Source organism: Chenopodium quinoa, unplaced genomic scaffold (genome assembly GCF_001683475.1).
Source record: "Chenopodium quinoa cultivar QQ74 unplaced genomic scaffold, ASM168347v1, whole genome shotgun sequence".
NCBI classification, from domain to species: domain Eukaryota; kingdom Viridiplantae; phylum Streptophyta; class Magnoliopsida; order Caryophyllales; family Amaranthaceae; genus Chenopodium; species Chenopodium quinoa.
Window position 1 is genome coordinate 397,671 of NW_018742441.1, and position 142,569 is coordinate 540,239.

The 142,569-nt window shown below is 39.5% G+C and overlaps 14 protein-coding genes across 17 annotated transcripts; 8 read left to right on the top strand and 6 right to left on the bottom strand.

Moving 5' to 3' along the window:
* Positions 1-3,351: 3,351 nt before the first annotated feature.
* LOC110716737 (uncharacterized mitochondrial protein AtMg00310-like) lies at positions 3,352-4,089 on the bottom strand. Its single transcript, XM_021895373.1, has one exon. The coding sequence runs from the start codon at positions 4,087-4,089 to the stop codon at positions 3,352-3,354; it is 738 nt and encodes a 245-aa protein (XP_021751065.1).
* A 22,670-nt stretch (positions 4,090-26,759) lies between these two features.
* LOC110716229 (protein SENSITIVITY TO RED LIGHT REDUCED 1-like) lies at positions 26,760-31,031 on the top strand. The gene is made up of 3 exons (XM_021894848.1): positions 26,760-26,959; positions 29,513-29,692; positions 29,791-31,031. Exon 3 carries the CDS (start codon positions 29,862-29,864, stop codon positions 30,696-30,698), a length of 837 nt encoding a protein of 278 aa, XP_021750540.1. The 5' UTR covers positions 26,760-26,959; positions 29,513-29,692; positions 29,791-29,861; the 3' UTR covers positions 30,699-31,031.
* A 1,486-nt stretch (positions 31,032-32,517) lies between these two features.
* LOC110716239 (uncharacterized protein At3g28850-like) lies at positions 32,518-34,296 on the top strand. Its single transcript, XM_021894855.1, has one exon. It carries the CDS (start codon positions 32,887-32,889, stop codon positions 33,775-33,777), a length of 891 nt encoding a protein of 296 aa, XP_021750547.1. The 5' UTR covers positions 32,518-32,886; the 3' UTR covers positions 33,778-34,296.
* Positions 34,297-39,496: 5,200 nt separating this feature from the next.
* LOC110716746 lies at positions 39,497-40,075 on the top strand. The gene has a single exon (XM_021895382.1). The coding sequence runs from the start codon at positions 39,497-39,499 to the stop codon at positions 40,073-40,075; it is 579 nt and encodes a 192-aa protein (XP_021751074.1).
* A 968-nt stretch (positions 40,076-41,043) lies between these two features.
* On the top strand, positions 41,044-43,179 carry LOC110716751. Its single transcript, XM_021895387.1, has 3 exons — positions 41,044-41,934; positions 42,016-42,410; positions 42,552-43,179. The coding sequence occupies exons 1-3, from the start codon at positions 41,044-41,046 to the stop codon at positions 43,177-43,179; spliced, it is 1,914 nt and encodes a 637-aa protein (XP_021751079.1).
* A 7,230-nt stretch (positions 43,180-50,409) lies between these two features.
* LOC110716758 (putative disease resistance RPP13-like protein 1) lies at positions 50,410-68,972 on the top strand. Its single transcript, XM_021895393.1, has 2 exons — positions 50,410-50,784; positions 68,697-68,972. The coding sequence occupies exons 1-2, from the start codon at positions 50,410-50,412 to the stop codon at positions 68,970-68,972; spliced, it is 651 nt and encodes a 216-aa protein (XP_021751085.1).
* Positions 50,689-75,526, top strand: LOC110716250 (putative disease resistance RPP13-like protein 1). Of its 3 annotated transcripts, XM_021894862.1 has the most exons (6): positions 50,689-50,784; positions 68,697-71,715; positions 71,796-71,855; positions 72,902-72,985; positions 74,372-74,705; positions 75,085-75,526. In XM_021894862.1, the coding sequence occupies exon 2, from the start codon at positions 69,733-69,735 to the stop codon at positions 70,756-70,758; it is 1,026 nt and encodes a 341-aa protein (XP_021750554.1). In that variant the 5' UTR covers positions 50,689-50,784; positions 68,697-69,732; the 3' UTR covers positions 70,759-71,715; positions 71,796-71,855; positions 72,902-72,985; positions 74,372-74,705; positions 75,085-75,526. The 3 variants fall into 3 exon arrangements, with proteins under 3 accessions (XP_021750554.1, XP_021750562.1, XP_021750569.1); XM_021894870.1 differs by lacking the exon at positions 72,902-72,985; XM_021894877.1 differs by lacking the exons at positions 72,902-72,985; positions 74,372-74,705; positions 75,085-75,526 and adding an exon at positions 71,962-72,881.
* Positions 69,013-69,629, top strand: LOC110716768 (putative disease resistance protein RGA4). Its single transcript, XM_021895402.1, has 2 exons — positions 69,013-69,216; positions 69,459-69,629. The coding sequence occupies exons 1-2, from the start codon at positions 69,013-69,015 to the stop codon at positions 69,627-69,629; spliced, it is 375 nt and encodes a 124-aa protein (XP_021751094.1).
* Positions 75,527-79,740: 4,214 nt separating the features above from the next.
* On the bottom strand, positions 79,741-80,382 carry LOC110716777. The gene has a single exon (XM_021895412.1). It carries the CDS (start codon positions 80,380-80,382, stop codon positions 79,741-79,743), a length of 642 nt encoding a protein of 213 aa, XP_021751104.1.
* A 39-nt stretch (positions 80,383-80,421) lies between these two features.
* Positions 80,422-81,321, bottom strand: LOC110716786 (FHA domain-containing protein At4g14490-like). Its single transcript, XM_021895418.1, has one exon. The coding sequence runs from the start codon at positions 81,319-81,321 to the stop codon at positions 80,422-80,424; it is 900 nt and encodes a 299-aa protein (XP_021751110.1).
* A 936-nt stretch (positions 81,322-82,257) lies between these two features.
* Positions 82,258-88,052, bottom strand: LOC110716272 (probable ADP-ribosylation factor GTPase-activating protein AGD11). Of its 2 annotated transcripts, XM_021894883.1 has the most exons (10): positions 87,535-88,052; positions 87,266-87,393; positions 85,951-86,337; positions 85,307-85,397; positions 84,873-84,948; positions 84,024-84,187; positions 83,645-83,912; positions 83,280-83,396; positions 83,089-83,184; positions 82,258-82,771 (listed from the first exon to the last, which is right to left on the bottom strand). In XM_021894883.1, exons 2-10 carry the CDS (start codon positions 87,360-87,362, stop codon positions 82,490-82,492), a joined length of 1,578 nt encoding a protein of 525 aa, XP_021750575.1. In that variant the 5' UTR covers positions 87,363-87,393; positions 87,535-88,052; the 3' UTR covers positions 82,258-82,489. The 2 variants fall into 2 exon arrangements, with proteins under 2 accessions (XP_021750575.1, XP_021750582.1); XM_021894890.1 differs by lacking the exon at positions 87,535-88,052 and having other exon boundaries at positions 85,951-86,311; positions 87,266-87,360.
* A 27,803-nt stretch (positions 88,053-115,855) lies between these two features.
* On the top strand, positions 115,856-120,008 carry LOC110716288 (uridine 5'-monophosphate synthase-like). The gene is made up of 7 exons (XM_021894902.1): positions 115,856-116,444; positions 116,899-117,238; positions 118,080-118,163; positions 118,585-118,667; positions 118,768-118,855; positions 118,945-119,199; positions 119,554-120,008. Exons 1-7 carry the CDS (start codon positions 115,975-115,977, stop codon positions 119,680-119,682), a joined length of 1,449 nt encoding a protein of 482 aa, XP_021750594.1. The 5' UTR covers positions 115,856-115,974; the 3' UTR covers positions 119,683-120,008.
* Positions 120,009-122,082: 2,074 nt separating this feature from the next.
* Positions 122,083-126,800, bottom strand: LOC110716297 (E3 ubiquitin-protein ligase SINAT5-like). Its single transcript, XM_021894912.1, has 5 exons — positions 126,356-126,800; positions 125,428-125,505; positions 124,774-125,003; positions 123,292-123,678; positions 122,083-122,641 (listed from the first exon to the last, which is right to left on the bottom strand). Exons 3-5 carry the CDS (start codon positions 124,981-124,983, stop codon positions 122,321-122,323), a joined length of 918 nt encoding a protein of 305 aa, XP_021750604.1. The 5' UTR covers positions 124,984-125,003; positions 125,428-125,505; positions 126,356-126,800; the 3' UTR covers positions 122,083-122,320.
* Positions 126,801-129,309: 2,509 nt separating this feature from the next.
* Positions 129,310-139,012, bottom strand: LOC110716306 (F-box protein SKIP5-like). Its single transcript, XM_021894920.1, has 5 exons — positions 138,645-139,012; positions 137,584-137,728; positions 137,422-137,500; positions 130,422-130,480; positions 129,310-130,070 (listed from the first exon to the last, which is right to left on the bottom strand). Exons 1-5 carry the CDS (start codon positions 138,841-138,843, stop codon positions 129,716-129,718), a joined length of 837 nt encoding a protein of 278 aa, XP_021750612.1. The 5' UTR covers positions 138,844-139,012; the 3' UTR covers positions 129,310-129,715.
* Between the last annotated feature and the right edge of the window lie 3,557 nt (positions 139,013-142,569).

Here is a 142,569-nt window from a genome sequence, read left to right on the forward strand (position 1 = left end):
CGGATTGTCGCTTCATCGTGGCAACATTTCCAAGGATAGATTTTTACGAAGCATTGCCAACTTTCCCTAAATCGGATTGTCATACATCATACAAGAGTTGTGTTGGCAACTATTCCCAAAGAAAAGAGGATTGTCATCACAGCAAAAAGCACCGACATACAGGTTCAAAGCAACGGAAGTGCCGACGTACAGGCATAGCGGAAGCAAAGTTCAGGCGAACTTTTAAAGATCGACAGGCGTGGATCTTCGGTAATTTCCTTTGGAAAATTATCGCATCAAATGAAGGTGAATTCAAGAGAAGATATCTTCGACAACATTCCCTAGCTTGCGGAAAGTTATGACAAACAACTGGAGATGGTTTCAAGAGAAATAATCTTCGATGGTATTCCCTAGGATGTGGAATATTATCAATGCAACTGGAGATTGTTTCAAGAGAAATAATCTTCGATGGTATTCCCTAAGATGTGGAATATTATCAAAGCGGAAGAGGATCGTTTCAGGAGAAGCAATCTTCTAATTTGGAAGCAGTTACAGGCGTAGCGGTTTTCAAGCGGGATGACATTCTTTAGCTTGTAGGAGGTCATCAAAACAACAGCAAAGCGGCAGCAAATCGGTTACTTTCAGAGATGTGTGCTCGACGGTGCAAGATACGCGTTTCTTAACTCTTTTATCTGTTTAACTAACGATAGTTTTGCAGGTATCGGCGTTACAAGATTGATTTAGGATCGCAGAACGTTCTGAGTCATTCTCCGTCCCTATCGATACTTTGACTTTTGTTTTCGAAACTTGCGTTTCTCCAAACTCAGTCAAAGTGGGGGCTTCTGTAGACACCCATTTGTGTCTCCCCAAAACCAAACCCAGTGATGAGTACCTTTCACGTCGAATCATAATCGAATGAAGCGAAAGTGTGGAAAGTCTAGTGTTGCGAAAAGTTTTTATTTCTTTTCTCTTCTCTCTGTTTTTGAAAACTTATTTTAAGAAAACAGCCAATCCAGTTTGGTTGGTCCATGATATGGGTCCAATAATAGTGTAGTTGGATGGGGCTTGCAAAAAGCTTTCCAACGATATATTATAAGCCCAATTCCGATAAATATTGAGGAAATTATGGCCAATTTACTAAACTAGGCTCGGTTTGAGCTTTATATGCGGCCCAATGATCTAGGGGAGGGCCTAATATGATTTATCATTCCTAATGCAATTAGGAATGGTTTTAGTATTCTAGAATCTTCTAGAAGGTTCTTTTCATTCCTAATTCAATTAGCATTGATAAATTGACTTTTGTTGCCCTTTCAGAGTTTTAATCAAAATCAAATAGCATTTTCGAAGGAATTATATGATTTTATCCTCCAGTACGGTAAACTTATTGGATTTTCGAAAACGCGTTGGTATCAGGCTTGGAGCCTAACCCCAGGCCTTGGCGCCTGGAACCAGGCCTGGCGCTAGCCATTGGCGCCTGGAACCAGGCCTGGCGCTAGCCATTGGCGCCTGGCGCCAGCTAGCCAGGGTTGGCGCCAGCTCTGTTTTCTGAGCGTCAGACTCTGTTTTGATATTTTATCTTTTTTTGGCTGATTTTCTCTATAAATATCGTATTAAAAACTCCATTTTCATTCACCAATTCTCACTATACATCACCAATTCTCACCATTCATCACAATCCTCACCATTCATCATCTACATCTATCATTCACCAATTCTCCTCATTCACAAGTTTTGATTAGCATTCTTTAATTCATTCATCTCTTTCCTTCTTTCTTCTAAAAACTTTGCTTTTAATACAAAATTCCGCATTCACAAGATCTAGAAACACCTAGCCATATTCGAAGTTGCCTTCGCCCTGACGTGAAAGGTTTTAATTTCTGAGGGTTTGGTCCCAAATCTCTTTTTCAATTATTTAATTTAATTGTTTTGATTATTATTTTCCTTGAAGTTACTAACGTGTGTATTTTGTTATTAGAAAGAGGTACGAAGCATCAAAGTAATTACTTTATAAATCATGTTTATATTGTTATTATGATATTCCTAACATCATGTCTAGGGTAATTTTCATATTAAATATGATTGCTATGATGCCTTTTATTCTCTTCCTAATATTTATGATTGTTATTATCATGTTAGGGTTAAAGATTTGATTTTTATTGCTTAGTGACATGCTAGGGTTTGTTATTAATCTTGTTAGTATCATGCCTAGGATCTTGCTATTTTTATTACGCTTTAATATTAACATGAACATGATAAGTATTATAATTGTTATAATTTATGATGATTATGAATATCATTATTATTATTATTATTATTATTATTATTATTATTATTTTGATAACGATTATAATTATTGTCATGATTATTATTATGTTGCTTGATGCTTATTATTTATTGCTTGATCACACATTTTATTGCATGTTTAAAGGGAATTGGTACTTGTAATCACGCTTAATGAGATATTTAATAATCTTGTTAGGTTAACTTTGATTATAATTCAAGTGATCGCCAATAATAGATTTATTGTGCATTAAATTCAACCAACATAGATTAAACAGGTTTAGGGTTAACCTAATGATTGCATGTTAATCAGAAAGCGCACATGAATACGATCAGAATAAAGTAGAGGCCTATTATTATGGAAGGTTCAATCTCTTTTAGGTTGGATTTGTACCATCATCCCCGAACCCTTATTTGGTTCTAGACCTTATGGAGTTGACGATCTCTTGGATCGTTAAGGGGTGTAACCTTCACCTCGTGAATGGTTTACAAGTTCCTTAAAAAAAACTTGTTGGCGACTCTTTTGCTCTATCTTCTTCCCTTTTGGACGCCACCGTACTTTAGTGTATGATCACAGTGGGGTTCAAGCTAGTGGAATTTAAAGGCTTGAAATTATTCCCTACAGCAAGCGTCGCAGTTAATCTTCACAAAATCAGAGGGAGGAGGGAGCCATTTCTTCGGGCTTTTGCACTTTCTTTTGCTGACCGAACCATAAACCTTAGCAGCATATTTACCACAATCTTCCACCAAGCAAAATACTCTGTCTCTTACTATTAGGTGAGGGATTTCTTTTCCATTGAATACTTTCTCATTCCCACGGCACCCAAATCTGCCATAACAATGCAACCCCAATTAAGCACTTCCTCTCATTCCCTTGCTTCCACCTCAAAAGAGTTTCTTTAAGTCAAAAGCCGGGTCTGTGACAGCAAGTTCAGAGCATTCACACTCAACCTACAAGTCTTGCACAGCCGGACAACCAAAGAATATATGATGCAGCGTTTCAGGAGCACTAGATCACCATGGGCAGAGACCCGAATCCCTCATGTGCCTATGATACAAAAGAGCACAAGTTGGCAGGGAGTTGGAGCAAATTCACCAGAGAAAGAGTTTGACCTTTGGGATCGTATCAAGGCCCCAAATATCAACCCACACTTGATGGAAAGCCCCTAAATCACAAGTCTTCTCAATCATATATGCAGATTTCACATCATATACCCCGTCTTTGGAGAAAGCCCATGTCAGAATATCATCCTGAGTTCTGAGACTAAGTGGTATAGTCATAATGCATTTTACATCGCTCTCTTCAAAATTCTCGAAAAGCAGCTCATAGTCCCAATCATTTGTTTCAACATTTATTAAATCCTTGACCACATTAAGCCTATCAATCCCTAGAGTAAAAACAAACCTCCCCTTTTCATCGGCTAGCCACGGGTCTTCAAAAATTCTGATTTTAGAGCCATCACCTACGCTCCAGACCACCCCTTCTTTTACAAGAGATTTAGCTCCCCATATTCCACGCCATGCGTAACTGCCATTAAAGCCAAGAGAGGACTCTAAAAAATCCGAGTGAGGGAAATATTTGCCTTTCATAACTCGCCCAAACAGTGATCCGGGATTGTTGATAAGTCGCCAAGCTTGCTTACCAAGGAGTGCTTCATTAAAGACTCCCATATCCCGAAAACCCATCCCTCCCAAGCACTTTGGTGTGCACATAACCTCCCAGTTTAACCAGTGGACTCTCCTCCTAGCATCCGAATTTTCCCACCAAAATCTTGCAGTGAGGGATCGAATTTCATCGATGACACTATTAGGCAACTTATATACCCCCATCAAATAAGTCGGAATAGCCTGTATAACTGATTTTATAAGAACTTCCTTTCCGGCTCTCGATAACAGCTTCCCTTTTAGATAATACGTTTCCAACAAAATAAAAAATGCTGACCCCACAAGAATGGAGTATTGGCGAATTTCTCATTGATTTTGTCAGACACATCTTTTCATTTAGTAGGGAAAAAAAGCAAGCTACTAAATTTTGCTTTTTAAGTTTCAAGATTTTACAAAATGGAGTATACTCTAGGTCTCTAGTATGGACTATGTAATTATGTACTCTGTAGTATTTTCTTCACTTTCTTTTTATAATACACATAATTATCACCTTTATCAATGGACAAAAATATTCTAATCAACATAAATCACTACAGATAATTAAAGTATTTCTTTTCAAGCTCATCATTTCCTCAGTTTAAATACATATAAGTCTACGACTAACAATTTGAATTATGCATTTGCCAATCTATAAGTTTAACCATAAATAGAAATTCCCTTTGTCAAAAAGAAAAATGATAGAAATGAAACATATGAATTAATTGATAATCAATAAGTTTTAGGTCAAATTTATGTCTTAGTTTAAACATGTTTGGCCCCTGAAAGAAAACTATTCAAGATCCGTCATTGTCCATATATACCCTTCAGTAACCAATTGAAGTTATATATTTGACCCTTGATAAACAACTTATGTTTCTCAGCATGAGAAACCGGGCTTTGCTCATTTTTCTATGACGTTATAAAAATATTTATATATTAAATAGTGTGGCTAACGCACGCAATGCGCGCGTTATAACTTGCGATGTCCAAGGAACACTTTCAATTTGACATTCTTAAGGGTATAAATTGTCCTCACACTATTCTTAAGAGTTCAAAAAAAGTAACAATTAGCATTAATAAGAGAAAATAAGTAAATTAATATTTTAGAGGATATAATTATCCAAATACTATTCAAAACTTCATAAGGGGGTGTTTGGTTCAATATATTGGAATGGAATCTCATAAGGTATGGATTCTAAAACCTGTTTTGGGTGATTTTGTCCCTTGGGAGAGTTACGTCACGAAATCTGATTCCGGCTGAGCTACACCTGCAAAATAACGGAGACTCCGGGTGGTTGGAGCTCCGCCTCCGACGGTCAAGTTAGCGACTTGAAACGGAATAAAGAGAACGGAAATTTAGGTAGGGATCTGCTCGGATTCCAAGCTCAAGTCTTTCTCTGATGTGAGAGAATAAGGGTGTAATAAATGATTCAATTTGTCCCCAAAATGGGGAAATATCTCTCTATTTATAGGGTCGTTGGGAAAAGTGCCCCTACCTAGGTCACTTGACCTAGATTTTAGTGGGCTGCACCATTTTACAGCGCTCCTAGGAATCTGGGCCTTTGAAGGCCGCCATTTCGGAAACATATATGAGGGCGCCAAGTGTCAAGAGGATGCTGAGCCACATGGGCCATCCTAAGCTCGACACGTGGCGACCTCTCATTGGTCCACGTGTCAAGAGGATGTTGGGCCACATGGGCCATCCTGAACTCGACACGTGGAGAGCTCTCATTGGCCCACGTGTCTAGGGTAAAAATACCCTAAACATTTTGCCCCTCACAGGTCGCACGTGCATGTCACGTGGGGCCTGTGACACGTGTCCACCTCTCATAGGTGAACAGTAACGGGGTAAAATTTTGAATTTCAAATCAAAATTTTCCCCCCACTTTTACTTTCTATAAATAGAAAGTTACCCCCCCTCCTTTTCACACTTTACATTCACATTGACTTTTTAGAGAGAGAAAAAGAGAGATTCTAGAGAGATTTATCTCTGCTCTCGCCTGCATAATCAGCGAATTTCAAGCTTCCGAGTGCTAGCAGTTCATCACCCGGTTCACCGGCTGTAGCGGTTTTCAGATTTTCCAGAGTCAAAGCAAGGTAACCGCCTATACCACTTTAGCTTTTCTCCCTTTCGATTTACATACCATTTTTTCCGCCTGTATGCCCGGCTTTCTTAAGAAAATAAAATAAAAAATATAAATGAGTTCCCCATCCACCCACTCGGCACTGCCTAGGACACTCAGTCGATCCCCCGGAACGGCTAAGTCTAGAACAGGGGGTGCCTCTTCTGGACTGTCGGAACCAATATGCTCATCTCCGAATTCCTCCCTCTCTGTGTCTGTGCAGGACACAATGGCCAGAACGAAACAAACGGCCACGCGGTCTAAAAGCCGGCGCACCATGAGAGTGCCAGCCGATGAGGTTTTCCCGGATGGGGATCCGAGGGATTTGGAGGAGAGTGGATCCGACGAAGAGGCTCCTTCTACATCCGGGAGCTCGGGGGTAAGAGAGGTTGTTAACGAGGGAGCCGCCTCCTCCAATGAAGTCGGCGATGCTGAGGCCGGCCAGGGATCAAGAGCAGAGTCTTCCGGCTCTGACCAGGGGGATTTTGCGGCTGACTATCAGCAGCCGCCAAAAGTAGCTGACAACCCCAACCCTAAGAGAACCCGGATGCTGCCGAGCAACATCGCCCTTCTTAACAGCGGGTTTAGGGCCTTTAAGGAGAAACATCCCTTTGGAAGGGGATGGGAAGTTATTGTCCCTCCGGCTGATGCTGTAATGGCCTGGGGGGACAACATTAATCATGCAGATGACTACTTCATCTGCTATGAGGCGGTAATAGAAGCCGGCCTCCGGTTCCCCCTCCACCCCGGGATTAGGAAAATCCTAAAGGGGTACGATTTGGGGGTTTAGCAGCTCACCCCAAACTCGTGGGTGAACATTTTAAGTTACATCGCCGCCTGCGAGTTCCAAAATTTGAACCCTAGCTTCTCTGCCTTTGCTCACATGCACTATTTGAGCAAGGCTCCAGGCGGCCATGGGGCATGGTATACTCTGACTACCTTGCCCCAATACTTAATGACTTTGGACAAAGTGTCCAAATGGTCCGGGTGGAAAAACAAGTTTTATTTGATTTCCTCCCCCACCCTAAGACACAACCGGACACTACGCCGGTACAACACTGAGCCGACTCTTCTTGGACGCAAATGCCCTCTCCCGGAAATATCTACTAAAGCCCGGGAGCAGATCAAGGAGCCGAGGTTTTTTGAAACTACAACTGAGCCCATGGGGGATGGGACTCACATTATTGTTCCTAAAAACTAGATCCCCCACCCGGACTTCTTCAAAGATGAATTCTTTTTGTCCGCCTGCGGACTGAGCACAATGTTTCCCAAGGGTAGAATACTTCACACCCGGAACAATTGTTATTTTTCTTTTTATTGCAAATTTGCCTTGATTCTTTCTAACTTGAAATTCTTGTTATTGCAGAAGAAGCCCTGAAGATGGTTGACTAAGACAAGACTCCTGCTAAATCGGCTGCGCAATTGCGCAAGGAGGCGGCTCTTGCCAAAAAGGCAGCCGTCGAGGCAAAGGACAACAAGAAAGGCGGGGTAAGACCGCCTGACTTAATGTTTGCATTTTTTTCTTCTTCTTCTTTTTTTTATACCGGTTGGGTATACTCATATTTGCTTCTTTCTCAGGAGTCTGCCAAGAGAATCCCTCGATCATTCTCCAAGCTTCTCAAAAGGCAAGGAGATGATCTTGAAAAGGCTCCGGCTGCCAAAGCCGCCAGAAAGGACCCCCCCAAAAAAAACAAGGCTCTGCCCAATCTGGTCATCCAACGACTGGGGGCAAATCCCCTGCTGTTCTGAAAAAGCTCAGTGAAAGCTCAGAACAGCAGAAGACGCCGGATGCCTTAACGGCATCGAAGGGTGGCATGCCACCTGAGGTTGCAGACGGTACGGCAACCACCGGGGAGGAAAACAAGCCGGAGACCAATCTGGAAGCTCAAAGTAAGGAAGGAACTGAAATACCTTGGCCACTTGATTTCATGAGAATCAAGACCAAGGTTGATACTTCAAAAGGGTCCGTCAGCAGCCGGCAACGGATGAATGCCAGCTACGCTGCTTCTATCTCACATAGCACTACTTTTGATGCAGGTCCGACTTCTGACCAGCCGGACCTTCCAGGATTCGCAAGACGGTTGGTGAGGACTCTCACCCGGTGCGAGAAGGCATCCATACCTGATCTGCAGGTTGTGGACTTTGACCGGATAATGGGCTCTCTGGCTGAGGTACATGGTTTTTCTATCTTAATGTCTTTCATCTTTAATTTGACTAAGTAACTCTTTAACCGACTGCTATTGATTCAGGCTATGGTGAGGGTGGACAGTCCCCGGGGCCCCTTCAGGCGGAAGCAAGAAGAGGTAAATGTCGCCAAACGGAGGGCCTTAGAAAACCTCAACTTTGCTGAACATTATGATTATATGTGTAATTTAAAGATTAAAGCAGTAGAGTTGAAACAGGAGGAGCTGATCCGGAGTTTAACGGCTGCAAACGATGAAGCTAACAGTCGGGATGATGACCTTGACAAGCAGCTGAAAGATGCCAAGTCTGATCTCAAGGCATTAGAGGATGCTGACAAAGAGAATGCCCAACTCCGGACTGACAATGACCGCCTGAAGCTCGAGCTCATGACCCTACGCAACAAGCAGGCGGATGAGCTGGCCGAGGAGCAGACCCGGCTGACCGAGGAGAATGAGCGGGACAACTTGGCCCGCCTGAAGATCACCTAGGGCCTCCTTTACCCAGAAATAGACTTTAAGGTCTATAAGTTGAGGTATGATTACGCCACTGAGGTGTATGATGCCCAGCAACTGGGTGATGCTCCACCGCCTCGCTTCAAAGACTGGGCTTCTGAGCAGGGATATGAAGTCTTTGATGATGAGGAGCAGGCGGATGATCAGCAAGAGGGCCAAGCCAGCCAAGCTCAGCCGGAGAAGACTCTGCCTAAGCCTTAGGCGGTCCTCCCCCCTTTCTGCGGCTGTATGCCAACAATGTTGTTTACCGGCTTGCATGTCCGGGTGCTCTTGCCCCTGGACGGCTGTGCGGTTGGTTTAGTGCCAGGTTGATTGATTGGCTTGAAAACACTTGATACTTGGAGAATTATGGAGTGTTTTTAGGCCAATCAATCACAATGGTGATTGCCCCAAACCAAGTGCACAGCCGGCCATAAAAGTGGGTGTTTTGAGCTTCTTACACAGGCGGTTAAATTCCGTCTAGGGTTGACGCGTAGCCGTTACACAAACCTGTGCCCCAATAGGGGAAGTGAGTGCAACTTTGGAATAAATAACCCAAGTAAGAATTTCCACCAATGACCGACTGATGCATATGGGCATCCTGTATCTGGAATTTTTGTTCGCTCTTCATAGGCTATTTTGGTCAGACGGCTATGAGTTTGCCAATTTGGTCGTTCAATTTTCGTCGTCTGCATTGGTACATAGAACCGACAAATAGCCTGTTCTCTGCGACGATTGCACCCGGAGGGGTGTCGCCGGACACCTTTGTCCATGTTGGGGCAGGCGATTTTATAAAATGAGCAACCATCCGACTTTTTAGCCTCAGGTCTTGTTTGAGACCGGTTGTATAGCCACTAAACGTTTTTGTGCTTAGTTTTTAGTCAGTATTAGATTTACACTAAGTATCAAACTTTAGTTTTTTAAACAAGCGGGTCCGTCTGGGTATTACCCAGGCGGATGATCAGGCAGTTGAATAAACAAAGTATTAAATTTAAATGAACAAGGGATCCGAGTATTACCCAGGCGGTCCGACAGATGTAACCTTTACTAAGTGTCAAACTTAGTTAGGCAAAGAAAAATCCGCCTGGGTATTACCCGGATGGATAATTAAGTAATAACTCGATTTTGCAAACAAAGTCTGAATCTTCATTGATTGACTTACTGTTTACTAAAAGTTTACAATCTCAGAAGTAGTACTTTTTTAGATTGTCTACATTCCAAGTTCTAGGCAGACGTCTGTCGTCTGGGGTTTCCAGGCGGTAGGTGCCATCCCTTACTTCTTCATAAATCCGGTAGGGGCCTTCCCAATTGGGTGTTAGCTTTCCCAGCTCATTGGCCCTACCGGTTGGCTCTATTTTCCGTAACACAAAGTCATCCACTTTAAAAGGACGCTTGTGCACTCTCTTGTTATAGGCTCTGGTCATCCTCAGACGGTATATCTCATGGCGCAGGACAGCATTGCCCCTACGCTCCGGGAGGGAGTCCAATGCCAGCCGCATGGCCTCCCAATTCGCCTCTTCATCATAGAGCATAACTTTGAGAGTCGACTCATAATGCTCAATAGGCAAAACGGCTTCAGCACCGTATACCATGAGAAATGGGGTTTCGCCGGTTGCCCCTTTCACAGTAGTCCGGATGGCCCATAGGACATGAATCAACTCTTCTGCCCACAAGCCACCGGCCTGTTCAATTTTCTTTTTAATGCCATCTGAGATGAGTTTGTTGAAGGCTTCAACTTGGCCATTTGCTTGGGGTCGGCCGACTGATGCAAAACAATGCGAGATACCCTGATCTCCTAACCAAGTCTTGAGCTGGGGGGTTTCAAACTGAGGGCCATTGTCAAACACCATAGACATAGGTACCCCAAACCGGGTGATGATGTTCTTCCAGATGAAAGAGATGACATCCTTTGTCTTGATGTTTTTAACCGGCTCAGATTCTACCAGTTTGGTGAAATAATCCACAGCCACCAAAATGTAGCGCTTTCCGCCTGGAGCAGGCGTATAAGGACCCAAGATATTCATGCCCCATTTAGCAAATGGGATTGGGTTGTGGATTGCCGTCAAATCAGTAGCCGGGCGATGAATAAGTTTTCCAAACTTTTGGCACTTGTCACATTTCTTTACCAACTCCTTGGCGTCTGCTTCAAGAGTGGGCCAAAAGTAATGTCGTCTGGCTCTGACGGCTAGGGACCTGCCGCCTATGTGGGAGGCGCAGAATCCCGAGTGCAAGTCTTCGAGAACTTCCTTCCCCTTTTCTGGGGTAACACACTTCAGTAGGGGTTTAAGAAACCCAGCCTTGAAGAGTTCTCCATTTTTCAACTCGAAGCTTGCAGTTCGCTTCTTCAGGACGGCTGCTTCCTGTGGTGAATCAGGAAGTGTGCCGTCTGAAAGATAAGCCCGGATGGCATCCATCCAGGTGGAGCTTTGGTCTAGGGTTCTAATGGGCTCTTCATGTATGCTTCTTTTTTCAAGAACTTCCCAAAAGACCGACCGAGGAGTATCACAGCAGGCGGATGAAGCCAATTTGGACAATGCATCCGCCTGGCTGGGCACTTGATTCAGACGGAAATCCTCAAGTGCCCCAGTCTCTTCCTTGACTGCCTGAAGATATTTGATCATAGCCGGGTGAGTTGCCTCATATGTTCCCTCATACTGGCTAACGACCAACTGTGAATCAGAGTAGGCGTCAATCTTCGTTGCCCCTGCTGCTGACAGGGTAAAGTCGTATCCCCTAATAAAAAATAATTACCTAAATCACTAACTAAAGTAGATAGGGAAGTAGGGTCGATCTCCACAGGGAAACTAGTCTTTTTACTCCTAATTAAATATTATAATCTAAATTATTTAAGTAACCAATATTTATTAATGAATAAGAGACTAAACTAAAAAGAGTAGGAATAGGGAGAAAATAATATATAAAGGATCTAGAGCATAGGTTCACCAATAAATAATACTCCGGGGTAAAATAGGGTAATCAATCATTGACATGGCATAGATAACATGATTAACAGGCTCTCGCAATTTATTAATCAACATAGATCTAACAGGCTCTCGCAATTTACTAGATCTAAGTTCTTATTGAAAATAGCCTTTAATATCAAATTAACATCTGCTCGATTCATCAATTTGATATTGCTATACTTTTACAAGCCGCAATTGTAAAACATTAAAACAATCCAATAAGAAATTATCATGCAATACCAACAATCAATAATAGTCAATCATCAACGCATCAATTAACCAGATTGTAAAGGGCTCTCGCTACTTATTACAATCACACAATTAATTTATCGGTATTAAATCTCATCTCTCGAATCTTGACTTAACCATTTATAAATTAACTTACCTATTGAAACTAGACCTAAACATTAATTCTCATCTCTCGATTCTTGAATCAATATTGTCAAACTCATGCATAAAAGATAGGCCTAATCTAGTCACAGAGCATTAAATCAATCAATAGGAAATTAATCTAGCATTGATAATCAACAACAATAATTTACCCCTTCATATTATTTATTAGATCCCCATAAACCCTAAAAATTAAACTACTCACACATAATTAAATATAAACTAAGCAAAGCAATAAAATAAATCATGATCAAAGGAATAAAATAAATAACTAAGATTGAGGGAAGATAAATCGTCACCAAAATAAATCTGGAATTAATCAAAGAAATAAGAATAAAAGTTTAGAGAGAGATTAAGAGAGAGAAAACTAAGTAGAGAGAGAAAGTCTAAGAGAAAGGATTAAGAGAAAAATAAAATAAATAAATCGTATTACGGAGGAGTATTTATACTCCGTACAATAATCCTAAACTAAAACAAATTAAAACGACGCTAATCGTCTCCTAAATATACACGCGCCCGATCGGGCGCGCCTTTTTTTATCTCTAATAGCAATCTCGTGCCCGGCCGGGCGCGTCACCGGGCGCGCCTCCGGGCGCCAGCCTTTTTGGCCGGGCGACTCATTTGGGCCAATATTTGGACTTCGATTGGTCTCCAATTCTTCGGGCCAATCTGGGTTTCCTCTTTGGGTCTTGAATACTCGGTCCAAATGCCCCGGTATCACCTATACCGAGCCCTTAATCACCGGTTCGATGGCTCCAACCGGCCCTGGGCTATAAAATCTGGTCGTGCTTCTCCAGTGCTCGTGATTGCTCCAAAATATCTCCGGAAAACACTCCAACAGCATAAATCCCTGCAAAAGTCAACCAAATCTACGAAAACACTAGAAAACACCAATTAGTAATAAAAGTGGCTCTAAAGGGCCAAAAACACTACTAATTATGACCAAGGGACGGGGGTAAAATACTATATAAAATGGACACATCAAACTCCCCCAAGCCAAACCTTTGCTTGTCCCTAAGCAAAGATCTCATCAATGAATCAATAAATATGCTTCACCCCAATAAGTAAAAATCAAGCACAAACGATCCAGGGTAAATCAAATAAATACGCTTCAGAGTCAACCAATCAAATCCATCCAATAACCTTTCTTCCCTAACAATTGTCAAACAGAGCAAACCACAAGAGTATATAGAATTCAAGACTAGTGCTCACACACTCGACTCTCATTTATGTGGCGAGTAAAAGATGTACTCGATCGCTCTCCAACCACCCCTTTAATGTGAACAATGCCCTCCCAACTCACACTCTCGTGTGTATAAAAACAATGAACGCTCAATCCTACTAGTCGACTCGAAATATGCCAAATCATAAATTGCATTGATAAGCAACACTTTCACATTCATACAATTCTATGCACAAAGGTCGGAAGGTCTTTAAAGCTTGTAATGTAAGGCTAGGGTAAAGGGTAGGATAAATTTGGAAATACGTGAGAGAAAAGCTATGCTTAAAGGAGCCATATCCTAGTAAAACCCATGAACAAAAATAAATAATGATCATACATCTCCTACATAACCAACTCTAACATTAACCAAATATACTCCAATCATAATAAATAATTCCAACACTTACAATAATCACTCATAAAAATATAATAATGAAGTGGAGTGAATAAACAAACTTTATTTTCCAAACTTGAATTTTTTTTTCATTGAGGCTCAAAATTATTCTTTACAAACCTCCAACTAGAACATTTGAACATTTTTTTTCTTTTTTTTTTCTTTTGAAGTTCGCTTATTTTTTTCACATTTTTTTTCTTTGAACTTCTCTTTTTTCATAATATCATGCTTTATTTATTTCAAGAAAATATAACTCTCAAACTCATCAAAAATAAACATGAATAATCAACAAAACAACTTCTCCAAATCTCACCCAAATTGTGCAAATAAATAGCACACTACAAACTCCCACACCTCACTCACTAATAGCTCCCCCAAGCCAAGCTTGGGACTAGTAACCAATGGGGCAAAATAGGCTTGTAATATGGCTAATAAACAACAAAAAGTCAAGGTAACAACATGGGTAGCAAGAAGGGAACAAATGTATCTACAATATCTGGAGGTTATCTAAAAGAACAAATGCCTTCGTCCTCCACAATGTGCATAATAATGAATCATATAAACATTACTAGTAGTTGCAAATCAATACTCAAATTTATTGACATACCAGGAAAAATGGAACTATCACACATTTCCTAACCAAATCAACTAGTCAAGCACTATATTCACAAGTAGTTGGAAAAAACTGACGCATGTAAAGGTTTCAAGGCAATCAAACATCATATCATGATCAACTAATCCACAATGTCCATCATCAAATACCAAGGATCAAAACAAATTTCTAAAGTAAGGGGCACAGGGAAGCATAATTTATAATTCATTGGAACGTATTTTTGAATTTTTTTAGTTTTTCAATTTTTTTTGTATTTTTTAAATATAAAGAAAGCAATAAAACTAACCTAGAAAGCGAAAAATCTAACCTAAGAAAACACACCAAAAATAAAAGAAAAGAGAAAAAGAAAAATACCAAACCAAAATCTCCCCCAAGCCAGAATCAGACAATGTCCTCATTGGCTCGGAAACTAGCCCAACATAGCTAGTCCTCATCATCCTCGTCCATCGAGCCGAACCCCGCACCTCCACTGCCACCTGCACCACCTGCACCTGAAGAGCTACCACCAAAATAGTCAGCGTGAAAACTCCCCCCCCCCCCCCGCCGGTCCCCCGAAAGGAATGTCTTGCCCGTACCCGAAAAAGGAAGAATAGTCAGAGTAAATACCACGGGCAGTGGGATCCCTATCGTATCCCTGGGGTGGAGGCTGAAACCAGTCAGGGTGAATAGCGTCGTCGGGAATGTTGCCCCGACGAGCATAATCATCGTACATAGGGTAGAGAGCTCTACCCTGGTTCCTCTCTAGGTACCCTAACCTGTGGTCAATAGAGCCCACCATCCTCCTAAGGTCAGTCTGTGCATGCTTAGGGCCTGACCTATACTCTGAAAATCCCAAACTGGGTCAGAGTCAACATGAGGGACGGAATGGGACATACGAGGTGGAGAGAAAGCCACCTCGGGCTGGGGCTGAGGTGGTGGAACTGGTGGTGGTGGTGCCTGCCCCTAGCGTTGGCAACTAAAGTATCATAAGTGTAAGAAAGTTGCCCTGGGGAAACGCGGTCAAGTCTGGACTGGGAAGGGGAAAAATAGGCAAAGGTTGCTCGTTCCCAGTCTGAATACACCAAAAGGGTGTCTGCTCGCTATCCGGCCTTACCCACCCCACATCCTCAAAATACCTAGCAGTCATGTAGGTATCTGGTCCACAGTTAGTCAGCTGGTGGGGTCCGTCTACTACAAAACCGGCCTTTTTCACCGCTAATCGAGTGATGAGGCCACCTAAACGGATAGGGGACTTGGAAGTGGTGCTGGCTGTGGCATGCCGACTCAGGTGATGAACTATGAACCTGCCTATGTTCAATTTCCCGAACCCGTATACATAGTGACCTATTATAGCTAGTTCGTTGGTTTGAGCGTTATGAGGCTCGGCCCTACCCAAAACACACAATCCCGCAAATCTTTGCCAGATTTTCGGGACAAGGTGGTGAATGGGTTTAGTACTAGCATGTTGGGAGTCGGGGGCAAGTAAACCAGTCAAAGCGAAATATAAATCACCCATTTTATAATCTTCATGCCACTGGTGAGATAATTCAGAATTTAATTCAAATATTTTACAAAATTCAACAAAAGTTAAACTAATATTTCTATTATTTAACCTGAAAAATAAATTAGGCCCGTTCCTACTACTAACAACATGAAAAGTGGACAAGAATTCACAGGTGAGTTCTCGGTATGTAGGATAATGCATGTCAACGAATTTTCTCATGCCAATATCATTCAAAAATCGTTTAACATAATCAAACAAACCATATGATTCTAGGGTAGGGCGGTGTAACCACCGAGAAAGGATTACCTCATGACCGACCAAATGCTCCAATCGTTCTTTCTGTTCCCGGCTCACGATCCGGATCTTCGGCCAATACGGGAGTTGCAAGTCTGGGTTGTACTCCTCCCTCGAGCTGGAGCTCCTACCAAAAATTGATCTTGCCCTCTTTGAAGCCATGTAGAGAAATGGGTCGAAAATATTTTGAATTAAAACTGAAAAATTTTTGTATGAGAGTGAAGAGAATGAAGAGAAGATCACAAATATATAAAAAGTTTTGAATTTGGATTGGTAATGGAGGAGAAATCTTAGAGAGAAGTTAGAGAAAATTTGAGTTTTAGAGAGAGAAAGTAATAGAGGAAAGAAGAAGTGAAGAAAGAAGAAAGAAAGAAGAAGAAAAGGGCGTCTGAAATCCCTCGTGCCCGGTCGGGCGGTGGCTCGCCCGGTCGGGCGATCTTCAGTAGCATGGCTTTGTTCTCTCGCCCGGTCGGGCGGACTTCGCCCGGCCTGGCGATTTTTGCCAAAAATTTCTTCTCTTCTCGCGCCCGATCGGGCGGACAAATTAGTCCGTAAACGTCAAAATTCGCGCCCGGTCGGGCGAAAATTATTGTTTTTGAAGCCCTGCTCTCGCGCCCGATCGGGCGAACTTCGCCCGATCGGGTCCGAGACTAAATCGGGGAAAGCTAATTTCCTTCTGTTCTCAAAAAGTTGTCTAACTCTTTTCCTTCAAACCTGTACAAACACTCATAAAACTCATTAAATTCCCTCATCTCTCCTCACCTAAGAAAACGAAAAGAAAAACTGGTTTAAAAATCATTAAAAATACGGGTTGCCTCCCGCAAAGCGCTGGTTTATCTAGGTCCCGCACGACCTTCTTACCAAGTACAATTCCTAAGACCCTTGGCCTAACGCTTGATCGGGTGGTTTCTCACCCGGTCTAGCGATGTTTAGGCTGCGATGCGGCTTCCTGACATAACCTGTGGGACGTCAAGTGGCCTTATCTGGTGGATCCTCCATGACTTGGACTGGGGGATCTTCAATGCTACGCACTAAAAACCCTTCTTCGATCGAATGTTGCTTCAAATTTTCATTGCGTTCAACACTTGCAACTCGATCTGGCAGAACAGTTACCGTAGGCTCGATTCGCACAACTTGCTCTATCGGTTCCACTTGTTCATCCTCGAAACCAAGACCAACATTGTAGAGTGCTCTTTCTATTGCATCGACTTCCTTCTGCCATTTGTCTATCTCATCTGAAAAGGATGCAACACAAGGTACCGCCTCCAAGGGATCTTTTTCAAGAGCTTGGGGCTTATTAGAATAATTTACAACCACATTAACACTGAAACATTTCTCCTCAGTCATGGAGCTTTTAGGGGCATTATTCAGATTAAAAACAACTTTATCGTCCCCTACTGATAGTGTTAACTTACCACTTCTTACATCTATAATTGCTCCTGTTGTGTTAAGGAATGGTCTACCCAAAATAATTGGGGTTTGCATGTCCTCAGCCATATCAAGAACAACAAAATCAACAGGTATATAAAATTTACCTACTCTAACGGGGACGTCCTCTAAAACACCTAGGGGGTATTTGAAAGAACGGTCGGCCATTTGTAGAGTTATATTGGTAGCTTTTAATTTACCCATATTCAACTTAGAACACACAGATAATGGCATGACGCTAACACTAGCACCCAAATCACATAATGCACTATCAATCAGAAGATTACCAATATGACAAGGGATAAAAAAACTACCCGGATCTTTCAATTTAGGTAGAGACTTATTTTGAAGTACGGCACTACACTCTGCAGTGAAAGCTACTGTCTCTACCTCACTAATAGACCTTTTTCTCGTCAAAATTTCTTTCATAAATTTTGCATATGAGGGGATTTGTGTGATCAATTCAGTAAAGGGAACTGTTACCTTCAAATCTTTAACTACCTCTAGGAACTTACCAAACTGCTTATCCAAGTTTGTCTTCAATTGACGATTGGGGAAAGGAAGTTTGATAATTGGCTTTTGAGCATTCTTCTCTTTGTCTGGAGTAGCCACCTTCTCCGGAGTTTTACCCTGCAATTTAGAATTAGATATGTTAGTATTATCCTCTAGCCCTGCAGGGCTAGCAACTACATTGTTTGGTTTAATGGAATCAAGATTAGCATTATTTAATAAAATAGGTTCATCAACTCTGGGCGTAGAGGGCCCTTCATAGTTTGAACCACTCCTTAGAGTAATTGCAAATGCTTGATCTGTAGGCATAGTCGGCTGTGCCGGCAGGGCTCCCTGTTGGCGTGCTTGTAGAGTAGCGGAGAGTTGCGCAATTTGATTATCTACAATTTTATTATGCGCTAGAATTTGATCAATTGTCGAATCTCTGCTCTCCATGTGCTTTTGCATATTGACCAACATTGCTCTAATTTCCCCTAAAGAAGGGTCTGAAGATGAGGGGGGTTGTTGTGGTTGATTCTTCTGGCCAGCATTGGGATGATAGTGTTTCTGCTGCTGTTGTTGTGGCACCTGTGGTTCTTGTGGTGGTGGATTTTGAACATTAGTGCTCCGGTAGGAAAGGTATGGATGATTCCGATACCCAGGATTGTAAGTGTTGGAGTATAGGTTATTCTGCCTATAAGCTTGGAAGGCATTAACTTTCTCCACGGAACTCCTGCAATCCTGCTCCCAATGACCTACAATACCACAATTTTCGCAGAAAGCCTCATTAGAATTATTATTAATTGCAGAAACATTAGCTACATTAGCAGTGCTCAGATTATCTAATTTTTGGCAAATAGAGGTAAGTTGAGCTTGTAAAAAGGATACAGAGTCAACACTATGTTTCCCCTTGTTAGCAAATCCTCTGGGATTCCCGTATTGGGAATTGTGTATCTCCATATCTTCAATAACCTAACCTGCATCATCAACATTAAGATTCATAAATCTCCCACTAGATGCAGAGTCTAATATTATTCTAGAGGAATTTCCAATGCCGTTATAAAACGCTTGGATTAATTGCCATTGTGCTAAATTGTGGTGAGGGCATTCTCTTTGTAAGTCCTTGAACCTCTCCCAAGCCTCATATAAAGACTCATCGGCTTCTTGGGCGAAGTTCTGAATCTCACTTCGTAGTACTGCTGTTCTCTCTGCAGGATAATATTTGTTATAAAAATTCAAAACAAGAGTTTCCCAGTCAGTAATACCAAGTGTAGTTCTATTCAAACCATTAAACCACAATTTAGCTTTTCCAGTTAAAGAAAAGGGAAAGAGAATCTCCCTGATTTGGTCTTGAGTGACCCCGTCTTGCCTTATGGTGTTGCAATATTGACAATAGTCGGCAATGTGAAGATTCGGGTCTTCACCCTTTGCTCCACTGAATTGCTTCCTCTCTATCATCGTTATAAATTGAGGTTTAATTTCAAATTGAACGCCATCGAGAGCCGGAGTAGGGGTGAGATGTGGAAAATCCGTAAGCTTTGGTTGTGAATAATCACTAAGCTTCTTTGGAACCGCCATCTCTAAATCTGTGTCTGATGATGCCTCTAAATCACTAGAATCAGTTGGAGGATCGCGGTGATTATTGTTAGAATCACCAGAATCCGCCAGGATTTGCTTGTAGAAGTTTTTCTGTCTATGGAAGGAACGTTCGATCTCAGGATCGAATGGGATATAACCTGATCTGGAACACCTGGGCATAAACAAAAACTAGAAGCAAATATGAGATTTGTCTCAGAGAACTAACGCTCTCTGAGACAAAAGAGAAATAATCTAGACTACAAAAACAATCAGAAATAAAAATAAAACCGTTTCCCCGGCAACGGCGCCAAATTTTGACAGGGTAAAGTCGTATCCCCTAATCAAAAATAATTACCTAAATCACTAACTAAAGTAGATAGGGAAGTAGGGTCGATCTCCACAGGGAAACTAGTCTTTTTACTCCTAATTAAATATTATAATCTAAATTATTTAAGTAACCAATATTTATTAATGAATAAGAGACTAAACTAAAAAGAGTAGGAATAGGGAGAAAATAATATATAAAGGATCTAGGGCATAGGTTCACCAATAAATAATACTCCGGGGTAAAATAGGGTAATCAATCATTGACATGGCATAGATAACATGATTAACAGGCTCTCGCAATTTATTAATCAACATAGATCTAATAGGCTCTCGCAATTTACTAGATCTAAGTTCTTATTGAAAATAGCCTTTAATATCAAATTAACATCTGCTCGATTCATCAATTTGATATTGCTATACTTTTACAAGCCGCAATTGTAAAACATTAAAACAATCCAATAAGAAATTATCATGCAATACCAACAATCAATAATAGTCAATCATCAACGCATCAATTAACCAGATTGTAAAGGGCTCTCGCTACTTATTACAATCACACAATTAATTTATCGGTATTAAATCTCATCTCTCGAATCTTGACTTAACCATTTATAAATTAACTTACCTATTGAAACTAGACCTAAACATTAATTCTCATCTCTCGATTCTTGAATCAATATTGTCAAACTCATGCATAAAAGATAGGCCTAATCTAGTCACAGAGCATTAAATCAATCAATAGGAAATTAATCTAGCATTGATAATCAACAACAATAATTTACCCCTTCATATTATTTATTAGATCCCCATAAACCCTAAAAATTAAACTACTCACACATAATTAAATATAAACTAAGCAAAGCAATAAAATAAATCATGATCAAAGGAATAAAATAAATAACTAAGATTGAGGGAAGATAAATCGTCACCAAAATAAATCTGGAATTAATCAAAGAAATAAGAATAAAAGTTTAGAGAGACATTAAGAGAGAGAAAACTAAGTAGAGAGAGAAAGTCTAAGAGAAAGGATTAAGAGAAAAATAAAATAAATAAATCGTATTACGGAGGAGTATTTATACTCCGTACAAGAATCCTAAACTAAAACAAATTAAAACGACGCTAATCGTCTCCTAATATACACGCGCCCGATCGGGCGAGGCACCGCCCGATCGGGCGCGCCTTTTTTTATCTCTAATAGAAATCTCGCGCCCAGCCGGGCGCGTCACCGGGCGCTCCTCCCGCCCGGCCGGGCGCGCCTCCGGGCGCCAGCCTTATTGGCCGGGCGACTCATTTGGGGCAATATTTGGACTTTGATTGAGCTCCAATTCTTCGGGCCAATCTGGGTTTCCTCTTTGGGTCTTGAATACTCGGTCCAAATGCGCTAGTATCACCTATACCGAGCCCTTAATCACCGGTTCGATGGCTCCAACCGGCCCTGGGCTATAAAATCTGGTCGTGCTTCTCCATTACTCCAAAATATCTCGGGAAAACACTTCAACAGCATAAATCCCTGCAAAAGTCAACCAAATCTACGAAAACACTAGAAAACACCAATTAGTAATAAAAGTGGCTCTAAAGGGCCAAAAACACTACTAATTATGACCAAGGGATGGCGGTAAAATACTATATAAAATGGACACATCAGCTGCCTTACACATGTGGATACCGGCTAGCAGGGCTTCATATTTCGTCTCATTATTTGAGGCTTGAAACTTAAACCGCAGTGCATATTCAAATTTGTCCCCCTCTGGGGACTCATATATAATTCTTGCACCACAGCCGCTTTTTGTTGAGCTTCCGTCTACATACACTTTCCAAACCTGATCAAGATTTTCCGGTGGCACCGGTCGGGTCATTTCAACAATGAAGTCGGCAAACGCCTGACCTTTCACTGCTTTTCTAGGTTCGAAAGTGATTTCAAGACTTTGCATTTCAATAGCCCATTTCAACATTCTTCCGGAAGACTCCAAGGTAGACATTGGCCGCTTGAGGGCTGGTCGGTGTAGATTACCACCGGATGAGCCAGAAAGTATGGCTTCAATTTCTTGAAAGCCATATACAGAGCAAGGCCAAATTTTTCTACCATGGGGTACCGGAGCTCGGCATTTTTTAAGACATGGCTAATGAAATAGACCGGAAGCTGAACACCGTCTCTCTCAGCAAGGAGAACGGCACTGAGGGCATGGTCTGAGACAGCTAAGTACATGTATAACACCTCCCTAGGCAATGGACTAACAAGTCTTGGCAAAGAGTGGAGGTGTTCTTTCAGCCGTTGAAAGGCCGCCTCAGCCTCATCCCCCCATTCAAATCTGGTCTTCTTCCTGATTGCTTGGAAGAAGTAAAGGCATTTGTCACCTGACCGGCTGAGGAATCTCCCCAGAGCAGCCAGGCAACCGGTTAGTCTCTGCGTTTCCTTGACAGTGCGGGGTGACTTCATGTCAATCACCGCCTGTATCTTCTCAGGGTTAGCCTCTATCCCCCTTTGATCAATCAGGAATCCGAGAAACTTCCCAGACTCAACACCAAAGACGCATTTCTTAGGATTTAACATGACCTTATGCCGCCTGAGTGTGGTGAAGGTTTCTCGGAGATCAGCAAGGTGATCTGTCTGCTGTTTGGATTTGACTATCATGTCATCAATGTATGCCTCTACATTCCTCCCAATTTGATTAACAAAGACCGTGTTAATCATCCGCTGGAACGTAGCCGGCGCATTTTTCAAGCCAAACGGCATCACCGTGTAACAGAATAGCCCCTGATCAGAGACGAAGGCCGTCTTCTCTTGATCTTTCTTCCACAGGGGTATCTGATGGAAGCCGGAGTAGGCATCCATAAAACTCATCAAGGCGTGACCGGCTGTAGAGTCGACCAGACTGTCGATCTTTAGGAGCGGATAACTGTCCTTTGGACACGCCTTGTTGAGGTCTGTGTAATCAACACACATACGCCAGGTCCCATTCGGTTTCTTAACAAGGACCACATTGGCCACCCAGTCGGGAAAATTACAAGGCCGAATGAACCTGGCATCTAGCAGCTTTTTGACTTCGGCAGCTGCCGCCTGACTTCTTTCCTCGCCGTGGTTTCTTTTCTTTGCCGGATGGGATTCTTTTTGGGGTCCACGGCGAGTTTGTGGACAGCGAGATCCGGGCTGACGCCTGGCATCTCTTCCACTTCAAAGGCAAAAATGTCTTTGAATTCCTTCAGCAGAAGGTGCAAGCTTGCACCCAAAGTAGCATGAGCAACCGTCCCAACCTTAACAGTACGTTCTGGACGGCTGTCATCCAGAACAAGATCAATGCTTTCTCCAGCCGGTTGGGGACGGAGCTCATCTGACCGCTCACCGGTCAGTGATTGCTATTTTTTCTCTTTCTTCACCTCCACCAGCAGAGGTGCCTTTCTTTTCTTACCGGCTGTTGGTGGGGCGGGTGCTGGATCGGCATCCTTGACATTGTCAAGGTCTATTGGTTCCTGGACACCTGGGGTTACAGTGTCCCTGACGGCTGAGAGGTAGCACTCCCGAGCCGTCTTTTGATCCCCATTTAGGGAATCAACAGTGCCATCATCCTTCTCATACTTGATGAGCATGAGAGATGGGATGATTACCGCCTTGGCTACGTTGAGGGTTGGCCTGCCAAGGACAATGTTATAGGCGGTCATTTCCTCAACGACCGAGAACCTGACAACAATATGTCGCCCTTGGCCCTTCTCTCCCAGCCGGATGGGTAAGTCGATCCTTCCGGCTAGGTAGACCATCCCACCCCCAAAACCAACCAAGGGGTGGGTTACCGGATGCATGCTGCTGATATTGTATTTCAGCTTCTGCAGGCACCGGAGGCTGATGATGTCTGATGAGCTGCCGGTGTCAATAAGGATTCGTCTAACCAGCTGGTTGGCAACCTTACATTCAATGACCACCGGGTCATCATGCGGGGCGGCGGACGCTGCCCCTGTCCTTCTGAGTGATCAAGACGTCTGGGAAGGAAGAGCTGGCTTCCGCCTGCTCATCATCATCTTTGTCCATCTTTCGAAGATGGCTCTTGGTGCCCCTTATGGTAGGGCCACCACATGAAAACCCGCCTGCTATAGTGTAGACCGGCTCCTTGTCGGTATCCGAACTACTAGCAGGCTGGGGGGTAGTCTTGGAGGACTGACCCTTGTTTTTCTTTTTTGCCCCGGCTGGGGACTTAGAAATATAGGACTTCAGCATCCCCTTGTCAGCTAGACGGTCCAACGTCCGTTGTAGGCTGAAGCAGTCGTTGGTGTCATGGCCAACTTCCTCATGGTATTGACAAAATTTATTTTTGTTCCTAGATTGAACGGAACTTTTCATTGGATTCGGCTTCTCAAGGGACCCTTTATCTCCATGAGGATGGAGTTGCAGTCCTTGTTAAACTCGTACTTGGGGACGTACGGTTTAAATTCTTTCTTCTTCTTCTGGGACGGCTGGTCAGAATCACTAACCGCCCAGACCTCCTTTCTCTTCTTGCTCTCTTCTTTCTTTTTAGCCGGCTGAGTAGGCCGGTTGTCTTTCTGCTTGTCAGACTTCTTAGAGTCCGACTGGCTACCAGGCGAGCAGAGATCGGTAGCTTGAATATAGCTTTCCGCCTCCCTCAGGGCCGCCTGTAGGGTGAAAGCCCCTTTTCTGACAAGGTCGAACTTAAAGGTCGACCCGTTTCTCAGACCCTTAAAAAAGTCTGTAAAAGCTACCTCATCAGACAACCCCTGAATCTGAATTCTGATCAGGTTGAACCACCTGACATATGAGCGCAGCCCTTCTCTCTCTGCCTGCTTAACAGTGCTCAAATCAAGGCTTGTTTTCTTAGCAGGGATGTTCATTGAGAAGTTAGAGGCAAACAGGAAGGCAAGCTTCCTGAAGCTGTCTATGGACCCGGCTGGCAGATTACCAAACCATTGTTGGGCAATGCCCTTCAACGTAGCCGGGAAGCATCGACACCAAGTGGCATCATCCAACCCCTGGAGATACATGAGGTTGGTATAAGCCATGAGGTGATCTTCCGGATTGGAGGTACCATCATAGGTACCAACCAACACATTCTTAACCTTGGCCGGCTGAGCCGCCTCGGTTATCTCCCGAGTGAACGCAGAAGGTTGTTCACCCAAGCGTAGCAGACGAAGCTGTCAGTCCAAAGGCTGGACGTTTGGATATGCCGCCTGACCCCCAAAGAAGGCCGGCTGCATGAAGTGAGGAGGATACTGCCCGTAGGCCTGAGTAGGCATATACGGGACAACTCCAATCATATGAGGGCCAGAATGGACGGTATTACCGCCTGTCTGACTCTTATGCAAGGAAGGTGCACTCCCTGCAAAAATGTTGTTGAAGCTGTCTGGAAAATTCGACGTTGAAGCCGACTCAGACAGTGATTGATTTCTCTTCCGGTTGATGATCTCCCAGGCATCAATAGTTGATATTTTTCTTCTCACCGGCTGCTGAGGCCGGCGAGTGATGTTGGTGTTCCTCCCAGGGAGGAGAATTTTTTACCAATCAATGGTCCCGGCTGCCTTCTCCTTTGGATGGGGAGTGGGCTGCCGGTTTCTGACTGACTTCCCCTTCTCTGGAGGAGTCTTCTTCGCCGACTGGCCTTTACTTGGACCAGCCCGACTCTTGGTGATCAGCTCTGTAATTTCACCCTTGAAACTTGTCATGAATCTCATGAGTTCATCTCGAGTGACAGGGGCTGATCCAGCGGCCGTTTGGGTTTCCCCTTCCGGCTACCCAGAGGGTCGACTTGGACCCGCCTGGGAGGCACCCCGCTCCAGAGTGTCTCTGGGCCGGATGCGTTTAGTTCTGAGAGAGCCGTCTTCGGCTGTGAAAGCTTCGACCTGAGGATCTTCATCCTCCTCATGGTCTGTAAAAACTTCTGGGTCTTCACCCAGACGGTTAGGGGGTGGTACAAACTCTTGAACCATCTTCGAGGTACTCTCCCCACAGACGGCGCCAAATGTTTTGGGTGATTTTGTCCCTTGGGAGAGTTACGTCACGAAGTCTGATTCCGGCTGAGCTACACCTGCAAATTAACGGAGACTCCGGGTGGTTGGAGCTCCGCCTCCGACGGTCAAGTTAGAGACTTGAAACGGAATGAAGAGAACGGAAATTTAGGTAGGGATCTGCTCGGATTCCAAGCTCAGGTCTTTCTCTGATGTGAGAGAATAAGGGTGTAATAAATGATTCAATCTGTCCCCAAAATGGGGAAATATCTCCCTATTTATAGGGTCGTTGGGAAAAGTGCCCCTACCTAGGTCACTTGACCTAGATTTTAGTGGGCTGCACCATTTTACGGCGCTCCTAGGAATCTGGGCCTTTGAAGGCCGCCATTTCGGAAACATATATGAGGGCGCCAAGTGTCAAGAGGATGCTGAGCCACATGGGCCATCCTAAGCTCGACACGTGGCGACCTCTCATTGGTCCACGTGTCAAGAGGATGTTGGGCCACATGGGCCATCCTGAACTCGACACGTGGAGAGCTCTCATTGGCCCACATGTCTAGGGTAAAAATACCCTAAACAAAACCCATACTAGCTTAAAGTTGTGTGGTTTAATGTTGGAATGGATCATATTCTTTATTAAAAGAATGGATTGTGAATCTTAAGGGGGGGAGATGGGTATGGGATTCCATAAGTATGGGGTGGAGTTAGAATCCCTTAGGTATGAGATTCCATTACTAAAAGACTCAACCAAACAAAAAAATAAATGGAATGGATTCTAACTCCATTCCAAATGATCGAACCAAACGACCCCTAAGTGTTAAGTACGGAGTACTCCGTATTGATTAAGTCCTGATTTGGGACCGGTTTAAATGATTTGGTCCAACTGTCCAAATCCGGTTTTGAATTCAATATTTTCAGTCTCCGGTTTGGTTTGGTTTGGTTTGGTTTGGTGTTGAGTGTTGACCAATGAAAGTCCTGTTTTACCGGAGCTTTTCAATTTTACGCTGCACGGCTGCACCCTTTTCCACTGAAGCGTACTCCGAATCCTCCATTGAAGCGGCTTCTGAGCTATCTATCCTCCATTGAAGTAGCTGCTCAGCTTTCTTTCGTCCATTGAAGCAAGCTTTTGAGGTAAGATTTTTATTTTCATTTCTTTAATTATCGTTTTAATTTTACAATCTAGGGTTTAGTTTCACACTATCGTTAATTTAATTGTCAGTAAGGTCAATTTAGGGTTCTTCTAAGATGGATTGTTGAACTTATCTTTGTTATAGACTTATAGTTGCTGAAGTTTGAAAGATTATAACGAGTAATCTTGTTGCTAGAATTTTTCAATTTGCAATTTACTTTGATTTTTGTAAGCGAGATGAGTTTAATGTGAATTTTCGAGCCTAATTTGATAATTGAATCAATTTTTTTTGCTAATGTTGTACGTGCTATTTACTTTGATTTTGTAAGCGAGATGAATTTAATGTGAATTTTCGAGCCTAATTTGATAACCGAGTCAAGTTTTCTTGCTAATGTGTTGTACGTGCAATTTACTTTGATTTTTGTAAGCGATATGAATCTAATGTGAATTGTTGAGCCTGATTTGATGATTGAGTCAAGTTTCTTGCTAATGTGTTGTAGGAACTACCCTTAAGTGTTAGGAACTTAGAACAAAACTATGGCAACGAACCTTTTCTCCCAAGGTCATGGTGGCCTCCCCTCCTGCCTCGGCTCAGGGACCACCCACATCCATGAGCTTGAGCTGAGATGTATGCTTGGAATTCTTCCATTTTACGGAGTATATAAACAATGTGATATAGGGAGCATTCAATAGGGAATATCTATTATTAGTATGACAACCACATTTTAATGCTGAAAATTATCCTGAATGATTTTGTGCGGATTTAGAGGTTATCCATACTGTTTGGTTTAGCAACAATGGGATTAGCTTAATTGAAGGCCATGGAAAATGATTTAGGTGGATAACATCATATATGATGGCTCATATAGTACTTGGTCTGCATGTTTGAACTTTTGAAGCATCGTCTACAGGTTTACACGATTGGAGAAGCCTTGTCTCTCTCCTCTTGTGTGAAGAAAGATTACCAGCTTTGATCATTTTTACGGACTGAACCTTGCAAATCTAAAGATCCACTAACTTGCCATAGCCTTTAACAGCTTGGACCTCGTCATTGTCTTTACCAATTCATTCCTGTGGTGTAGTTTAGATATGAGAGAAATGTCTCAATATTGAAGATATCCAAAGAGAATGAAGGCCAAAAGTTGAAACAGGTGCTTGTTTTGGACAGGGGAAGGGGGTGTGGATGTTGGTGCTTAATCTGAAGGTTGTTATAGGGTCTTAGGCAAAAGGGGGTGAGTAAATTGTGCATCCTTTACAGTCTACATGTCATGGAGTTTGTTTGAAGTTCTACTTTCAATCGTGAGTTTATCAACCACAGATAAGCTGTTGTATGATTTGGCCATTGGTGGGCAGCGTGTTGGTTTAAATGCTGACCTTTTCCTTGGTGGGGTTTGCCTGTTTAGTCTAATTCTTTGGCTTCCCATATCTGTATTGTGTATTCTTTATGATTAGCGATTTGTGTTAGTAGTTTGGTATTCTTTTCTGTGCCTAATAGAGTGCTCATTTAAATTGACACTTCTGTTCGAATAACCTAAACTTGGTATTTTAGCTGAATGTTCAGGTGATGACTCTGGCTTCTTTGTCCAAATCACTCTTTCAAAAGAAACTTATATCGTACTGGACTCAAAACTTGTTTTTGGCTTGAATTTATATAATGTAATGCTATAAATTTTTATGATGTGGAAGTTGTATTTCAATAGCTAATGGCCAGTAAAAACTCTTATTTAAATTTGCTATACTTTTAGAAATTGTCAAGTGAAGATTTTGTACTCTGAAAACCTTCGTTTTCTTCCCTTTGTTTGATCACTGAGGAAGAGGTCAATTAGTAGGATCTCATTCTTCTCTATTAACTATCATATATTCATATATGAGCTAGTAAAAACTTATTTTTTTGAGACAAGTAAAAACTCTTATTTAAATTTGCTATACATCTAAAAATCATCAGGTGAAGATTTTGTACTTTATAAACCTTCGTTTCTCTCTTTGTTTGATCACTGAGAAAGAGATCAAATAGGAGGATCTCTTTTGTTTTTATTAATTATCATATATGAGCTTATTGTTGTATTTCTTAAATTTATGTAGCAGTGTTCAATACCGTAATAGCTTTTTTTTTAAAGTGGTTTCCGTTCAATGTGGACATGTGTATCAGCGCATGCACACATACATGTATGTACAATAACACACTGTTATCAGTTGATGTGGGAAAAAATATCCCTTTCTGTGCAATGGATGCTGTAATTGTATTGAAGTAGCTGAATTAGTGAATTGCATTTCTTTGTTTGCACTTTTAAATAAACAGGAGATCTTGCATTTTCCGCCAGATCTGATGCATTTGGTGCTTCCCTGTAATCATGTGTGCGTTTGCGTGTGGGTGTATGTTTCTATATACTTTGGAAGCTACCGTATCTGGATTGCTGGAATAGATAATTACTGTAGTCAATTTTGTTTATGTGCTAGTGTGGCACTTTTTTTATTTTTTTTCCTGATCCTGCATTTTCATTTGAATATCTGCTGGTTGATCCCTTTTGTTTTTTTTTTTTCTCCCTTTTTTGCAGGCTTAGTATCCATTTGTGAACACCATGATTTGAACCAAGTACATTTCCTACCAGGGTCCAGGGCTTGATAGCTGGTTGCTGTTTGCCATGGCGCCTAAAGCTTAAGCCACATACTTTGGTTTCTGTTCTAAAACCAGCTTAATTGATTCAAATGGTGACCAATGTCCCTATTCCTACAAGGTAGCAACAATTTAATCATTGAGGTTTTGAATATTATGACCTGAATTGCTTGTCTAGTGGTCCATCACCACTCTTAATTCCTACTTTTTGGCTTGTAGGATTCGTCCACACTATCTTCTACATTTGTGAACAGCTTAATCTGATACAAACTTAAGTTTTACACATAGCAATGGCTGCTGCTGCTGATACTACAACCTATGATGAGAATTCTGAATACGTGGATCCTGATTGGACTGTTGTCCTACCTCGGAAAAGTAGAAAATGTCAGTCTAAAGTGTCTCGCACAGAGAAAGAGGTAAAAGAACAGTCATTTGCCCCACCTGACCTTGAAATCAATCAAGAGAGAGAGTCAAAATTAATGCAGAAAATTGAGAGTAGCTTGAAGAAACTTGAGAGCTCCAAGTTTTTTGACCTTTTCTTGAGTCAGATTGAAGACCCTGAAGTCTTCAATTGTTTTTCCAGGGTTTTAGGGTCTGAACCAAATATGAACATGGTGGTGTATGGTATAGGCAGCATTGAGTCTTTTGAAGCTCCGCGGTTGCAGCTTTGTTTAGTGATCTTGATGAAGAGAAAGTTTGAATGGGTAGGTAATATCGAGGTATTTGATCCGGTTCTATCTGGGACTGAAACCCGTGTTCTGGAATCTTTTGGCTGTTCTGTCATATCAGTGAATGAGGAAGGTAGAAGACAGGCTTTAAAACCCACATTATTCTTCATGCCTCATTGCGAGGCTTTATTGTATCACAATTTGCTAGAGGTAAATTGGAATGTAGATATGTTGAGAAACATGGCGCTATTTGGAAACAGTTTTGAGTCGTACGAACATCACAATTCTGTAGTCAAGGACTACATAGCTTCTCCATACACGAAGCGTATCCTGGCTTCTCGGAGCTTTGCGAAGGAGTTCAGAGTCAAAACAGGGCCAGATGATCATAATAGAGCCTTTTATGAATCCAGTTGGCTTTTTTTCAACCCTAATGATGAGCATGAGGTGCCCATTATCTAGTTAATAACTGAACCTGTAAGTGGTGTGTGTGATAGCTGTCAACTTATTGCATTATTAAACAGCACAAGTTTGCAGCAGGTGCACAACACAATTGTTGTATCATTTATTCATTTGTAACTCTTTTATAACATGTATCAGAACTGTTTCACACGTCACCTGCGATTTTGCTGTGAATCCTGTGATTGTTTTTTCATCATATGATAAATGGCTTCACCCAGGTAATTGATCAAGAACTGCACAAACATTTTCCTCCTAATGTACGCCTGCATGAGTTTGATTCTTTAATTTTCTTTGAATAATGTGCACAGAATGATAATGTTGTTACCCGCTCTATTTCAGTATTACTCTGTCAAAATATAGCAGTAAAATCTTAGATTTGGCAGTAGCATGTTTTATTTATTTCTTTTTTTTTTTTTTTTATGAAGGAAACGCAGCAGTAGTATAAACAGCCTGGACATGAAAAGTCGAGAACCTGTACTGCAAGGTTTTGTGCAATGCTTTTGGGTACTAGTATGTGTGCCAACACTGCGCAGGTGTTCAGATACATCTAGTAAGCTTTTGAGCCATGCTTGAGTACCTTTCGGCTCGCCCAGCTTAACAATATTGTGGTTTACTTGTGCCAATGAGGACCTACAAAGATCAAAATTCATACTTATTTTCTAAAAAAAGTTTGAAAAAATTAATTTGAAATTCACAAGGCAAATGGAACGAGTAATTTGGTAAAGGACTTTTGGACCACGATCACAGTGCTTCAATTTGTGCACTAGACTTTGGTGTTACCTGCATTTTTGTGTGGCACAAAGTGTATGTAATCTGTAATGGACGGTTGCTTTGTCTTCGGGTGAAAGTAGGACAACAATTAATTAAAAAATGAGTTTCACTTTTTAGAAAGATTTTTACTTGTTTGGTTGTTATTTATCATACATCCATTAACTAATCTTTGAATTTCGAGGGGACATAGAATCATCACATAATAAAAAATTGATTAGATGAGGTATATAAGATTATGAGTAGCACTTTTGAAAATTTCCTCTTAAGGTGTTATAAAATCTCATTAATGCCCTTTAATTAAATTATAAATTACTAATAACATTTTGATATACTTATACTACCTCCGTTTCTTTTTAGTTGACACGTATTCCTTTTTAGGAAGTTTTTTTTAGTTGACACGTTTCCTTTTAGGGTAACTTTTTTACCTTACATTTACAAACTACCCCACTTGCTTTTTCATTCTCTTTTATCTCTCCTCTTCTTAATATATGCCTAAATCAAACGCGCCAACTAAATAGAAACGGAGGAAATATTTATTACGAACATTATCAATGTTGCACACATAAATGATAAATCCAACTCACAAAGTCACAACTCACAACCATATGTCCATATTAATCGAATTTTAATCAAATTTAAATTTGTTTTGCTATCTCATAAAACACAATCATAACAAAGATTTTTTTTTTTTTAAAAAAAAAAAAATTATACTGTATAATCATTACAAAAACACACATTCGTGAAGTTTAAATTAAAATATTACCTTAGAAAAGTCTTTCACTCACCAATAATTTCCATTTTTTTATCAAAAAAAAAAAAAAAAAAAAAATACCGAGTATCCGTTATCTAAAACGCGTCGGCCTTGACAGTTGACACTTCGCTCTCTCTCTCTCCCGTTTCTACAACTCAAACAGTTAACTATATTTGAAAAACACAATCTCAAAAAAAAAAAAAAAAAAAAAGAGGGAATTACCGATTTACCCTTTTCTCTCTCCTCTAAATTGTCTCAACTGTAAATTGTATTCTTCTTCTTCTTCCTTTTTCTTTCCTTCAAAGGCAGCTCTCTCCACTATTTTCTTTCCTTTTTTTTTTCCTCTCTCATAAATCAACAAAAAAAATCCTACTCTCAAATTCTTCCAGAAAAATCCCTAAATAAAATTCACAAAATCTCAATTATCAACTTTATCATTGATTATCAATCTTAATTTTATCCCTGATTTTTTCAATTTTAATTTCTATCATTTTCTTGATTTTTTCTTCAATCCCCCCTTTTGAAACCCTAAATTCTCATTTCCACATCCCAAACCCTAATTTCGCAATCATTTGCCTTTCTGATTGTGTAATTAGTTCCGAATTTATTGATTTCAAGAGGAATTGAATAAATACCCTAAAATAAAATTAAAAATAAAAAAAATTTATGGCGAGTTTCGAAGAGAATCGCGAGTTGTCGACTAGCAAGCCATCGATTTCGTCGAAGAATTCTGTGTTTAGTCGGTCAATGACGACGCATTCTTCCGTCGCGAATACCTTCTCGAAGAAAGGATACGTTTCGTCTGCCGCTTCGACGGTCGTTGATCGAAACGCGGCGAATATGAAGAAATGGTACAGCAATACCTTTGATTCAGCTGGTACTTCAATCAAAGGGAAGGTTAGGCAGCTTCGAAATTTGTTTGAATCCCAAAAATCATCAAATAATAATAATCATAATAATAGTATTGTTAAATGTAATTCCCAAAAAGTTGAAGAATCGCCTTATAATCATCATTTAGCAAAATTAAGACCTGCTAAATCATTCAGTTCTGATTTTAAGGATTGTTGGTCGATTTTGGATGTTTCTACCATTCGATTTCCGGGTACTGAGGATAGAGTTGTGGTATATTTCACTAGTTTGAGGGGAATTCGGAGAACCCGGGAGGATTGCGATGCTGTCCGGATGATTTTCCGGGCTTATAAAGTGTTCGTCGATGAAAGGGACGTTTCGATGGACGCTGCTTATAGGAAGGAGATACAGGGGTTGCTTGGTGAGAAGAATGTGACATTGCCACAGGTTTTTATTAAGGGGAGGTATGTAGGTGGGGTTGAGTTGATCAGGCAGTGGAACGAAACCGGTGAGCTTCGAAAGATTCTTCAGTCATTGCCAACGAGGGATAGACGGTTCGTGTGTGATAGTTGTGGTGATGTGAGGTTCTTGCCCTGCTCCAACTGTAGTGGTAGTAGGAAGATATTCGACGAGGATGAGGAGGTGATGAAGAGGTGCTTGGAGTGCAATGAAAACGGGCTGATTCGATGCCCGGAGTGTTGTCTGTGAATTACTCCCATGATCACTACTTATGTGATCCAGGTATATTGGTGTGAAAATGATAATTGAGTAGCTAGTTTGTGTGTTTTTAGCTTATGGTCTGGCTTGAATATAACCCCCTTTTTACGGTTTCAGCCTTATCGCGGAGATTTGGTTGTACATTGTTCATAGACTCGTGATGAACAATAATTATGTATGTCATTGATACAAATGATACTTTATAGTATGTACTGAACTAGTGTGACTCCTTGCCGAAAAATGAAAAAATAAAAAAAAATATTCAAACATATTGAATAGAGGAGATTAGCATGTTAGTGCTGGTGTGCTCCATTGTAGCTTGGGAGATGATGGGCATTTCCCTTGACTTGCAGTGTAAATTTACTATGTTGTATATATTAATGACTCTTTTTTCCTTTTCGCAATTGCGCAAACTGAAGCTGTTGTAATGAGAAGGGCTATACTATGGTTTTTGCCCATTGGAATGAATGAGAATTCCTTTGAGCTTTTGACTCAATTTTGTGACTCAAATTTCAGTGTTTTATGTTTTCTGACTTGATTATATAATGCTTTTCTCTTGAAGAAATAATTTACTCTGTTTAAACGCGACTTGCTAATTGTTTCACTTGTATGAACCTGTGGCTTTTGTTGAAACATTTTGGCTAGTGTGGAGTTGTAGTGACCGTTTACACAGATCTTGCTACCGAGTAATTTTTATCAGGAATGTACTGCTGTTCAGCTGTTCTCATGTATAATGTGATGTTACATGGACTGATCTTTTAGTATCCAACCTAGCAAGGTCTGTGGTAATTGAGGGACGAAAGAAAATTTTATCGTGAGCACACCTTCAAGTGGCCTCCACTCAATGCTATACTGATCTTTTTGTTTAGCATCTTGTTAGTATGCTCTATGAGTATATGTAGCTGAAGTGTGTTGTTATGCTCTGTATAGCGGCCTCCACCCATTAGGCTCTGTTTTAGTTGTTATGCTCCATCCGCGACCTTGCAGTAATGTAGTTACAATCTACGGCCTTGTATTTTGTGAGGGTATATACAATTATACATTGACAACATTGTGATCAATGCATCAATCATCTTTAGAATTGAATGAAATGTACTCAACTTATCTTTGCTGCATAGTTGGCCATTTTCAGCACGTTCTGACCAATTCTCTTTTGAAGTGTCCATGTCAACGTTGAAGTGTAAAGTGCACGAACATCAGAACATGGATTGTTAAGTTGAAACAGAAGTTCATGTAATCTTTTAATATTCTAAACAATTTGGTCATCTGTTGTTTCCCCTTCCTCTTCCCTAATTAAATAAAAGCCCCACTCTGTTTTTTTTTTCCAACAGAAGATGTCAATGACTTTTTTGGGGTGAGTATGCTGTGTTGAATGTAATGAGATAAGGTTGCCATAATTTTCATTCTGCTGAACGGTAATAACAGTGCGTATTGAGTTCCCTTGACCGTGCTCTTGCTAGCATCTATGTTGCATTGTTGTTATTGTTGCTGCAGCACGGTTATATCGAAGGTTTTTGGTACTGTTCGTTTTAATAACCTTGACTAATATTTTGTATCTACTATCTCGTATGATTTCTGCTTTGACAAGATATTCAGTTAGATTATGTCAATTATTATGAAACGAGATGGAGGAGGGGAGTATTTCAAAACCATCTTTAAGAAAGTCAAATGATGAAGAAGAAACAAAGTGGGAAAACGCCATTCAAATCTTGATGAAAACGGAGTTTTGCGATTTCTCCCAAAAGGGTACAACTGTACAAGATTGTGTAATCAATCTGGCAAACAACAAGGAATCAACACAGGCTTCAATGTTGCACTGATGTGAGCAACACAAATTAACGTTGTTGTTATCAATGATTGTGTAAAATGGTGTGATCTAGGGATCATATGCTTTTGCCTAGGGATAACTTCATTCCCTTTCTAAGAATCTCTGCTAATCTATGTGCCCTCCTGGCTTCCCTTTTATACGGGGTTTTAGAAAAATAAAATAAAATAAAATAAATTATTTCAAACATAATTGAAGGCTTGAAGCTTACTCAAAACTCTTTCAATCAAACTCTTTCAAGGTTCCGGACATGTCAAGCTGCATGGCTATACTTTCAGTGCTCTTTCTGGTGTTAACGGTTTTAGATGCGACTAATTGTATTTGGCTGCGAAGGGCTTCATTTTGTTTGGTAAGACTGGTGAGTTTGGCTTCAGTTTGGACTTTTTGAGCCAGCAGTGTTTCAATTTGGCTTTTCTGCTGGTCTAAAGTTTGGCGGAATGCGTTCATTCCTTCACTAATTTATGAAAGGAATGGTGTCCTTCGAACAAGTGTATTATTCTGATAGCGGGTTCAGAATTATTAGAAAGCTAATATATTCAGTAAGGTCAAGTGATTGGAATGCCTGGGTGGAGGCCGCTTCCGATCAGTAATATTAATATAATTAATATTACAGCTTAATCTTGACTGAACCCTTCAGGTCACACCCAAGCAAATATATGCGAACCAACTCGACGAATTAATTCGGAAGAAATTAATTCGTCACCCGAGTGTTAAATAATTAGACGTCGGTAATTCGAGCTTAGAGCGTCGAAACCGATCGTCGGAAGTCGAGTCTAAATAATAAAAGACGAGACGCGCAAAATAATAATAAATCAACAATATTCCCGAAAATACCCATAGCATCGGAGTGCCCCGAGCATCCGAATGCTAATGCTAGGGGCAAGACGAGCCAGCGCACTGTGCTGCAGCCACGGCTAGGCACATCAGCAGCCGCAGCCGCACCATGCCACAGCAGCAGCTGGTGCGGGCCAGGTGCGGGCTGGCTGCGGGCTGGGTGCGGGCCGGGCTTGGCTCGTGGCTTGGCTCGGGCCATAGGGCCGTGTATAAGGGGAAGGTTGGGAGCAAGTGGGTTGCCATGTGGCACAAGGTGAGGGAGAGAGTGGGGAGCAAGTTTGGTCCCCATCTCCAAGTGGTCCTCACCTACTCTCTCATGTATGCTTGACACTTGTTGATTTATTACTAGTTTGCTTAATAATTTTATTTTAGCTTTAAAATAAAATGAGAAAATCTCATTGTCCCACATTGATGGGAGAGATTTTCATACTTCATCATTCCCTATAAATACCCAACTTTGGGCATAGGAAATGATGCTTGAGTGGGAGTTAAAAAGAGCATTCCATAATTTTGGGAAAACTCTTAAACTCATATAACACTCGGGTTTTGGTCGGACCTCGCTAACCCCTAGGTAGTAGACCTTAAAGTTGTGTTCGCCCTTTTGTGGGGGGATACCGTCGAAGGCGCGGCGCTTGACGTGCTCGTAGCTTTCAAGTAAGAGCCCCGGTGTTTGGGCGAAGCTCGCTTCGAGGGTAAGATTCGTGATCTTTTCTTTGTGATTATTTATTTATGCTTTATGATTTTAATTATTGCGAGTGGTTCCTCGGGTAGGGGTTTGTTTCCGCGGTGAGTCAGACTCACTAATCCCCAACAATTTCGGCAATGGTAAAGGGTACTGGTTGCCCAGTCATGGTGTTTGTCTTGGTTTTTTGGCGAATTGGTAGGTTAATTGATTATCAGCCCCACGGTGGGCGCCAAATTATTTAGGCAAATCTCAATAAGGACATCTAAGAATTTGCTAGGTTTCAGGGGTAATAACAATCATTCTACCAATAGCATATAAAACAACTAAGAACGATGATAAATCAATAAGTAATCAATAAGTAAGCAATAAATATTCAATTACATAAAGAAGATGAGTTTAGAGATACAATACTGAGTAAGGACAGACCTCCTTGTTCAGTAGGGATGCAATTCCGTAGATAACAGTAGAACAAATTGTTTATATTTTAGTATATGCGAACGTACATGAGTGTTAAAATGCCTAATTCTTCTTATTTATACCTAGGGGTCTCTAGGGTTTACAAATTTATTCAGAATATATTTCAAACGTATAGGATCTTCTTGATTTATCTTGTTTCCTGCTCTGTAGGTGTATCTTTGGCAAGTATCTCCTTGATTGATACGCTTGATGCTGCTTTCCTTGTTTATTCCAATCAAGCCGTTTTGCGTATTCTTGCTGATTTATTGATCTTGGATTGGTGCCCTAAGTACAATGGGTCGTGTGATAATACGGACCCAACAATAACATGATTTATATCGAATTTAACAAATATACTACTACGTAAATTAGTAAAATTGTACAATCAAGTTTCAGTTTTGATCGTAAATATAGTATATTAGATATCAAATTTTATGCAAATCATTCCTTTCATATGTACCTTGTGTGATTGTGTAAGTGAGGTAGTTGCATAGTAGTTGACTAGTTGAGTGTTTTATCTTTGCTACAATTTGATTCTATTCTTACCAAGAGAGAAAGGTGTAACCTATATTAAAAATTTAAAATGAACTGAGATTATCAAATGACCAAAAACCACTTGGTTCATGTAAAAATTTTCAAAGATGGTGGTTATTGATGGTGATTAATTACTATGAGATATAGAAGTTCTTCCAAAATCCATATGTACCTATTAGAAAAAAAAAAACTCTTGTGTTGAACTAATTGCTAGTATTTAAAAATTGGTTTATTAGGGAGGGATTCTATGTAGTAAGAAGAATAACATTGCTGTTTTCATCGTTTGCCTTTCTCTTGTCTCTTGTAATGGTAAAACTTTTATGGGATGTATGACATTTAAGATCAGCTAAACCACAAACTTCTCAATTTCTCATTATAATAGGATTGTCAATTAGTTTAGTCAATCAAAATCTTTGAACCTAGTCCGTGTCCGGTTTTAAAGTTTCTGTATTAGCCTTAGTGCTTCAACTAGCATAGTGCCCGTGCGATGCACGGATTATAAATCAAATTATTAAACACGTAGGAAAAAAAAAAAAAAAAAAAAAAAATAATTCATTTACTATTAAAGGACTTGTACTTATGGTCAATAAAAAAAAATTAAAGGAACGTTATTTGAATAGTATTTTATGTTATTTGAAATTCTTTTAAAATTTTATAATGTTATTTTATTAATTGAAAAATAATTGAATAATACTCCACATAGCTATATAAGAAGTGAAGAGTTGGAAGCGTATGGTGAGGGAGGATGATCATACCATGCAGGAGAGTTTGAACATTGCTGGAGTAAAAAGGAAGGAGTCAAGGGAGGGTAGTATTGAAGAGAATAGTATACTTAACGAGAGTATGGTGTGTAAAAAAATGAGAATTACAGGAGCTTCAATTGACAAAGTGGCGAGCCCCACACAGTGGGCTCTCGGTGATAAATGAGTCACATCATCTCGTGGAATTGTAGGGGGTTGGGGGGCACTCCTGCAATTAATGCTTTGAAACGTATAGTGTTTCTTGAATGTCCCCAAATGGTGTTTCTTTCGGAAACAAAACTGAAATCTTTCGAGTTTGAAAAAATAAAACAAAAAACGAAGTTTGAGTGTGCTTTGGTGGTAGATTGTGAAGGTGAAGGAAGAAGGAGACGGGGGGGGGGGGGGGGGGGGGTTAGCTTTGATGTGGAATAATTCGATGAATTGAATGTCACTGTCACGTCCTACTCCCAAAACCATATTGATGCTGAAATTGTCTCAAACCAGCAAGGGAGGTGGAGATTCTCTGGCATCTATGGTTTCCCGGATGATGATAACAAATTTAGAACGGGGCTGTTGCTCAAAAGCTTGTGGGGTAGTCATGACAGCCCATGGCTGTGCGGAGGGGACCTAAATTTAATGTTGCAGTCGAGTGAGAAGATGAGTGGGCGAAGTTTTTGTGATGCGGAAGCCGATATCCTTAGAGAAGCGGTGGATTATTGTCAGTTGGAGGACCTTGGGTACCTTGGCCATGATTTTACATGGGCAAACAATAGAGGAGGAGATGAAAATATCCAGGAACGCCTTGACAGGTTCCTAGCAAATCGTTCTTGGTGTGTCATGTTCCCAGCTTCGTTTGTTACTCATCTTACCAAACGAAGATCAGACCACCTGCCCATACTCTTGTGTATCAAGGAAGATCTCCATATGCCAAAGAAAAAAAAGAAGAAGAAAAAGATGTACCGCTTTGAAGAAATGTGGCTTCGTGATGAGAACTGTGAAAGGATAGTGTCCGATGCTTGGGATAGGGGAGGTGACCTTTGTTCAAAAATTGCCTTCACTTCTTCTAATCTTAGTGCGTGGAGTAGAGATAAATTTAGGGATTTTGTGAAGGAACTCCAAGCTTGTAGGGGGCAAATGGAGCATCTTATGGGTGAACCCCAAACGGAGGAAATTATTGCCCAAATGCGTGCAATTGATGATAGGATCGATGGATGAGCTTGAAAGAAGGGAGGAAATGTATTGGAAGCAACGGAGTAGGCAAGATTGGCTCAAACATGGTGATAAAAACACCACATTTTTCCACTCGAAGGCCAAGCAGAGAGTTGCTCGAAATAACATTAAAAAAATAAAAAATGCTGCGGGTACAGAGTTCGAGGAGGAAGAGCAGATCATGGAGGTTTTTGTGAATTATTTTGAAGATCTCTTTGCCGAGAATAGTATAGTGGAGCCGGAGCCTGTAATTGAAAAGGTGGAAACAATTGTAACCGAGCAGCAATGCAGCAACCTGGCAGCCCCTTTCAACGCTGAGGAGGTTCGTGTGGCTCTTTTTCAAATGCACCCGACAAAGGCCCCTGGACCGGATGGTATGTCTGCAATCGTTTTTTCAGAAATTTTGGGATGTGGTTGGTGTTGATGTGATTGAGAAAGTGCTTGAGATTTTGAACAATAATGGTGATATAGGTACTATTAATCAGACTCATATTGTTTTAATTCCGAAAAAAATGATTGTGAGTCTCCTGTTGATTATAGACCTATAAGTTTATGTAATGTTATATATAAAATAGTCACCAAAGTTCTAGCTAATAGACTAAAGCTAGTTCTCCCGTTCATTATACACGAGTCGCAGAGTGGGTTTGTTTCGGGGCGTTTGATCACAGATAATATTATGGTTGCATATGAATGTTTTCATTATCTCCGGAAAAAAAAGACAGGGAAGAAAGGCTTTATGGGTCTCAAGCTAGATATGAGTAAGGCCTATGACAGGGTGGAGTGGGTTTTTCTGCAGAAAATGATGATTAAATTGGGATTGGCGGAATCTTTTGTGAGTCTGTAATGAAATGTGTAAGCTCTGCAGAATTTGAGGTTTTGGTGAATGGGCAACCGTCGAGGAGGTTTAAACCTAGTAGGGGGCTACGGCAAGGGGATCCCCTATCGCCATTCCTTTTTATCATGTGTGCCGAAGGATGTCATCATTGCTTAGGGATGCCGAGAATAGGAAGATCATTCATGGGATTAAAATTGGGAGACATGTCAATCCTATCTCTCATTTATTTTTCGCAAATGATAGTCTTTTATTTGTGAGAGCTTCGAAGGAGGAGGTGGAGGGTGTGTTGGAAATCCTTTCTACTTATGAAGTGGCTTCTGGTCAGAAACTGAATATGGACAAATCAGAGGTGTCTTTCAGCCGAAACATTGAGCAAGAACGGAAGAATATGCTTCAGATGAAGTTATCCTTTAAGGCCGTCGAAAGACATGAAAAATACCTCGGGCTTCCAACTTACATTGGTAGTTCGAAGAAACAGGTTTTCCATAATATTCAGGATAGAGTTTGGAAGAAACTTAAAGGGTGGAAAGGGAATTTTCTGTCACAAGCAGGAAGGGAGGTCTTGATAAAGTCTATAGCCCACGCGATTCCAACATATGCAATGCATTGTTTTTCGATCCCAAATAGCATCCTAAATGGGATTGAAAAAATGTGTCGACAATTTTTTTGGGGTCAAAAGGGTGAAGAGAGGAAGCTGTGTTGGGTGGCTTGGGAGAAGCTATATGTGTCAAAAAAGGAGGGGGGCTTGGGTTTTCGGAACATGAAAATTTTTAATGAAGCTCTCCTTGCTAAGCAAGCCTGGTGTATTTTGTCGAATGAAGACTCTTTCGTGGCTAGAGTACTTAAAGGGAAGTACTTTCCCCATACGACCTTAATGGAAGCCAAGATACAAGCGAACGCAAGCTATACTTGGAGATCAATCATGGGTGCGCGAGAGGTTCTTGCTAAAGGGGTGAGAAAAGCAGTTGGTAATGGATCTACGGTGCACAATTGGAAGGATCCTTGGATCCCAAACCTTCCGAATTTCAGGGTAGGCAGTAGTCAAAGGCTGGAAGAAGGGGAGCCCATTTTTGTTCGTGACTTATGGTCTGACAAATGCTGAAATATTCAGACTCTTGAGGCTTGGTTTTCTTCGGTGGAAGTGAATGAAATATGTAATATTCCGATCCCAATGTTTGATAGAAAGGATTCATGGGTGTGGCATTATACGAAGGATGGGAATTACTCAGTTCGTAGTGCTTACAACCTTCTCACTGTTGAGCAAAAAAATGATACGGCCTCGAATTCGACTACAGTGAGTAAGGTAGACTGGTCAATGGTCTGGGATGCTGAGCTTCCGCCTAAAGTAAAATTTTTTTCTTGGCGTGCTATGAAGAATGCCGTCGCTGCTAGGTACAGTTTGGCCAAACGCGCTATGCCTATCGATACTACTTGTCCTATGTGTGGAAATGATGTCGAAAGTGCCCTGCATATGTTGATTAAATGTGAAGAGGCGAAGCGAATCTGGTATTGTTCTCCGTTGAGGCTGGAGGTGGAAAATTTTGAGGGTGATACCTTTGTTGAGTGATGTGTGGGTGTGAGAAAGCATTATACAGATCCCCATTGGTGGAACTTGTTTTGGAGTATCTTGTGGGGTGTTTGGCTTAGGAGAAACGCTTGGGTCTTTGATGGGAGAAAGAAAGATGCTAGTGAAACCATCCACAAGGCTGTGGGAATGGTGGGTGATTATGAAAGTGCTCTGGAGAATTCTACTTTGTCCTCAAATCCTCAGCAGTTTGAATCTCAATGGAAGCCACCGGTGGAAGGAGTGATCAAAATCAATTCGGATGCAGCAACTTTTGGCTCGAATCAGGTGGGGTTGGGTGCTGTAATGCGGGACAGAGTTGGTGATGTTGTTGCCTCGACTTGCCTTTGTCTTAAAGGTAATTATGAGGTCGATGTTGTTGAAGCATTGGCGATGAGACACGCCTTAGCCATATCCTTGGAGTCGGGCTTCAATAGAGTGTGTTTGAAAACAGATTGCTTGAAACTCCATCACCATTTGAAGAAGAAGACTGCCCCTGCTACTGCGTTTGGTCTGATTGTACATGACATTTTGAAGCTTGCTCTTCAATGCCAGGAATACTCCTCCTTTGTGAAACGAGGTGGTAATCGAGTTGCCCACGAACTAGCTAAAATTAGTTCTTCCTTTACTGAGCTTAGAGTATGGATGGAGGAGGTCCCTTTGGGCATCTCTGACTTTGTAATTGTTGATTTAAACGCTTTGATTGACTAATAAAGTTTGCTCATTTTCCGTAAAAAAAAAAAAGCTATATAAGAAGTGGACTAATTTATTTATATCTCCCGTTGAGAAAAAACTAAAATTTTCATATCATACCACCCGCATCAGTAGCTACAATCAATCTAATACATACATGTTTTATTTACCCGTCGCACTCATTAAATCTATAGACACAATAATAACCTTATATTTGACCTACCAGAACATATATTTTCCTAAGTTAAGCATTGTGCCAAAAACTATATATTATATAATAGTCATATATATAACCAATAGTTGATTAAATATAGTATACGACACAAATACTTCGTATATAGGTATGGATACTGATAATTTTATATAAATAAAATATACGGAGTATATATTACTAAGATTTATCCCTACCTTAATTATAAAAAGGTTAACAAAACTCTTATAATAGTGCATGGACATTTATATATCTAAAAATGTTCTTTTTACATATATTTTCCCCCATTTAATTTTAATGCCTTAAAATTGTCTCTTGAATTCGCTAAATTGATTTAAAAGGTTATGTTTATTTCAATATTTAAAGCCATTTACTATTTTCATTTCCTTTTGTTTTAATTTTTCTATTTAGAATTTATTAGACTATTAGGTTTCAAGATCGAAGTCAATATCTTTTTACCATACAATCACTAAATCAAAGTCGATCAACTAAAGTTTTGGACATTGCATAGCTACACAACATCCAACACATTTAATGATTACATGCAAATAATTTTAATAAAACTACGCATTCGATATAAGTTATTAAAAAATTTAACTATATATACATTTTGATAGGTTTATATCTTTCATATTAACAAAAATTTACAAATGTTATTATCATATTTTGAAAAAAAATAGACTTTGGAATTTTGTATAAGATAGATAAAGGATAAATTAATTCCCGTCATATATGCATTGAGTTTTGGGTGTTCTATCCGGTTCACCCTTTTCAGATTTGAGGATCAGTTCTAGGTTATTAGGTTTCACTCCCCTTCCGATTGTTGTTGCAGGAGAGCACACAAGTCCTCCCTACCAAGTGTAGTCTCAATCACCAATACACCAACAACCAATTGGTGTAGTGGTGATTGAGACTACACTGGTATGGAGGACACGTGTTATAAAATATTATATTATATACGTATACTTTTTTATATTATAAAAAATATTATATTATATACACATACTATTATAGTTAAAAGTATTATTATGTAAAAAACAACATAAATTATTGCACATGATTGTTGTATATCTAGTATAGTACATGAGCAATGCACGATTTTTAAATTAAAATGTTAGTTTTTCTAAAAAAAATTCATAAGTAATTGCATTGTTAATACGAATATTACAATTTAAAACATGAGTAATAGTTATAATACATTTTATATATCCTTTTTCGTCAAATGTCTAATACAATTTAACTTTTATTCCTCTTGTTTAGATTGGTTATTGGTTCAGAGGTTTTTTTTTTTTTTTAATGCAAGAAAAACAAAAGATCATTGTAAAAGACATTGTATAGAAATAAAAGGCTGATTAAAATTAAATTTATGTTCAAGATTATGTATTTTTTTCCAAGACAACATTTCGGCTCAGCATTCAGTATTTGTCAAGGAGTACAACAAACGATAAAAGTAATTTTTACACTATTTTGTATCTTTATCAAAAACTTTTGTATAAAAAACTTTTACATTATTTTGGGTAACTTTTATCAATAAAGCATAACTTTCATTCATTACAGGGTAGCTTTTATAATCGGTGCACAATATTTTATTGTACATCTGATTTTTTTTAAATGTTTGTACTGATTTCATAATTGACGTCAAAATAAATATTATCGATTTTATTTAATTTTCATAAAAAAAAATAATATTAGCCTTTCAAAATACGAAATATTTGTTTCCTTAATTATGCCACTTTAATCATATTGCTTCAAATTAGTTATTATTCTTTAACTTAACTATAAATAAAGATTGAAAATATTTTATGGATTATTTGTAGTATTGGAAAGTATATATTTATTATAAAAAATTAAATCAATATTTATGTTAGGAAATCATGAAAATCTTATGCATGTATAGAAACTTGCTTTTATTGTTTGAAGTTTAACAAAAATAACTATGCTTAAATACGTAAACAGTAATTATATAGATATATTTTATACATAAGATAAGCCAATGAGAGAGTGACATTTATCATCCTCACATTGAGGTGCTTGTCTTTTAGTATAATAGATAGATAGATAGATAGATAGATAGATAGATGGTGCTGCATTAAGGGACAAAATTGCAATTTTTAGAATGTTCAAGAGAAATAATATTCTAGCTAAACATCAATGTTTGTAATTTCTAAACAACAATGTAATATACAAAGTACTTAATAACAAAGACTATCATTAAATTTGTATACTAATTATTTCGTTTTTGATGATTACAAACTTTACGATTTCATTTCTTATATAAAAATAAGCTGTGAGTAGACAAAATTTATGAGCAAAAATTTTATACTCTATATTTGCACAGGGTCTCCAAAAATGTTGTGACGACTCTGATTGGGAAGGGATTGGAATCTAATCACCCAGAATTGATCCCCGAATCCAGATTACTCCAAAGAGTGAATCGGGTGGAACACCAAAGGAAAAAAAACAAAGAAAAATACGACACAAGCTTGAAGCTTCTATTCGTGCATTTGAGGGGTCATTCACTCATTTGCCCCCATCAACTTTTTCGGAGGGGTTTAAACCTATTCTTCTGTAAGTATAATCCTAATAATCAGTAGGTGTAGATTCAATACAAGTCTACTTCAGCTAGCTTGGCCCATCTACAAGGAGAGGTTGTTATATACACTTAAGTGTACCGTACACCCATGAATATTTATTCTCATTTTGATAATTGTTTTTATTTTATCATCAAATGAAAAACAAAAACTAACCTTAGATTAGTTGGATGTATATATCAAATTCTAATCTACAAGTGATATCCAACATATTAATTCTTGTTATTGTTGTTAAGGTTGTATGTGTTTTATTTGACTCTTAATCTTCAATACCATTTATTAATTCTTTTCTTTTATCTTTTTTTTTGGCATATTAATTCTATAAAGAACATGATGATATTATGATACTTCGTATTATGTAACAAATATTATTTATATCTACCTATCATGATCCAAATTAAAGACAAAAATCAAAATATATTTCAGAATAAGTAATTAACATACATTATTATGCGATTATATATAAAACTAGTTTAAGTCCCGCGCAATGCACGGTTTTTACTTAACCTAATTTTTAATTACAATATTAATTTAACAAAAACTTGAAATAGATACTTGAATTTCTTTAAAATAATAATAATAATAGTAATAAATTAAAAAAAAAAAAAGCAAAACAAAACTTGAGTTTAATATTATATTGATGTCAAAAGTTATTGATCATTAAACATTTTTTTTTAAAAAAAAAACACAAATTTAATGATTATAGGATTTTACATAAGAATTAAATTTTATGTTAATTATAACCCGTACAATGTACTTTTTTTAGAGGAACATGTGTAATGTACATACCTCAACGTCCCAATTTTGTTGGCATGTTTTGACCGGCACAATGTTTTATAGCTTACTTTGACCGATATAATGTTTTATACAAACTTAATTGACTTTTTTTTTATAATTAATAATCAAGGTTTTTTATTTTTATTTTATGTCTTTATTTATTGAATTGTAGTGTTATTATTATAAATAAATCAACAAATATATACGTCGTAATAAAAGTTAAAGAGTCAATCCAGGTTGGAGCAAAAAAAAAAAAAAAAAAAAAACTTCCAAAGAAAAAAAATATCAAAATGATATGGAGTAGTACATTATTATTGTAATATATTACTCCCTCTGTCCCCAATTGATATTCACTTTTGAAGAATAATCACGGGAATTAAGGAGAATTAAAGAAAGTACATTGAAAAAGTAAATTTACATTGGATATGCAAAAAAGTAGAGATAGAAAGTAACTAAAGTACATGGGAAAGTAAAATTTACATTAAAAAGTTAAATTTGCACAAAGATATTTGCAAATGTTAGAGAATTTTGGTAAAAAAATAATATTAATGATACTTGAAAAAAGCAAATGTGACTAACATTTTGGGTGTCAAAAAATGACATAAGTGACTATCAATCGGGGACGGAGGGAGTATATGTTTGTTTATTTTAGAAAAAAATACCTATTATAAAATAATGAAAGATAGGTTAAAATATTATTCATTTATTATCATTGATGCATATAGATTATAGAATATACTTTGTATATAATATAGTTGCCAAATTGAAGGTTAAATATTCTAATATATATAAATAAATATTCACGATGATTTGTAAAAAAAAAAAGTTAAAAATGGGGGAAAATTTTTAACTAGAACATGACAAGACAAGTGTCATGTCAGATTCACCTTTAGTATTATGTTATTGATTGCCAAATTGAAGGTTAAATATTCTAATATATATAAATAAATATTCATGAAGATTTGTAAAAAAAAAAAAAAAAAAAGGAAAGTTAAAACTGGCGGGAAATTTTTTAATCAAAACATGACAAGTGTCATATCAGATTCACCTTTAGTATTATGTTATTGATTGATTACATTATTATTACAATCAAAGAATATGAACATTTAAAATAGTTTATCAAGAGATACAATAAAAATCTTTGATAATATATGGAAACAATATATTGTTAATATTTTTTTGTACATGCATTACAAACAAATATAAATCGGAATATTTATCTCTAGCGGGTACATAACTATACTCTAGAAAATCGACCATTACGACCATGGCAAATTACTCAATGCACCTGTGGTTGGTTGTTAGGGCCTGTTCTCATTGACTGAATTCAGCTGAACTGAACTCAGCTGAACTGAACTGAAATGAACTAAAATGAATATTTTATAAGAGAAGGAAATTAGGAGCTGAACTGAACTAAACTGAACTAAACTGAACTGAATTGAGCTGAACTAAACTGAACTCAACTGAACTCAACTGAACTGAACTGAACTGAATTTCAACGTAAGAGAACAGACCCTTAATGAATAAAGTAATCCCAATAACATTAATCGAATAACTCCTGTAATATTGACCGAGCTGAGTAAACATTACAACATTGACGAAATATAATCCTTGTAACATTGATCGAGTAACCTCTAAAACACTAAGGAAGTAATCCTTTTAACATTGACCGAGTAACTCCCTATAACACTGACCGAGAAACCTCATAAGTCTAACAAAGTAACACTTGTAACACTCACATAGTAAACCCTATAACACTAACGAAGTAACTCTCATATTGCCTGGCCACATGGCCACACCCCACACATGACCAACTACATATAAGAAAATGTGATACTTTTAGATACAATCCTTTTTATTTTTTATTTTTATTTTTTAAGAAAACAAGTTTGGTGAGAAATTTTGTTAATAATTTTGCTTTTAATGGTATGTAATTTAATATAGTAGCAGATAATTCTCAAGCCATACATGCTCGATTTTATAAATTATTGATGATTAAAATAGAGTTTCTAAAAACCCTAGCCTCTCTTTCCTCTCTTCTCTCTCTAAAACCCTAGCCTCCATTGTTGAATTTTGGAGGGGCTTCCATCGATTTTTATCGGTGGAAAGCCCCAATTTTTTTTTTGTGTGCTTTTTCTACTGTTTTAGGTTTATAATAATAATTCTTCCTCTTTTAGGAGGAATATTTCTCCCTCGAAAGACAGGGTTTTTCTTCTTCTTTAGGAAGATTTGACTCTTTCGAAAGACCGGGTTTTTCTTCTCTCTTTTGAGGGAGGATTTGCTTTTTTATTTTATGGATTGCTATAGAGTTGTTTTATGGGTAAAATTTTGTGCGAGATTGAAAAAGAGGTTAATATGTCGATTACAATCTAGCGAATCAGACGAAAATTTTCTGCAGGGCTACAACAGATCGATAGACCCCCTCGCCAATGAAGGCTGTAAATCACAACGATATGAAAAGAGGGTATGAAAAATGTACGATTTGCAACAACGATCGTAGCTTTGCTTATGAAATGTTTTTATTTGATTCAATTATTATGTATTCATTAGATCTAAATCTCTTTGTAGATGTCGTATGACTTTATTTATGAATCAATTTTATTTCAAAAAAAAAAATTACAGAAGTTTCTAGAGAAATATAACACAATAATCAATTATATTAATATGTATACTGAAATTCTTAGGCAAATCAAATTTTTTTTTACAAATAAATAAATACATATATATATAGAATTAATGAGAGAAATATCTCTTAAAAAAAAAACTCCAATTTATTAGTATCAATTATCTGATTAAATTGTATCATATGATACAAAATTGAGGTTAAATTGATGTATGATTCGAGCTTAAGTGATACTTTTATAGAACCTCTTGTATAGATTTTGATTTCAAAACTTACGGTTCTCAGCAGGTTCTGGTTCCTATTCAGAATACCCTGATTTTTTGCCCACTCTTATGTGAACTATGTATTGAAAAATGGAGAGACCAATTCAACAAAAATGCTCATACATAGTACATAAAGTAATAATTGATCTTGTTTTCAAAAATAAAAATAAAAAATAGAAGTAATAATTGATCCTTGAGAGTACCCACATTTTACATCACAAAGATACAAAAATGGGCTTAAATAATTAAATTGATGTATTATTTGGATTTAAGTGATACTTTTATTGGGTTGAATTGTTGAAGGATACCCTATAGATTTCGTTTCCAAAAATTTGAGAAACTGAGCCAAACAAATTAAAACTTGTTGCCAACATATTTTTCATTTTACTACTTAAACAAGAACCTCTTATACAAATTTCGATTTCAAGACTTGCACTTTCTAAGAGGTTATGATTCCGAATCAAAATACCTGATTTTTTCCTCAATCCTATATGAACTATGTATTGAAAAATGGAGAGACCTTTTCAACAAAAAGTATCTCGTACGTAGTCATAAAGTAATAATTGACCCTGGTTTTCAAAAAAAAAAAAAAGTTATAATTGACCCTTGTGAGTACCCACATTTTACATCAAATAATAATTCAGTTCTCCACTTATTTCCACTTTAAAGCCCCAAAACTTAGAGAACCATTCATTTCGGTATTTCCAACTATTCTCATCTATAATATTTCTGTTGTTTTCAAATTCATTTTCTAAAAAAAAAAAAAAAAAAAAAAAGGCAATTATGGCAGTAGTAGAGATGGTAGTTTCAGCAATGTTTAAAGAAGTGTTGGATAAATTAGTGTCCGAAGGAGTGAAGCAGTTCGTGAAGCTGTTCAACAAAGGAAATAATTCTAAAAATAAAATCAAAATCGAAGAATGGAAGAATGAGCTGGAGATGATTCAAGCGGTGTTGATTGACGCTGAAAGGAAGCAATGTGATGAGCAACACGGAGCAGCAATCAGATTATGGCTCGAGAATCTTCAAGACTTGGCTTTTGATTTGGAGGATCTTCTGGATGACTTTGCGTATGAAGCCTTGAAAATGAATGATGATTTTGATGTTCAACATTTCAAGAAGAATGCTCGTGGATTCCTTCCAACTTCCTTCCATAACATGGTTTGTACTTCTATCTCTCTCTACTACTCAATTTCTTTTTTTAAAGACTATATATGCTCCATAGCATCTCCGTTTCACAAAGTGTTACACTTTAGTCGATACAAGATTGATATAATAGTGATGAATTGTCCTCTAATTAATTGAATTAGGAAGATGAAAAGTAGATTAATTGATTAGGTGAATTGAATGAGTTCATTGGGGGTAAATTAAATTGGTGAGAATAATTGAATAATTAAGTTAGATAATTCACTTGATAAAATTTGATTTAGTTATATAATTGTATTTGAGACATATTTCGTAGTTCCCTAGTACTTTTAGTGAAAACATTTTAACATGACCTCCTAAGCAATTCTTGGAGTAGAGGGAAAAAAAAAAAGATAGGGCTCATATGATTGGACAGAGATAGAGAGAATTTATTAGTTAAAAAGGAAAGTGATCAACTAATTTTAAACGGCCATTTTAGGAAAATGATGTAACTAAAAATGATGTACTTAGCATTTTCTAAAGACGACTACGTATTATTTATGCTCTACATAAAGTCCCCTCTTTTTATAAGTGTCACAATTTCATCGATACAAGTCATTAGGATATAATAATATAACTAGTGTATGGCCCGTCCCGGGTTGTTAGTTTGTATTTGTTTAATTTGCTAATCAAATTCGACTGTTTAGATATAAGACTTATTGGTTTTGAGTTTAAATCTTGTTATAAACATTTTTTAGTTGTCAAACTCAATCATTACATAATCGAAACAAATAGTATAATATAGGACACAAATTAACTTATTAAAGTTAACTATAGTTTTGTAGGATAAAAAAACACAATTAATAGTTTATTGAAAATAATGAATGTGAGAGGAGAGATATAATAAAAAAGTAATATTGGGTTTGGGTGGGGATCATGAGAGGAGAGAGATATAATATTTTAATGTAGTTTTTTTCCAAAAAAGGAAGTGTAACACTTTTTTTAATTTGATAAGTGTAACTAGGGGTGGGACTTTTCAAACCGAACCGTGAAACCGCCCGTTACCGAACCGAACCATCACGGACCGATCCGTTTATAAACCGATAAATGTAAACCGAAAACCGAACTGAACCGTTCAATATTAAACCGAAACCGAATTGAACCGCTCAATGTCAACCCGTTACGGACCGTAAACCGATAACAAACCAAACTGCGCAAATCCGAACCGAAACGAAACCGAACCGAATGGTTTATAAACCCGTTAATGACCCGAACCGTTTATAAACCGAAACCGTTTAAACCGAAAAAAAAAAACCGTTTAAACCGAACCATTTGTAACCCGCTAACCGTTTAAACCGACCCGTTTATGAACCGAAACCGTTTAAACCGCACGTATAAACCGAACCGTTATAATCCGCTAACCGTCTAAACAGAACTGCCATAACCCGTTAAACCGTTAAAATCGAACTTGATTAGGGGATTTTGCTCCTACCAATCGGAATGCGCCACGTGGGCCAATCAGGTCCTGCCAAGTGTCCCCCAGTTGGAACTGTCAGGGCTTGCCACGTGGCACGCGCTTATTTGTCCACCTTGGACCTATTATGTCATGACACGTGGCATACTCCATGCCTAATGGAGAAACCGGCCACCCAGGCCCAGCTTTCGAGGGAAGCCCAATCAGCCCTAGGTTAACCTAAACCTAGGATTGGCACGTTTCCCAAGGTTATAAATACCTCCCTTAATCCTCATTAAGGGGGGATTACAGAAAAAACACATTAAACACTCTCACCTAGAGAGACCCAGTCACTTTAATTTCCGCATTAATTACTCCTTAATCAAGTACTAACTTGACCGTTGGAGGCGGAGCTGCCACCACCAGGAGTCTCCGTTGTTTTGCAGGTACAGGCGTCCGGTTCCAGTCTCGGAATTGTAACTCTCCCGCAGGACATCAGAAAACCCCAAAACATTTGGCGCCGTCTGTGGGGAGAGTACTTCTGAGATGGCATCCAAGTCTGTACCGACTCCTGAAGAGAGGCGTCCCCTAGACGACCCTCAAGTTCAGTCGGACCACGATACTGAGAGTGAATTTGAAGTTGAAGCTCACACAGCTTCAGACGGGACCCTAAGGGCCCGACGTACCCGTCATACCGAAAGGAGGGAACGGGAACATCTTCAAACAGGAAGTGAGCCAGCAGGCGCACCGCCTGTTCGGCAGCAGCCGACTGATGGGTCTTATCCCATCACAAGGAACGAACTCATGACCTTCATGAGGGACTTCAAGGGAGAGATTCAAGAGTTGATCAACAAGAAGTCGCCTGCTCTGGTCAAGGAGCAGTTGGCTAAGAAACCCTCCACTTCACTGAAGAGGAAGCCAGTTCAAGGGCGAGAGGCGACTCCTCATCCTAAATCTAGGAAGCGGGAGCGACCTGCCCTTGATTTCACAAAATTCCGTTTTCCTACAGGAAATAGGAAACCTGTTCGTCATATTCAGGCGGACGGGTCGAAGCAAACATTCACAGACGCTCGGCTACTGCTAGAGCAGAAGAAGAGTGACCGATTGTCAGAGTCGGCCTCTACTTCAAACTTCCAAGACAGTCTGCAAAATACCTCAATGAGGCATACACAGTCATATCATGAGAGTCGGTCAGGCGGTATCTCCCGTCAGTCCGGCTTTCATAGCGACCAGGCGGTACCAAACTTACCGTTTGTGCCGCAACAACAGTATTTTTTGCAGCCACCTCCGTTTGGTGGACATGCAGCAAAAAACGTCCAACCTATGGACTGGCAGCTACGGTTGCTTAGACTTGGTGAACAGCCGTCGGCCTTCTCCAAGGAAATTACTGAAGCCGCTCAGCCGGCCAAAGTGAAAAATGTATTAGTAGGCCCCTATGACGGCACTACTAACCCAGAAGACCATCTTATGGCCTTCACCAACCTGATGTACCTTCAAGGGTTGGATGATCCCACCTGGTGCAAGTGTTTCCCAGCGACTCTCAAAGGAATCGCACAACAATGGTTCGGCAACCTGCCGACTGGTTGTGTAAATAGCTTCAGGACGCTTGCTTACTTATTCACCTCCAACTTCGCCATGAACATCCCTGCGAAGAAGACGACCCTTGATTTAGGAACAATTCAGCAGGGCGAGAAGGAGGGTCTTCGTTCTTACATCAGGCAGTTTAACCTGATGAGAATACAGATTCAAGGGGTACCGGATGAGGTAGCCTATACTGACTTCTTCAGAGGTCTCAAGGACGGGTCGACCTTCAAATTTGACTTGGTCCGAAAGAGGGTGGCGACTCTTCAAGAGGCCTTGATGGAAGCGGAAGCCTATATACAGGCGACTAATCTTTGTAGTACGATAAAACAGTCGGACGGGAAAAGGTCCGACAAAAGAGAAGGACGACAGAAACAGTCGTCAAACAAGGATGAGAAGAGAAAAGAGGTCTGGGCGGCTGATTCCTCTAAACAGCCGGCCCAGAAAAAGAAAAAAGAATTCAAACCATACTCCCCAAAGTATGTGTTTAACAAGGATAACCAGTTTATCCTAAAAGAAATCAAGGGACGGATCTCAATTGAGAAGCCGGTCCCCATGAAGGGTTCTGCAAACAACCGGAACCAAGAAAAATTCTGTGCTTATCATGATGATGTTGGTCATCACACCAATGACTGCATCAGTCTCATGCGGTATCTGGACCGCCTGGCTGAGCAAGGTGATCTTCACACTTATATCAAGAAATCCACGGGGAACACTTCCTCAAAAAAGCACTCGGCCAAAAAGAAACAACAGGTCGACAGCTCTGATACAGATGATGCAGTCGTCTACACCATTGCAGGCGGCTTCTCAGGAGGCGGCCCCACTATTAGGGGCAACAAAGACAACATCAGACGGTTAGATGTAAATTCCGTTCACCAAGAACGGCCCTCCAAATATTCATTTCCTGAGATTGTCATCACTGAAGAAGATCTAGGAGGGGTAAGAGGGCCGCATGACGACCCTATCGTCATTGAATGTAAAGTGGCCAACCAAAGAGTTGGCCGAATCCTCATAGATACCGGAAGCTCCTCAGATCTCATCAGTAGCAAATGTCTGTCGAAACTAAAATATCAGACTGATTGCATACATTCAGCATCCCACCCTTTAGTAGGGTTTGGAGGAGGAGTCGTCCACCCACTGGGACGAGTGGATTTACCCATCCGCCTGGGCGAAAAAGGGGAAGGACGACACATGGTAGTCCGGTTCCTGGTAGTAGAAGAACTCTCGGCCTACAACATGATTCTGGGACGACCAACCTTGAATAATTCCAAGGCTGTTATAATCCCATCTCTTATGTTTCTCAAGTTTGAGAGGGATAATGGAACAGTCGGCTCCCTAAGGGGAGATCAGAGGATGGCCCGAGAGTGCTATCTCTCGGATGTCAAGCCCACTGTTATGGCCACTGGGTCAAGTGGTGAAAAAACAGACCTTGACAATGTCAAGGAGAGTGCGCCTGTTCAAGAAGCAGGCGGCAAGAAGAGAAAGGCATCCCAGACAGGGGCCGCAAGAAAAGAAAGAAAATAGCAATCATTGGCAGAGGAGCGGTCGGATGAGTTCCGCCCTCAGCCGGCTGGTGAGCTTACGGACCTGATCTTAGACGACTCACGTCCTGATCGAACAGTCAAAGTTGGGACGACTACTCTGAGAGACCTTGGTGACGACTTTCACAAACTATTGAAAGAATACAAGGACATCTTTGCATTCGAAGTCCATGAAATGCCAGGCATTAGTCCTGATCTGGCGGTACATAAACTGGCCGTGGATCCGAAAAAGAAGCCGGTACGGCAGAAGAAGCGGAACCATGGCGAAGAAAGAAGTCAGGCGGCAGCCGCCGAAGTTAAAAAATTACTTGACGCAGGGTTCATTAGGCAATGTTACTTCCCAGACTGGGTTGCAAATGTGGTGCTTGTTAAAAAGCCGAATGGCACCTGGCGAATGTGTGTAGACTACACAGACTTAAACAAGGCGTGCCCCAAAGACAGTTACCCTCTGCCCAAAATTGATAACCTGGTCGACTCAACAGCCGGCCATGCTTTGATGAGCTTTATGGACGCCTACTCTGGTTTCCATCAAATTCCTTTATGGAAGAAAGATCAGGAGAAGACGGCCTTCGTCACTGATCAGGGGTTATACTGTTACACGGTTATGCCGTTTGGTCTTAAGAATACCCCGGCTACCTTCCAGCGAATGATAAACACTGTGTTCTTTGATCAGATTGGGAGAAACGTCGAGGCATACATTGATGATATGATTGTCAAGACTAAACTTCAGAAAGATCATCTGTCGGACCTCCGAGAAACTTTCGCCACACTCAGGCGGCACCATGTCATGCTCAATCCCAAGAAATATGTCTTTGGAGTTGAGTCTGGGAAATTTCTCGGATTCCTTATCAATCAGAGAGGAATAGAGGCGAACCCTGAGAAGGTGCAGGCAGTCATTGACATGCAGTCGCCTCGTACCATCCGAGAGGTTCAGAAGTTAACAGGTTGTCTGGCGGCCTTGGGAAGATTTCTAAGCCGATCAGGCGACAAATGCTTATACTTTTTCCAGGCAATTAAGAAAAAGGCAAGGTTTGAATGGGGGCCGGATGCTGAGGCGGCCTTCCAGAAATTGAAAGTTCACTTGCATTCCTTGCCGAGGCTGGTCAGCCCTTTGCCCAAAGAAGTACTCTACATGTACCTGGCCGTCTCTGATCATGCGTTAAGCGCTGTTCTCCTTGCTGAAAGAGACGGTTGTCAGCTCCCGGTCTACTTTGTCAGTCACGTACTGAAAAATGCCGAGTTGAGGTATCCCTTAGTGGAGAAATTTGGTCTTGCACTCTTCATGGCTGTTAAAAAATTGAAGCCCTACTTTTTGGCACATGCAGTCGTCGTGTATACAGACCAACCTATCAAGCGGCCACTGACCATCATGGAGTCGTCAGGCCGAATGATCAAATGGGCCATAGAAATTCAGAGCCTCGAAGTTACTTTCGAGCCTAGAAAAGCAGTGAAGGGGCAAGCCTTTGCTGACTTTATTGTTGAGATGACTCGTCCTCCTGACTCTCAAGTTACAGACCAGGTCTGGAAGGTATATGTGGACGGAAGCTCTACTTCAAATGGTTGTTGAGCAGGCGTCATATGTCAGTCGCCAGAGGGCGACAGGTACGATTATGCGTTACACTTCAGTTTTCAGGCCTCAAACAATGAGGCAGAGTATGAAGCTTTACTAGCCGGAATCCGCATGTGCAAGGCGGCAGGGGCAAGAAAAATAGACGCCTGTTCCGATTCACAATTGATAGTGAGTCAGTACAATGGCGAATACGAAGCAACCCATCCGGCCATGATCAAGTATTTACAGGCGGTCCGACAAGCAGTCGGCTCCCTTGAGGATTTCCATCTGATCCAAGTGCCGAGATCAGAAAACAACCAAGCGGATGCACTGTCAAAATTAGCATCGTCCGCCTCCTCTGATACTCCTCGAACTGTTTTTTGGGAAGTAATGGAGAGGAGAAGCATTGAGGAAGAACCTATTGCAATCCTAGACAGAAGCTCAACCTGGATGGATCCAATCAGGGCATATCTGACAAACGGTACCCTGCCGGATGATCATCAACAGGCGGCAGCACTGAAAAAACGAGCCACCAGTTTTGAAATAATAAAAGGAGAACTTCACAAAAAGGGGCACCTTCAACCCTTCTTAAAGTGTGTTACTCCAAAAAAGGGACGAGAGATACTAGACGATCTTCACTCTGGTTACTGTGCTTCTCATATAGGCGGTAGGACGCTTGCTCAACGGGCAAGGCGGCAGGGCTACTTTTGGCCTACTTTAGAAGCAGATGCAATGGAGATGGTGAAAAAATGTGACAAGTGCCAAAGGTTTGGCAAGCTAATTCACCGTCCGGCTACTGACCTCAATACCATTCATAGCCCACTACCGTTTGCTAAGTGGGGTATGGATATTCTGGGTCCATATACGCCTGCTACAGGCGGAAAGAGGTACATACTTGTCGCCGTCGACTACTTCACTAAATGGGTAGAGGCGGAGGCTGTAAAGGGAATCAAGACGAAGGATGTAATTTCATTCATTTGGAAAAATGTCATCACTCGGTTCGGGGTTCCCATGTCTATGGTTTTTGATAATGGTCCCCAATTTGAGACGCCTGTTCTCAAAAGCTGGTTGGGTGACCAAGGAATTGCAAACTACTTTGCATCTGTCGGGCGTCCACAAGCAAACGGTCAGGTATAAGCCTTTAATAAAATCATCTCAGACGGTCTCAAGAAAAAGATTGAACGAGCAGGCGGCCTATGGACGGATGAATTACCACATGTTCTCTGGGCCATTAGGACGACTGAAAAAGGGGCGACTGGAGAAACTCCATTCCTCCTAACTTATGGTGCGGAAGCTGTTCTTCCGATAGAACACTACGAGCCGACTCTTCGAGTAATGCTATATGACGAAGAGGCAAACTGGGAAGCCATGCGCCTGGCATTAAACTCACTTCCTGAAAGGAGGGGCAATGCTGTCTTGCGCCATGAAATCTACCGCCTGAGAATGACTAGATCATACAACAAAAAAGTACACATGCGTCCACTCAAAGTAGGGGACTTTGTACTTAGAAAAATGGAAGCAGTTGGTAGGGCTAATGAGTCTGGCAAACTAACTCCCAACTGGGAAGGACCCTACCGAATCTGTGAAGAAGTCAGGGACGGTACCTACCGTCTGGAAACACCAGACGGACAACCGTTGCCTCGAACTTGGAATGTAGATAATCTTAAGAAATATTTCTTTTGAATGATGTAAATAGTCAAGAGCTACTTAATAAAAGTTTGCATACTTACTATTCAATTTGGTACTAAGAGGGGCACGCCTACTGACAAACAGTCGGCTACTCTCCAAGTTAAAATTTTTATTCTTATTTAAGAGGGGCATGCCGTCTGTACCTTTACAGTCGGCTACTCTCCATTGAGTATTTTACTCTTTTCAGAGGGGCATGCCGCCTGTACCTTTACAGTCGGCTACTCTACATTGTATTATTTCACCATAGGGGCATGTCGTCTGGACATATAGTCGGCTACTCTCCATAGAAGAGGGCCGACTGGTTCCAAACACACATCCACCCCCTTATACTTAGCTAAAAAAGATTAGGGCCTGGCCGACCCTGTGCCTAAACAGGCGGCTACCCTCCTCTTACTTAGCACCTACGTTCACCAAGAACTAACCAAGGCCACAGGCTGAATGATCAGACCAGGCGCCAAGCCAACTGATCCAATCTTCAAAACTAATACGACCTGTCCCAACATCATAGCAGGCGTCCGGCGGCATCCCTCCGGATGAAATTCGTCGCAGAGAGCAGCTCCCTTTTGGGTGGAACATTGCTCTATAAACTAATACACGGCACCTATACGACTGCCCCACATGTTTCCTGGCAGAACCAGGAGAGCTCGCAACAGTCGTCCTCCGGGCCTTGGGGTCCAGCTGTTGTGAAGAAGAAGCTCTTGGAGCACCCGTCTAAAAAAAAAAAGAAGAAGAAAAGAGTCAGTATATGCAAAAACCAACTCCAAAAAGAAGGTCAAGGTTCGAAGCCCACCAAGGGTGCCCCCTTCTTGGGGGAGTCAGTTGAAGCTTGTTGCATAATGGAGGCCCGCAACATGACCGCCGCAGTCTTGGAGGCGGTAATTTTGCTCATAGCGTCCGCTGCAAAAACAAATAGCAAAGTTAATAAGTCATAACAAGAAATGTATGGAACAATAGAGTATTCGAAAGGCCGACTACCTCTTGAGCACCGACTGCTGAGTCCACAGGCGGCCAAAACGTACTCGTCATAGAGCCATTTGAAGCTCGGGACGCAGTGCAGGGGTACTTGCTCTCGTACCCCTGAAGTAGAGTCGACCTTCGACTCTACTTTGAAGAGTCCTTTATCTAGGATCTCTTTCTTAGCCTTGGGGGGAACAGGCGGCATGCTACGGCCGCCTGCAAGAAGGGGCGGATTCCTGTTCCACCTGTTGAAGCGCATGTTCAGCTCTGTGTCTGAACTCTCAATGATGAGGAAGGTGCTCCGCCAGTCCTTTCATTTGTTTGCTTTACCTCTCGTCATGAGGTAGCCCCTGTGGCTCGTCAATTGATACCAGCCGGTACCGCCTGCCTTAGGGGTCCGGCTGAGATAATTCATGTGGGCGAAAGCCTCGAAGCTCGGCTCCACCCCGTGCAGTTCGCACCCGGCCACATAGCCGAGTACGTTGACCCAGGAGTTCGGGGCTAACTGCCATAACCCCAACTCATACCCATCCAAGATCCGCTGAACAGCCGGATGTAATGGGAAGCGCAGCCCAGCCTTGATGGCCGCCTCGTAGCAGCCAAAGCAGCCGCTATCATAACTGGTACCAGCCGGCCAGACGACTGTGTCTTCTGGATCCGGCACAAACACTAAAAAGTCGGGGCCCATTGTGTGGTTTGCGATAAAGCTCTCCACTTTCTTTTGCATGACTGTGATCCGGCCCCGAGGTACCGTGCAGTAGTAGGGGGTATTTTGCTCTCGGTAAGAGACGGATGGCTCCGCCCAATTGCCCCCCTTCTCAACTGCGTGAGAAATCCTCGCCTCTTGCAGGCGGCTGTTTTTCTCTTCTGTGTCCAGAGAAGGATGACCAGAAGAGCTAGACTCGGAATCTCCCTCTGACGAGTCCGAAGAGGACGACTCCTCCCCTCTCCCGGAGGGGCCCGCCTCCTCTCCTTGAAAAGGAGCAGAATTGTTAACTGTAAAATGGGAAGGGGTCACTATGACTCCTCCCTCAGAATTGTCGGCTTTCAGGCCGCCTTGTTTCACTTCCACATCTGGCGCCTGGTCAGATGTTTCACTAATCGGCACCCTGTGGGAGGAGCCGTCTGAATTTGAGATCCTAGCAGTCTTTTTTGTTCTGGCCATCCTGCTCTGCATAGACACAGATACAGTCGGACTTTGTATAAAGGGCAAAGATGGGTCCGGAAAAGGGCAGGCGGCACTCCTAGTCCTAGATTCAGCCGTCCCCGGTGACCGGCTGATCACTAACCTAGGTCGTGTCGTGTGCTTCCGTGGTGCCATTTCAAAAAATAAAAAGAAAATTAAGAGTAAGAGAACCGACAGTTACCTGAACGAGTGACGATTGATGAAGTGCTAAAAATCCTGTGCAGTCGGCTTGTCAGAACAGGCGGTAGGCAGAAAAGGTCCAAAATGTCAGAGCAAGTTCAGGGGTCCGAATGTTCTCTCACAAAGTTATCAAGTGTGAAAATGACTCAAGACAACTCTCCCTTATATAGGCGAAGTGAGAAGGCGAAGGGTCACTTTCAGAATTCAAAATTTGGGCGGGAAAATCTCTTGGCCTTTCGCCGACTGACACCTGTAGCAGGCCGTCGCCTGTTACAGTGCGGCACCTGTCACAGGTAACACGTGACCAGTCACGTGCCACCTGTGAGGGGCAAATGATTAGGGGATTTTGCTCCTACCAATCGGAATGCGCCACGTGGGCCAATCAGGTCCTGCCAAGTGTCCCCCAGTTGGAACTGTCAGGGCTTGCCACGTGGCACGCGCTTATTTGTCCACCTTGGACCTATTATGTCATGACACGTGGCATACTCCATGCCTAATGGAGAAACCGGCCACCCAGGCCCAGCTTTTGAGGGAAGCCCAATCAGCCCTAGGTTAACCTAAACCTAGGATTGGCACGTTTCCCAAGGTTATAAATACCTCCCTTAATCCTCATTAAGGGGGGATTACAGAAAAAACACATTAAACACTCTCACCTAGAGAGACCCAGTCACTTTAATTTCCGCATTAATTACTCCTTAATCAAGTACTAACTTGACCGTTGGAGGCGGAGCTGCCACCACCAGGAGTCTCCGTTGTTTTGCAGGTACAGGCGTCCGGTTCCAGTCTCGGAATTGTAACTCTCCCGCAGGACATCAGAAAACCCCAAAACATTTGGCGCCGTCTGTGGGGAGAGTACTTCTGAGATGGCATCCAAGTCTGTACCGACTCCTGAAGAGAGGCGTCCCCTAGACGACCCTCAAGTTCAGTCGGACCACGATACTGAGAGTGAATTTGAAGTTGAAGCTCACACAGCTTCAGACGGGACCCTAAGGGCCCGACGTACCCGTCATACCGAAAGGAGGGAACGGGAACATCTTCAAACAGGAAGTGAGCCAGCAGGCGCACCGCCTGTTCGGCAGCAGCCGACTGATGGGTCTTATCCCATCACAAGGAACGAACTCATGACCTTCATGAGGGACTTCAAGGGAGAGATTCAAGAGTTGATCAACAAGAAGTCGCCTGCTCTGGTCAAGGAGCAGTTGGCTAAGAAACCCTCCACTTCACTGAAGAGGAAGCCAGTTCAAGGGCGAGAGGCGACTCCTCATCCTAAATCTAGGAAGCGGGAGCGACCTGCCCTTGATTTCACAAAATTCCGTTTTCCTACAGGAAATAGGAAACCTGTTCGTCATATTCAGGCGGACGGGTCGAAGCAAACATTCACAGACGCTCGGCTACTGCTAGAGCAGAAGAAGAGTGACCGATTGTCAGAGTCGGCCTCTACTTCAAACTTCCAAGACAGTCTGCAAAATACCTCAATGAGGCATACACAGTCATATCATGAGAGTCGGTCAGGCGGTATCTCCCGTCAGTCCGGCTTTCATAGCGACCAGGCGGTACCAAACTTACCGTTTGTGCCGCAACAACAGTATTTTTTGCAGCCACCTCCGTTTGGTGGACATGCAGCAAAAAACGTCCAACCTATGGACTGGCAGCTACGGTTGCTTAGACTTGGTGAACAGCCGTCGGCCTTCTCCAAGGAAATTACTGAAGCCGCTCAGCCGGCCAAAGTGAAAAATGTATTAGTAGGCGCCTATGACGGCACTACTAACCCAGAAGACCATCTTATGGCCTTCACCAACCTGATGTACCTTCAAGGGTTGGATGATCCCACCTGGTGCAAGTGTTTCCCAGCGACTCTCAAAGGAATCGCACAACAATGGTTCGGCAACCTGCCGACTGGTTGTGTAAATAGCTTCAGGACGCTTGCTTACTTATTCACCTCCAACTTCGCCATGAACATCCCTGCGAAGAAGACGACCCTTGATTTAGGAACAATTCAGCAGGGCGAGAAGGAGGGTCTTCGTTCTTACATCAGGCAGTTTAACCTGATGAGAATACAGATTCAAGGGGTACCGGATGAGGTAGCCTATACTGACTTCTTCAGAGGTCTCAAGGACGGGTCGACCTTCAAATTTGACTTGGTCCGAAAGAGGGTGGCGACTCTTCAAGAGGCCTTGATGGAAGCGGAAGCCTATATACAGGCGACTAATCTTTGTAGTACGATAAAACAGTCGGACGGGAAAAGGTCCGACAAAAGAGAAGGACGACAGAAACAGTCGTCAAACAAGGATGAGAAGAGAAAAGAGGTCTGGGCGGCTGATTCCTCTAAACAGCCGGCCCAGAAAAAGAAAAAAGAATTCAAACCATACTCCCCAAAGTATGTGTTTAACAAGGATAACCAGTTTATCCTAAAAGAAATCAAGGGACGGATCTCAATTGAGAAGCCGGTCCCCATGAAGGGTTCTGCAAACAACCGGAACCAAGAAAAATTCTGTGCTTATCATGATGATGTTGGTCATCACACCAATGACTGCATCAGTCTCATGCGGTATCTGGACCGCCTGGCTGAGCAAGGTGATCTTCACACTTATATCAAGAAATCCACGGGGAACACTTCCTCAAAAAAGCACTCGGCCAAAAAGAAACAACAGGTCGACAGCTCCGATACAGATGATGCAGTCGTCTACACCATTGCAGGCGGCTTCTCAGGAGGCGGCCCCACTATTAGGGGCAACAAAGACAACATCAGACGGTTAGATGTAAATTCCGTTCACCAAGAACGGCCCTCCAAATATTCATTTCCTGAGATTGTCATCACTGAAGAAGATCTAGGAGGGGTAAGAGGGCCGCATGACGACCCTATCGTCATTGAATGTAAAGTGGCCAACCAAAGAGTTGGCCGAATCCTCATAGATACCGGAAGCTCCTCAGATCTCATCAGTAGCAAATGTCTGTCGAAACTAAAATATCAGACTGATTGCATACATTCAGCATCCCACCCTTTAGTAGGGTTTGGAGGAGGAGTCGTCCACCCACTGGGACGAGTGGATTTACCCATCCGCCTGGGCGAAAAAGGGGAAGGACGACACATGGTAGTCCGGTTCCTGGTAGTAGAAGAACTCTCGGCCTACAACATGATTCTGGGACGACCAACCTTGAATAATTCCAAGGCTGTTATAATCCCATCTCTTATGTTTCTCAAGTTTGAGAGGGATAATGGAACAGTCGGCTCCCTAAGGGGAGATCAGAGGATGGCCCGAGAGTGCTATCTCTCGGATGTCAAGCCCACTGTTATGGCCACTGGGTCAAGTGGTGAAAAAACAGACCTTGACAATGTCAAGGAGAGTGCGCCTGTTCAAGAAGCAGGCGGCAAGAAGAGAAAGGCATCCCAGACAGGGGCCGCAAGAAAAGAAAGAAAATAGCAATCATTGGCAGAGGAGCGGTCGGATGAGTTCCGCCCTCAGCCGGCTGGTGAGCTTACGGACCTGATCTTAGACGACTCACGTCCTGATCGAACCGTCAAAGTTGGGACGACTACTCTGAGAGACCTTGGTGACGACTTTCACAAACTATTGAAAGAATACAAGGACATCTTTGCATTCGAAGTCCATGAAATGCCAGGCATTAGTCCTGATCTGGCGGTACATAAACTGGCCGTGGATCCGAAAAAGAAGCCGGTACGGCAGAAGAAGCGGAACCATGGCGAAGAAAGAAGTCAGGCGGCAGCCGCCGAAGTTAAAAAATTACTTGACGCAGGGTTCATTAGGCAATGTTACTTCCCAGACTGGGTTGCAAATGTGGTGCTTGTTAAAAAGCCGAATGGCACCTGGCGAATGTGTGTAGACTACACAGACTTAAACAAGGCGTGCCCCAAAGACAGTTACCCTCTGCCCAAAATTGATAACCTGGTCGACTCAACAGCCGGCCATGCTTTGATGAGCTTTATGGACGCCTACTCTGGTTTCCATCAAATTCCTTTATGGAAGAAAGATCAGGAGAAGACGGCCTTCGTCACTGATCAGGGGTTATACTGTTACACGGTTATGCCGTTTGGTCTTAAGAATACCCCGGCTACCTTCCAGCGAATGATAAACACTGTGTTCTTTGATCAGATTGGGAGAAACGTCGAGGCATACATTGATGATATTATTATTATTATTATTATTATTATTATTATTATTATTATTATTATTGTTAGTATAATTATTTGTTAATATTATTATTATTACTAGTTTACTACTACTATTATTATAATATTATTATAATTATTATTATTATTATTATTATTATTATTATTATTATTATTATTATTATTATTATTATTATTAGTTTATTACTTATAAGTTATAAATTGTAAGAAACGCAAATGTTTCAAAATTGAAATTGATTCAATACGACATAGTTAATGACTTAATGAGTTAATGGCTTAATGCTCATCAATATGACAATATCTGACATCTGTGAGTCTGTGATTGTATATCAGTATATATAATAAACTATAAAACTAATAATAACTTAATAAGTAATAATACTAATAACTAATAAAGTAATGAAAATCTAACCATTGTTTTTCATGGGCATTCAATCTAACCGTTGTGTATTTGACTATTCGTACATTAGTATTGCATAATGCTTTCATCACCACTTTAATTAGTGATTTTGTGATTTCGTCCATTTAACTTATTAAGTTGTTTGAGTTAGTAATCTAAATAAAGTAACAAACTAAATAACGAATCCATTTAATCTCGTGTAAGTTATAATTTATAAGAAATGCAATGTTTGGAAATGGAAATTGATTCAATACGATATTGTTAATGTATATGTAATTATATTATTATGTATATGATGTATATCATATCGTACGAATGTACGGTTGGTATCATTATCATACTATCATAAGTATCATTGCCTCATTGAATTATTGGTATGTACTATAATCGATAAACATATTTAGTTATTTACATATCTGATCATTAAAACTTAAAAGTTTAAAACACTTGTTGATCAATCTAATTGAATACTTGTACATTCTTAATTATCGATTTATCGTATTATAAGTATCAACTCATTAAATCATGGTCATGATTTCGTGATTTCGTCCATTTAACTTATTAAGTTGTTTGAGTTAGTAATCTAAATAAAGTAACAAACTAAATAACGAATCCATTTAATCTCGTGTAAGTTATAATTTATAAGAAATGCAATGTTTGGAAATGGAAATTGATTCAATACGATATTGTTAATGTATATGTAATTATAGATTAATTATTATGTATATCATATCGTACGAATGTATGGTTGGTATCATTATCATACTATCATAAGTATCATTGCCTCATTGAATTATTGGTATGTACTACAAATCTACAATCGATAAACATATTTACATATCTGATTATTAAAACTTAAAAGTTTAAAACACTTGTTGATCAATCTAATTGAATATTTGTACATTCTTAATTATCGATTTATCGTATTATAAGTATCAACTCATTAAATCATGGTCATGACGCGATCTTTAAAACAATCATGAGTTCAATTCATGACCCAAACCGCTTATAAACCGAACCGACATGATCCAAACCGTTCATAAACCGAACCAATTGAACTGTGTAAACCCTCTACTAAACCGGCCCATTTCAAACTGAACCGACATGATTCGCACCGTTTATAAACCGAACCGATATTGACCCGGGTAAATCCGCCCCTAAACCGACCTATTTCAAACCAAACCGGCTTGATCCAAACCGTTTGTAAACCGAACTGACATTGACCCGGGTAAACCCGCCCCTTAAACCGACCCGTATCAAACCGAACCGACATAATCCGAATCGTTTATAAACCGACCCGCTTATGACCCAAACCGAATTTAAACCGCAAAGAAATAAACCGAAACCAAACCGAGCCGTGACTAACCCAAACCGAACCAAACCGACCCGCGAGCTAAACTAAACCGTTTCAATCCGAACCGCTCCAAACCGAAACCGACTCAAACCGAGGTCAAACCGAACTGCCAGACCGAAGTCCCACCCCTAAGTGTAACACTTGAAAAAACACGGAGGGAGTAAGCAATTTTTAGATACAAACCTAATAATTGTGAAAGTGACATGTCATGTTTATAATAACATGTGACGCATATTGCTGACATGTCGAACTTGAAAAAGGTTATACGTGAAACATATTCCGTTTTAGGAACACTTTTTAATATATAATAAAGTATAGATGTTAGATGTGCATAAATAATATGGATAATGGCGGATTTTAACATTTTCAATTCGGGATACTTTGTAAATCAAATCATCTGTTTCGAATTGCAATAGATCCGATTTAATCTAAGAAATTTAAGACCCAAACTCAATTTGTAACCAACCTATACCCAACCTAAATCCAAATTTAACCTTGCACCAATTTGACCCAACTCGAACACATCTCGAAAATGATTTGACCTAACTTCAACTCAATCTGAACTAGTTTGACCCAACCTAATAAACTCAATCTGACCCGAAAAATACCTGATTTAATCTGATTTGTTTTGATCCTAATTAATATCAACCTAACCCGATTTTAGCCCGGCATGATTTCAAACCAACAATTTAAATCAACCTATTATTGCTATTTTTTTTTTTTAATTTAAACAATTATTAATGACACGATATGAAAAATTACACATGAATGACCAGATGTCAACCTAATAATAAGGTAAAAACTCAATAACTACTCTAGTTTAAAAATAACCTTATTTGAATACTAAATTTTGGTCAATCCAACCAAAATATAGCCAAACACAAAAATGATTTGAATCGAGATTGACCCACCTAATTTCATCTCACCGAAACCAATCCGATGCAAAGTCATCCGACCTAAAATTAACCTGATCAAATCCATTTTGAACCCAATCCGAATTTATTCGAACCTTATATGAATCAATTTGAAGTTGACCCAATCCAAACCCGGTTTAAGGGCCTGTTCACTTCAGCTTAATTTCAGTTCAACTCAGTTCAATTCAGTTCAGTTTTTAATTTCCTTCTCTTATAAACAATTCAATTTAGTTAAGTTTAGCTCAACACAGCTCACTAAATATGAATATGCCCTAAATTATGTAGATCTTTACCCGAAATTGACAATTTGACTTGAGATTGGTTAAATGGTAATTTTGATCCGAACAAACTTAACCCGCCGTGGATATTCCCAACTTCCATCCGATTATTCGAATTGACAGCTCTTGTAGAATTAATGTGCCAACCACTAACAAACGCAATAACTGTCAATCTCTCATGTCCAAAATATTTAGGATCGAAGAGATTTTCCCTTTACTATTACAAACCCTCACTATAAAAAGGAAATACAAAATAACGTTACTCCTGTTTTAATAAGTGTTACGCTTATCACATCCGGCTATGTTTTAATAAGTATTATACTTTTTATTTTTTGGCAAAAAAGCTACATTAAAATAGTATATTTCTCTCCTTTCATGGTCCCCACCCAAACCCACTACTACTTTTTTATTATATTTTTCCTCTCACATTCATTACTTTTCAATAAACTATTAACCCAACTATCTTTCTTTTACAATTTTTTAACTCCAATTATCCCACTTGTCTCTTATTTTATTTAAGTTAATTAAATTGCCTAAAACTATGTGCCGGTCAAATTGTAACACTTAAAAAAACACGGAGGGAGTAACTTGTGTCGATTCGGGAAAAAAAAAAAAGTTAATACCCGGTCGAGCTCGTACTGCTCGCGGGCTTCGGGAGGAAATTTGGCCAAAAGGTCACGTATGGAAGTACTAACTTTTTTTTTTTATTTTCTCAGGTTGGCAATATTTTGGCGTGTGGCTGTGGAGCTACAAGGCAAATTGAATACTCTGGTCCAGACTTTTCATCTAGGATTGATGAGATGAGCAACGCCTTGAACAGTATTAAATCCCGGGTTCCTACTTTGGGTCTCATATCCAACAACTTGAGGCTACCAACATACGCAGTAGAGGAGCTAAGAAAGACGCGACAGACCTCTTCTTTAGGTGAGCCTCATGTTTACGGGAGGAATGATAGGAAAGAAGATATCATTTGTCCAATTGTTGGAAGATAAACCAACTTATGAGAATTATGTTGTGATCCCAATCGTTGGGATGGGAGGCATTGGGAAGACTACTCTTGCTCAGTTTGTTTATAATGATGAGAAGGTGAAGGCTCACTTTGTTCTTAAGGCATGGGTGTGCATATCAGACGTTTTTGATGTCAAACGCATAACAAAAGATATCATCAATTCGGCTACCCTTGGCAATTTTGATTGTAACAACTTGAATGAAGCACAACAGAAATTGCAAGAAGTGGTAAAAGACAAAAAAACTTGATGATATTTGGAGTGAGGAATATGAGGAGTGGAACCAGCTACAAATACCTTTTCTTGATGCTGCACGAGGAAGCAGAGTCATTGTCACAACCAGAAAGGAAGTCACTGCAAGAGTGATGAATAATCATTATCCCAACACCATCCATTTAGAATGTTTGTCATTATCCCAACACCATCCATTTAGAACGTTTGTCTGGTGAGTATTGTTGGAGTATATTTCAGCAGCATGTTCATTTTGTGTATTCAGACCTTGCTGAGAGGCGGGATGATATTATCCGCAAATGCGATGGACTACCTTTGGCTGCAAAAACTCTTGGAGGTCAACTACGAAAGATAGTGGATAAGGGTAAGCGCCAAAGGATATTAGATAGCCATATTTGGAGTGACAAGTGAAATTTTACCGGTTCTAAGGTTGAGTTATCATCATCTTCCATCTCTTCTGAAGTGTTTATTTGCTTACTGTTCCGTATTTCCCAAAGATTACGAATTTGAGGAGATGGAGATTATCCAACTGTGGATGGCTCAGGGCTTCCTACCAGACAACCCAAATGAAAGAATGGATGATATAGGTCATGATTACTTCAATGATCTGGTATCAAGGTCATTATTTGAAAAAATTCCAGCTTATGAAGGAATGTTCATCATGCATGACCTCATACATGACGTGGCTCAATTTGCTGCAGGCAACTTATGCAACGTAATGGATGGCACGGATACACACACAGATTTCAGAAGAACTCGCCATTTGTTTATCAATGGGCATGTTCAAACCTTGGGAAATCAAATTATGGCTTCTCGGTTGCGTACTCTTCTATGCAAAGATAGTTTGAAAATTGACAATTTTGATTTCTTCAAAAGAATTCGTTACATACGCACTCTATTTCTATCTTCAGATAAAATTGAAGCTTTGCCAGAATGTATAGGTGATTTAAAACAGTTGTGCTACCTTAGTCTTGAATTTGGAATGATACTAGTGTTGCCATATTCAATCAGCAAGCTGTGGAATCTCCAAACACTTTGCTTGAAAGGTTGTTTTAAACTTGAGAAGATTCCATGTATCGAATCGCTGAGAAAACTTCGCCATCTGTACATTAATGGTCTCTCTTTAAAGGAGATGCCGCTTGGAATTGGAAATTTAACAAACTTGCAGACTTTGGATAAATTTGTGTTGGCTAGTGGAGGTGGGTCCCGGGTAAGGGAGTTGGGGAAGTTGAATCAGCTCCGTGGAAGATTACTTATCGTTTCCGGGCTAGAAAATGTGACAGAGGTTGAGGATGCAGAGGAAGCCCAGTTGTGTAAAAAAGAGCATCTAGATGGGTTGAATTTGAAATGGGGAACTTGTACTGATGAGGTTAATGACAAGACTAGGAGAGATGTGGTTGAGAATTTGCGGCCTCATACTTCCGTCAAAAAGTGTAAGTTGGATGGGTACATGGGCTCGACATTTCCAAGTTGGTTGGGAGATCCCTCTTTCATTTACATACATGGTGGACATAAAGTTGAAAAAGTGTCAGAAATGTGAATGGTTGCCTTCACTAGGGAATCTACCCTCTTTGAAAAGTCTTCTAATTGAAAACATGAATGGTATTAAGGAGGTAGGTCTTGAATCTTTGAAGACTCTAAGTGTTTTGAGTGTGAAATCCTGGGAGAAGTGGGTGCACCCATCACTTAATAACAAGGCATTTCCCATCCTTGAAGAGCTTTGTTTAAGTAATTGTCCGTCATTGCAAGGTGAACTACCTCCTCATTTGCCTTATCTTAGAAGGTTGAAAATCAATGGAGTCCAGCAACTACAATCCTTGGAATTGAAGAATTCGTCTTCCTCAACTTCTCATCTTGAAGAAGTCGTTGTTTCGGGATGCAAATATAAAATTTGAAAACCATATCTTTCAATTGCAGCACCCTTCCCAACCTCACTCATCTTTATGTTAGGGATTGCCCAATGCTTGAATCATTGTTTAGCAATTTCGCCTCACTTAAAGTTTTGTTCATTGTAAATTGCCCAGAACTACGCAACTTTCCAGAAGGAGGTTTACCCACAAACCTGAAGGAGATTACAATAAGAGGAACCAAGATAGACAAACCAATAAAAGAGTGGGGATTGCACCTTCTTACTTCCCTCAGTGTTCTTGTACTTATAAATGTAGGCAGCTGTGTTGATACACTAGAGTCCATTAGCTATCCTACCTTTCCCTCTTCTTTGCATAGATTAGCCATAGAGGGTTTCCAAAATTTGAAAACAATATATTGTTCCACTCTTCCCAACTTGTTCTGGGTGAATATCAGAAATTGCCCCAAATTGGAATCCTTTGGTGACAATGGCCTTCCTCCTCCACACATTATAAGTATTGAAGAGTGTGATATGATAGAACAACAATTGACAAGTGATCCCTATGGCCGTATTAAAACAAAGAATGGAACATTCTCGATCATTCTCAATGCCTCTGTCTGAAAATCAACCAAGCCTCAGCCCAATCAAGTAAGTTTTTCATTTTTACATTGACATACATGTTTCATTTTTACGTTTACTTACATTTTGGTATATTTCACTTCTGACAGCTTGTTGATACAACACTCAACAATCAACGGAACTTCACTCAAACAAAAGATTATAAACTGGTTAGCATGAATTCAACCATCTCAGCCTATTTATGCATTTTACTTTGCAATTTTTGTCTCTTTTCAGTCTAATTCTAATCAATCATTCACTCATAGATATATCAAGGTTTTTCTTAAAAGACATTTTCTTTGGCTGATTGGCTGAATATAAATATTATATGCAGTAGCTTATTATTTAAACTAGGCTGATCTTGAAATTTCAGCATACCTGCATTCTCCCTGCCTCTTTCAAGTAAGCTTAATTAATAATGGTCTCACATTCATTTTACATGATACATCAACTTATGTTTTAAGTACACCAATCCTAGAAATCATAAATTCAGTCAAGCTAATTGTTGTCAGTTTTGAGTTTAATCAATCATTCAGTCATAAAATATATTTTAATTGTTTTTTTGCTTTTTTTTAAAAAAATTATTGGGAATATTACAATATATGATTGTGCAAAGTACAAATTTGTTATGCAATGGATCAGTAAGTTTAGATATATAAAGGTATTTTCTTTTAAGGACATATTCTTTAGCTGATTATTATTTTCAGGTTTTCCGTGCACTGGCTTAATTGATACATAAACTAGCTGATCTTGATATTTCTGTTGGAACTTGGTTGTTGTATTCGTTAAGTGATACTTTGTTTAGGAATTCTAAGACCATGTAACATCTATAGACCAGAACATTAGTACATTTATATTTCCTGGTCTTTTTACCTACTTGTATTCTGCATTCACAAATAGATAATTAGTATAGAGTTCTAGAAAAGTGAAGGAATATTATCTTGATGTTGCTTTTCCTAAATATTGCAAATAATAATCGCGGAAGGGAAAACTTGAGATAATAATTGTTTAACTTCAAATCAGATTTCAATTTTGTGTCATTGTGGAAACTAATGGATATTGTAGTCCTATATACCTTTTCTATGTATTTAAAATGATTGTTACAAATTTACCTTTTAGATGTTTTTCAGATGAAATATATATAATGATATTTTTACTATCTTGAAACTATTATTATAGAATAATTGTGCAATGTTCTGATATATTGTAATAACAGGTACATGACCTTCAAATGCAACTGTTTGCTTATATTATGATGCAACTGAAAATCCTAACAGTAGTAACATCTACAATTTTTAAGGTACTGGAAAATTAAGCTTGCCTTCGCTTTCAATTTATTTTTAATCTAAGATGTAATTTCTAGTGCTGCTGATGGTGACCTGAAGAACTATGTTACCTGATAGAAATTATAAATCATGGCATGTGTTTACGGTTCAGATTTTTTTTTTTTTTGGCTCTTTCGTCATTATTTGTGTCTTAAGCTCTAAACTTCTATTTCTGATCTTATTCCTTTGTTCCTTCAATTCCATAATACTATTATTATTATTTTTATTTATTTTTTTTTTTTTCATTTCTCACTTTTGATTTGGTAAATAGAAGAGTGCAACTAAAAATATGGAGGAAGTATACCTTAAGGACTCGAGTAACATATTCTTCAGTCTCCAAGAAAATTAAAGGATTTGTTTTTAATAACAATTAATATGCCATTCATCTGTTCTTGACTTCTGGTAGTTTAATAACAACCAGGTTTTCTTGTTTAGGCACGTGTTATTGCAGAGTTATCTCAAATTACAAAATCTCTTTGCTAATTTATTGTCTTGATTGGTTGATCATTCCAAACTAGTATGTTCTGATGTGGTCATGTTGATTTCATAATCACTAATACTCTTTTTTGCTCTGTTGATAAAGCTTCCTGCTGGTTTTGTTTCCCACCATTAGCATTTCTCTTGGCTACTGATGATTTCAACCTCCTAAAATCTTTTGAGTTTCTGAGGGCCAACTAAAATGTAGTGTTCATTCATGTATCCAACTTAGTTTGCCATGAACAATGCTTGTTAGTTCACTAAACTATGTCAATACTCTTTTTTGCATATATTGTATACTCTTCACTTTTAATTGGTAAGAAGATACTTCTTCTGTATCATGTACTGTGTAAACTTTTGTAAATTAAACAATCACTTTCACCTATTTCACAGTTGTAAATTTTTGTCCTTTTTATGTTATTACAGTTAACCTTTAACGTAGCCAATGACTAAAATAGAAGATACTTGTCTAAATTATGGATGAAAATTTCACAGCCACATCAAACAAAATATTGTATTAACCTATTATCTTTTAGGGAAGGGCAATGGATTTGAATTCTGCATATTGATAATAGATGGTTTATAGTCAACGAGGTATTTTATAATTTTCAAGTATCATCTTTTTTCTTTGTTAACAGGAATTCTGATTTTTGAGTGAATGCTTTTTCATTTGTTTCCAAATTCAATTGTATACGTAGTGTGCAGGTTTCTTACATTCTTTTCTTATCTGTAGCAACCCCAGTGCATGTGATCTGATATTTTTACTAGAAACTGTACTATTTGTATTATTTTATCGCTTGTTTGCTCTAGAAACTTGTAGAAAGCTAGAAACAATAGCATATAATCCTTTGCCTAATAGCATTGCACATACTCTCTTATATCAGGCGACAAACATTATTGGTCTACACTTCTAGAGCTGCAGAAAGTCTGTCCACGATCAGACATTCATCCAAGATTAATGTCATTACAGTTTTGCAAGATGATCAGATCCCTGGCAGAGTGTTTTGGTTATGCTGCAGTCGTACCAAATAGAAGCTTGTCAAAGCTAGAAAGTTTCGACGTTGTTTATTAAATTAAGCAACATTGTGGCCAAGATGCAGTGCTATAGTTCCAAGAACCAACAGATAATGCATTAGGCCTCTGTTTGAGCTTGATGGCAACTTTGGTTAGGCAAGATACTTGAGAGTCAGACCGCTCTATATCTGCAACTACTTCAAGGTTTGTTATTGCCTTGAATTGTTTTCATTTTTCACTTTTGATTCTGGGACAAGTCGACAGGATGCACCTGTAACTTTTACGGTCACATAAATTGAGAATTTGCTTTTCATTGATGTTGTATATGCATTTCATCTGTTTTCAACTTTTTGTTGTCCAAAAAAACCAGGTTTTTTTCTTTTGTTTCACGCCTTTGGTAATTTCTCCTATATTACTGATGATCAATGGCTTTAGGAAGCACTTGTGTCAAGAGTAATTTTTTTGCAATTTCTCTTATACTACTGATATCTAGCTAGCACCAAGTATGCACACACTAGAAAACTGGAAACAATAATGTATAATTTGTGTCTCTTTTGAAATTGCTCGTAATTTCTTTTATCAGGTGACACATTTTTGGGTCCAGAACTGCAGAATGTATCTCCACATTGCTCAATCCTGTTGTTGAGAATGTCCACATTCATTTACAGAGTACTGAGGCGGCGTAATTACAAGCCCTGGCAGAGTCTTTTGATCACAGTTATTGTATGAAGCAACATAGAACCATATGGACATATAGTGGCATTAGACATCTGTATGAGTTTGTGGCAGTGAAGCTCACTTTGGTTAGGCAAGTTACTTGGGACCGATTTCTCTGCAAGTATTTCAAGGTGCTGACTCATGTACATGTTTAATCAGATTTCAAATAATTTTACTTGATTGAATCATAACTCTGATCTGTATGTTGGATTTTGTTTGTTCTTATTTCCCGGGTGTATTTACAAGTCTCCAGAATTTGGATGATTAGACATCAATATGACAATATTCTTGAGGCTTTTTTTCCTAATTACATGTATTTGAACTAGCTTGGGACAACTGGGATGGTGTTATCTTGTTTTATGCATTAGCAAATAAAAATCATAATATATGGTGGATTTTTATGTACATGTATAGTATGTATCAATTCCAGGTTCCAGGATCACCTGGAATCGAAAGGAGACATCTTTCCATGTAGAGTAACATCTTGCCAAGCAATAATTATTGTCCGACCCTACTATACATTGTAATTAAATAATTTTTTTAATGCTTTAACATTGCAATTAAATTAATAAGAGCTACTTTGTATAACAGAGGTTTTTCAGTGCGGCAAGCCACATGGTGCGGCGCAGTTACTTGTATTTTAGGGTTGCTTGTATTCTGGGGTTACTTGTATGGGTTACTTATAGGGTGTTACTTGTATTATGAGGTTACTTGTATGGGTTACTTGTATCGTGGGTTACTTTTATGTATTACTTGTATTATAAGTAACTCCAAACCAAAATCCCATACCAAACAAGTAACACTCTACAAGTAACCCCTGATCAAAACCAATAACAGTTATACAAGTAACCCTAAAATACAAGTAACACCTGGCAAAACCAATAACACCCTACAAGTAACCCCGATCAAAACCAGTAACACCCATACAACTAACCCCATAATACAAGTAACACCTACAAATAACCCATGACAAAACTAGTAACACCCTATAAGTAACTCCGACCAAAACCAGTAATACCCATACAAGTAACCCCAGAATACAAGTAACGCGTACAAGTAACCCCTGACAAAACCAGTAACACCCTACAAGTAACCCTTGCCGCACCATGTGTCTAGCTACATACAAAAATTTGTATTTGTATAAATAGAAAAGGCACTTACTAATAATTGGTCCTTTGTGACTTTGTGAGTACACCCATTTAGAATTTCGTCACTCTACAACTATCCACCACCATTAATCCTGCTATCAATAATTCATTTCCCACCAATCCCAGACAAAGATAAACCAATCATTTCATTCACAATCACTAGATTTTACTAAATCATAAACAAAGTAAAAATCAAATTTTGCTAGTAGCCGATCAAGGATGGCCATTGGCGAGACGTTTCTGTCTGCATTTCTGCAAGTGTTGTTTGAGATGCTGTTGTCAACCGGAGGTAGCCAATTCTTGAAGATGGTTGGTGGAGTTGATCTGCCGAAAACAATCAAGAAATGGAAGATACAGCTTACTAGGCTGAAAGCTCTGCTGGATGATGCTGAGCTGCAGCAATTTCACAGTAAACCTGTCAAGTTATGGCTGAATGACCTCCTAGATTTAGCTTATAACATTGAAGATATCTTGGACCATTTTGCAATCGAAGTTCAACGTTACGAGTTGAAAAAGGCGGAGGAAGATCAAGTTAATGCAGTAGATGATCATTCTCACCATGGGATTCTAGACAGTAGTTTATGCAGTAGATGACCATACAAGTCATACAACAATCCTAACAATCAATGGAACTTCACTCAAGCAATAAGCATCAAGTGACTTTGACGAATTTGACCATTTCAAGCTAGTTATACATGCTTTTTTTTGCTTTTCAAGCTAGTTATAACATAATTACATGACTGGATATAGGGAGTAACCAAAAGACATTTTGCTTGATAGACTTGAAAGTGAAACTGCTTTGAGACACTATAATATGGTGTAAGATGCTATGAGCAGTCAAATTACATGTGTGCTGTAAATTTCATGGTATAAGTTTTATTCATTGTAGTTCCTCCACAAAAAACTCACCAACTGTAAGGGTGGCACGCAGTCAGGAATTGACAGCATCAGTTTTTCAATCCAGACTGGATTCAGGTTGTTCTTTATAACGCGAGTCTTCACTGACTGCAAGGAGAGTCATCAAGACCAAGTTTAATATAAAAGCAAGAGCCAGAAATATACCAGGAGAGCTAACAAAGTCACAAGGGGAAGATTGTTACTTGTTGTCCCAAACAGAGGATGGATGACTTATGGATCACTAGATACCATTTCTCGGATGGCAAGATTCGTGCCTCTGACCACAGTTAATTTAATCAGTCCAACAAATTCAGTCATACCTGGCTGCAATAAGAAAGTACAAGCTCGGTTACAGAGGACTATAGTTTCTAATGAATTAAAGGGTTGAATGTATAAGAATTGTTGTTTTTAAGATGAAAAACATTCACGGAAATAATGTTGGAAAAAAATAACAAAAAATTGTAATTTCTTATGTTTCATGAAATATAAAGACAAACGATCAAATCACAGTTTTTAGAACTTTTCTGCTCGTCCTTTCTTTTTGAGCTATGGCGGCTACAACAAACACATGCCCAATTCCCGTAATGTGAAGGCTGTTTACTTGTTTATGTATTTCTTATCGAGTGATAACACCAGATCCTTGCTTGATGAAGTTTGATAGGTTGACAGACTTCTATATGTTGATGAACTCGTAGGAAGTGAATATGGACACATCAGATACTCATCTGAATTTATAAATTGTTGTAGCTCATAATTCCTCCTACACAAACCCAAAAAAAAAAAATTAAAAAAATAGCATGCCAAATTTCTGCATTTTTGATACCTGATAAAATCAGAGCGCTCCTCTATAGCAGAATCTGGTTTTGGTTTCATTATGTTTCAAGGAATGAAGGCTTCATGCTTTTGTTGGCTACTATATTTCCTCCCATTTCTTCCAGGGCATCTACTTGGTCCTCTGTCCAATCATCTAGCTTCACTGATAAATGTTGTAAATGTAATACAAAGACATACATTCTTCATTGTGATCCCCTCCCCCAAAAAAGAATAAAAGATGGCCATATCCCTAAAACATTGCTATAGTTATTACAATAGGAGCATGGATATGAGGTTAATGTTAATTAGAGATTGTGCAGTAACAAGCTTCCCCAGTTGCAAGATGTGACTATTTTTCTTGGGATATAAGCTATTTTGCCGCTTTTATTTTTTTATAATTATACAGATTAATAATTTGTCTATCTTTAAGGTAATAAACTTTGGAAAAAGCAATGAATTTTATCAAAAATCTAAATGCTCATAAGAAGCAATGAATTTTATCAAAAATCTAAATCACACAGCAATGGCAGTCGGGCCAGTCCTGCAAATCAATTTAGTCACTTCAACAGGACTAAAGATCAGCTGAAGTCGAATTAACTCATAAGAGAATTATAAAGATGGTTTAACCCCAAAGGATTGCAATGAAAGGGTATTCAAAATTGAATCCATATAATTATGCTTATGATGACAACTGCTGTATAAGCTTCAACAAAAGAATATCTACAATACACAAAAGGGTAACCAAAAACAAACAAATCAATGCTTGGAAATTCAATTTTTCTTACAAATTACAACAAGCCAAACATGTACAAAATCAAGAACATGATTCTGAACCTTTGTTCCACACATTAGTTTACCTTCATTATTTTACAATACAATACTGGAAGATATGGTTGTGAACTGTGCCTACCAATCTGTTTGGGGATTTAAGCAGTTTCATGGATATAGAAGGAAATTTTATTGGTCATCACACCCTATGTTTTATGGTAATGCAATTATATGCTCCATCATTAATCAGCCAAAATATAAGTTATCCACAAACATTCATCAATTAAATCTTACATTAATCTACAGTATTTTGAAGTGCAACTGAAACTACTCAATCATTATTACAAAATGTAAACCTCTGTTGCATTTATAGATTATATTAATGTGGTCAACTTTTCTCAAACCCATATACAAGTTTTATTCAACACACTTAGCTATGTCTCTTTAGTTAGATATATCTGCTCATCCCATTTTTTCCCGTAAAACCCTTCATAAAAATAATTTAGTCCACCAATCTTTCTTTATATCTTCTTAATTAGGGGGTTGCATTGCATTTATAAAGATTACAGGCAATCAAATGCAATTATAAAGCACAAAGCTTTTCTAAGCATATTTAAAGAGGTTTGGATGCCTTACAGGGCACATAAGATCTAATCTAGTCATCCACAAACAAAGTTGACATATCAAAGAAGCATATTATTTAGCAAAACACTTACACTTTAAAAAGGAGAGACGAAATCAAAAGAAAGCTCTGTGGCATTTGATAATTTCTAACAATTTAACAAGAAACTGAATGTACATCATCATCTCAGGAAAGGACCTTGGAATTTACCATATTTTGGTTAAGTAATTGTCTTCTCCAAAGCCAGAGACAGTTTCTTATTCTCGTTCTGCTGCTACAGCATGAATTCATCAAACTGCTTAGCTCTTTTTTGCATGTCCTTAATGATCTCATCTGTGGCAGCATAAATCTGGTTAGGCAAATATACTTGCAAGTAATCAAACCATTCTGCTAGAGTCATCATTTCCAGGTCCGGCACATTAATGGCCTGAGGATCTTTGCTTCTATGATAACTCTTGACCTCTGACTCTTTAACAATCTCTTCCATATCTGATTCGTCCACTCTCCCATCATTCAGCACTACATCACATTCACTCTCTACTCCGTTACAAACCTTTTTGTCAGCTTGAGAAGCAGCAATCAGATTGCCATCAGCTTCCTCCACACAATGCTGCTCTCTCACACATTGAGCACCTCCATCCTGATCAAGAACCACCCCCTCCAAAAACTGTACATTAGTCTTATCATCCATCCATTTTTCGCGAGGTTGGTGCCTTGAATTCACCACCTGTTCCGGCAATTCCTTCCCCAACACCTTATGATTCACTTTCTCTTCCAAAACATCTTGATCACCTCCCACACATTGATCACTTTTGCAATGTTGGTGCCTTGAATTCACCACCAGGTCCGGCAATTCCTTCCCCAACACCTCATGATTCACTCTCTCTTCCAAAACAACATCTTGAGCAGCTTCCATTCTCCGATCATCCAACGTTGCATCACTCTCATTGCCACATTAACCATTTTCCTGCTGAATAGTCTCATCCATCGGTTCAGCAGAATTCTGCCCTTTCAAAGACGGCGCACCTCCCTCTTGTTCAGAAACCTCCACCTTTGTTTTATCATCCATCCAATTTTCACAAGGAACTTCCTTTTCTAATGCCTCTGGAAAAGCATCCAGGACATCATCTACACTCCTAATACTATGTTTCTTTATCCTCCCACGTCCACGCCCACGCCCACGCCCACGACCACGACCACGACCACCTCGTGTGGGTTTGCAATCATCCATACCAAAACCCTTGTCTTCCACAACTTCCTCCACCACAGAAATGGGTGGTATTACACCGTCAGCATTATTAGCACGCCTAGTCCTCCTGGGCTGAATAACTTGTTCTAAACCCAGAAATTCAACCTCTCCTCTCCTCCTAGTGTTCTTCTTCCTCATAACCCCACACTCATCTTCATCCTCTTTCTTCGCATCAACCTTCAAATCCCCAATTTCCAACTTGGAACCCTTAATACTTCCCAAATCAATTGCAGCTTTTCTATTTCTAATAATTCTACGATTGTTGGTTTCCTCTTCAATTGGGACAATTTCAACCCTAATTGAGGTAAGCTCGCCAATTTTAATCACATCCCCATTACGAATTTCAAAAGGGGAAAGGGGTTTGAGTTGAGAGGAGTTCAAGATAGTACTATTTGAAGAATCGAGGTCTTTGATTTCCCAGATTCCAGATTCTTTGTTGAATTCGATGACGAGATGATTGGAGGAAATTCCGGGATCTTTGATAGTCAGTTTGTTGCCTTTTACGACTCGCCCAATTCGAACTTTGGAGTTGAATTCTAGGGTTTCACCTTGTCGATGACCACTTTGCATTAGCAGCTTCAGAGTTGATGATTTGGAGGACGCCATTGTTGGAAAACTGGAGGTAGAATTCAAATTAGAAGAATGAGCTATTCAAGTAGGACTGAAAACTGAAAATAATGGAGTTGTTGGCGCTATGAAGGAATTTCAAATTATACTCGCATACGTATAAGTTGGAGGTGATCAATTGAAGGGCCGAACCGGTCCAGTGGTCAAGTTTATATCTCACAATGAAGAGGTTGTGGGATCAAACCTCACTAGACGCACCTTGGCCCTAACCAACCGAGAAATTCCTTATTGACCGAGTAATTCCTGAGTGACTAATTGAGTAACCCCTGATTAATTAACCCCGACCATTCTTTCAAAGAAAATGTGGTTGGCCACACAAATGTTAGTGAATCTAATAAGATACCGAATGCTAATTTTTCTATATAAATCATAAATACAATGTAGTACAAATTATTTTATTTAGACCACATAAATAATAAATGAGTCAAAATTTCTAAAACAGAGGTAATACCACTAATACTTACAGGTAATATTTTTAAGGCAAAAGCCATCAAATGCTCCGAGGGTGTTGGGATACGATAGCTAAAAGTAGAAAGATTAAATTAAAATGAACATTAATTAGATTGATCAGCGAGTGATTTTGTCATACATTCCCAAACTAATATCAATTTAAATAATATTTTAAATGTTTATCTAACGCCCTGGGGCAAGATCAGTTAACACAACAAGCTTCTTGTTTTTAATAAGATTGTCAATTATTAGTCTACCTAAATCTTTTAAACTACTCCATGTCCAGTTTTGAGATTTCTGTGTACTGAGTAGCCTTAGTGCTTCAGTGCTGCTGCATTAGAATGTACAAGAGAGATAAGATTCTAGCTGAGTTTCAAATTTAAATGAATTTACACTTCATGATTACTATTACCTCAATGTCTGTAACTTCTAAACAACAATGATATATACTTAATAACAAAGACAAACACAAAGAAAAGAGGAATTTACATTTCTTTTCTGGTAAGCTCAAAGCTAACTATCCTGTATAGAAAAAAATACGACACAAGCTCTATGCGTGCATTTAAAGGGTCTAAATGACCCCGATTTCCCCCATCAACTTTTTCGAGGGGGTCTAAACCGTTTAAACCTATTCTTCCGTATACAAAATCCTAACAAACAGTATGGATTCATCACAAGTCTACTTCAAGATCCCCTACTATTGAGAGAGTGGGACACATTCGAGTTCAAGTTCTAGGACTCCTCTTTCTACATTCTGCAGTTTGATAGACAGTTGCTGCTTTATTTGGCCATCTACAAGGGAGATAATGCTGTCATTTAGAAGGGTGTTATCTTCGCTTGCAACCCATGTCCCAAGCTGGGTTGCTCCATTTTGTGTTGACTTCTCCAAATCCCTAGCAGCAGAGACCAAGGGTTGGATGTCAATTTCAGCTTGGCCCATAAAATCGTCCGTGGTGAAGGTGTCCTTGTCATACACAAGCTGCAAATTTAAACTAGGGCATAAGTTTTTGAAAGGAAGAACCAAGGGAAAAACACAAAGATAATTGATGTCGAAACAAAAAAAAAAGGTTCAACTATATGAGAGGGCAAAATTGGGAGAACATTTATTCTATCAACGCAATATGCATTCAAACTCAAGAAAGAAATTGGAGCCTTGAAGGTGAAATTGCTTATAGATAATACGAGTATAACACAGAGTAAGATGCTATGAGCAGACAAGTTACATTATATGCGCTGTAAGTTTTTGTACTCGAAAATTTGATCATTGTAGTTCCTCAACAAAAAAAAAAAACTTACCAACTTTAAGGGTGGCAAACAGTCAGGAATTGACAGCATCAACTTTTCATTCCAGACTGGATTCAGGTTGTTCTTTATAACACGAGTCTTCACTGACTGCAAGGAGAGTTATCAAGACCACGTTTAATATAAAATCAAGATCCAGAAATATACCAAGAGAGCTCACAAAGTCACACGGAGAAGATTCTTACTTGTTGTCCCAGACAGAGGATGACATATGGATCACTAGATACCATATCTCGGATAGCAAGGTTAGTGCCTCTGACCACATTTACTTTAATCAGTCCAACAAATTCAGTCATACCTGGCTGCAATAAGAAAAATCAAATACAATGACATAAGACTGCTCTTTAGGACCCAATCAGTAAAATGCAGACGAAAGAACAAGCATGGTATCAGAGGACTAAAAACCCAAAGTTTCTAACAATTAAAGGGTTGAAAGTATAAGAATTGTTGTTTCTAAGATGAAACACATTCATGAAAATAATGCTGAATATAGAAGTATGAATTACAAAGCGAAAAAATGTACTCCATCTTGCATGAAATATAGACTTACCATCAAATCACAGTTCTTATAACTTTTGTGCTCGTCTTTTTTTTTCGAGCTATGGCGGCTACCACGAAACGCATGCCCAATTCCCGTAATGCGAAGGCTGCTAACTTGTTTCTCTATGTGTTTCTTATCGAGTGATAACATTAGATTCTTGCTTGATGAAGTTCGATAGGCTGACGGACTTCTATAGGTTGATGAACATGTAGGACGTGGATATGGACACATCAAGTACTCATCTGAATTTGTAAACTGTTGTAGCTCGTACTTCCTCCTAAACAAGCCCAAAAATATTAAAATAAATAAATAAAATAAAATAAAATTTAGCGTGCCAAATTTCTGCATTTGTAGAAAAAGCATTATGAGGCTTATGACTGTACAATACCTGATAAAATCAGAGCGCTCCTCTATAGCAGAATCTGGTTTTGGTTTCAATATGTTCCCAGGAATGCAGGCTTCATACTTTTTGTTGGCTACTATATTTCCTCCCATTTCTTCTAGAGCATCTACTTGGTCCTCTGTCCAATCATCAAGCTTCACGGATAAAACCTGTATTACAGACATATATTCTTCATCACGATCCCCTCTCCAAAAAAAAGATGTCCATGTTCCTAAATTATTGCTATAGTTATTACAAAAGGAGCCCATGTATGAGGCAAGTCAGATATTGTGCAGTAACAAGCTTCCCCGATAATAGCAAGATGTGACTTCTCCAGGCATAAGCTATTCTGCCTCTTTTATTTTCATAGTAGATTAATAATTCGTCTATCTTTAAGGTAATGAAATTTGGAAAAGCCAACGAATTTGTCAAGAATTTACATGTTCCCTGAAAAAACCTCCATTAGCTAACATCTACCCTTTTTCTGTTCAATGTTGTTGGCTCTAATTACTATTCACAAATGTGGATGCATACAGGTCTAATCACTAAGCACAACCCTCTCGGGTGAATGTTTTACCTTCAAAAGCATATCACTGAAAATTTTCACAATTACTTGTATATAAAAAAGGAGGCAAAAGGAAAAGGCACAAATTAGTAAAGCAAGTTCCTAGTTGTGACATACAGTTCTCATCAACTTCACAAATATTATGTAGGTTCAATGTTTCCTGCCTATCAAGAAAATTCAAAATTGTATACAGTTCAGCTCTAGAAAATAACCGCCTTATTGGGTAATCCATATGCATATCCAATTATGTAATTATGTTATATGGAGTATATAAATATTTTGTACCATACCTTTGTTATATGTACTCCAAGGCTTCTGTGTATACCAGAGCACTTGATACAGATGAATACCCCAACACCCATAGACCTGAAAATCACAGCACAGCACAACACAAATCATTTCACATACCCGTTGCTTTCTTATTTTTACATATGCTTTTACTTCATGTCTTCATCTTCTTTCTTATTCAATTTTCATGACATAATTAACTTTTTCCATACGTTTGATGGTTCTCATCCTATATTTCTTTTGATATATTTATTCTTCATTCTTTTTTACAGATCCTGCTCTTCAAAATATCCAAATTCATAATTTTTATTACAGTATACATAAATTGTCTATTAGTTTTAATCAACAGCTTAACCAAAGTTTTTATATTTACATGTATATAAAACACTACCAACTATCTAACAATGGGAAAAAGATGTTCATTTAAAATACTTACACCCATTTTGGTTCTGGGGTGCCACAGTCTGCACATTCTCTATTTCCACAGTGAGATAGCAATAGCTCTAACTTCTTTTGAGGGCCAGAAGCTGCAAAATAATGTAAGATTTATACATGACAATAATATGTAAAATAAATAATGTGTTCTTTCCTAATGGAAATTTTAGGGAAATTGAAGGAGGATGTTTAATTGAAGGAGGATTCTCTAAGTTAAAGGATGTTGTGACTTGTGAGCCAAGATATGTGCAACAATCAAATAGATCTAAGCGAGTAATCTGTTTCAGCAATATTAGCTGGAATTTTACAGTGAATGATCATACTAAAGATGCAAATCGCATAAACAAACATGCCAAGCAACTTTAAATATTAAAGGAAGACGTTTATAATCTTTCACATGACAATTACTTCAAGAACTAGCAAATGAGAATTTAAATGCAAAAAATGACAGTATACTGTTTCAACAAGGTGAACCAATTTTTAAAACTAGCATAATCTTTCACATGACAATTACTTCAAGAACTAGCAAATGAGAATTTAAATGCAAAAAATGACTATACTGTTTCAACAAGGTGAACCAATTTTTAAAACTAGCATAGTAGCATCATATAGAGAAATTGATTGTCAGCATAATATTTAAAGTACCATGCTTTTCTCTTTTTGATTTGTTGCTTTTACAATGTTTTTCTGTCGGTGCTTTTCCAGAGTGTTGATTTTCGGAAAATTGCTTGTCTGCCTGCTCGTTTGTTGTTTGTAGTCTTTCTGTCTGTTCTTGATCTGATTGTAGTCTTTCTGTCTGTTCGTGTTCTGAATGTAGAATTTCTACCTGTTCTTGATTTGATTTCCGTCTTTCTTTCTTTTTCGGTTTTGACTGTTTTCTTTCTGTTTGCAGTTGTTCTAATTGCATTTCTTCTGCCTGTTCTTGTTCTAATTGTAGTCTCTCTGCCTGTTCTTGTTCTAATTGTAGTCTTTCTGCCTGTTCTTGTTCTGCCTGTAGTCTTTCTGCCTGTAAAAGTTCGTAAAGAGAGGTACCTGTATGCATCATTAGATTAAGCTTTTGAGTGCACTAACATCTTACAGCTAAAGAACACTATTTAGACCAAAAAAAAAAACTAAGATTCCATCAAACAATAAATGGAACTAAACACCAATATTCATCTCAAGCAGGTCTAAATTACACAACAATGGCAGTCGAGCCAGCCCTGCAGATCAATCTCGTTACTTCTAGAAAGCTATAGATAAGCTGAAGTCAGAGGTTTTTATACTGCAACTTGTACAAGAATATAAAGGTGGCTTAACCCCAAACAATTACAGTGAAAGGATATCCAAGACTGGATTCAAATAATTATGCTAATGACTAATAACTGCTGTAGAAAGCGTCAACAAAAAAAATAGCAACAAATCCACCAAAGGTAACCAAAGACAAAAATCAATGATTGGCAATTTAATTTTGCTAACAAATTACAATAATCCAAACATGTACAATATCAACAACATGACTCTGAACCTAAGTTCAAAAATTTTGTTATATCCATTATACTAAAATACATCATTAAACAATTTCTCCTTCATTGTTTATCATATCTAGCAAACATAACTACCTTACATAAACAAAAAAATCCAGCGTTTGAAATTCCTCAGAATCTGAATTTAACTTAACTTTGGTATTATACAAAAGTTAGGCCACCACAACGTAATAATATAGTACCTTAATGCTAAAAAAACATAGATAACAAGAAATTCCAAGTTTCTCAACACGAATACATGTAACCATAATGCTAAAAACTTGCAAGCAAATTCTTATAAAAGACGATATGATAGCTTATAGATAATAAAAGGGGACAACATAAAATTAATCTGCCATAATGTAAATTGTTAGAAATTGGAAATACCAACCAAAAATCAAAAAAGCAAAAAAATAAAAAACAAAGAAAAAAACGCAAATTTTACGAGAAATTACCTCGAACATGAGTTATTGTATCTACATTTTCTTGTTGTGTGCTCATCTCTAGCCTCACTTGACCACAAAACGAAATCATGAAAATTTGTTTAACCATTAAAGAACCGCCATTTTTAAGGCTCCTTAATCTGCAAATATAGAAAATTAAAACAAAAAAAAAAATAAAAAAATCATTCCAAAAAAAAAAAAAAACCCCAGAATCAAATTATCAAAAAACAACAAATATTGCAATTACCCACATAATAAAAACCAAAGAAAATTATACTTACAATATGAATTCGTAAAATTAATGCAATTTTTTCAGAAAAATCAAGAATTTTGTAAGGAAATGGGGCAATGTAATGAAGATTAAGAGAATGCATGGAGAAAGAAAAAAAAATTGTAGCAAAGATATGGGAATCTAGGTAGATGAATTGGGTAATCTGATGTTAGGCTTTTTTGCTGGATTTTTTTATTTAGGAATTTTTATGAGCAATAATTTGATTTTTAATTGTTGGTGGAATATTTCTTTATGAGTATTTAATTTTCAACTAACAGGGGAAAACCATTAACCACCACTATAAGGCAAAGGAATTTTGCTGGAATTTAAGGTTACGTTTTTAGGCATTTTTAAAAATCGATTAATAAAAAGTTAATTAAAGTGAGGACTTGAAGAGAAATTTTACATTTATTTTATTTTTTGATGATTTTAATTGGAGGATTTTGTTTGTTCTGCTTTTGGATAATTGTACTATATTTGCTCCCTAGCCTCTCGTCCTCTCCCTCAAGGCGCGTGTCTAACTTGTGACGATTGCCGAATATTTGTTTTATACTCGTACTGTGCAGTACCTCCATTTTTTTAGTTGTCACATTTTTATTTTAGCACTTTTTACATAATTCTTTTAACCATATATTATGGTTTGTACATAATGAAAAATATAGTTATGTAAGATTCATTAGATCCTTTACGATATATATTCTCAAATTATCCATTTTTCATAATTTTTGCTTGTACATTGGAAAACGTTAATAAGGAAACATGTCAACTAAAATGAGACGGAGGCGGTAGTTTGTACTAATAAAAATGATTGGCTAGGTAATGTTTTTGGGTCTTCGCATGTAAAAAAAAAATGTATTAGAAAAAAAATCACTAGGTTTCATCATGCTCATCTATCATTTTTTTTCCACTTATGTTAGGAAAAATACTCCAATTTTTTAATTGAAATTTGCATATTATTCTAACTATATTTATTTAAGTGCATTACTAACTTGTGCTTAGAGTTTAAATTAAGTAGGTTAATGTATGTATAGGTATGTGAAATTGGAAAAATTAATTAGACATAATTATATATGCTATTTTTGTAAGTTTGAAAACTGTGTTTGCATTACTTCATTATTGTAGATCCATACATTTTTTTTTTTTTTTTTTTTTTGAAGGAAATTGTAGATCCATACATGATCGTTCCTTCTATATATATATACTAGTTAAAGTCCCGTGCAATGCACAGATTTTAATAACTTATATAGTAAATTACTACATAAAAATAGAATTACTATAAAAATATACTTTCAAAAATATTTCGTTTGAGTGTGTATGGCAAAAATATAATCGCTAAAATGGAAAGTAAATATTATAGGTTATAAATATTTTTCATAAGGAAAGATAAAGAATGGAGGGAAAATTTTTAACCAGTGAATGACATGTGTCATCACTGATTTCGCTTTTAGTATTAAGTTATTGATGATATATAAATAAAAAAAAAAAAAAATCAATGATCATATAAATACAAGATAGTAGGTTAGTGTGTTGAAACAAGAAAACTGTATAAATTAGTTAGTTGGTGAGCTATTTCACTATTTGCTTTCCAAATGAGAGGTTGAGTTAAGAGACACAATTTGAAGGTTTTTGTATGGAAGAGGCAACTCATGTCATCACATTTGCAAATTCAAATTTACAACCAAACAAAATTAGGAAAATTCATAAAGAGAAGTTATCTTTTTCATATCTTATGATGTGAAACTTCCAAACCCAAAGTGTTAGCTTAAGGGATTTCGAGAAGGATTTTTTCACGTACATAAGAAAAATAGCTACACTTTAAAGACTTTTACTAATCGCCTAAGGACGCTTAAGATTTTTTACTCAAAAAAAAAATGTTTAGTTAGTAAATAAAGGTTATATTATTTTAACTTAGCCGTTTGTGTAAAAAAAAAAAAAACCTTTGTAGTTAATATCCTGACTAGAGGTGAATAATGGGCGGGCCTGGCCAAGGTAAAAAAAAAAAAAAAAATTGCACATTCATCGGGCCGGAAAATGTGTGTCCAAACTAAGCGGGTCATACGTGCTTTTCGGGCCGGGCCAAAAAAAAACCAACCCGGTGTCACCATAAAATCGATTTCCCAACCTCAAAATTTTTGTTATAAATTTGGGCCGGGCCGACCCAACCCTGTTTCGGGCCGAAAAAATTGCCCAACACGCCCAAAATCGGACCGGGCCAGCGAGCTAGGCTCAACTTGATCAAGTCTAATTCTGACTTTTCGCCTTTAATCCACTTTCATTTAGAACTGTTTATAATCAAATAAGTCATGAGTAAACTCTATTAATTTTAAGGGTAATGTTATATGTAACCCTAAGGGCTATATATAAGCATTAAATATACTTTTAGAAATTGTATAAAATTAGGAATTTCATGACAAAAACACGCGCAAATCAGTGTTATTAGTGTTAATTATTTGATAATTTCTTAATTTTTTACGATTTTCAAGTGTAAATTTAATGCTTATATTTAGCCTTGAGGGGCTATGTATAACATTTTCCTAATTTTAATTCACTAATTACACAGCTTTTTTTTTCCTATAACAATATTTGCAAGCTACTCATTCGTTCAACACTCCCATGATTTGAAAATGAGGCATTTAATTAACTCTTATTGCTAGCAATTCTTTATTTTCCAACATTATTGGGAATTTGGGATTATATTGCTCATGATAATATATAGGCGCGTGAGGTATCCCCATGGTTGTGATGCAATCTAGGCGGTAATCTAGAAAAGTGGTGTGTTTGCAAGTCAATGATAAAACTTTCGTACCCACAAAAATGATTAAAACATTAAAAAAAAAAACGACATTAACAATAATAATTTAAGAAAAGTGCAACTTAAGCAATAAAAACTAAGACGAATAATTTGGTAGTCTAATGCAAGAGGAGAGGCATTAGTGTTGGTTTGCCACTCCTCTGCCACTAGCCTTACTGTCAACTTATCAAGTCACGTCCACGCCAACCGTCCAAAAAATCAAGATCACACAAAGTACGACTCAGCTTCCTTCAATTTCAATAGTTAGGTATGCACAAGTGCACAAAGAAGGTTTAGGGGTGGAGATGGAAGTTAGATTTTATACAACTAGTATTCATTGAGTTAAAGATAATACTCGTAAATGGTATTCAACTTTTTGCAAAATATTGTGTTTGGGGGTTCAAGTGTTAAAGATAATACACCATTGTTAAAAAGTTAGACCCCTAAAGCATTTAATTTTAACAATAAATAATAACTATCATAAATCATAATACTAATATCTAAAATAAGTAGTCATTAGTTATTTAGGCGTAACAAACGCTATAAGCCTATAACAATGCAATTTCCTCCTTAATATGCTTATATTAAATTAGTTCTTTGTTTTTTTTAATATAAAAAATTGTTTATTTCAATCTGCTCAAATTAAGTAAATTCTCCATTCTCCTAAGGGCCTGTTCACTTAGCTTAATTTCAGTTCAGTTCAGTTCAGCTCCTAATTTCCTTCTCTCAAAGATATTCATTTCAGCTCAGCTCAATTCAGTTCAGTTCAATTCAGTTCAGTTCAATTCAGCGCCAATAAGTTTAGTTCAGTTCAGCTCCACTCCAATCAGTTCAGTTCAGTTCAGCTCAGTTCAATAAATGACAACATACCCTATTAATGCTAAAACTAAGGGCATGTTCACATTTACTTAATTTCAGTTCAGTTAAGCTCTAATCAGTTCAGTTCAGCTCCAATTATTTCAATTCAGTTCAGCTCAATTCAGTAAATGTGAACAGGCTCTAAAACACCTTTCATTTATTTTATTTTTTTACTTTTACATACACTTATTATACTCCAACATAAATTTTTGATAAAAAAAAGACCATACAAGTATTCTTTTACGAAGTATTATACTGTAAGTACAAATAAATAAATAAGCCCATATCATCTGGTTAATTGATTATGAGAATAAAGGACATTATATAGTTATCCTTTAAAAATACAATTTATATTAGGAAAAAATTTAAATTACCACCAAAAAATGTAGGAAAAATTGCTCCCATTAATCTGAACTTTGCCTCATCCGCCTAAATTAATCCCAACTTCAGTTTATTATCTATCACTCCCAACTTTGGGGGGTATTAATTTTCGTTGCACCCAACAAGTCATCCAACCTGATGTAGCAGGTTACCTATACACGTGTCAACACGTGATAGGTCCAAAAAAATAAAAAATAAAAGAAAAAAAATTAAAACAAAAGTTTAAAAAAAAAAAAAAAAAAAAAAAACTACCAAACCCAGCCCCTTACCCTTTCCCGGAAAACACCACACCCCCACCCCCACCGCCGGAAAATCGGCCCCTTCCCCGAAAACCCCTCCCCCGCCATCGAAAATCGCCGCCTAGCCACCCCTTCCCTTCCCCCACCCCCGAAAACCCCTCCCCCACCTCTTCCCTTCCCCAAATCCCGCCCAACCATGAACGAAATTAGCCACCGCTAACGAACTCAGCCACGAACGGTCGAAATCGACCGATTTTCGTTTAAAACCAACCATTCAACCCGAAATTCGGCCGATTTCGGCTGTTTTCGGCCATTTCGGTGGTATTTTTCAGGGAGAAGTAGTGCGGCGTTTTAGGGTGTTTGTTTTCAGCGGCCGATTTTTAAGGGAAATGGGAGGGTGGTCGGGCGTCGCCGGCACTAGGAGAGGGGAAGGATGACTGGGTGGCGACCGGCGCTCGAGGGGAACGGTGTTCGTGGGTTGGTCGTGGATTGCTGCGGGGTGGTCGTTGGTGGCAGCGGGCTGCTATGGGGTGGCTGGGTTTGGTTTTAGGATTTTTTTATTTTTTTTTTACATTTTTTTCATTTTTTTTCAACCAATTACATATTGACACGCGTGCAAAAAAAAATTAATTCACACATGTTTACCTGATTGACCGGTTGCAAGTCATTTGAGTGCAACGAAAATTAATATCCCCCAAAGTTGGGAGTGATAGATAATAAACTAAAGTTGGGATTAATTTCGGCGGATGAGGCAAAGTTCAGATTAATGGGAGCAATTTTTCCAAAAATGTAACCATTTTCGAAGTAACCACCGTTTAATTTTTTATTTTAAATTACCACCCCTTAAATTAAATAAATGCTAAAATTACCACCCATTTCAAAAATTCGGTGGATTTTCCGTTTGAGGGCCCACCTAACGCTGATTTTGACCCTTTTGTCTGATTTTTCTCTTTAAAAACTCTTTCCAAACTTCAATTCATATTTCCTTCACCAAATTCTACCAAATTTCACTATAATTGGGGTAAATAGGTAGATTTGGGAATTAGGGTTCATGGAATCAAATTGAATTGGGGCTGAAATTGGGGCTTTGAATTCAAATTGAATTGGGGCTAAAATTGAAAGTTGCAACGGCTGCGATTCACTCTTGCCGGCGCTTAGCTGCTGTAATTAGATCCATTTGTAGGCTGCTGTTACGGTTGGAGAGGGGGATGCGAGTTGTTGCACGGCTGCAAATGAAGTGGGGTCGGAGGTGGGTATTAGCTGGGCTGAGTAGTTCGGTGCTGCAGAGTTGTTGGTGTGTTGAGTTGTTGTTGTAATGGTGGGAGATGCAGTGAGAATAGGGGTGATAAGTGTTGTGAATTGTTTGTGAGGGTAGTAGGGGAAATGTGATGTAGGAAATGGTGTGAAGTGGTGAAGGATAAGGAGGGTACACCAACACGAGAAAATTGGGTGTTGAAGGAGATTCAAGAGATGGGTGTTGAGAGAGAGTGAGAAGACTGATGATTTTTTTTTTTTTTAGGAAGAAGACCGATGATTTTTCAGCAATTTATTGAAGGAATTCAATGAAGGAAATGATAATATATCAATGAGATGATTAAATCGAGGAAAAAAAAGAAAAAAAAATAGGGGGGAAGTTAGTTAGGTGGGGCCCATAGACGGAAAATCCACCATATTTTTAAAATAGGTGGTAATTTGCGCATTTATTTATTTAAGGTGTGATAATTTAAAATAAAAAATTAAACAAGTGGTTAGTTCGAAAATGGTTATAGTTTTGAGTGGTAATTTAAAAATTCTCTTTTATATTACTAAAATATGGCTATCAATCTTATATAGAAAATTTGCAAATTGCGGTCATTTAAAGTTCAAATTTTGCAAATTGCAGCCATTAATTTTTTTTTTTGTAAATTGCAGCCCAAAAGTTCGTATAAATTGTAAATTGCAGCCTGATTCAATTTTTTCATCGGTTTACATGTTGAAAAATCTTCGGTTAAGGTTTTAGGGGTCATTTTAGCCCTTAAGGGCCCAAATTGAGCTCGAAATTAGCAAAAAAAAACGTAAGTGTCTCATATTTACAGTTTCCCACAAATCGATAAACTTTTGTTACGCAAAACGAAATACTTGCATTATTTTTTTGCTAAGTCCGAGCTCAATTCGGTTCCCTAAGGCCTAAAATGGCCCCTAAAACCTAAATCGAAGATTTTTCAACTTGTAAATCGATGAAAAAGTTGAATTGGGCTACAATTTACAATTTATATGAACTTTTGGACTGCAATTTGCAAAAAAAAATTTAAATGGATGCAATTTGCAAAATACGAACTTTAAATTACTGCAATTTGCAAATTTTCCATCTTATATAGCAAAATATTAAGATGGTATTAGTCCTATTAATGGTACATTTAAAGAATTGTGTATTATTATTAAGGAGAAAATTGAAATCTTAAGCTTAAAAAAAAATACCTATATCATTTAACAACATAATAAAAAGTATGCAATTTATGTGCAAGTTAAGGTAAAACAATCACATGTATTTTCTTTTTCAATTACAAAATTATCTTTACATCTTTTATATTCTTACTGGTGAAACACTAGTAAAAAAAAATTAATTTAAGTATGAATGATATGAGATTAATTTTCATGGTATAATTAGTAATATAAAATTACCCAAATCAACAATAAGTACAAATTAAACTCTAGATTTTATCAATAACCTTCCATAGTAAATTGTAGTAATATTCACTTACAAATGAAAATTAATTTTTTATTTATTTATTATTAATATAATTATAGTTAGTAATTAAATTAAGGGAAATTCTCATTGGTAATCACAAACTTTTATTTTTTCTCAATGGTAAACCCTAAAACTTTTGATTATCAATGGTAATCATGAATTAATAAACTAAACTAATGGTAAAATTAATGATATTTTAATATTATTAAAAGATTAACTAGGGTTAATCTTGGGTTAAGTAACAATAAATTTACATTAATACCCTTCAAATTATTTTAAAAAACAACAAAAAAAACAAAATAAATCTGAACCCCTCCCCAGTTACCAGGCAACCAGCAACCCCCCTCCCCGCCGCTCAGCTCGCCCGGCTAACGGTGACTCAACCCCATCCCCCGCCGGAGACCCCACCACCGACACCCTAATCCTAGAACGAGCACCTTCTCCCATGTTCCCGACCCACACTCTCTCTCCTCTCATCACCACCAAAACTGCTTCTCGAGGACGCCGAAACCAGCCATCCTCCCTAGCCGAAATCAGCCACCCTCCCCTCTTCCTCGATTCCCTGTGATCTTCTTCCCCAATTCCCTCTCATTCCCCTTACTTTGGTTAAAATTTCTAGGACTTTTGGCGATTTTGGGGTCAAATTTGTTGATTTTGGGGGTCGAATTTGACGATTTTTTTGAGTTTTGAAGTCGAATTTGTTGATATTGGGGTCGATTTTATTGATTTTTGGGGTTGAATTTGTCGATTTTGGGGTTGAATTTGTTGATTTTTGGGGTCAAATTTGTTGATTTTGGGGTCGAATTTGCCGAATATGTTGATTTGGGGTCGAATTCGTTGATTTTGGGGCCAAATTTGTTAGTTTTAGGTCGAATTTGTCGGGGTTTGCCGTTGACTTCTCTGGGTTTTGCGGTTCGAATGGCAGCATCCTGAGGTTTGTTGTTGAATTGTTTCACGTGTTTGACTCGGTTGCTATGATCAAGCCATAGGTTATACAACACTAAAGCTATGTCACTTCGAGTTTGCTCCGATTCTGACCTTAACAAGTTGTTTAACAATGACGGTGGTGGCTGGGAAGGGAGTTGCAGCGGGGAGGAGGAAAGAGAAAGGAAGAAGAAAGAAGTGGTTATGCATAAGGGTATTAATGTCTTTTTGTAGGTCGATTGCTAAACCATGGTAAAGGAATTTACAAATTGTTTAACTTAAGTTACCATTAGTTTAGTAATATTAATTCATGGTTACCATTGATAATCAAAAGTTTTATGGTTTACCATTGAGAAAAAATAAAAGTTCGTGATTACCAGTGAGAATTTCCCTTAAATTAAATAATTCAGTCTTCATGAACTAAAAGGATACATGAATATATATACATACATGATACTAAAATAATCATATATGGTAAACTGTAAGTACCCAAGCAAGAAATTTAAGCTTAAGGTATGTATATTCATAAAATAATTAAAAGCCTCAAAAAATTAAATCAAGGGTCCAAGTTTTTGCATTTTTTGATTGGTTGCTTTTTAAAAAAAATATATATATAAAAAGAAATTTTTCTATTGGTTAACTAGAAGTCTCTAACTTTTTTAATTCAAGGGTCTAACTTTTTTGAAGACAATTATTTAGGAAAATTTTTAAATTACCACCCTAAAATATACCCATTTTCTAAATAACCACCCGTTTAAATTTTTATTTTATTTTACCACCCCTTAAATTAAAAAACTACTCAGATTACCACTCATTTCAAAATTCAAGTGTATTTTCTTATGTGGACCCCACCCAACGACTTTTAATGGTGAAAGGAAGAAGATGGTCAGTAGTAGTAGCAATTCAGACAACATGCTCTTGGGTTTTTTAGTTGTTTTCTTTTGGTTTTAGGTTGTCTTGTACTCAATAAATTGGTTTAAAGGGGAGGTGAAGTGAAGACATAGCTGATTGTAATGTTTAGACATAGCCGTTACTAGCCATTGGGTGGGTCCTCATAAAAGAATTCCATCGGAATTTTGAAATAGGTGGTAATATGAGTAGTTTTTTTTAATTTAAGGGGTGGTAAAATAAAATAAAAAATTAAACGGGTGGTTATTTTGAAAAAATACATTTTTGGGTGGTAATTTAAAAATTTTCCAATTATTGATTTTCATCAAAATAAAAACTTAGACCCCAAACATTAAGCAGAAAAAAAGTTAGTTCCCAAACACAATGTTTTGCAAAAAGTTAGACCCCATTTGTTATCTTAACTAAGTATTAGTCATAGGTTATTAAAGACAATATTGAGCTTTAACCATCAATCTAAATTTTTAGTTGAGTTGATCTTAGCATAAATTCAAGAGGTAGTATATGATTATTCGACAAGAATATGTGACTTTTTTTTTTTTGAAACCCGTTTAGTGAATTTTATTAATCAATGGACAATTTGTCCATTAGAACATAAGAGGAAATTACATCGGGGCATGAGTTTTCCCAAACTTGTTCAACACCAAACGAAACTAAATTAGCGAGGTGGTGGGCAACAAAAATTCCCATCCCTACGCACATGTGACCACGACACAAAATTCAAACTAGAGCTAAGATAGAAAATGTCATCAAGAACGGTATCGAGGTCTGTAAAACGAGTAGCCGCTTTTGAAAGACGAGGGATAGAAAGCTGACAACCAGATTCAAGGATAACAGTCTTCAATCCATAACGCAATGCAAGCTTAATACCGAAATGCAGGGCCTTGCACTCAGCAACCTCCGGAGGCCAGTAGCCACGGACTCTACACACCCCTGCAAATAGCACCTCCCCTGTCTCGTTTCTTGCAACAACTCCAAAACCAATCCACCCATCATCTTTAAGGCACGCGTCACAGTTTATCTTAACAAAATTGGGTGGGGGAGGCAACCATTTCCTCGAGCTCCTGCACTTCTTTCTATGGACAGCACCATAAATCTGCTTCGAGTATTTTCCATAGTCTTCGATCAGTCGCACAACTTTATCACGAACCACTGGGTGATATATCTCTTTGTTATTGAAGACTTTTTGGTTCCTGCGAATCTGCGATCCCGGATTTGCCAAAGAAGAGCAGCCCCAATTATACATTTCTTTGTATTAGCCTTCGCCCAAGCTAAAAGGGTGTCTTGAAGGTCAGCATCTTGGTCAGTCACCAGCAGCTCAGAGCAGACACATTCATTCCAGAGATCACGTACAGCAGGGCAGCTAAAAAAGAGATGGTGTATTGTCTCAACAGAGTTGGAACACCACGGGCAAGTGGTTGATTCCCTCATGTGTCTGCTGTAAAGCAAGGCACCAGTAGGCAGGGAATTAGTACATAAACGCCATAGGAAATGCTTGACTTTCGGGATCGTATCAAGGCTCCAAATTAATACCCAAACTTGATGGAACGCATCCAAATCACAGGTTTTGCCAAGCATATACGCTGATTTAACAGAATAGACACCATCATTAGAGAAAGTCCACGTTAACAAATCATCCAGGGCTCTGGGGCTGATAGGATTGGACAAAATGCACTTAACATCTCTTTCCACAAATTGCGAGGAGATGAGCTCAAAATTCCAGTCACTCGACCTCTCATCAATCAAGTCTTTGACAGAGGTAAGACCATCAATGGGCAAATGATTAGGGGATTTTTATCCACCAATCACCGTCTGACAAGTGGACCAACCAGGTTCCGCCACGTGTCCTTCACGTAGGTCAATAGGAGCCTGCCACGTGTCAATCACAGATACGTCCTCTACGGACCAATTGAGACACGCCACGTGTCCACCCATGCCAAATGGGAAAACCGGCCACCCAGGCCCAACTTCCGAGGGAAGCCCAATCGGCCCTAGGTTTACCTAAACCTAGGATGGGCACGTTTCCCAAGGTTATAAATACCTCCCTTAATCCTCATTAAGGGAAAAGGCAGAACAGGACAGAAACATTACGGAACACACTAATAACCGGCTGATCTCGCTAACAAAGCAGATTACCTACATTAAACACTCTCACCTAGAGAGACCTTATTACTTTAATTTCCGCATTAATTACTCCTTAATCAGGTACTAACTTGACCGTTGGAGGCGGAGCTCCCAGGAGTCTCCGTTATTTTGCAGGTACAGGCGTCCGGTTCCAGTCTCGGAATTGTAACTCTCCCGCAGGACATCAGAAAACCCCGAAACATTTGGCGCCGTCTGTGGGGAGAGTACTTCAGAGATGGCATCCAAGTCTGTACCGATTCCTGAAGAGAGGCGTCCCCTAAACGACCCTCAAGTTCAGTCGGACCATGACACCGAAAGTGAATTTGAAGTTGAGACTCATACAGCTTCAGACGGGACCCTAAGGGCCCGACGTACCCGTCATACCGAAAGGAGGGAACGGGAGCATCTTCACACAGGCAGCGAGCCGGCTGGGGCACTGCCTGTTCGGCAACAGCCGACTGATGGGTCTGCTCCCATCACAAGGAACGAACTCATAACCTTCATGAGGGACTTCAAGGGAGAGATTCAAGAGTTGATCAACAAGAAGCCGCCTGCTTCAGTCAAGGAGCAGTCGGAAGGAGCAGTCGGCCAAGAAACCCTCCACTTCACTTAAGAGGAAGCCAGTTCAAGGGTGGGAGGCGACTCCTCATCCTAAATCAAGGAAGCAGGAGCCGCCTGCTCTTGATTTCGCAAAATTCCGTTTTCCTACAGGAAGTAGGAAACCTGTTCGTCACATTCAGGCGGACGGGTCGAAGAAAACATACACAGACGCTCGTCTGTTGTTAGAGCAGAAGAAGAGTGACCGACTGTCAGAGTCAGCCTCTACTTCAAATTTTCAAGAAAGTCTGCGAAATACCTCGATGAGGCATACCCAGTCGTGTCATGAGAGTCAGTCAGGCGGCACCTCCCGTCGGTCAGGCTTTCATAGCGACCAGGCGGTACCAAACCTACCATTTGTGCCGCAACAACAGTATTTTATGCAACCACCTCCATTTGGTGGACCTGCAGCAAAAAACGTCCAACCTATGGTCTGGCAGCTACGGTTGCTTAGACTTGGTGAACAGCCGTCGGCCTTCTCTAAGGAAATTACTGACGCCGCTCAGCCGGCCAAAGTAAAAAATGTACTAGTAGGCGCCTATGACGGTACTACTAACCCAGAAGACCATCTGATGGCATTCACCAACCTGATGTACCTTCAAGGGTTGGATGATCCCACTTGGTGCAAGTGTTTCCCAGCGACTCTCAAAGGAATCGCACAGCAATGGTTTGGCAACCTGCCGACTGGTTGTGTAAATAGCTTCAGGACGCTTGCTTATTTATTTGCCTCCAACTTCGCCATGAACATCCCTGCGAAGAAAACGACCCTTGATTTGGGAACAATTCAGCAGGGCGAGAAGGAGGGGCTTCGTTCTTACATCAGGCGGTTTAACCTGATGAGAATACAAATTCAAGGGTTACCGGATGAGGTAGCTTATACCGACTTTTTTAGAGGTCTCAAAGACGGGTCTACCTTCAAATTTGATTTGGTTCGAAAAAGGGTGGCGACTCTTCAAGAGGCCTTGATTGAAGCATAAGCCTATATACAGGCGACTAATCTGTGTACGATAAAACAGTCGGACGGGAAAAGGTTCGACAAAAGAGAAGGACGACAGAAACAGTCGTCAAACAAAGATGAGAAAAGAAAAGAGGTCTGGGCGGCTGATTCCTCTAAACAGCCGGCCCAGAAGAAGAAAAAAGAATTCAAACCATACTCCCCAAAGTATGCGTTTATCAAGGATAACCAGTTTATCCTAAAAGAAATCAAGGGACGGATCTCTATTGAGAAGCCGGTCCCCATGAAGGGTTCTGCAAGCAACCGGAACCAAGACAAATTCTGTGATTATCATGAAGACGTTGGTCATCACACCAACGAATGCATCAGTCTCATGCGGTACCTAGACCGCCTGGCTGAGCAAGGTGATCTTGACTCTTTTGTCAAGAAATCCAAGGGAAGCACTTCCTCGAAAAAACAGTCGGCCAAAAAGAATCAACAGGCCGACAGCTCTGATACAGATGATGCAGTCGTCTACACTATTGCAGGCGGCTTCTCAGGAGGCGGTCCCACTATTAGGGGCAACAAAGATAATTTAAGACGGTTAGATGTAAATTCCGTTCACCAAGAACGGCCGTTCAAATATACATTTCCTGAGATTGTCATCACTGAAGAGGATCTAGGAGGGGTAAGGGGGCCGCATGACGACCCTCTCGTTATTGAATGTAAAGTGGCCAACCAGAGAGTTGGCCGAATCCTCATAGATACCGGGAGCTCCTCAGATCTCATCAGCAGCAAATGTCTGTCGAAATTGAAATATCAGACAGACTGCATACATCCGGCCTCCCACCCTTTAATAGGGTTTGGAGGAGGTGTCGTCCACCCACTGGGACGAGTGGATCTACCCATTCGCCTGGGCGAAAAAGGGGAAGGACGACACATGGTAGTCCGGTTCCTAGTAGTAGAGGAACTCTCGGCCTACAACATGATTCTGGGTCGACCAACCCTGAATAATTCCAAGGCTGTTATAATCCCGTCTCTTATGTTGCTCAAGTTTGAGAGGGATAATGGGACAGTCGGCTCCCTAAGGGGAGATCAGAGAATGGCCCGAGAGTGCTATCTCTCGGATGTCAAGCCCACTGTTATGGCCACTGGGTCAAGTGGTGAAAAAACAGACCTTGACAATGTCAAGGAGAGTGCGCCTGTTCAAGAGGCAGGCGGCAAAAAGAGAAAGGCGTCCCAGACTGAGTCCGCAAGAAAAGCAAGAAAATAGCAATCATTGGCAGAGGAGCGGCCGGATGAGTTCCGCCCTCAGCCGGCTGGTGAGCATGCGGACCTGATCTTAGACGACTCACGTCCTGACCGAACAGTCAAAGTTGGGACGACTGCTCTGAGAAACCTTGGTGACGACTTTCACACCCTATTGAAGGAATACAAGGACATCTTTGCATTTGAAGTCCATGAAATGCCAGGCATTAGTCCTGATCTGGCGGTACATAAACTCGCCGTGGATCCGAAAAAGAAGCCGGTACGGCAAAAGAAGCGGAACCATGGCGAAGAAAGAAGTCAGGCGGCAGCTGCCGAAGTTAAAAAATTACTTGATGCAGGGTTCATTCGGCAATGTTACTTCCCAGACTGGGTTGCAAATGTGGTGCTTGTTAAAAAGCCGAATGGCACCTGGCGAATGTGTGTAGACTACACATACTTAAACAAGGCGTGCCCCAAAGACAGTTACCCTCTGCCTAAAATTGATAACCTGGTCGACTCAACAGCCGGCCATGGCTTGATGAGTTTCATGGACGCCTATTCTGGTTTCCATCTAATTCCCTTATGGAAGAAAGATCAGGAGAAGACGGCCTTCGTCACTGATCAGGGGTTATACTGTTACACGGTCATGCCGTTTGGTCTTAAGAATGCCCCGGCTACCTTCCAACGAATGATAAACACAGTGTTCTTTGATCAGATTGGGAGAAATGTCGAAGCATATATTGATGATATGATTGTCAAGACTAAACTTCAGAAAGATCATCTGTCGGACCTCCGAGAAACTTTCGCCACACTCAGGCGGCACCATGTCATGCTCAATCCCAAGAAATGTGTATTTGGAGTTGAGTCTGGGAAATTTCTCGGCTTCCTTATCAATCAGAGAGGAATAGAAGCGAACCCTGAGAAGGTGCAGGCGGTCATTGACATGCAGTCGCCTCGTACCATCCGAGAGGTTCAGAAGTTAACAGGTTGTCTGGCGGCCTTGGGAAGATTTCTAAGCCGATCAGGCGACAAATGCCTATACTTTTTCCAGGCAATTAAGAAAAAGGCAAGGTTTGAATGGGGGCCGGATGCTGAGGCCGCCTTCCAGAAATTAAAAGTTCACTTGCATTCCTTGCCGAGGCTGGTCAGCCCTTTGCCCAAAGAGGTTCTCTACATGTACCTGGCCGTCTCTGATCATGCGTTAAGCGCTGTTCTCCTTGCTGAAAGGGACGGCTGTCAGCTCCCGGTCTACTTTGTCAGTCACGTACTGAAAAATGCCGAGTTGAGGTATCCCCTAGTGGAGAAATTTGGTCTTGCACTCTTCATGGCTGTTAAAAAATTGAAGCCCTACTTTTTGGCACATGCAGTCGTCGTGTATACAGACCAACCTATCAAGCGGCCCCTTACCATCATGGAGTCGTCAGGCCGAATGATCAAATGGGCCATAGAAATACAGAGCCTCGAAGTTACTTTCGAGCCTAGAAAAGCAGTGAAGGGGCAAGCCTTTGCTGACTTTATTGTAGAGATGACTCGTCCTCCTGACTCTGAAGTTCCAGACCAAGTATGGAAGGTATATGTGGACGGAAGCTCTACTTCAAATGGTTGTGGAGCAGGCGTCATATGTCAGTCGCCAGAGGGCGACAGATTCGAGTATGCTCTACGCTTCAGTTTTCAGGCCTCAAACAATGAGGCAGAATATGAAGCTTTACTAGCCGGGATCCGCATGTGCAAGGCGGCAGGGGCAAGAAAAATAGACGCCTGTTCCGATTCACAATTGATAGTGAGTCAGTACAATGGCGAATACGAAGCAACCCATCCGGCCATGATAAAGTATTTACAGGCGGTCCGACAAACAGTCGGCTCTCTTGAGGATTTCCATCTGACCCAAGTGCCGAGATCAGAAAACAACCAGGCGGATGCACTGTCAAAATTAGCATCATCCGCCTCCTCTGATACTCCTCGAACTGTTTTTTGGGAAGTAATGGAGAAGAGAAGCATCGAGGAAAACCCTATTGGAATCCTAGACAGAAGCTCAACCTGGATGGATTCAATCAGGGCATATCTGACAAACGGTACACTGCCGGATGATCCTCAACAGGCGGCAGCACTAAAAAAACGAGCCACCTGTTTTGAAATGATAAAGGGAGAACTTCACAAGAGAGGGTACCTTGAACCCTTCTTAAAGTGTGTTACTCCAGGAAAGGGACGAGAGATACTAGATGATCTTCACTCTGGTTACTGTGCTTCTCATATAGGTGGTAGGATGCTTGCTCAAAGGGCAAGGCGGCAGGGCTACTTTTGGCCTACTTTGGAAGCAGATGCAATGGAGATGGTGAAAAAATGTGACAAGTGCCAAAGGTTTGGCAAACTAATTCACCGTCCGGCTACTGACCTCACTACTATTCACAGCCCACTACCGTTTGCTAAGTGGGGCATGGACATTCTGGGTCCATATACGCCTGCTACAGGCGGCAGGAGGTACATTCCTCCTAACTTATGGTGCAGAAGCTGTTCTTCCAATAGAACACTACGAGCCGACTCTTCGAGTAATGCTATATGACGAAGAGGCAAACTGGGAAGCCATGCGCCTGGCATTAGACTCACTTCCTGAAAAGAGGGGCAATGCTGTCTTGCGCCATGAGATCTATCGCCTGAGAATGACTAGATCATACAACAAAAAAGTACACAGGCGTCCACTCAAAGTAGGGGACTTTGTACTTAGAAAAATGGAAGCAGTTGGTAGGGCTAATGAGTCTGGCAAACTAACTCCCAACTGGGAAGGACCCTACCGAATCTATGAGGAAGTCAGGGACGGTACCTACCGTCTGGAAACACCAGACGGACAACCGTTGCCTCGAACTTGGAATGTAGATAATCTTAAAAAATATTTCTTTTGAATGATGTAAAGTAAAGAGCTACTTAATAAAAGTTTGCACTTACTATTCAATTTTGTATTACGAGGGGCATGCCGCCTGTACCTTTACAGTCGGCTACTCTCCATTGAGTTTTACACTCTATCTTCAGAGGAGCATTCCGTCTGTACCTTTACAGTCGGCTACTCTCCATTGAGTATTTCACTCACAATAGGGGCATGTCGCCTGGGCATATAGTCGGCTACTCTCCATAAGAAGATGGCCGACTGGTTCCAAGCACATAGCCACCCCCCTAATACTTAGCTAAAAAGATTAGGGCCTGGCCGACCCTGTGCCTAACAAGCGGCTACCCTTCTTTTATTTAGCACCTACGTTCACCAAGAACTTACCAAGGCCACAGGCCGAATGATCAGACCAGGCGCCAAGCCAACTGATCAAATCTACAAAACTAATACGACCTGTCCCAACATCATAGCAGGCGTCCGACGGCATCCCTCCGGATGAAATTCGTCGCAGAGAGCAGCTCCCTTTTGGGTGGAACATTGTTCTATAAACTAATTACACGGCACCTATACGACTGTCCCCAAGGGCAACCACGTAGCCGTTTTTGAGACAAGGATAACTTTATCACTAACCAAACTAGTGGTAACAGTTGACATCTGAGTCGGATTACCGTCTGTATTACTTGGGATAAATGCAGGGGGTACCTCTTGAGTTAATAGCCAACAAACATTGGAAAATCAAAAGATTCAGCCGGCCTCCGCCGCCTGGTACCTTTACTACTCAAGCAGGAGTGACGGCAACTGAGTAACACCAAAGTTAACTCATAGTCTCTCTCTCAAACTTAGTATGGAGCCTAAAAGGTATGAGTCGTCCGCCTGTTTTTAGCAAACAGGGGCTCTCAACCACTACTCCTGCTAGGTTAACAACTTTCGAGTTAATCGCCAACAAACATTGGCGAATAAAGGGGAACAACCGGTGCCCACTGCTTGATACCTCTACTACTCAAATCACTCGGCGACTAGGACCGCCTGCCTAAAGGTAACCCAGTCATAGACTTGTAACAAGTCTAGCCTACAAAATACAAGAAAGAAAATCCTTGGTTAATTTTACAAATAAAAGGACCGCCTGCCTAAAGGCAATCCAGTCTTAAACGGGACCAAAACCGTTTGAACAAATGGCCGACTGATCGCCCAGCTTGGAAACAGACAACCAGTCGTCCAGGGGCATAGGCGGACCATCCGTACCTGTCTACAATCGGCCATGCAAAACAGTCGATATAGTGTACAATGCAATATCAAATATTCAAAGCTTAGACAAATTTCAAGCAAAAAATGATTTCATTAATGAAGATAAAAATATTCAGAACCCCGGCCCCCTGGCCGGGTAAATACAAAGCAAACGGCACGCAGGCCGTGGAAAGAATACATTAAGCTTAAGAAGGGGCAGTTCGGTATTAGCAGCTGCCGCCTGGTCAGCACTCTTCTTGCTGGACTCGGCTTCAGCTGCATCCTTTTTTGATGCCTTACCCCCAAGTGGCACAAGCGCCACAACCGGCTCCTCCTCCTCCTCCGACGCTTCTCCCAACGCCTCTTCTTCAGCAGCCGTCAGGATCTCTTGATTATATGTTTCCGAACACTGGCGGTACGTTCTTTCCCAAGAGGCAAAGTCGGCACTGGGGAAGAGGCGGCTCCAGGTCATGCGCTGGATCTGGGAAGAGTCTTCAATCATCTCTCGGACGAGCTCTCTCTTCTCTTGCTCAGCCTTCTCCGAGAGCTCTTTAGTTAGACTCTTCTCCTGGGTCACCAGGCGTTCCTTTACATTAGCCAAGGATTTCTCCATGGCATCGTATGAGAGTATCTTTTGGCGGAGAGGTTTAAGCTCGGCCTTGAGATTGGAGACGGTCGCCTCTAGCTCGCTGTTCCTCTTCTGGGCCGCCTCTAACTGAGCCCGAACAGCGGCGGTAGCCTGCGCCTGATAATAAAGAATATCAATGGTCAGTACTTCATTTTGGGCAATTTGAAACATTGCCTTATCACAGTCAGAGGCGGCCATAGCTTTTGCAGCCTTTACCTCCTTGTTCTTCCGATCAATCGGCTTGCGAAGGCCGTTAACTCGGAGCATGGCCTAAGTAAAAAAAATAGGCGTCAGTTTCCAAACAAAAAAGATAACAGGCGTCTTGTAATTCAAATACTCAAAAATATGCCAAGAATACCTCAGCAAGGACCCCTGCAATCCCATCAAGGTCAAGGGTGCCGACACCCCTGATCGCCTCCTTTTCAGAAGGAGGAACTGCTTTGATCATGGACTTGGCTACCTCTACCAAGTCAGGCTCCTGAGGGCCGGCTGCATCAAGCGTAAAAAAAAAAAGCAAGTTAGACCTACTCAAGAAGGAAGCAAGTGAAAGTTTTTACAAGTAATTGTCCATACTTCTAGGCGGCCCCGCCGGAGTTTTAGAAGAAGTGGTCGGCTGCTTCTCAGCCGCCACTGTTTTCCTGGAAGACCCAGGAGAGCTAGCAACAGTCGTCCTCCGGGCCTTGGGGTCCGGCTGTTGCGAGGAAGAAGCTCTTGGAGTGCCCGACTGAAAAAAAAAAAAAAAAAAGAGTTAGTATATGCATAAGACAACTCCTAAAAGAGGAAGAGTTTCGAGGCCTACCAAGGGTGCCCCCTTGTAGGGGGAGTCGGTACAGGACTGTTGCATGAGAGAGGCCCGCAACATGGCCGCCGCAGTCTTGGATGCTGTTATTTTACTCATGGCGTCAGCTGCAAAAAATAAACAGCAAAGTTAGTAAAAATCCCAAGTAAACAAGGCGTGAAAAAACAGTATTTGTCAGGCCGGCTACCTCTAGAGCACCGACTGCTGAGACCACAGGCGGCCAAAAAGTACTCGTCATAGAGCCACTTGAAGCTCGGGACGCAGTTCAGGGGTACTTGCTCTCGTACCCCTGAAGTAGAGTTCACCCTAGTCTCTACTTTGAAGAGTCCTTTGTCTAGGATCTCTTTTTTAGCCTTTGGGGGAACAGGCGGCATGCTGCGGCCGCCTGCGAGAAGAGGCGGATCCCTATTCCACTTGTTAAAGCGTTTGTTCAGCTCCGTGTCTGAACCCTCGATGATAAGGAAGGTGTTCCGCCAATCCTTCCATTTGTTCGCCTTACCTCTCGTCATGAGGTAGCCCCTATGGCTTGTTAATTGATACCAGCCGGTACCTCCCGACTTAGGGGTCCGGCTGAGATAGTTCATGTGGGCGAAAGCCTCAAAGTTTGGCTCTACCCCGTACATTTCGCACCCGGCCACATAGCCGAGTACGTTTACCCAAGAGTTGGGGGCTAACTGCCATAACCCCAAATCATACCCGTCTAAAATCCGCTGAACAGCCGGATGTAATGGGAAGCGCAACCCAGCTTTGATGGCCGCCTCATAGCAGCCAAAGCAGCCGCTATCATAGCTGGTACCAGCCGGCCAGACGACAGTGTCTTCTGGATCCGGCACGAACAGTAAAAATCCGGGGCCCATTCTGTGGTTAGCTATAAAGCTCTCCACTTTGTCTTTCATGGCCGCGATCCGGCCCCGGGGTACCGTGCAGTAGTAGGGGGTGTTTTCCTCTCTGTAAGAGGCGGACGGCTCCGCCCAATTGCCCCCCTTCTCAACTGCATGAGAAATCCTCGCCTCTTGTAGGCGGCTGTTTCTTTCTTCTGAGCCTGGAGAAGCGTGGCCAGAAGAGCTGGACTCGGACTCGTCCTCTGACGAGTCCGAAGAGGACGACTCCTCCCCTCTCCCCGACTCCTCCCCTCTCCCCTTAGAAGGAGCAGGAGAAAAGTTAGACATATCAACGGACAAATGGGAAGGAATCACTTTGACCCCTCCCTCAGAACTGTCGGCTTGGCAGCCGCCTTGTTTCCCATCTACATCTGGCGCCTGGTCAGATGTTTCACTAATGGGCACCCTTTGGGAGGAGCCGTCCGAGTTTGAGATCCTAGCAGTCTTCTTTGTTCTGGCCATCACGTTCTGCATAGACACAGATACAGTCGGACTTTGTATAAAGGGCAAAGATGGGTCCAGAAAAGGGCAGGCGGCACTCCTAGTCCTAGATTCAGCCGTCCCCGGTGACCGGCTGATCACTAACTTAGGTCGTGTCGTGTGCTTCCATGGTGCCATTTCAAAAAATAATAATAAGAGAAAAAATTAAGAATAAGAGAACCGACGGTTACCTGAACGAATGACGACTGATGAAATTCTGAAATCCTTTGCAAACGGCTTGTCAGAGCAGGCGGTAGGCAACAAAAGTCCAAAGTGTCAGAGCAAGTTCAGGGGTCCGAATGTTCTCGCAAAGTTCTCAAATGTGAAAATGACCGAAGTCAGCACCTCCTTATATAGGCAAAGTGAGAAGGCGAAGGGTCGCTTCCAAATTCAAAATTTGGGCGGGAAAATCTCTCGGCCATTTGCAAGGTGACACCTGTAGCAGGCCGTCGCCTGTCATCGTGCGGCACCTGTCACAGGTGACACGTGACCAGTCACGTGCCACCTGTGAGGGGCAAATGATTAGGGGATTTTTATCCACCAATCACCGTCTGACAAGTGGACCAACCAGGTTCCGCCACGTGTCCTTCACGTAGGTCAATAGGAGCCTGCCACGTGTCAATCACAGATACGTCCTCTACGGACCAATTGAGACACGCCACGTGTCCACCCATGCCAAATGGGAAAACCGGCCACCCAGGCCCAACTTCCGAGGGAAGCCCAATCGGCCCTAGGTTTACCTAAACCTAGGATGGGCACGTTTCCCAAGGTTATAAATACCTCCCTTAATCCTCATTAAGGGAAAAGGCAGAACAGGACAGAAACATTACGGAACACACTAATAACCGGCTGATCTCGCTAACAAAGCAGATTACCTACATTAAACACTCTCACCTAGAGAGACCTTATTACTTTAATTTCCGCATTAATTACTCCTTAATCAAGTACTAACTTGACCGTTGGAGGCGGAGCTCCCAGGAGTCTCCGTTATTTTGCAGGTACAGGCGTCCGGTTCCAGTCTCGGAATTGTAACTCTCCCGCAGGACATCAGAAAACCCCGAAACAGGAGGGGTCAGTACAAACCTTCCCTTATCGTCAGCTAATCAAGGATCTTCGAAAATGTTAATTTTTGTACCATCACCAACTCGCCAGATTAGAACCTCCTTCACAAGAGATTTCGAACCCCAAATACTTCTCCACGAATAACTACCATTTAGACCAAGAGAAGAATTCAGAAAATCAGAGTTCGGATAGTATTTTCCCTTCATCACATGCCCAAATAGAGAATCGGGTTTGAAGATGAGCCTCCATGCCTACTTCCCTAAGAGAGCCTCATTGAACACCCCCAAGTCTCGAAAGCCCATTCCACCCAAACATTTTGGTTTTCACAAAGCATCCCAATTTATCCAGTGTATCCTTCTCCTGCTATCCGAGTTACCCCAAAAAATTTTTGCCGTAAGTGAACGAAGATCATCTATAACTCCATTAGGAATTCTGTAGACTCCATCAAGTAAGTCGGAATAATTGTATAACTGACTTAATTAGAATCTCCTTCCCTGCTCTCGACAAAAGTTTCTCCTTATACCCCTGCAATTTCTTCCAAATCCTGTCTTTCAAAGCTGCAAACACCATTCTCTTTGACCTGCCAATAACAGTGGGACTGCCTAAATTTTTTTCGTGTTTGTTCACAAGCCTCATCTTCAGTAAATCCGCCAACTCTTCCTGCTTTGAACTTTCGACGCCTTTGCTAAAGGAGACCTCCGACTTTTCGTAGTTAATTTTCTGCCCGGAAGCTACTTCGTAAATGTTTAGTATATCAACTATCTTGGAGCATTCCTCTCGGGTGGCCCTTGCAAAAAGCAAACTGTCGTCAGCAAAAAAGAGATGAGAGATTTTTGGTCCTCTCCGGCTAGCCCCCGCACCATGAACAAGCCTGTGATCCGAGGCCTTCTCAATAAGAGCCGAGAAGGCATCCACCACCATAATAAAAAGGTAGGGAGACAAGGGATCCCCCTGCCTTAGACCCCTAGATGGAACAACCGAACCCACCACATTTCGATTAATTATAAAGGAGTAAGAGACCGTCGAAACACAATCCATCACAATTCAAACCCAACTCTCTGCAAAACCCATCTTCGTCAACAACAGTTCCAGAAAGAACCATTCTACCCTGTCATAGGCTTTGCTCATGTCCAACTTCAATGCAATTGTACCTTTCTTCCCCTTACTCCGCTTTTTCATAGTATGAAAAATTTCCATAGCAATCAAGGCATTGTCAATAATAAGTCTTCCAGGCACAAAAGCACTCTGATTTTCCGAGATGACATCCGATAAAATTGATTTCAAACGCATCACAATAGCCTTTGAAGAAATTTTGTATAGCACATTACACAAAGCAATAGGTCGAAACTCAGACAAGGAAGTGGGGGACTTAATCTTCGGGATTAAGGCAATGTTCGTATTATGAGAGTACGTACCATGCAGAATGCCACTAACATGATTGAACACATCATCCCCCATCACTTGGAAAAATCTCTGATAGAAAATAGCATGAAGTTCGTCAGGTCCCGGAGCTTTGCAGGGGTGCATCGCACATATGGTTGCATATATCTCATCCTTGCTAAAGGGTCGAGTCAGAAAAGTATTATTTTCTTCTGAAATTTTTGGAGTCAATGCATCCAACACTCGGTCACAATCACCTAGGGACGGCCTCATAGAAGTGAACAGATTCGAATAAAAATCTTGAGCAGTATTTTTGAAATCCTCTTCCTCCTCCTTCCAGACCCCATTCGCATCAAGAAGACCCTTAATCTCATTTCGACTCCGTCTTTGGGATGCCTTGTAATGAAAATATTTTGTATTACGATCCCCATCTCTAATTTCAGAAACCCTCGATCGAAGATACCAATATGCCTCCTGTTTTCTCGTGCTCATCAAGATTTGCTTCCAATTCCGAACAAAGAGTAAGGTTTTCATCCGTATCAGCCCCAATCTGCACTTCTCATAAATCCTTCTTTGTGTCATCTATTTGCCTGTCCAAGTTTTCAAATTTTTTTCTACCCCACACCCTTAAAGAAGACAGCAAACATTCCAGTCTTTCAGCTATGGGGCGACCATCAGAACCCCCCCACGCTGCACGAACATCACCTTCACAAGAACTATCAAGAAGCCAAGCGGTTTCAAACTTAAAGTTTTTATTACCCCTATTGCGCTTCTTTTTAGGTCTCTTTAGTCTAGCAAGAATAGGTGAGTGATCGGACTTGATACGCACTAAATGCTCAACTGTTGCTTCTGGGAATAAGCCGCACCACTCTTCATTCCCGCAAAATCTATCAAGGCGTTCCCAAATTAGAGTTTTTTCGGTTAGACTTCTCTTTCAAGTATACCATTGCCCATGGTATCCAAGGTCCCTCAAATTACAGTCTTCAAGAGCAGCCCAAAAATCATCAATTTCCGAATCAGTGCCCCCCTCTTTCTCTTCACAGCTCAAAATCTCGTTGTAGTCGCCCCCTATTAGAATAGGCCCCTTAAAGGACACACATAATTCACGAAGAAGATGCCAAGTTTTCTTTTTATTACCAGACTCAGGCCAACCGTATAGTCCGACGAACCTCAAAGAATTCCCATTATGCTCTTTAACATTTCCGCAAATATGGTTTTGGGACATAGAGACGAAAGAAAAGTCAATAGAGCTACCTTTCCAGAACAAACATAATCCTCCAGCCAATCCGATCCAATGCTACTTACTCCAATCGCACAATCGAAACCCAATTTATCTTTGAGTTTCTCAAACTCAATCTTATTTATTTTTGTTTCGGAAATAAAGAGTATTTCCGGGGCATATGAGAGCACCATCTTTTAAGTGCTTTGACTGCCCGAGGATTGCCCACCCCTCGACAGTTCCAGCATAGAAGATTCATTGTTGTTCGCGGGGTTGGGTCATTCCAACTCCCGCTACTTTATTAATAGCCAATGTACTATGTACACGAGCTTGTTTTTAAACCCCTCATCAACATCCATCTCATCATCCTTTGAACATTCCTTCCTTTTCCCACACTTACTGCCTCCAACTCCCTCTTTACTACCACTACCTCCAACACCCTCATTTTTAAGCTTAACACCTTTCCTAGCCATTCCTTTTTTTGAATCAGTGGACACAAACAAAAAAGGCTCGACAGAAACAGAGCTCTCAAAATCAGGGGTCAAATTTGTCTTAGGGGATTTTCCACATACCAGTTCATCATTCATAATTGAAAGGGACAGCAGTACATTACTTACAGTAGCAGGGAGTGATTTTAAATCACTAGGAAGAGGCTGAATGGAAGAGTCTTCTGACACCTGTTCAACCTCTTTCTGTTCGCTTATAGTTTTTTTTATTGCATTCCTTGCTGGTTGCTTCAGGCTTAGAAACAAAAAGAGCTCTTCTACAATCTTTAATTTCCTCAAATTCCTCAAGCAGCTTCTGTCTTCCCTTGCGCGGAGTATCACGAAGGCGAAGGCTCCAACCCAAGCCTTGACTCTGTTCTTCATCAAGGCAATTAAAACAATCTCTCTCCCTATGGCCAATAACTCCACACATGAGGAAAAAGAACGACAACCGTTCATATTTCAGGCCGATTTGAATCACTCGTCCATCCTTCCCCTTGATATTTATGAATCGCCGCAAAGGTTTCGATATATCAAGGTTTAATCTAACTCTTCTAAATTTATCAAGTCCAAGGTCATCTTGCTCAATTTCCATAAGCTCTCCCATCGAAGTTGTAATTGCTTAAACAACTCCATGAGAATGCTTATTGAAGGGTAAATTCTCGATCCGTACCCAGAAGGGAGAGTGAGTTGGCTTTACGTTTGACGGCTGTTCATCTCCTGCGACCTCACTCAAAGCAAGCAAGTTATTTTCAAAGCACCATGGTCGACCCTCAAGGACTTTCTCCCGATCCCTCCAATTAAAGAATTGAAAGGCAAAAAGGTTTGTTCCGATAACTCGGATCACAACTTTTTTCGATACTGACCATGCTTGCGACATAGTCCGCTTGAAAGCATCGAAATTGTAACTACGATCTGTGATTAATTTACCCACCAACATTAGGGCAACGCGTTCCTCTGACTCCTCAACATCAACCTCACCAACATCCACAATTTCATTCTCCTGATCGAAAATTCGTAATCTTGAACACTGGTTTGCTAGGTCTTCAGCCATTGTTACCAGAAAAACCTCTCTCACAAGGTAGGGAAACCTTTCTCATGAGGTAGTATCGTCCCTCTCTTTCAAGGGAGTTTTTTTTAAAAAGATACTCTCATATTGTTTTGTAAAAAGAATATGTGACTTCACTTAAACAAAAGGAAATTTTAGATTTTAACACCTCACAAAAACGCAAAAATTGATTTTAACACCCCCATAAAAAAATGGATTTTAACACCAGATAAATTTCTAAAAATTTGATATTACCACCACTTAACTGATTCTGTTTAGGAATCCGTTATGTGGGTCCATAAGCCACGTGTCGTGTTATTAGTGGCCAAAAAAATAAATAAAAAAATAAAAAAAAAGAAAAAGAATAAAAACCTAAAACTACCCAGCCACCACCACAGCACCACCCCCGCGCCACCGCCGGCTTCCCCCAACTCACCACATCCCTCCACGAAACCACCACCCGTGTCGCACCACCACCCCTAACCCACCTGAACCCTCCCCCTCCCTTTCCCGCAACCGTATCGCCCCCAAAAACCACCAAACCCAAAACCCTTGTTCCCCAAAACGGCCACGAATCTGGCCAAAAATGGCCGAAATTGGCCGGTTTTAGGGATTAGTGGCCTTAACCGGACGATTTTGCCCTTTTAAGGCCGGATTCGTGGCCATTTAGGGGGAACGAGGGTTTTGGGTTTGTTGGTTTTTGGGGGCGTTACGGTTACGGGAAAGGGAGGGGGAGTGTTAAGGTGGGTTGGGGGTGGTGGTGCGACACGGGTGGTGGTTTTGAGGAGGGCTGTGGTGAGTTGGGGGGAAGCCGACGGTGGCGCAGGGGTGGTGCTGTAGTGGTGGCTGGGTAGTTTTAGGTTTTTTTTTTAATTTCTCTTTTTTTTTAACAAATAAAATGCTGACACGTGTTAATGTGGGCCACACTTAACAGAATTTTTGGATGGAAACCGTTAAGTGGTGGTAATACCAATTTTTTGGAAATTTATCTGGTGTTAAAATCAATTTTTTTATGGGGGTGTTACAATCAATTTTCGTGTTTTTGTGAGGTGTTAAAATCTAAAATAACCTAAACAAAAAAAGGAAATAAGCTAAGAAGGAAAAAAGTGTGGTCAAAGATATCAATAAATATTTAACAAAATCCCAGCTCATTGATTAAAGATATATGATCATCATCTTATTGCTTGAAAATTATGTATGTAGTCATTAGTTACATTTTGAAGCCTAATTTTACAATTTCGTAATCGTACGATTCTACGATTCAATTTTATCGATTCGATTCTACCCCACTCCCCGATTAAAGGTACAATCCCAATTTGGTTGGAAGTCTTTGAAAGTTTGAGTTCAGCCAAAATCAATCCAAAATTCAGCCAAGCCATGGTCTAGCCGTGGTGTTTGTTGTCTTGATGATTACTATAAGTCTAGAGGAAGTTAGCCACAAGGCCCACAACATTGCATTGAGGGCAAGAAGTGCAGCTAGCCAAAAGGCTCTCCTTGTTGCTATTTTATGTCCTTGAGGAAGCATCTCGAGCTTGGGTAGTATAACATAAAAAGCCCATGGTGATTTTGACAGATTAGACACTACCACGCTTGTCCTTGACTTCATTGCTCTATAGTCAATACACATACCAATACTTAGCTTGTTTTATAAAACTCTTGCATCAAAATTTATCCATTGTTTGGTAAATTAATAACACCTCTAATTCAACTCGTCTTGTCAAGTCCACTTTATATGCTAACTTTCAAATAAAGAAGAAGGATACGACATTTGCCTAGGGGCTTAATAGCCTCCGTGTAATTGTTGCGTTTAATAAATTTTTTGCATTTTCTCAAAAAAAAAAAAAAAGGATACGAGGAGAGATTCTATTTTTTTTTTTTTTTTTTTGAAGAAGGAGAGCAACATTGATATATAAAGCATAATCACTCTATAATGGCTAAAGGTTTGGAGGGAGCACAATAAACATAACACACAAAAATAGCACATAAAAGTGAATGATTAACATGTCATCACTAGCTAAACAACTAACATAACAATAAACTCTTCTTTAGCTAGAAGCTCTAGTAGGTATCAATTTTGAAAACACCTTAAAAGACTTGTGAACTTTGATCAATTCCCAAACAAGGATTAAGAATATTGTACTCTGTATGTGATTGTAAACTTGCAATGCATATACATAAAAATCGTTTTATACTCAAACAATACACTCGTTATATACAAGTTCTCGTAAATCGAAAATAACCATTTTGCCTTTTAGTAATTTAGTGGATCAGTATACTAGTGCAAAACTACTTCCTAGCCCTCTAGTAGGGTTTGATTCCACAACCTCATGGTTGTGAGAAGCAAACCTTACCACTATTCTTAGTCTACACCAACTACGGTGTTAGAATGTTAGATGCAACTTGTGCTTTAAATGAAAATTTTATCGTACAATACACTCGATATATACGGATTCTCGTAAACCGAAAATAACCATTTTGTCTTTTAGTGGATCAGTACACTACTACAGTACTACTCCCTAGCCCTCGTCTACTTTCCGAATCATCTCCTTTCAGCCGCACTTCCCACTTAAAACGAACATATTCTTATTCACACTCACTCTTTTTCCCCTTTCCTCTGCTCAACTCCACCACCATCAATGGCGGCAACTTCCTCATCAATGGAGTCCCTAATACTCAAACTCCACGAAATTTCCGCCGTCAAATTCGGCAATTTCAAGCTCAAATCCGGCATTACTTCCCCAGTTTACATCGACCTTCGCTTAATCGTATCATACCCTTCTCTCCTTTCTCAAATCTCCCAAACCCTAATCTCCGCCGTCGCCGCCGCCTCTCCTCCGGCGACCTTCGATGTCATCTGCGGCGTTCCTTACACCGCGCTTCCCATCGCCACCGTCGTCTCCGTCGCTAATGATATCCCCATGCTTATGCGCCGGAAAGAGGTTAAGGCTTATGGTACTGGTAAGCTTATTGAAGGGGTTTTTCAGGCTTCGCAAACTTGCCTCATTATTGAAGACCTTGTTACTAGTGGTGCTTCTGTTCTTGAGACTGCTGCTCCTTTGAGAGATTCTGGTCTTGTTGTCACTGACGCTGTTGTTTTGATTGATAGGTGAGCGATTTTTATTTCGTGGTACAATCGGGTGTATAATAGAAATTAACGTAGGCATAGATAAAATTGAACATTTTATGCCGCATGTATGGTACACCCGGGTGTATTATGGGGATTGATATACCTTAAACTAATTTAATTTCCAATTTTAATGGATAAGTGAGCGCTTTAGTATCGATTTTAACTCATGGTACACTCGGGTGTATAGTAGAAGTTATGTTGTCCACTTATCACTTTAACTTGTTGCACATCTTGTATGTTACACCCAAATGTATAGTGATTGACCTTAAAGCTGATTCGATTTCCAATGTTTATTGATTTTTTCTGGATTGATTTGATTAGTATTTATGTGAAATGTTGATAAAATTTGAAATTAATACTATGCTTTATTAAATTTGAGAACTTTTTGGTTGATGGCTGATGGAGATGGATGTTGGTAACTTTGCATTTGCAGGGAACAGGGAGGAAGAGAAAATTTGGCCGAAAATGGGATAAGATTGCACTCATTGTTGAAGCTGAGTGAGATGGTTGGAGTTTTGAGGAGGTTGGGTAAGGTGGAGGAAGAAACGGAGAAGATGGTGTTGAAGTTCTTGGAGGAGAATAAGAAGGTATCTGTGCCGAGTGTGGTGAAGGAGAAGGTTGGAGGATCGAAGATGGGTTACGAGGAGAGGGCTAAGTTAGCTAAGAATGAGACTGGTAGGAAATTGTTTGAGATAATGGTAAAGAAGGAGACCAATTTGTGCTTGGCTGCTGATGTTGGTACAGCTGCTGAGTTACTTGACATGGCTGATAAGGTGAATTTTTCTTGCTATTACATACATTAAACTTTAGAGCTAGCACCCAAGTTTCTTCTCATTGGATGGCATGTTAAAGTATGGTGCATTTGTACAACACTAGGAATTAGTTCATATTCAACCGTGATGAACATCTTTTTTGGTGGCAGATAAATTTATCCTCTCTTCTTGGTCCCTAGCAGTTCAAACTTAACTTAAAAGGATTATCTGTTGTAGAACTCTGATGAAAGTGCTGAACCGTTTCGTGTTGGTTTCCCTCCTTGCAAAAAATTGAACATTTCACGATTTTTCTAATCAGTAACTTGAATAACTTTTAGCTGAAATATTTTAGTGGAAACAGGCTATTTTACTTGGACTTGTCATATTGCCACCACTCGGAAATTTGATACAAAGTTTCATGGTTTGGTTCAAATTGAAGTGTCACTGTGTCAAATGTCCATACATATGTTCTTGAATTTAATTTTGGAGTCGAAGCAACATAGGGCAGGGGCAACATTGTTCTTTGGACGGTTGGACCTAAGTGTGACATTAACATGAACCCGTATCATATTTAGGACATGCATACATGATGCTTACCTCCAAAACTTTATAAGGTTTACTCAGGTCAGGGGAGATGTTGGTTCTTATAGTACTTGTGTATGGTGGTTGTATTATTAAATCATTAACAAATGTCAACTAAGAACTCATGAATTTCCCAATATGCTTGGCTTGCTTTCCCTTTATTTTTCAAGACTTAATGGTGCTGATTTCTTCCTAGTATGCAATGTCAAAGGCCGTGCTCTGAATCATTTTTCTGTATACATTTTGATTTGACTTAACCTGTTTGCACATTTTGTTGCAGGTTGGACCAGAAATCTGTTTGTTGAAGACTCATGTTGATATATTACCTGATTTCACCCCAGACTTTGGTTCAAAACTTCGATCGGTATGTTATGATCATATCTTTATCCTTCATTTTAATTTGCCGCCCCCAACCCCCAACAAACCCCCTTCTACAGATTTGCTGCCATGTACTTCGTATAAATCAATCGGCTAACTCTGCTGTCAACTACTTATGTTACTACTTTGTTGGTGTGAACCACATTTATTTGGACTGCATGTCTGTGCTTATAGACCTCTAGATTCTTGTAGTCTGACATATTGAAGCTTTTGGTGCTTCTGTTGATAAAGAGACAACCTGCTTTAATTTAATTTGTTTTTAATTTGTTTCGGCAACATCTCCAAGATTCTCCAATGCTGGTTTCCATATTTCTGGTGCTAAATTTTTTTAAGATATATTTTGAATTCTGTGTCATTATATGTTTCTTAAGCAACTGTTTTGTCACATTGGCAACTGAACTTGACAGATTGCAGACAAGCACAATTTCCTTATTTTTGAGGATCGCAAATTTGCTGACATTGGCAACACCGTAACTATGCAGTATGAAGGGTAAGAGATCATATTGTTCCAATTTCTCTATCTCACATTCTCACAGTGTTTATCATCTTGTCTCTAGACTCCTCTGAGTTTACCACTTTGCTTGTTTCAGAGGTGTCTACCGCATCTTGGATTGGGCTGACATAATTAATGCTCACATCATCTCAGGCCCTGGGATTGTGGATGGTCTTAAGTTGAAGGTATGCCTTACAGATTAATTCATTTAAAACATTCATCTTTTCTGAATTGATAAACATTTGTCAATAATCATTCCCCTGCTGAATTTCAGGGTTTACCTCGTGGTAGGGGCCTCTTGTTGTTGGCTGAAATGAGCTCTGCTGGTAATCTTGCAACAGGAGATTACACAGCGGCAGCTGCAAAGATTGCCGAGGATCACTCAGATTTTGTCATAGGCTTCATCTCAGTTAATCCGGCATCTTGGAAATGTGGACCTTTGAATCCATCCCTAATTCATGCTACACCTGGAGTTCAAATGGTTTCTGGTGGTGATGCTCTTGGCCAACAGTACAACACTCCACACTCAGTATGATTCTTTCTTGTTACTCCTTATTTCTGGGAACAGAATACAGATAGTTCAAATACCATCAGAAATGCTAAACTGTTACTCCAATTGTGGACTTGTGGTCTAATACTCTGATATATAGTTGTAGGACCCAGGTTGATGTACCTGTTCAAAGTCATTTAGGTAGTATTGATTCACTAAATTAGTTATAGAATTCAATATGGGTAAAATAATTCAGGTCATACTGATTTTAAAAGTACATGCAAATTTAGATGCTGAAAGCAGGACTATTCTTGCTAAAAAAAAATCTATGCATGTTGCATACCGTTTACCAGGCTGCTTTATATTTGAATTAAACTGGCTACATTATTGCAGGTTATCTATGACAGAGGCAGTGACATGATAATTGTTGGTCGTGGAATCATTAAAGCAGCAAATCCTGGAGAGGCTGCTCGTGAATACCGAGTCCAAGGTTGGAATGCATATTTGGCGAAATGTACGTAAATCAAACAAGTCTGCTTGGACTTTCTCAGTTTTGCATTGTGATGGCCTGACTTTTCCAATAACCTGTAACTTTGTTCAAGGGAAGATCTGAATAGGTCTACACCGATGGTTCAACTATAGGGTTCAAATGTATTCTAGTTAGGGCCGTTAGGCTTTTGATCTGGCTTGAGTTATTGTGATTCTCTTTGTATTTTAGAATGATGGTATTGAGCCGCTATTCTTGAGTGCTGCATAATCCTTGGACAAATTGCGCCCCATGTATTCTATATTTGAGTTTGCAAAAAAGTAAAAGTTTAATAATTCAGGCTACTGCAATTTTATCTCAATTGATGGGTAAAATATAGCTATGTAGATCAATCTGTAACAAAAATTAGGGCAAGAATTTACTCCATGATTATGCAGATTGGGTGCCTTTCTGTAAGTAGAGCTGGCAATTTGAGTATATGGGTGCTGTTCATATTCATAGGATTCACAAAATTTATCAAACATCATGTAAAATGTTCGTGTTCAGGTTGGTTTCGTGTTTTTCTCATCTCAAACTTGTCTTGGAGTAACTTTGTACTTTGCATTCATGTCGGTTTTGGTTGTGTAGTCACGAAAAGTTCAAGTTTTGTATAGACTTGATTACAAGGATGCATTCCTAGAGACCCACACAATAAAGCACTTAGAGCATCTACAATCTTTGCGATAAATGTTTTCAAAGTGACTCCTCATTTAGAGCATGGGCAATAACATCCTCATCCTCTAATATACTCTATCTTTTATTCTTGTTTTGACACCTCATTTTCTCTTTCATATACCCCACTTTTCACTAAATTCATCATTTTAACTATTTTTCATCCTCTATTTCCCCCACATCAATTAAGGATCCTCTTTCTCATCCTCCTCTTCTCTCTCCTATTTTTTACAAAAATAGCATTGCCAAGTGTCGAATAATTATAGATGCATGTTTATGTTTTTTTTTTTTAAAAAAAAATCCCTTATCTCTCCTCACGTGTCACCCACCCCCACAATTCCACCCAAAACTTGGCTCTTGAGCCAATGCACCTTCATCCTCCATCTATAGAAGATCCACCATCATCCTCTTTAATTGAGGATCCTCTTAAAAAGTTCTACAACAATCCTCATCCTCTAACTTCACAAAAAACATAAAAAGGATGAGCCCCATTGTGGGTGCTCTTATGCTTGTGCAATGTGGTAAATAAAAACAATGTAATAAGAATGACAAGAGTGTAAAGACAATGGGAAGTAAGGTGGAGGAAGGAGGAAAGGAAAGAGATAAATGGGCTTGCTTAACGATGCAAATGCTTAGTATTGGTGCCATAGAAAGGTATCTTTTGAAATATCACATATATATAAGTAATACAGAGTACACATATAACTAACGATCCCATATAAAGTATTCCGGTATTTTTTTAGTTGATGCATATACTTGTCACGTGAAGTCTTGTTAGAATTATTATAGATAATTTTTATTATCGACTTTTTATTACTCCTTTTTTTTTTTAAGAAGTATTATAGTTAAAAGACTAGTTGTCTTTGTACACAAATGCCTAAGCCAAGTTAAATTTAAATTTAAATATTACTTTATAGTTACACAACTGTTGAGTGTTGGAAATTGTTAGGAATATAGGAGCTGTACTGTTTATGAAATTTGGCATTTTACGTTTTAACACTAGTAATTGAATGTTTCCTCTGCAGCTGCCTTGCCCTATCCGGCTATCCTAGATGTAATGAATCACTGATTCAAGTGTCAAAGCATCCTTGCATTAATTCTTCTGATGACATTGTTTAATATGCTTTCAACATTCAGTGATCTCTAACATTAAAAATTAGTGCAACTTGTAAGTAGGCAATTTGGCTTGTTGCTTGAAACCAGTTGCCTAATCCATGCAAGTGATGCAACTCGAATATCCGGCGTCCGTATTATAAAGTTGTGTATTATAAAGCTGTATGCACCAACGAAGTTTCGTGTTTAGTAAACGCGCTCATCTTACAGTGGCAAATGCCCTGCTTGCCTGTATCATGTACTTGTATAACAAACGTCTCGTCTTACAGTGGCAAATGCCCTGCTTGACTGTATCAGTGTAGTGTCATTTGTGTACCAGGTTGTTTGATGATTTGTGCAAAAAACTAGCATTTTTACAAAGATTGGCAAACCTGTTAAATAAAATTTTATACGTAACCAGGATAGGCACAGTGCAAATCATACTCCTAACTTTCTTTAACTATCACCATTGCTAATATTGTACGAGGAGTATCTGCTAAAAGCAAAGGATATATCCTGGCTTTCTCTTGTCAATGGTTCATCTTCTAAAAACCAGCTTAACCATTCATAAGGCCATCCCTAAATTAGGAATAATCCTGTGAGCTGCCAAATATGTTTTTCACGTCGATCCACACACAAAAATGAAGCATATTTGACATTTTGCCAAAAAAAAAAAAAAAAAAAAAAGAAGATAGGATTCAACACTTTTCACATGAACAACATAACCTTGTCTCAGCCATGTATTTGATGCATAGGCCAGCAAAGAGAGTTTGCCATTTTACACACACGAAAATACACGAACAGAAGACTTTTCTAGTGGTACTACAAGGAGAAGCTAATTCTAACGGAAGACTTTCAAGAAAACTTAAATCACTGTTCTTTCCAAATCCTACCAGTTACCCTCAGTTTTAATTCCTTCCTATCGCCGCCTGAAAAGAAAAGTGCCATATTTCTCTGGATAATGAGGCCATCAAAGCTGTCACGGACCTTGCGATGGCTATCCCTGATGCTCCTTGGCACTCCTTGCCAGCACAACTTTCTTCCATTTCCTCCTACCTCAAGGCTGTAGTTATAGTTCTTTGCCTCATTGTCATCCCCCATGAATCGTAAGAAAGCTATGTAGACAGGAGCCATACCAAGCTGGAATGCTTCAAAATGAAGGCAAAAGTACTGTCCAAAGCAACTGAAGACCTGAAGTGCAAAAATAGGAAAGAAAATATTAAGACAAATACATGATCAAGCTATCAATATTATTATTTAAAGTAATAAATTCTAAGCTCTCCAAAACATGCATCACTTCCTAAACAATCCTTTCAGTATTTAAATTTTCAACTCTCACATGCAAAGTTATCTACTCCATATTAATATCAGCAACTTATTGAGGGCAATAACCCTTTACGGCCCAAATCATTCTCTCTTACTCAAGTCATATGTGGTCAATTGTTGTATGACTTAAAAATATTAAACTACTAATCTCAACTTCTCACTTTATGGTAATTGTTAACTCACGGAAGCATTGGTATATTAACACAAGAGGAAAACCCTGTGATTGTAAGGCTAACTTTTGCATAAACATAGGTATATTCTAGTTGTGATTCAATCAAAAGTTGGATACTAAAAAACCAGTGGATGAATACAATCTGCTACTGAACAAATCCACATAGCTTAGGGTGTGTTGTCATCAACATGACAACATATTTTGACTTGTTTCCGACAAATTAAGTTCAGATAGACACTTCAGACAATTTGAGTCAAGATATGTTTGAAAAACAGAGTGAGCAGATTATTTTATTCAGTATTCCAAATTTTAAATGGATGTACACAATCTGGAAAATGCTTACCGTAAGCATCCAAGTAGCATTTTCAACCTCATGGGGATTTGACTTCACGTAGCGGTGGTTGAATGTACTGCCACTGTGCATGTCAACTTTATGATCCTCCTTGAGGTGGGCCACCAGGTAAGGGATATCACCAATGACAGTGCATTCTGATCCAGCATAAGGACAGCTATAGGGTCTAAAGGAACATTGAGACTCATGCTTCAGCTTGCTATAGTAAGGATATATGCCCACACATCCGTAACTTTGATATTTACATGGAAGTTCAAGGGATGCAGCCACCTTCTCCAGGGCAAGGCATCTAATGTTACCAAGTTCATGCCTGCAAGTTGGGCACCGGTTGTGTACCCTGGGTTTGCAATTAGCACATATTGTGTGGCCATTTGAGCACTGCGTCAATGACAAAGGATACAATAATCAGAAAATTGCACAAACATATAAACCATGAAAGAGTCATGCTCAGAATTTAACAACCACCAGCCCCTTATTGTCATCCCCCATGAATCGTAAGAAAGCTATGTAGACAGGAGCCATACCAAGCTGGAATGCTTCAAAATGAAGGCAAAAGTACTGTCCAAACACTATTCATTCCCAAAAAAAAAAAGGACTAGAGAGTAAGGGACTATGAACCAAGAGAGTTTGAAGGAGAAAGCAGAAATCAAGGAGAGCTAACATTTGACAAATAAAGAAAAACACTACTGAGCAAGGGGCCAGGCAGAGATGGAGCACAGTGATCTAGAATCTTTATAAACCAAATCACCATAGTTCGCATTCAACACTTTTGTTTTTCGTTAAGCGACAATCTATACCTCTGATTAAACTACTAGCATAAGTACATTAATACTCTTTAGTGCAAACCCAACGAAATGGGCTGCCTTTTAATTAACTTCCGAGAACTATAATGATGCAATTGGAGCAAGTTGTAATGGAAAAGAGTGAAAGATTCATCTCATTCTTGTAATGGATGTGAGTGCACCAGAAAGCAGAAAAGTTGCCCTTAACATGAGTGAAATCTAAAGTAGTTTCAAGTATCTGCTTAAGACTATTTAATTTCTAAGCTGTTCATTTTCTCTGTAGGCTTTGAATAGCCACTACAGCAAATAATGGAATTTCTGACAGCATAAAAGAAGAAGGTGCTACCTTTGTTTTCAAATTTTTTTTAGAAGATGAGTGAAAAACTTGTTTACAAATCCTTAATACAGCAATACACTAATACTCAACATATATCTTTTCTCCAGATCAGCTTTCAACACGAGCATATCGATCATGAGATATATTTCGCAGTTATCTCTCAGTCAATGATTTCATCGCCTATCCCCTCGCCCCCAACCCAATCAAACAATTTCTGAATCATATTTAATTAAGACAGAGGCAGCAGGGAGAGCAATACATGGAAAATCCAAGTGCATGAGTTTAAAATTTTCAACCAACTTGGGATATTCTGGTACTTTAGCATCACATAAGAAGCACTAGAGGCAGCCTCACCTGGTGGATTGGAGGGTACATGGCAGTTAGGCACACTGGGCACTCCAGCAGCTCATAAACACTGCTAGACACAATTGGATTTGGTTTAACAGTAGTTTGTGCAGTATCCATCACATTTTCTACAACATCAATCATATCCTCAGTCGAGGGAGGGTCGATAACTTCAGGCTTCCCCCTCACATCATCAAGATATGGACTTCCAGTAGCCATATTGTAGGCCAAATAGCTATCTGAAAGCAAAACAGAATGTTATCATGATATCATCAATTCCTTTTCAGTAAAATAGTGTGTAAATACTCTTTGCAAATCATCAACTCCTTTTCAGTAAAATATATCAGGAAATATAAGTTCTAATAAGCTAAGTTTGGGGCTTATATTTCGCAAAGATAAGTGTACCGAAACTCAATTCACAAATGTGATAAGCTCTCATAAATTAAGTACAGGGCTAAAAAGTTCTTAAATCAAGTGAAGAAACTTTTTTGATGGAGAAAAACACCCTATTATTGACATCTAAAGCCAAGGTACAAACACATTGACATATAACCTATACAATAGCCATACAACTATTCAAGGCCTTCATCTAATTAAGTTCTATCCGAAATCATAAAAACGCGATTTAACATGTTAATGCAAACAAGGATGAGGATTACATACCAACAAATTTCCACTCAGTTCGAAACCCGTTACCAGCTTTCCTCTCTTCAAATGTGTTGACTGATTTTAATCCCTTGTCTACAAATAGACAAAGCACAAAAATGTTCAACAATTAAGGTAACAGTAAAACCCATGATTATTTTTTGTTTCATCAAGTGCAAACATCAGTAAAAAAAATGAAGGACCTAAATATCAAGCTTTTTCAAAATATGCATCACAACAACAAAATCCTAAATAAAGACAAGCATATATAGATTCTTATGCAAATAAAAGCGCATACTTCAAAACGCCTAATTATTCAAGTAAATCAAACCATCATCCAGCTATAATTTAGACTATGCTAGGAAGTAAAAACTACTAAAATAGAAATCATCTTATTTGCATAAGTTTTTTATTTTTTTATTTTTATTTTTATCTACAATAAACAGAAATTCAAACAAACTATTTGCTCACAATTACAAATAAGATATAAGGTTAATTCTTAATTATTTTTAGTACTCCGTAAATGTTATATTTTCAAAATATATGAAGTTTGAAAATTCATAAATACAGGAAAGAAAAAAAAATACAAACTTTACAAAAAAATCTACGCCATAAAATGCAAAACATTAAACATTCTAACTTTAAAATAATAAATAAATTACGGACCACAGATAATTTGATAAACAAAAACCTCTTATAAAATGGCATATCACATTTAAAAAGAAATATCACAAACAAAAACTTGAACCCAAGATTTTAATATCAAAAAAATAAAAATTGATCAGTTGTATTACTACTCAGAAAAACCCAACAATTAAAAATTAGAAATTTGATCGTCAAACCCAAAATCATCATCACAATAAAACCCACAAACAAACAATCAAACAAGAAGAAATAAATAAATTAAAACAAACGAATAAATAAAAAATAAAGAAACAAAATTTACCTTGAAATGAGGAATTCAAAATTTAAAATTCAAAACCCCATGAAAGAACAAAGAAGAATAAAACCCTAAAAAGATGGAGGACGGTGGAAATTGGAGGCCCTCAACTCAAACATGAACAAAAATTGATTTGAATTATAAAAAAAAAGTGGGGAATTTGTAGTTTCAGAAGAACTAATTATTAAATTTGTTTTTTTTTGGCCGTCTGAAAATGGGAATAATATGGGAGACGACTAATAAATAAATAAAGAGTAAGAGTAATAAATATAAATATTTATTACAATATTTTTGTTTGTATTATTATTACCAACAATTAAAAAAAATAATTTAGCAGGCCTGCAATTTAGTTAGGAGGGCAAGATATTTGAAAATAAAGAGAGTAAGAAAAATTTGGAAAAAGAGAAGAGAGCGTATGTTTGTGTAAATGTGTCAAGTTGATGGGTTTTTGGGGTTGACAGACTTTTTATTGAGTAAATACAAAAAGAACTAGTCAATACTTGTGGGGTCTTTCCTTTGGTTCAAATAGAGAGGGACTGAGGAAGGATCATCCAAATTGTTTGTTCATCTAACACCTACCCTCATCATGATGTAAATTATGAATTTATGACGAGTTACGGATGATTAATCCGATGAGGTCTCGACATAATGACAAAGATCTAAGATTTGTACGAAGTATATAATTTAGTGTCTGTTCTCATTTGCTGAACTGAATATTTTATATTTTTATGAGAGAAGAAAATTAGAAACTGAATTGAAAATAAATTGAAGAGAACATACCCTTAATATAAGTTTGAATTTTCTTTTTGTGATTGTAATTTATGCTGCCCTTGTGGCTCATTTGTACACGAAAATATACAACTTTGTAATCGATGTTTGTGAGAAAATTTAATAAGATAGTTTGATGACTTATAATGAATTTATGTTATAGCGAAAGATTATCTCATTAAAATTTTGATTGATTGTAAGACTCTTGTGATTGATTGATATATTTTTGTCACTTAGGCTCATATGATTAGTTGATTGAGAAATTTTCGTTACTTAGTGAAGATATACGGAGTACTCGTACAACTGATTGATCTTTCCTTAGTTAGATTGCAAATCAAGAATGCAATGAACTTTGATATTTTTTTTTCAAGGATTTCTTCAAGAGTATATATGGAATCTATAAAAGTTTAAATACTTCAACTTCAATTTAAGAATTGAATGATTATAGATGAAACTTCGTTATATAAGAATAACTTATTACTATATGGTTTCATATTCTTTCCACATTATCTTCGCGCTTTTAAGAATTTTCACCTTAGCAATGCAAAGTCTAAAAATGTACATCTAATAATTCGGTGCCTTTTTTTTTTTTTTTTATTAATTTCAAACTTTTCATGAGTGTATATGTTGCTCCGTCATAAGAATGAGAAGAAGTTTCTTGTGTGATTTTACAATTCGTAGATGAATGATTGATAGACATTTATTCGCAAATAACTAGCCCTGTATAAAGCTCCATTTTGAACAATTAAAGAAAAAAACTTATGCTCTTTCAAGTGAGAAAGCCCTTCAACATAGATTATTTAACAGACACATAACGAAATAGAGGTATACAAACTCCTTCCCTATTCTTTATAGTTGTAATATTTTTGACTTAAACGCCACCAACTACTATACTTTGACGAGTTATAATTAATGAAAAATATGGTCAAGTGAAATTTTGTTAGATTTTGTCTCAATTTATATACTTTTAAAATATCAGATTTATAAGTTTTAGGTATTGATAATCAAAAATATTAATACTGAACAAATGTATTGACAAGCGTGGAATAATAAAATTATTGCTATGTTTTGCACACAAGTAGGAAAACTAAAGATTTAAACTGTATTCCAATCAAAGCTAGTTAAAATAAACATCTTTCATTCAAAGAAATTAAGTTGTTTTTAACTTTTTTCTTTTCCAATAATCAATTAGCCACCAACCCCTCAATCAACTAAACAAAGTAGCCCCCTTATCCCAAATCTTAGTTCTAAATAACTAACAAAACTTATATATTAGTCGCCTTCCAACCAATCTACCAAAGTAAATGTAAGACTATTTTATTTACACGCGCATGAAAAATGCCCAATAAAATGTGTTATTGTAGATCATTTTGGAAGAAAAGAATGAGAGGGTGAGTAATTGCCTAATTGGGTAACCGTATAGTTGTATGCCAATTACATGGGTGACTCACCTTTGCAGCTCTTTATCAAAATTAGTCAACAAATTTATTTGAAGCAACCAACTAGAGTTGGTTCAAGTGGTAAGCAACTTAATGTCGTTTAAGACAGTTTTGACCATTGGATCAAGTGGTAAGCAATTTCGTATAAAACAGTTGTGAATACTAGATAATTAACGGAAATCCACATACCCACTGTGGCCACTGTCCAACAAAGTCATTGCCATACCCGCTCCAAACATAAACGTGTACATTGCGAAATTAGCAAATAAATGAAATAATGACTGCTTGGTATCCCTGGTTGCTAGTTCATCTAACTTTTTATACCTTAAGTCAACCAAGTCTTCTTCAAATCAACGCAAGAGAACATTGTACATGGATATACAATGTTTGTGTACACTTTTCGGCAACCTATCATTGGAACCCATTTGATGAAATCTTCTTCAAACTCATTCTCACATAAGCAGAACTACACAACAAATCATTGGAAACCCTGTTTTTCAAACCCAACTTGCAATTAATGGAAGAATCCATTGAACTTTCTCATACCATAGTGGAACAATTGTTTTGACGGCAGTGATCAAAATCCTTGCCCATAGAATTGGATAGCCAAAAAAAAAAAAAAAGTTAATTTGGTTCATTATGTTTCAAAAGTTCAAAAAAGATTTAAAAAATAAGAAAGTATAGAAAAATGGACAATTACTAGGCCCGTTCTTTTGGACTGAATGCATTCTAATTGAATGGACTACAAACAAGTGAGGAAACCAACTGAATTGAGCTGAAGTACAGAATAATAAGTCGAAAAGAACAGGGCCTTCGACCAACAAATGTACCTAAAAGTATTATATTCCCACAAATTGTGAGAAACAAAGGTCTACGTACTAGCGTATACATTGGATGGATTTAGATTTCCAACAAGTCTAAATTCAGTCCATACACTTTGGAATATTGGCAATTGTGGTTGATTAGCATAAGTTACATTGTAACCACTCAACTAATGCCCATTTTAAATACAACACAGTTGCCTTGAAAATTATTAATGAACTATAAAGCTGATATACATACAGGATACAAGGAAAAGAAAACTTAACAAATGAAAAAAGAAAAAAAAAAGATGAAATTTTACCAAAGACTTACAACAAGTGACGGAGGAAGAAGTGAATCATGACTGATGCTCAACTTCAAACCAGAAAAGGACAGAAGTACGACCATAAATGACTCGTACACTCTGCAACACAAGGGTGCCACTGGTCAAAACAGCCTTGGCACCACCTTCAATCCTAGTACGAGAAACAGTAACACCATCTCCGCGGGAGTTTGAAGAAAGAGATGGTAGCTTCTTTGGCCCCGTGGTTGTGCTCACTATGGGGCATGATAGATAATCCAAAGGATCGGTTTCACATTGGAGGAGACAACTGTCTATAATCAACCTCCCACTCCTATGAAGCAAGCAGCAGCCGAGCTCAGCCTTCACTGTCAAGTTTGTAATTTTGCAGGTGGAAAGGAGCTCCAGAGCACTGTTTAACAAAAAAAGAAACAATGCACAGACGATACTGTCATTTGCATCCAAAAAGAATACAGGGTCACTACCCATAAACCCAAATGCCCAACCAATCAAGCCTAAAAATAAAAATTTCCGATCACTTAATCTCTCTAGCATGAAGGTTTGTCTCAATTGTCTGGCTGGCACCAATGAGTGGGAAAATGAAAAAAAGCATCTCAATCAGATTGGTGAAAGGCTTCAACCCCACAGGTTTAGTAGCAATGCTTGTACTTATAATGCTCAAGTTTGGCAAGGATTCATCATTTAGAAAGGCCCATTCAATAAAGCCCAACAGTAAAAGGCACAGCAAAGAAATTTTGCAAACCTGTCAGTGCCCCGGGAACAAAGAAGAGTGGTTTCTTCAGGAAGCTCACCTCCACCAATCTGAGCAAAAATAATCAAATTAGAATATTTAAAAGGCAACAATAATGCGCACAAAGATAGCAAGGATACACCTGACCTATTCCTCAACTGAGAAAAGCATGCTTTAAAGACATATTTAATTTGCTGCATTACTTTAATAAGATACAAATGGATGCGAAGTGGTGAAAGACCACAAAAAACAAAAGATCAATCCATTGCACCATTACCATCTAAATCTAAAATTGGAGAGCTGCTTCTACCCCTTCATTAAATGACATGAGTCCATGGTTCTTTGAATTTTGTTGGCCTACACTTAGGTGTATTCACAAAAAGACACACTTACCATTGCTGGGGTTTTTTTGGGTAGAGAGATCTTGAGAGTGTCTTGAAGCGAGAGAGTGGAGATCTAGTTCTACCAATGTACCTGCTCTTATAAGCGCACAGCTGTGCACGCATAAAAGTGTAATTTACCCATCCATATGATTCTCAGGTAATTTTGAGAAACATTCAGATTCTCCTAGGACTTGCCCTAAGTCATTTGAGATTTTTTTTTTTTTTTTTCTCTCTATATGTTCTAACATTATTGATTTACCCCACAACTCATAAAAGAACCCACCTCCCTAAGGAATGCTAGCAAGTTTAATCATATACGATTATACGAGTCTTTGACCAACAATACTCAACAAAAAAATACTTCCTCCGTTCTATTAATATTGCAACAAGGAGAAAATTACGCATCCCAAAGCACATTGTATATGCTAAATATCTATAATTGTGTAAGAGTAAAAATTATAAAAAATTGATATTGTGAAAGTATTTTATGAGCCGAATCCAACTAGATACAACATGACTATTGCAACGAATGCCGTGGGTAGCAAGCACAACAAGGATTGGATCACCTATGAGCGCAGAAGGAAGAAAGGGCAGCAGCTGCAAGGCCCAGCAGAGGAGCCACCAAATCAATCAAGTTAAGGATTGCTGGCAGAGCCTCTCTAAGAATGACAGCTGCAACTTTTTGTCCTCTTTCTTTTTTGGCTGATTGTGTACATATAAGTAAAAGGGGAGTGGGAGTGTGCTAGGTAGCTGGTGATTGGTAAACTTAGAGTGTAGAGCATTGTGCCCTAAAGGTGCTAGTAGAGAGTCGTGGCCTCAAGCCACCTTGTTTGCAAGATTCAATCTTTATTCAATGAAATAGCTGCCTTCTTCCCTAAAAATATTATCTTTATTGCTTTCAAGTTCCATTAATACAGCAAAGTATAAGTAGAGCGTTACAAGTGGTATCAGAGCAGGCGGTCCTGCGACCTCCGGCACCGGCAACCACCGCCTTCCGGGTTCAGCCTATTAAAATATATATATATATATATATATATAAATTAAAAATGGTGACTTCTGCAACTCAGAGATGCGAAGCTCTGGAAGACCAAATGGCGGGGGTTCGAACCCAACGGGAGACCGTGGAGACGGCAATGAAGACTCAGGAGGAGGTTCTCAAGAAGTCGATGGAGGAGGCTGTTCAGCGACTCGATAATCGATTCGAGTTGTTCCGGCAACAGCAAAAAGCTCAGATGACGGTGAATACCACCACTCAAGCTCAGTTCTTCGAGGAGCTGCGAACCTTGGTGAATCAAAGAAATCATGAACAAAGGCAGGGTGGCAACTTCATGATGCGCAACTGGAATGAGACGCACGACGGCGGCGACAACCGGTGGAAGCCAAGAAAGCTAGACATGCCGCTCTTTGAAGGTGTAGACCCCGACGGATGGATACTTAAGGGGGAGAAGTACTTCCAACACTACAACCTCACGGAGGAACAGAAGTTGCAAGCCGCCGTCTCCGCTTTAGAGGGTGATGCTCTGAGGTGGTTTCAATGGGAAAACCGAAGGCGACCTATTCCGAACTGGGATAGCTTGAAAGCGAGGGTCTTGCGACAATTCCGACCGACTCATGCCGGAAGTCTCCATGAGCAGTGGTTGGCTGCAAGCCAAGAAACCACCGTGTTAGAGTATCGTAAGCGATTTATTGAACTCTCAGCGCCGTTGGAAGATATACCCGAGACTATTATGTTGGGCCATTTTATAAATGGGCTGAAGGATGAAATTAAGGCTGATGTTAGACTAATGAATCCCTTCAACCTAGAACAGGCCATGGAAATTGCGGGTAGGGTTGAAGAGAGGAATCGGGTAGGCGGGCATAAGAAGGCACCCAACTATTTCGGGCCGGGTAAACCAATTGCAAGTGGATCTGGGGTGCCTGGATCTAAATCCGCAACTGGATCGGGCCTCATTAGTGCATACGAAACTCCAACACAGCAGGCCTCTTCATTCAAAGGGTGGCCCAGAGCCCCATCTGAATCCCAAGCCTCGGTAAACTTTCCGAAGACCACCAGCACTGTCTCAGCCAGATCTAACGAGCCGCGGTGGCTGATTGACGCTGAGCACCAAGAAAGAAAGGTGAAAGGGCTGTGCTTTTGCTGTGATGAGCGTTGGAGTGTCGGCCATAGGTGTAAGAATAGAGAGATGAGTGTCTTGTTGCTCGGCGGTGGAGGCGATGAAGGCGCTGGACCTTCGAGATAGCACCAGGGGCGTCTCTTTGCTCCGTGGTGGGGCTTTCTACGCCGCGGACCATGAAACTCGAAGGAAGGGTGGGACCAACCCCGGTGGTAATATTGGTCGACCCGGGGGCAACCCATAATTTTATCTCCGATGACTTGGTGGTAGAAGCAGGGGTGCCGGTGGAGGGCGACCGTGAGTTCAGCGTTTCTCTGGGAAACGGCGACATCATTGTGGGAAGGGGCAGGTGTAAAGGGGTGAGGGTCGTTCTTAAGGAGGGGTTTGTGATAGTGGATAACTTCCTCCCACTCCGACTCGGCAACGCCGACTTGATCCTAGGGATCGAGTGGCTGGAGAAACTAGGACCCGTGGTTCACAATTGGAAGACACACCTCATGAGCTTTCGAGTGGGTGACGTGAAGGTCACATTGAGGGGCAATCCTGCTTTGGAGCGCACCAAGATCACTCTCAAGGCAATGCTCCGCACATTGCGCCACGAAGGTGGAGGGTTATGGCTGGAAATTAACCGCGTGGAGGCGGTGGGAAAAAAGGCAGAAGTAGAAACCGCCGTGCCAGGGTGGTTAGGGAGCATTCCAGAGCAGTTTCAAGGGGTTTTTTCACCACCAAAGGGACTACCACCGAAGCGGGAGCACGAACATGCTATTGTGTTGAGGGAGGGGAGCAATCCGGTAAGCGTAAGGCCATACCGATACCCCCTGTTCCAAGAAAGATGAAATTGAGAGATTGATTAAGGAGATGCTTGAAGCGGGTATCATCAAGCCGTCGGTCAGCCCATTTTCTAGCCCGGTTTTGTTGGTCAAGAAGAAGGACGGGTCTTGGAGGTTCTGCGTGGACTATCGGGCCTTGAATCGGGAAACAATTCCTGATAAATATCCTATCCCAATCATCGACGAATTACTCGACGAACTCCACGGGGCAGCAATATTCTCTAAACTCGACCTTAAGTCGGGTTATCATCAGATTTTGGTACGAGAAGAGGACACGCACAAAACAGCCTTTCGTACCCACGAAGGCCATTATGAATTTTTGGTCATGCCCTTTGGCCTCACGAACGCACCGGCCACCTTCCAAGCCCTCATGAACGAGGTGTTCCGACCGTTCTTGAGAAAGTTTGTGCTAGTGTTCTTCGATGACATACTCATCTATAGCCCGGATAGAGAGAGTCACTTGGAACACATGAGAGTAGTGCTGTCCAAATTACAAGAACATTGCTTGGTGGCTAATTTCAAGAAATGCGAGTTTGGTCAGTCTAGGGTGGCGTATTTGGGGCATGTGGTGTCGCAAGAAGGGGTGGCAGTGGACTCGGAGAAGGTGAAGGCTATGGTGGATTGGCCAATTCCACAAAATTTGAAGGAGTTGCGTGGGTTTCTTGGATTGACCGGCTATTACCGGAAGTTTATTAAGGGATACGCTCAAATTGCAAGACCACTAACGGAGCAGCTGCGTAAAGACAATTTTGGGTGGTCATCGGAGGCTACGGCCGCCTTTGAACGGCTGAAGGGAGCAATAACTTCAGCCCCTGTTTGGTGATGCCAAATTTCAGCAAGAAATTTGTAATTGAAGCAGATGCATCGGGTTATGGGTTGGGGGCTGTCTTAATGCAAGAACCGAGGCCAATAGCTTTCTTTAGCAAGTTACTAGGCCCGAGGTCGCAAGCAAAGGCTATATATGAGAAGGAGTTGATGGCGATTTGCTTGGCCGTGGTTAAGTGGCAACATTATTTACTTGGGCGCCACTTTGTGGTGAGAACGGACCAACAGAGTTTAAAGTATGTGATGGAGCAAAGGGAAGTGAATGGGGAGTACCAAAAATGGGTCCGGAAATTGTTGGGTTTCGATTTCGAGATCCAATTCAAGCCGGGTGCGAGTAATAGAGTGGCGGATGCTCTGTCCCGCAAAGGTGGGAGTGTTGGAGAGCTGGCAGCCTTGGTTTCAATTTCAAGGATTGATTGGGAAGGGCTAGAGAGGGAGGTGAGAGCTGATAAAGACCTCGGCAAAATCATGGGAGACTTGGCAGGGCAGGGGGCTCGTGATGGGTTCACACTCGAAGAAGATAAGCTACTCTTTAGGGGAAGAGTGGTAATTCCGAGAGAGTCACCATTAATTTCTAAGCTTTTGATCGAATACCACGATAGTCCGGTGGGGGGACACCAAGGTGAAACAAAGACTTACCTAAGATTGGCTGCCAAATGGTATTGATTTGGGATGCGTAAAGATGTGGGAATGTATGTCAAGCAATGTGGTACTTGCCAACAAGCCAAACACTCCCAATTGCAACCGGCGGGATTGTTACAACCCTTACCTATTCCCGAGAATATTTGGGAGGATATATCAATGGACTTTGTAGAAGGGCTGCCCAATTCTAAGGGGATAGACTCGGTGTTAGTGGTAGTTGATAGGTTGTCCAAGTATGCGCACTTCATGGGGTTGAAGCATCCATATAGTGCCTTAACCATCGCAGAGACGTTCGCTAAGGAAGTTGTTAGGCTACATGGGATGCCTACCTCAATTGTGTCGGATAGGGATCGAATCTTCATGAGTGTGTTCTGGAAAGAGTTGTTTAGGTTGCAAGGAACGGACCTCAAGAGGAGTACCGCATATCACCCTCAAACCGACGGCCAAACCGAGGTTGTCAACAAAACCTTGGAAACATACCTACGTTGCTTCATCAATGGTAAGCCTAAGTCGTGGAGTAAGTGGCTGCATTGGGCGGAATATGCCTACAACACAGCCTATCATGCTTCTACTGGGTTTACACCCTTTCGAGTAGTGTATGGGAGGGATCCGCCTAGACTAATCAAGGTGGGGAAGGGACAAACGCCTGGCTGGAGGAGTGGCTGCAGGAGAGAGATTGGGTTTTGGATGACTTGCACATGAATTTGGTTCGGGCACAACAAAGAATGAAGCACAATGCAGATTTGCGAAGGAGGGAGGAGGAATTTCAGGTAGGGGACTTTGTCTACCTGAAATTGCAACCTTACCCACAAAAATCATTAGCAAGGAGGCCAAATGAGAAGCTAGCTCCTCGTTTCTATGGTCCCTTCAAGGTGCTCCAACGCATTGGTCAAGTGGCTTACAAGCTGGAGCTGCCAGCAACTTGCAAGATCCACCCCGTGTTCCATGTCTCTCAGCTTAAGCGCGCAGTAGGAGACCAAACAGCAAACCCCACCATACCCACCCAACTGACTGAAGAGCTGGAACTCAGAACCTGAGAGTGTGCTGGATATAAGGGCTGCTAAGACCAACCCAGACATCTTGGAGGTCTTAATTAAGTGGCAAGGACTGCCCTTCATTGAGGCAACTTGGGAAGTGGCTGCCATCATACAAGAGAGATTTCCATCCTTTCACCTTGAGGACAAGGTGACTCTTGTAGGGGGGGAAGATGCAACGAATGCCGTGGGTAGCAAGCACAACAAGGATTGGATCACCTATGAGCGCAGAAGGAAGAAAGGGCAGCAGCTGCAAGGCCCAGCAGAGGAGCCACCAAATCAATCAAGTTAAGGATTGCTGGCAGAGCCTCTCTAAGAATGACAGCTGCAACTTTTTGTCCTCTTTCTTTTTTGGCTGATTGTGTACATATAAGTAAAAGGGGAGTGGGAGTGTGCTAGGTAGCTGGTGATTGGTAAACTTAGAGTGTAGAGCATTGTGCCCTAAAGGTGCTAGTAGAGAGTCGTGGCCTCAAGCCACCTTGTTTGCAAGATTCAATCTTTATTCAATGAAATAGCTGCCTTCTTCCCTAAAAATATTATCTTTATTGCTTTCAAGTTCCATTAATACAGCAAAGTATAAGTAGAGCGTTACAACTATGTTTTGCTTAACATATAAATCGTATTATATGGTCAAACAAGAGTGATGAATAGTGCAAAAAGTCCGTTGTTGCAATATTAATAGAACGGAGGAAGTAAGACGATACTTGAGGCTATTAAGCAAAGTGTACCTTATTAGATATCCTTTTTCAATATTATATTCAAACTAATCGCTTTTACATAGGCCAATATCAAAAAGACAAAAACAGATAAATAATCAGTGGTAACATAAAAGAAAGCAAATGTGCACGTGGACAAGTATACCATCGTCCAACCTGTACTAAAAGGAAGAGATAAAAGGTGAAGGATTGAAGCAAACTAAATTATACATCTACACTGACACCGACACCGAACTCCCTATGCATATGCATATGGCTGTACAGAGGGAGACTCACACAGTCATACCAAGTTGCACACAGAGCACAAATAAGAATGATCAAAACATTTGGAAAGGGCAGAGGCTCTGGCCTCTGGGGGTGTGGAAAAACTGTTACAACTCTTACAAGAGTTCAATGGTTTCTCTTAATAAGTAAAACAACAGTAAATATGAAATGAAGAATATTATTTGGAGAGATTATTAATATTACCAGGCAGAGAGGCTTCTTGATCTGAATGTTAGAGGTAAAATGGACCCCTCCAGCAGCAATCAAGATGGTATCACCAGGCCTAAAAGAAAAGAAGCCTGTGGGATTAATTGATTTGTATTAAGAACATATGACAGCCACTCAGCTAATTTAATTTGTACTCACTTTGCAGCGGATACTGCAGCATCAATACAAGAGAATACACCAGGTTCTGAATAATCCTTAATAGTTCGGTCAACTCTCAACCATAGGCGTGGGTGACATGCCAAGAATCGCCATCTGTGGCAAACGAGGGCGGTGTTATAACGATCTGCAAACTCAAAAGTAATAAGTGACAAAAGCTGATACACCACAATAATACGCTGAAGCAAACTAATAAGACAATAAGTCCATACACCATCAACACAAAACCTCATCCACCTGAACTATAGCACTACCAATAAGGACAATCAACTATATGAATTATAAAGTCTTATACAACCTAATAAAAAATGTTTAGCAAATTAAAGGGAAAAGGAAAGACAAGCAATTATCAAGCACTTCTTCCACGACCATAGCCAAAGCAACCCCTAAGTCCCAAATTTGAATGTAAAAGCGAGCAAACATATTAGGCACGGCTTCCAGAACCTATTGGCCCCATCATTTCTATAGTATTTTTTCTTCAATAGACTACATCAACGACAAGAATTCATGGAGGAAACTCTTGAAGCAGACCAGTACAATAACAGAAGTCACTGCCTCGAAATCCATTCAGCTAAACAAAAACTGATAGATGTATGTCCCATCACATTCAAATTTCAGCTCAATCAATGTTTAAAGGCAGCAATAACCCCCTCAAAGGCAAGCATTTTGTTTGTCATACTATTTTTAAAAGTCTCAAGACGCCACCTTTCAATTCGTAGTGTAAACAATTCATCTATTTCTAATGCAAGAAATTATTCATTTCACAACAATTTGACAAACCCTAAACCAGCAAAAGAATCCAGTAAAACCCAATTACAAAAATCAAAACTTCCAACCTTCTATAACCTCAATTTCACAATTAAGCTCAATTAAACAATCAAATTCCACAAAATACGATATGGGTCTACCTCTAATCAGAATAAAATGATCCAAAATCACATTAAGAGGGCAAACAACCACCAAATTGAACATCAATTTAGGGTTTCGAAATTAAATTGAAAACTGCAAATTGGGGAAAATAAAATTAGGGTAAAGTAACAAACCAGGAAGAGGAGAGAGAAAGCTGAAAATGTGCATGAGGCAACCATCATCCAAAGTGTTGATTGGGGAATCAGAGGTAGTGGATAAATGCTTTGAAAGCCGCCTCCATTTGTTCTTACTCCTCTGTTTTCCCCCAAATTTAGGCATAGATACAGCTTCAGAAGCAGGGTTTGATTGCTCCTGATCAGCTATAGACGCCATAAAAATCAGTTTTCATGAAAAAAATCTGGGTTCTTTTGGTGCTGCAATTCTGGGGGTTGAAGAAATGGTGATTTACAGAGTTTTGTGCACCTCAAAGTCTCAAACCGACGACATCAACGATAAATCAAAAAGTTTGCGTGTATACTCACTGATACATAGTTAGGGATAACTTAGGAGGTGTTTAGGTTACTAAGGGTCTATTCTGATCTATTGGAAGAATTGAATTAAGAAAGAAATAAGGAATTGAACTGATTGGAGCGGAACTAAATTGAACTGAAATTAAATTGAAAAGAACAGACTTAAGTTGGAATAAATTGGTATAGAATCTCATAGTAGAGAGGTTTGGATTCTAAGACTCATATTAGTCCAAAGTTGTGGATTGTGAATATTAGGGAGAGGGGTGGAATGGGATTCCATGGGTACAAGGGGGAGTTAAAACCTCCTCAATATGAGATTCCATTACTAAAAACCTTAACCAAACAAAAAATTAGATAGAACGGATTCTAATTCTATTCCAACCCATTCCAAATGATCCAACCAAATGACCCCTTAAGCAATTAGAGCTATTCTTCTGTTTTCAAGAAATTATGGGATCGATTCTCACCGTGCCTTTATAGCTCTCTAAATACCAAAAAAAAAAAATTAAAAAAAACTTATCACAAACTCATGGTGTTTACTCACTTAGTGTGTTTATAAAATGTTACATTTTAACTAGACACGACTTTAACTATTAATTTATTTAATTATACAATAACAATTGTTTAATATATATGGCTCTGTAGTAAAATAATTAAGTCAAAATGATTACGTGAATAGTAAAATAACACGGCTACATAAAAAGTATTTATTACTTGTTCCGATTTTCTTTTGTAGCCGTATTTTATTATCCCTAAGTATTTTGTTAAAAACTTTTAAGAATATTTTATTATCCTTCCCATATAATTCATATTATAATATAATATTTTCTACGAATACTATTTACATTAAAAATCTGTGTTCGAAAAATAAGGAAAATTAGTCAGGAATATTATGACCTTTGTCCGGTCTTTCAAAAATAAAACGACATCTTGATTATCCCGGAATAAAATGATCTTTAACATACACCTTCCATAAATAGAATAAATAACCGGTAACTTGTTGTAAAGGTTAACCGGACACGTGTCGCATTGTGATAAGTTATGAATTTTTATTTTTATTTTTTCACTAGATGAAGCGCGTGCTATGCACGGTTTGTTTGAATTTTCCCTTTTTTAATAATTTTTTTATATTTATATATTTATGTGCTAAATTTTGTTATATATTTAGATAAAACTCCTGACATCAAAAAATAATATTTTATATTTAATTAATTGAAACTGCAAAATCTCATTCGCCAATTTTGCTTTCGTGTCATTTAAATTATTTAATTCTAAAATATATTAATAATCTCGTATTTAATTGGCTACCACTAAAATTTATTATCCTACGTGGCGCGCTAAAAAAAATTAAATCCTACATGGCTCTCTAAAAACTCGGGAAAAAACTCCCCTAGTTTTGTGCCCCGTGCGATGCCCGGATTGTTTTTTAAATTTTAAATAAATTTTTAATCTATATGTCAAATTTTAGAATATATCTTTAATACAAAATTAGTTAGAAATTGATGTGTTTTTGTAACGATTTAAACTATGTAGTAGGCATGTAAATGACTAATAATAATTTTGATATTTTTTAAGAGTGAGGGACTGAGGGATAGCTCAAGTGGTTAGAGCTTCCCTCCCGATTCTAGGAGGTCTTGGGATCGATTATCATAGGGGTGGCAAACGGATCAGGTCGGGTCGGGTTCGTGTTCGGGTCACCTAGTTTCGGGTCAGGTGACCCCCAACCCGAACCTGATCCATTTAAGTTTTCGGGTTGAAAATCCCAACCCAACCTGATATTTTCAGGTTCGGGTGAACCCGAAAATGACCTGATTCGACTTGTTTTTTTTCTGTTCGAATTTTTTTAACATATTATACACAACATTCCTTGAATTCTTCTGGATCTATCAATCATAAAACCCAGAAAAATATTCAAACAAAAAACCCAGAAAACAATACAAACAAATCGCAAAAAAAACAAAAAAAACCAGAAAAAAATATGTAAAAAATCAGAATAACTAGATCGATGAAGAATAGGCGATTATCAGGAACAAAATGTATATACTTACATCATAATTTCATCAAAAAAAAATTATAATCAGAAATTTGAGAAAAATAAAACTAGATCTACAATCTAACCTAAATTTAAACTAGATCTAAAGTATAAAAAACCCCAACAATAGACGGTGACAACGATGGTGGTCGGTCGGGCTTGCTGTGACAGTGACGGTGGCTAGCTTACTCACGTGACATTGTTGACTTGCTCGCGTGAAGAGAGAGAAATAGGAGCTTTTAAGGATTATTCGAATATAAAGAACAAAATTCACAAAAAATCAGAGAAGAGAAGTTCAAATTCGGATTTTCAGGATGAATTGAAGCATTCTAGAGGAAGATAGAGAAGGAGAAGAGAACGAATGAGAAGAGATAAGGAGAAGAGAATGGATGAAGAGGGATATAGAAGGAGGAGAATGAGTGAAGAGAGATAAGGAGAAGAAGGAAAGAGAAAATGTAGGTGACGGCTTGTGAGAGTGAAAATGAGTTAGGATTTATGCTTAAAGATTTGGGCTTGGGTTGGTAGTAGTCTTCTTTTTTTTTCTTTTTTTTTAAAATTTTCGGGTTGAAATTTTCAACCTTAACCTAACCCATTTAATTTCTGGTCAGGTTCGTGTCAACCCATTTAAGTTTTCGGGTCAAAAATCTCAACCCAAACCCGCTATTTTCAGGTCGGGTTCGGGTCGGGTTTTCGGGTCGGGTCAGTTTTTGCCACCCCTAGATTATCACCCCTGCCCTTATGGGCTCTCTTAAAAAAAAAACGATTGGTATTTTTTTGAGTTATAATCTAATATTTTTTTGAATAAAATTATAATTCGATTAATACATATGAAATATTTTAGAGTTATAATCTATTTTTTTTTATTTTTTTAAATAAAATTATAATTCAATTTATACCTATGAAAAATTGCTATTTTATTGAAAATAAAAGTCTCAACTAATAATTTTATTCTAAAATTCTATCCAAATTTGATTGAAACTAATTAATTTATCTTATGAAGTCTATCTTAGTATATCCAACGTGGCGCGACACTTGACGAAAAGTTGGAATGCCAAGTGTCGCTGTCTCGTGACCTGACTAAAAGTTTAGCTTTATATATTAGTTATATGATTTTTCTTTTTTAAGATAATTGATTTTTAATTAAAAAAAAAAGAAACCACCCTCTTGCTTTAACTTATCCAGCATCTCCTAAAATTTCTAGCAGCCACCTCGTCCCATTCCCCTTTTAATTAGCCCCACCCTTTTCCGAAGACCAACGATAACTCCACCATTTTCCTCTGGAAAAATTGCCCGGAATAATCCGACCTTTTGCCCGTCCGCTGAAAATAATCCCACCTTTGGATTTTTTTTTTTAATAATCCGACCTTTATACCCAATCTACTTAAAATGGTCTCGGGTGACCAGCAACCGGTTGAAGAGGTAATTTTTTTTTAAAATTAAGTTTAATTTACACGTGTCACTACTTGATTTGTCCAAAATTAACAAAAACAATTTTAAAAAAGTAAAATTAAATAAAAAAATAAAAAATAAAAATAAAAAATAAAAAAACCATCACAA

What these genes read in the sequence shown, in the direction of transcription:
- LOC110716297 (XM_021894912.1), bottom strand. Translation starts at nt 124,983, where the DNA reads ATGGCTACTGGAAGTCCATATCTTGATGATGTGAGGGGGAAGCCTGAA. An exon ending in TGTACCCTCCAATCCACCAG is followed by an intron (nt 123,679 to 124,773) that starts GTGAGGCTGCCT and finishes TCATTGACGCAG; the next exon opens with TGCTCAAATGGCCACACAAT. An exon ending in ATGCTACTTGGATGCTTACG is followed by an intron (nt 122,642 to 123,291) that starts GTAAGCATTTTC and finishes TTTGCACTTCAG; the next exon opens with GTCTTCAGTTGCTTTGGACA.
- LOC110716777 (XM_021895412.1), bottom strand. Translation starts at nt 80,382, where the DNA reads ATGGAAGCTGCTCAAGATGTTGTTTTGGAAGAGAGAGTGAATCATGAG.
- LOC110716786 (XM_021895418.1), bottom strand. Translation starts at nt 81,321, where the DNA reads ATGGCGTCCTCCAAATCATCAACTCTGAAGCTGCTAATGCAAAGTGGT.
- LOC110716288 (XM_021894902.1), top strand. Translation starts at nt 115,975, where the DNA reads ATGGCGGCAACTTCCTCATCAATGGAGTCCCTAATACTCAAACTCCAC. An exon ending in TGGATGGTCTTAAGTTGAAG is followed by an intron (nt 118,856 to 118,944) that starts GTATGCCTTACA and finishes GCTGAATTTCAG; the next exon opens with GGTTTACCTCGTGGTAGGGG. An exon ending in AGTACAACACTCCACACTCA is followed by an intron (nt 119,200 to 119,553) that starts GTATGATTCTTT and finishes ACATTATTGCAG; the next exon opens with GTTATCTATGACAGAGGCAG.
- LOC110716751 (XM_021895387.1), top strand. Translation starts at nt 41,044, where the DNA reads ATGTCATCATTGCTTAGGGATGCCGAGAATAGGAAGATCATTCATGGG. An exon ending in CAAACCTTCCGAATTTCAGG is followed by an intron (nt 41,935 to 42,015) that starts GTAGGCAGTAGT and finishes TGAAATATTCAG; the next exon opens with ACTCTTGAGGCTTGGTTTTC. An exon ending in GAAGAGGCGAAGCGAATCTG is followed by an intron (nt 42,411 to 42,551) that starts GTATTGTTCTCC and finishes TGTTTGGCTTAG; the next exon opens with GAGAAACGCTTGGGTCTTTG.
- LOC110716239 (XM_021894855.1), top strand. Translation starts at nt 32,887, where the DNA reads ATGGCGAGTTTCGAAGAGAATCGCGAGTTGTCGACTAGCAAGCCATCG.
- LOC110716768 (XM_021895402.1), top strand. Translation starts at nt 69,013, where the DNA reads ATGGGAGGCATTGGGAAGACTACTCTTGCTCAGTTTGTTTATAATGAT. An exon ending in AACAGAAATTGCAAGAAGTG is followed by an intron (nt 69,217 to 69,458) that starts GTAAAAGACAAA and finishes AGTATATTTCAG; the next exon opens with CAGCATGTTCATTTTGTGTA.
- LOC110716250 (XM_021894862.1), top strand. Translation starts at nt 69,733, where the DNA reads ATGGAGATTATCCAACTGTGGATGGCTCAGGGCTTCCTACCAGACAAC.
- LOC110716306 (XM_021894920.1), bottom strand. Translation starts at nt 138,843, where the DNA reads ATGGCGTCTATAGCTGATCAGGAGCAATCAAACCCTGCTTCTGAAGCT. An exon ending in GCTGCAGTATCCGCTGCAAA is followed by an intron (nt 137,501 to 137,583) that starts GTGAGTACAAAT and finishes CTTTTCTTTTAG; the next exon opens with GCCTGGTGATACCATCTTGA. An exon ending in TCAAGAAGCCTCTCTGCCTG is followed by an intron (nt 130,481 to 137,421) that starts GTAATATTAATA and finishes ATTTTTGCTCAG; the next exon opens with ATTGGTGGAGGTGAGCTTCC.
- LOC110716746 (XM_021895382.1), top strand. Translation starts at nt 39,497, where the DNA reads ATGTTGCAGTCGAGTGAGAAGATGAGTGGGCGAAGTTTTTGTGATGCG.
- LOC110716758 (XM_021895393.1), top strand. Translation starts at nt 50,410, where the DNA reads ATGGCAGTAGTAGAGATGGTAGTTTCAGCAATGTTTAAAGAAGTGTTG. An exon ending in CAACTTCCTTCCATAACATG is followed by an intron (nt 50,785 to 68,696) that starts GTTTGTACTTCT and finishes TTATTTTCTCAG; the next exon opens with GTTGGCAATATTTTGGCGTG.
- LOC110716229 (XM_021894848.1), top strand. Translation starts at nt 29,862, where the DNA reads ATGGCTGCTGCTGCTGATACTACAACCTATGATGAGAATTCTGAATAC.
- LOC110716737 (XM_021895373.1), bottom strand. Translation starts at nt 4,089, where the DNA reads ATGGGGGTATATAAGTTGCCTAATAGTGTCATCGATGAAATTCGATCC.
- LOC110716272 (XM_021894883.1), bottom strand. Translation starts at nt 87,362, where the DNA reads ATGGTTAAACAAATTTTCATGATTTCGTTTTGTGGTCAAGTGAGGCTA. An exon ending in GAGCGCTCTGATTTTATCAG is followed by an intron (nt 83,913 to 84,023) that starts GTATTGTACAGT and finishes GGGCTTGTTTAG; the next exon opens with GAGGAAGTACGAGCTACAAC. An exon ending in TCCTCTGTCTGGGACAACAA is followed by an intron (nt 83,185 to 83,279) that starts GTAAGAATCTTC and finishes CTCTCCTTGCAG; the next exon opens with TCAGTGAAGACTCGTGTTAT.